At 48.9% G+C, this 140,411-nt stretch overlaps 5 protein-coding genes and 1 pseudogene across 10 annotated transcripts; 3 read left to right on the top strand and 3 right to left on the bottom strand.

The window, feature by feature from the left end:
- Positions 1 to 22,365: 22,365 nt before the first annotated feature.
- On the bottom strand, positions 22,366 to 45,242 carry GMFG (glia maturation factor gamma). 4 transcript variants are annotated; one of them, XM_053397642.1, is made up of 8 exons: positions 45,059 to 45,236; positions 43,576 to 43,666; positions 39,247 to 39,343; positions 37,049 to 37,098; positions 30,306 to 30,355; positions 27,945 to 28,027; positions 25,447 to 25,520; positions 22,366 to 22,674 (listed from the first exon to the last, which is right to left on the bottom strand). In XM_053397642.1, the coding sequence occupies exons 2-8, from the start codon at positions 43,633 to 43,635 to the stop codon at positions 22,603 to 22,605; spliced, it is 486 nt and encodes a 161-aa protein (XP_053253617.1). In that variant the 5' UTR covers positions 43,636 to 43,666; positions 45,059 to 45,236; the 3' UTR covers positions 22,366 to 22,602. The 4 variants fall into 4 exon arrangements, with proteins under 4 accessions (XP_053253617.1, XP_053253619.1, XP_053253620.1 ...); XM_053397644.1 differs by lacking the exon at positions 45,059 to 45,236 and adding an exon at positions 40,559 to 40,736 and having other exon boundaries at positions 43,576 to 44,618; XM_053397645.1 differs by lacking the exon at positions 39,247 to 39,343 and having other exon boundaries at positions 45,059 to 45,242.
- Positions 45,243 to 45,601: 359 nt separating this feature from the next.
- Positions 45,602 to 79,572, top strand: SAMD4B (sterile alpha motif domain containing 4B). 2 transcript variants are annotated; one of them, XM_053397631.1, is made up of 13 exons: positions 45,602 to 45,784; positions 56,422 to 56,880; positions 60,253 to 60,735; positions 62,990 to 63,232; positions 65,175 to 65,296; positions 66,481 to 66,567; positions 67,955 to 68,264; positions 68,892 to 68,977; positions 69,072 to 69,190; positions 72,787 to 72,985; positions 74,858 to 74,981; positions 75,800 to 75,883; positions 76,675 to 79,572. In XM_053397631.1, the coding sequence occupies exons 2-13, from the start codon at positions 56,685 to 56,687 to the stop codon at positions 76,701 to 76,703; spliced, it is 2,082 nt and encodes a 693-aa protein (XP_053253606.1). In that variant the 5' UTR covers positions 45,602 to 45,784; positions 56,422 to 56,684; the 3' UTR covers positions 76,704 to 79,572. The 2 variants fall into 2 exon arrangements, with proteins under 2 accessions (XP_053253606.1, XP_053253607.1); XM_053397632.1 differs by having other exon boundaries at positions 45,605 to 45,784; positions 65,175 to 65,284.
- Positions 79,573 to 84,726: 5,154 nt separating this feature from the next.
- Positions 84,727 to 90,687, bottom strand: LOC128418191 (suppressor of cytokine signaling 5-like). Of its 2 annotated transcripts, none has more exons than XM_053397635.1 (2): positions 90,604 to 90,687; positions 84,727 to 87,382 (listed from the first exon to the last, which is right to left on the bottom strand). In XM_053397635.1, the coding sequence occupies exon 2, from the start codon at positions 87,329 to 87,331 to the stop codon at positions 86,051 to 86,053; it is 1,281 nt and encodes a 426-aa protein (XP_053253610.1). In that variant the 5' UTR covers positions 87,332 to 87,382; positions 90,604 to 90,687; the 3' UTR covers positions 84,727 to 86,050. The 2 variants fall into 2 exon arrangements, with proteins under 2 accessions (XP_053253610.1, XP_053253609.1); XM_053397634.1 differs by lacking the exon at positions 90,604 to 90,687 and adding an exon at positions 89,706 to 89,840.
- A 3,182-nt stretch (positions 90,688 to 93,869) lies between these two features.
- On the bottom strand, positions 93,870 to 114,205 carry PAF1 (PAF1 homolog, Paf1/RNA polymerase II complex component). The gene is made up of 14 exons (XM_053397633.1): positions 113,836 to 114,205; positions 111,964 to 111,993; positions 111,784 to 111,876; positions 110,175 to 110,296; positions 109,069 to 109,135; positions 106,011 to 106,112; positions 105,671 to 105,776; positions 104,901 to 104,969; positions 102,827 to 102,930; positions 101,942 to 102,058; positions 99,886 to 100,014; positions 98,384 to 98,489; positions 95,908 to 95,995; positions 93,870 to 94,571 (listed from the first exon to the last, which is right to left on the bottom strand). Exons 1-14 carry the CDS (start codon positions 113,883 to 113,885, stop codon positions 94,126 to 94,128), a joined length of 1,629 nt encoding a protein of 542 aa, XP_053253608.1. The 5' UTR covers positions 113,886 to 114,205; the 3' UTR covers positions 93,870 to 94,125.
- LOC128418194 (securin-like) lies at positions 100,357 to 101,300 on the top strand (annotated as a pseudogene).
- Positions 114,206 to 114,304: 99 nt separating the features above from the next.
- MED29 (mediator complex subunit 29) lies at positions 114,305 to 124,493 on the top strand. The gene is made up of 4 exons (XM_053397638.1): positions 114,305 to 114,577; positions 120,602 to 120,660; positions 120,763 to 120,847; positions 122,690 to 124,493. The coding sequence occupies exons 1-4, from the start codon at positions 114,323 to 114,325 to the stop codon at positions 122,915 to 122,917; spliced, it is 627 nt and encodes a 208-aa protein (XP_053253613.1). The 5' UTR covers positions 114,305 to 114,322; the 3' UTR covers positions 122,918 to 124,493.
- The last annotated feature ends 15,918 nt before the right edge of the window (positions 124,494 to 140,411 follow it).

Genomic DNA, 140,411 nt, shown 5'->3' with positions numbered 1-140,411 from the left:
CTGAGCACACGCAATGTTTTTTCTGCCTCACCACAGCCTCCTCACAATACATCTGGATTAAAAGCTCTAATAAACAGTAGATTTAATACATATTTTTAAATGCCGCTATATCTGAATTGCCTCCGTTATACCCAATTGCAATTCAATGTATTCCTGTTGTGTTTTATGATTTTCCTGATATTGTAAGTGAGCCGGAACTGGTCTGTGACCGTAATAATAAAATTCATTCATTCATTCATAGAGGAGGCGGCTATGCTTCAGAGTTGCTGGAAACCGAAGAGGAGAGTGTGGGATACGCAACACAAGAGCAGTCAAGTACAACCTTCCTAGAAGGAACATGTTTGCACATGGAGAGGAATGTTTGTCCAGCCAGCAGGTAAACTTCCTGTTTCCTTCTGGGCTGGGACAGACTTCCTCTGCATGGGACTAGGGTTGGGCGTGGCCTCACCTGTGCAGGTAATGACAAAAGCACAGGGCAGGGCAGCCATCTCTATCTTTTTGTCTACATGCATCGAAGAAGCAACATCTGCTTAGCCAAAGATGCTCTCTTAGCAAGAGAGGACAGAGGGATTGTCTCCGTCTCTTCTCACGAGGTGGCCAAAGTCTTGGAGCCTCAGCTTCAGGATCTGTCCTTCCAGTGAGCACTCAGGGCTGATTTCCTTCAGAATGGAGAGGTTGGATCTTCTTGCAGTCCATGGGACTCTCAAGAGTCTCCTCCAGCACCATAATTCACTCTTCTTAAAGGTATAGGGACCCCTGACCATTAGGTCCAGTCATGGCCGACTCTGGGGTTGCGGCGCTCATCTCACTTTATTGGCCGAGGGAGCCGGCGTACAGCTTCCGGGTCATGTGGCCAGCATGACTAAGCTGCTTCTGGCGAACCAGAGCAGCGTACGGAAATGCCATTTACCTTCCCGCTGGAGTGGTACCTATTTATCTACTTGCACTTTGATGTGCTTTTGAACTGCTAGGTGGGCAGGAGCAGGGACCAAGCAACGGGAGCTCACCCGTCACGGGGATTCGAACCGCCGACCTTCTGATTGGCAAGTGGTTTAATCCACAGCGCCACCCGTGTCCCTCTTCTTAGGTGGTCTTATTTTTGAGCAAAGGAGCATGGCCCCCTGGCAGAATCTCTGTCACTTTGCATGCATAGAATCAGAGAACCGTGGTGCTGGAGGGGGACCCCTGTGGTCATCTATTCCAACCCCCTGCAAGGCAGGAATCTCAACTCAAGAATCCCTGACGGATGCAAAAGGTAGAAGGCAGCTTTCGCGGTTAATTCCAGGGGGTCTACTCTGAGCAGGACTAGCGCTGGATAGAATCCCAAGTCCTTTCCCTCCACCTCGCCCCCTGCTTGCCAGACTCTCCTCCCTTCCTCTCAACAGTCGTGTGGGTCTCTCTCTCTCCCCTTCTCATCCCCCCCCATCAAATGCCCCTTCTCTGCCGTTCCGCTAATGTCAGCTTGTGCCTCGCGGACCCCTTACATCGCTGCAGCTGTCGGCACTGACCTTTTCCGCCATGCAAAGCACTGAGGGCTCTTGCTGACTTTTGCACCAGCCTTGTCACAGCCACACCCTCTGGGTGAGGGGAGAAGTGGGGCTGTGGGGGGGGTGATGGAGGGGAGGGATGAGTCAGCGACAGGCTTCCCCAGCCTCTCTTTGGGGCAGCGGGAGAAGGAGAGCATTTGTCTATGTCGAGGCAGCGGCTTACACAGTGCGCAGCGGCCGTGGAAAAGGCAAATTCCATGCTAGGGATCATTAGGGAAGGCATTGAAAATAAAACAGCCTGTGTTGTTGTTTAGTCGTTTAGTTGTGTCTGCCTCTTCGTGACCCCCTGGACCAGAGCACGCCAGGCACTCCTGTCTTCCACTGCCTCCAGCAGTTGGGTCAAACTCATTCTGGTAGCTTCGAGAACAAGGTCCCACCATCTCGTCCTCTGTCGTCCCCTTCTCCTTGTGCCCTCCATCTTTCCCAACATCAGGGTCTTTTCCAGGGAGTCTTCTCGTCTCATGAGGTGGCCAAAGTCTTGGAGCCTCAGCGTCAGGATCTGTCCTTCCAGTGAGCACTCAGGGCTGATTTCCTTCAGAATGGAGAGGTTGGATCTTCTTGCAGTCCATGGGACTCTCAAGAGTCTCCTCCAGCACCAGAATTCAAAAGCATCAATTCTTCGGCGATCAGCCTTCTTTATCACTGCCTTGCCGTGGCGAAGGGGCTTGAATAACTCAGAGAAGCTATGAGCTCTGCCGTGCAGGGCCACCCAAGATGAACAGGTCGTAGTGGAGCGTTTTGACCAAACGTGATCCACCTGGAGCAGGAACCGGCAAGCCACTCCAGTATCCCTGCCAAGAAAACTCCATGGGCAAAGACAAAACAGCCTGTATCCTTATACAAATCGACAGCGCGGCTGCGTTTGGAGTACCGTTCTGGTTCCCCCACCTCCAGAAGGATGTTGCAGAGTCAAAGAATGAATAATCTAAAACAGGGGTGGTCAGCAAGCTTTTCCAGCCATGGGCCGGTCCACCGTCCCTCAGACCATGTGGGGGGCCAGACTATATTTTGGGGGGGGGAAATGAACAAATTCCTATGCCCCACAAATAACCCAGAGATGCATTTTAAATAAAAGGGCACATTCTACTCATGTAAAAACACGCTGATTCCCGGACCGTCCGCTGGCCAGATTGAGAAGGCGATTGGGCCACATCCGGCCCCAGGCCTTAGCTTGCCTACCCCTGATCTAAAATAATCAGAGGATGGAGCAACTCACCTGCAACTCCTGCCCTGTGGAACGCCCTCCAAGCAGATGTCGAAGAGAAAAACAACTACCAGACTTTTAGAAGAAGGCCGCCCTGTTTAGGGAAGCTTTTAATGTTTAATAGACTATTGTATTTTAATATTCTGTTGGAAGCTGCCCAGAGTGGCTGGGGAAACCCAGCCAGATGGGCAGGGTACAAATAACAAACTATTATTATTATTATTATTATTATTATTATTATTATTATTATTATTATCCAGCAGGCTCTGTCCTTATGTTCTTATGTGATATGATCTCAGTTGGTACAGCACATGGATTTGAGCTCCATGCTGGGCAAAAGGGGGTTGGACTAGATGACCCTCGAGATCCCTTCCAACTCTGTTGGATTCTATTCTAAGACAAGGCAGTTGGGCAGAGGAGCTGCAATGCAGGCCTTTGGTCTTTGCTCCACCACAGCTGCAATTAGATGGATTTCCCCCCTAAACTGATTTTTGAATTCTGAATTTATGGTTATTCACGTTTTATACTGTATTTTATGCTGTTTTTTGTTGCATCAATTAAGTGCTTTAAATTTGCTGTTAGCCACCCTGAGCCCGGTTCTCTGAACTGGAAAGGGTGGGGTACAAATAACAATTTATTATTATTATTATTATTATTTATTAATTGGTGCCCATATGACAACCCATGTGCAGTGGTCCAGGTCCAACAATTTAGGCATGAGCCACTAAAGTAGACTAAAGTGCAACAAATCCAAATTTGGCCTTTGTGACTCCTGGCCCTCGCAGACAGAAGACACAGATCTGCCCCCTGCCCCCTTTTCCTTGGGCTCAGAGGATGAGTTCCCTGAATGAACCTCCATCTACCAACCTCACAGAAGCCAAGGTCTGCAAAATCACGCAAGAGCCCTTTTCGCGACTTGGCAAAATCCTCCCGGGGGGCCGCTGAGCTGCAGGGTTCGTCAGCCTGCATCAGCCTTCAGATGCCTTCTGCTCCCCGCTGGGACAACATCCTCTTCCACCTGCTTTGGCAGGAGAGAGCAACAACAGGGCAAGACTCGCTCGGAGCTCTCCAAGGTCCTGTTTCACCAGGCCTCTGCAAGGGAGCTTAGGAAAATAAGAACGGGAGAAGAGCCTTGTGCTGGTTCCAGGGGGGTTACTGTGTGCCGTGGTCTGTGTCCGGCCCAAGGCTGAAGCGGGGTCCAAGGCAAGGAGTCGGGTGAGGTCAGGAACTCTGGCAGAAGAGCAGGACAGGGTGCAGGCAGGAACAGGCTACCAACAACATTGCTCCCGCAACCTGGGACTGGGGCTGGCCGGCTTTTATCTGCCCCGAGGCACAGGGTGGCCCCGGTCCTCAGGTGACTCGCCTCTCCTGGCCTGGAGGCGAGCACTCCTCCTGCGGGAACTTAGTTCCCTCCACCTCTCTGCCCTGAGCCTCTGCAGCTCAGGAGAGGCTGGAGGGTTACCGGACCCAGAGGCAACCTCAGCTTCCCCTGACGGGGCTGAGAGTGGAGCACCTGCAGGCAATGGGTCCTCCATCACCTCAGGAGCCAGAGCAGACTCAGCTGGTGCCTGCACCTGAGGATCCAGCACAGGTGAGGACCCTTCAGGTTCAAGCCCCAGCCCCGGATCAGCTGGTTCTGGTGGCAGGGACTCCTGTGCAGGCTGGGATTCCTCAGGTTCAGCCTCTGAATCCGATTCCCAGGCCATCACAAGCCTGCAGGATCAGGCCAGTGGCCCAGCCAGTCCAGCCAGATGGGCCAATGGGAAGCCCACTTGCAGGACTCGAACACAGGACCACTCCCGCCTCATTTGCCCGTAATGGAAAGCTTTTACTATTTGCTGTTTCGTTATGCTTTCCTACCTACGGTTGGAAGCCGCCCAAAGAGCGGCTGGCCAACCCAGTCAGATGGGTGGGGGTACAAAACATAAAGCATCAGAATCACAGAATTTTAGAGCTGGGAGACACCACGAGGGTCATCTAGTCCAACCCCCTGCAAAGCAGGAATCTTTTTGTCCGGTGTGGGGCTCAAACCCACAACGCTGAGATTAAGAGCCGCGTGCTCTACCGACTGAGCTATTAGTAATAACAATAACCCTCATCTAAAGCCATCCAAGTTGCTGACCATCACTACCTACTGTGGCAGTGAGTTCCACAGTCCAACTATGTGCCCAAAACTCTTTCCTCGGAGGGGAGTTGCTCCATTTCCTCCTGCTTACCCACAAGGGGGCTTGAAGCTGAACTGCAGGCCCTATGGCTTGAGCTCACGTCTCTGCCCCAGATGTTCCTTTGCCTCCACCAGCTGCTACCCCTCGCTTCCCCCGCGACCTTCAACTACCCCTGATTTAAGAGCCGTGAGACCTCGGGGGCAGATATTTCTAGCTCCCGATCTTTATCCGCGGAGGAGAGTGACAGATGCGTCCTTGCGAAGCTGTGAACGACGTAGAATACCTGGCCTAGTTCTGGCACTCTGCGCGTGGCTCCAAGCCACTATCAGGGAGCAGTGAACAGGCTGAAACCGATCCCCACCAGGCTCAGTCTCACACTTGGAGTGGGTTTTTCTTGCAGGGGGGCCGGCATTGTCTGACAACAGAAATCTCTGAGGCCTGTCTGTCACAAAGGCTGGAATCAGGTCTAGAACAAGCTTTGTGTGAGTCACGCCGACTCTTGCCTTGCAAAGTCAGCTGAAGGTCTCTCTGATTTACACTAAATTGGTACTCCACCTCCTAGCTCTTGTGGAGACCCTGACCCAGAAAAAAAATGGGTGTTTTTCCTCTGCTTTTGGTGTGAAAACAGCCCTTTCCACCACCCCCTCTCCTTCCTGGGGAACAGGCTCTTACTCTGAGCCAGGACTCAGCAGGCATTGCTTTCCTGGGCCACTGGGCCTCTGAGCATGTGCAGAGTGTTTTCCCTCTAGACCTATGTAATTCGCAACCGGTCTCAAGCCACTCACCTGCGTGACTGGTGATGGTCTACCTGTCAGGGCAGCTAGCCAGCAATTCAGGTAGGATTCTGGGATGCCTGTTTACAGTTTGTCCCATAAACATCTAGCCCAGCATCCTATTCTTGCAGCGGCCAATAGAATTGAGGAGTTGGGATAGACTGTCTCTGAACCTGGAGGTTCCATAAGAACACAAAAAGTAAGTAAGTAAATTTTTATTTATACCCTGCCTTCCCCGGCCACGACCAGGCTCTGGGCGGCTAACATCAAATATCAAATACATTAGAACACAATCAAACAATTGATTAAAATACAGCTTAAAAATTAGAATCAGGATAAAATTAAATGACTGCCCACGAATTACAACCATAGGGGTCGGGAACCTCAAGTATTCATCAGGGCGAGCTATCCATGTTGGTCCCATAAAGGTAAAGGTAAAGGGACCCCTGACCATTAGGTCCAGTCATGGCCGACTCTGGGGTTGCGGCGCGCATCTTGCTCTATTGGCCGAGGGAGCCGGCGTACAGCTTCCAGGTCATGTGGCCAGCATGACTAAGCCGCTTCTGGCGAACCAGAGCAGTGCACAGAAACGCCGTTTACCTTCCCGCCAGAGTGGTACCTATTTATCTACTTGCACTTTGATGTGCTTTCGAACTGCTTTCAAGGAGCAAGGACCGAGGAATGGGAGCTCACTCCGTCGCGGGGATTCGAACTGCCAACCAAGTCCTAGGCTCTGTGGTTTAACCCCCAGTGCCACCCACGTCCCTTTACACATGTTGGTCCCATATGAGCCGATAAAATGGCCAAAGAGATAACTTACAGAGTCCCATAGAGGCGGTCAAACTGGGCCAGGACCGAAAGCCAGGCAGAACAGCTCCATCTTGCAGGCCCTATGGAAGGATGTCAAGTCCCGCAGGGCCCTGGTCTCCTGCGATAAGAGCATTCCACCAGGCTGGGGCCAAAGCCAAAAAGGCCCTGCCCCTGGTTGATGCCAGTTTAACCTCCTTGGGGCCCGGGACCTCCAAGATATTATTATTTACGGACCGTAAGGTCCTCCGCAGGGCATACCAGGAGGGGCGGTCCCATAGATCCGAGGGTCCTAGGCCATATAGGGCTTTAAAGGTCAAAACCAACACCTTAAACCTGACCCTGAAGAAGAGTCCATCTCCTCGGCAAAACCGCATACAGAAATTTGGGCGCTGGGAGAAATTTGCATCGATCTGCAGGCGGTGTTTTCGCGAGGACTTTAGAAGATCCACAAAGAGATGCTTTTGAATTCTGGTGCTGGAGGGAGACTCTTGAGAGTCCCATGGACTGCAAGAAGATCCAACCTCTCCATTCTGAAGGAAATCAGCCCTGAGTGCTCACGGGAAGGACAGGTCCTGAAGCTGAGGCTCTAATACTCTGGCCACCTCATGAGAAGAGAAGACTCCCTGGAAAAGACCCTGATGTTGGGAAAGATGGAGGGCACAAGGAGAAGGGGACGACAGAGGACGAGATGGTGGGACAGTGTTCTCGAAGCTACCAGCATGAGTTTGACCAAACTGCGGGAGGCAGTGGAAGACAGGAGGGCCTGGCGTGCTCTGGTCCAGGGGGTCATGAAGAGGCGGACACGACTAAACGACTACACAACAACAACAGATGTGGAGGGATGCAGGTTTCTGCATCCCCATTATATATCAGCAGTGTGGGAAGTGCTACAGATTTGTAGAAGTGGAAGACAGGAGGGCCTGGCATGCTCTGGTCCAGGGGGTCACGAAGAGTCGGACACGACTAAATGACTAAACAGCAACAACACCAGTTCTGACCCAGCTTTGGGGGCAAGCAGAACTTGGCTGCTCTCGGTTGAGAAAGAGATGCCTTCTGCTATAACATGGAGCTCATGGAAATGCAATCAATAACCCACGATGCTCCCCTCTTCTTCTTTATTTATCTTATTTCCTTCTTATCATATCTCTGCGCACGATAAGAAAGCAAGGAAACGGAGATTAACATTTTGGCTCGATCCGCTGCGCATTAATTACCATTTTCGTTTCCGAAGCATTTATTTGTGAAAGCGCAACGCTAATTCGTGCGCCGTTTGTGTTCCGGGTCTGCGCTGATGCTGCCCAGAGCTCTTGTCCTCATCTCTTTTTCCTTCTGCAATTTCCTCCCTCTTGTAATTTTCAAACTTTGATAAAAAATCATATGTGCAGGAGGGCCAGAATTAGCTGTCCGTCCCCCCCCCCCGTGACTTTGAAGAAGGGGCTATGGGATGGAATGGCGAGCGACAGCCGCTTAACAGAGATGGGGATGAAGGCTAGCCCAAGTGGTAAATGGCTACCGGAAGGAATTGTCCGCTCTGACCTCTCTGCTGTGATAGGAATATTGATGTCTTAGTTATATGTTAAATGTTCATAAGTGTACCAACCAAGCACGTACATAGATCAGCACAGGAAGACCGACCTGGAACCATTTTTGACTCGGAAACTGACCAAATGTTTTCTCTGCAAGGTCAAAGGAAAATGGAAAAGACTCCCCATTGTCTTTTCCTTCATAAAATCCTGTCTTAAGGGTATGTCTGTGTTTGAATAGGGTGTGAGCCTGGGACCTGGCTCAGGACTAAGTATTTATCATTACAGGCTCCCCAGGGTATCCAATCAAGTGAGCATTAACAGGTAACCTGCCAGGCAGGAGATAAACGATGACAGGAGATAAACAATGCAGTCAGATTTCTGTTGCAGACCGCCTCTTCTGTGATGTAAGTATGATGTATCTGGGGGGTAGTCTTAGGTTACACCCCTTCTGTGATGTATGTATGATGTATGGAGGTGGCTGTCTTGAGCTCCAGGGCAGGGAATTTAAAATGTATATATAAGGGTGGGCACACCTTGGTTCTGGGTTCCTCCTCCTTTCCTGCGTGTGAGGGGGGCATCCTGTTGCAACAGATAATAAAGATCAGGTTCACTAGCTGCTTTGCTTCTCAATATTCTTTGGTTGGCCTCTGTTATTTTCTCCTACCAATAGGGAACCTATGTAAGGGCTCTATATGGGCTCTTGGATACCCCATAAGGGGAAAAGGGCAGATTTGTGTTTACAACACTGTTGCTTGGCCTGAATCGTCCCCAGGACACAGATTTGGGGACCTGTAGGGAAAGAGATGGCCTCTTTGCTCTGCCCCATAGGTGCCCCCGCCCAGGGCCTAGTGCCATCTCAGTCCCTGCACCCCAGGGTGCCCCCCAAAGGAGTCAGCATCAGGTGGGCAGCGGGACGGACAGGAACCCCACGCCGGCGAACCAGCTGGACAGATTGCGGTTTTTAAACTAAGCCGGACTGTCAACCGGTTGCCACGGAAACCGGTGGCGGCGGCATTGTTCTTCTTAAAATGGAGACAAGTGTTAGGAAGCGGCGGGGGGGGATGCTTCTGGGTTAGGGCTGGTGGGGGGGGGTGTTTTGGAAGGAAGGAGGGTAAATTGAGACCCTCCTCGTCGGACCACCTCCCGAAAGGGCCAGATTCAACCCACAGAGAGGCAATTCTGCAGAAATCCCATTTGCTCATCACAAGATCAGCAGATCAGAACCTTCGTCGCTGGGATCACCCAGAAATGTAAAACATCATTGGGGGGCAGCAGTGCCCCCCACAATCCCCTTCTGCGACGAATGATGGTGACTTCATGCCTGTTCCAGCTTTGTTTGCCGAGAGTTCAATGGCGAAACCTTCACAGCACCCTGGAAAGTAACCACCAACGGCTCTGAAGTAAAGGCACCGTGCCTCTGAGCATGTACAGAGGACTTTCCCCTGAACTGGACCGAGCGAGTGGAAAGGCACAGGTCAGTTTGGTCACCGGCCACTTTGTGGCCAGGCAACCCAGAGGCATGCGCAGAATTCAAAGACACATCCTACGCAAAAACATTAAAGGAAGGGACAAATGAGGGGCAGCGAGGGGTGTGTGGACTGAGGAGAACCTCCTGAGGGCCAGACAGAGAAGGCTGGGGGCCACTTTCAGAGCTCAGGCCCAACCTTGCCCATTTCCCTTCTCTAAACACTGAGTATCATTATGACTACTGTATTTATCATTTTATTTGTGGCTTAGGGCCCTCGTATTTATGGGACCGCCTCTCCTGGTCTGCCCCGCAGAGGACCTTAAGGTCCATGAATAATCATAGTTTAGAGGTCCCAGGCCCTAAGGAAGTCAGATTATCCTCCACCAGGGCCAGGGCCTTTTCAGTGGTGGCTCCGACCTGGTGGAATGCTCTGTCCCAGGAGACTAGGGCCCTTCAGGATTTAACCTCCTTCTGCCAGTTTCTGAAGTTTCCCCAGTGAGCCAGTACATAGGTACATTTATCAGTGAATTCTTACATTTGGTATCATGCAGCAAAGGCCCTTTGAATAGATAGGAAGAAACTGTGATGAAGTGTTTTGTGGGGACAAGTCACAAAAGTGATTGTGCTGATTTTGTTAGTGGGCTGCATGTGGATGATATCTGCTGGAGGGGCAACCCCCCCCCCAACCTATGCATAAATTCCTGCAACAAACCCAAGGCCCAGGGTCATCTAGTCCAACCCCCTGCAATGCAGGAATCTCGGCTAAAGAGATGTCCTTTCTTTGACCTGGCCCCAAATCTTCCAACACAGAAGCTTCATGGCATGTCCAGGACTTGTAGCGTTTTCTTTCCCCTGCCCTGAATTTTCTGAATCTGAGCTGGGTGACGACGGCTTGATCCAAACCAAGCACCCCCCATCTTTTGGATACAGGATATTGTGGGCTGTGGAAGAGGGTGTCCGAGTGGCCAGCAGGGGAAACAGGTTGTCTGGGCGGAGCTGGAGAAAATCTATTTGCCTTCGGAAATTAAGTACTTCCTTGCCCCGCACGCCCAGCCCTCCTCCCCGCGTTGCATGCAGATACACACAGATCTGTAGCAGATGGACTGGGGATAAGGTGGAGAGATGGAGAGCGAGAGAGATGGGAGGGAAGGGGCTAACTCAGAAAGAACAGGAGACATTTATGATGGCTTGAGCCACCATCAGGAGCAAGCTTGTTTCCATGGAGATGCACCATCCATAGCCACTGTGGTTGAAAAAAAAATGGGAGGGGGAGAGAAAGAGGAGAGAGAGAAGAAGGAAGAAAAACACATGTAGGTTTCAGAGACAAGGAGATTTGGGGAAGGAGGAGGGAGTTTCCTGGGACAGGGAGGCGGGGAATGGATTTCACACACACACACAAACACACTGCTTTTTCATGGGGACACATACCCCTAAACATTTTGTGAATCTAAGTTTGGCCTCATTGAGGGGCAGTATTGATGCTTGGAAAGATGGAGGGCGCAAGGAGAAGGGGACGACAGAGGACGAGATGGTGGGACAGTGTTCTCGAAGCTACCAGCATGAGTCTGACCAAACTGCGGGAGGCAGTGGAAGACAGGAGTGCCTGGCGTGCTCTGGTCCAGGGGGTCACGAAGAGGCGGACACGACTAAACGACTAAACAACAACAACAACAGGAAAATAAGAGTACTGTATCACTAAACATTTTTTTAGAAAAAAGCACTGTGTGTGTGTGTGCGCGCAATGCTTTTGGGAAATAAAGGTAAAAAGGTAAAGGACCCCTGGACGGTTAAGTCCCGTCAAAGGCGACTCTGGGGTTGCAGCGCTCATCTCGCTTTCAGGCCGAGGGAACGACGTTTGTCCGCAGACAGCTTTCCAGGTCATGTGGCCAGCAGGACTAAGCTGCTACTGGTGCAACAGGACACCATGACGGAAACCAGAGCGCACGGAAACACTGTTTACCTTCCCGCCGGAGCGGTACCTATTTATCTACTTGCACTGGTGTGCTTTTGAACTGCTAGGTTGGCAGGAGTTGGGACAGAGCAACGGGAGCTCACTCCGTCGCGGGGATTCGAACTGCTGACCTTCCGATCAGCAAGCATAAGAGGCTCAGTGGTTTAGACCACAGCACCACCCGCATCCCTGGGGGGCGGGGAATACTGCTACGGGGAGCAGGAGAAAGCTGATTTATACAGATTTCATCTGGCAGGAGTCTCTTGCCGTAGCTCTGCTTGGAATGGAAATCAAGGCTGCAGTTTGTTCAGGGTGTTGGGGAACTGTAGCCCTGCGAGGGGTAAACTACATGTCCCAGGATTCCCCAGAGTAGAACCAAGTGCTTTAAATGTATGGGAAAATGCATTCAGAAGTGTGGGGCAGAGGTGCAGTAGTTTAATACCCCCCCCCCAGGGTCCCTGTCTACCCAACCAGCATGAAAAGAGGAGTGATTTAGCCCCTGGCAAGAGGTCTTCTCCCCTTTGGAGACAGACAGAATGCAAGCAGGTGACTCAGCCGGGCTCCTAAATGGGCTCCTAAGGTCACTCTGGAGAAGGGGTGCAGGAAGAACACAAGGGAGGCCTTGTACTGCAAACTCCAAAGCTAAGCAGTCAGGAATGCTTGGAAACACAAGGCATGCTTCAATTTCAAGAGAATGGTCATAAATTCACGGAAGGGGCCCCAAGGGTCATCCAGACCAACCCCCTGCAATGCAGGAATTACAGTTAAGGAACTCAGTGTGCAAGTTCTGTTCCGTGTGTGATGGCCTGGGACTCGGAACCAGAGGAGACTCAGTTTGCACTGGATCCTTTGCCTCAGGCATCTTCTGAACCAAGTCTGGGCCCTGATCCTGAAGAGTCCCAGTCTGCACAGGTCCCCCTACGACAAGTACCACCTGGGCCGAGTCAGGGGCCTGAGCCTGCCCTGGCTCCAGATGCGAGGATGACCTCCTTGCCTCCAGCTGGGCCATCACTTACAGCTGCTACACTACAGGTTGGGTCAGTTTCGGTAGCACATGGTTCAATTACAGCGCTTACTCCCACAAGGGCCCCCATCCCAAATGGCTTTAAAAATCATCATCTGCCTGATCCAGCAACTCTTCGTCTGTTCTTATAGGACAGGGGTCAGCAAACCTTTTCAGCAGGGAGCCGGTCCACTGTCCCTCAGACCTTGTGGGGAGCCAGACTATATTTTGAAAAAGAAAATGAACGAATTCCTATGCCCCCAAAATAACCCAGAGATGCATTTTAAATAAGAGCACACATTCTACTCATGTCAAAACACCAGGCAGGCCCCACAAATAATCCAGAGATGCATTTTAAATAAAAGGACACATTCTACTCATGTAAAAACACGCTGATTCCCAGACCGTCCGGGGGCTGGATCGAGAAGGGGATTGGGCTGGATCCAGCCCCCAGGCCTTAGTTTGCCTACCTATGGCTTAACCCAGTGCCCAAGCCGAAGCCACTTACATCTGCAATCAATAAAGTTGTGGCCTAATCTGAACCCAAACAATCGTGGTCATAAGTGACCATTTAACGCTGGTGGGTGTGTCACGGCGCCCGGACATGCAATTTCACCCCCGTGCAAGTGAATCAGGACGAATGCGCAATAAAGAGGCTGCCTGGAGGAGACACTGGACGTTAGCCAATTCTTCTCTTCGATTCATAGAGCTGTAAGGTTCCCCCTACGGTCATGTAGTCCAACCCCCTGCAATGCAGGAACAGCAGCAAATTCCTTTTATCTGCGGCCTGGTGTGGTCGTCTCCTCCAGCTGTAATCGTTGTGCAGATGACTGTCTTGTTTGTAACGATGACGCTTGTGTTCCTATCAGCACCCGCCGCCACCCCCCATAAAAAACGTCCAGTTGTATGCCAGCTACCTTCACAGATGGAGAGGTGGGACCAGCTATCTTAATTGAATCACTCTCTCAGCCAGGCTTTGTTTTCGCTGGGGATAAGGAACGAAGGGTTAAGCCCAACCGATTCACGGGAGAAGTGGATTCTGAACAAGGCAGGATACGGCTTGCTTGCCTTATTTGCATCTGTACATTCAGATCTCTTAATCTTCTGATTTGCAAGAGCAAGATTGCTTGCCTTCCCTCTCTCTCACACACACGCACTCACTCGCAGACAAATATATATATATCTAGCATTAATTCCACACCTCCACATCTTCAAGTGCGTGTGCATTCCCAGGCTTTGCAAAATCTCATTTTTCATGAATGCGTGTAAAATGCACAGACTGGCACTCTTCTCGAAGTGTGGGGTGCGTTGCAGGTGCTTAGGCATCCACCTGCACACACCTGAGTCCCTAAATTGGAAAAAACAAAAGTTGCAGTGCAGGTGCAACAGAAAACAAGCTTGCTCCATTTTCCTTGGGACAGCCCTTTAGATATCTGACAAGGGCTATCCTGTCCGTCATGATGGGGCTGTGATATTAAAATGCAGAACTGCACATGCAGAACAGAGTCTTCTTCCTTCCTTCCTTCCTTCCTTCCTTCCTTCCTTCCTTCCTTTCTTTCCAGCTGCAGTGCTAAGAACATAAGAAGAGCCTATCGGATCAGGCCCATGGCCCATCTAGTCCAGTTGCAGCGCTTTGATTGCAGCGCTCTGGGGTTGCGGCGCTCATCTCGATTAACTGGCCAAGGGAGCCGGCGTACAGCTTCCGGGTCATGTGGCCAGCATGACTAAGCCGCTTCTGGCGAACCAGAGCAGCGCACGGAAACGCCGTTTACCTTCCCGCTGGAGCGGTACCTATTTATCTACTTGCACTTTGATGTGCTTTCAAACTGCTAGGTTGGCAGGAGCAGGGACCGAGCAACAGGAGCTCACCCCGTCGCGGGGATTCGAACCGCCGACCTTCTGATCGGCAAGTCCTAGGCTCAGTGGTTTAGACCACAGCGCCACCCACATCCCAATAGAAGTGTAAACATAATATAAATTGATAATAATAATAATAATAATAATAATAATAATAATAATAATAATAATAGCATTCCTTGTTCCGTATCCTTCCAGTACTGAGCAAAGCTGACAGCTTTTCTTTTTAGAAAGGGATCTCTGGCACCCCTCCTCCTCCTCCTCTAGGCATTAGCTCCTGCAGCTAGCAAAATAAATAAATAAATCACCCTTAATTCCCTTTTTTCCTCCCTCCACGTTGACAAACAGTAATCCTAATCAACAGAAAACCAAGCCCCTCCTTCCCTGCAAAGCCATGGGCTGGGTAACCATGCCCCCTGCTGCCCGCAGGCCAGAACTGCAAGTCCCCCGTTCCCTTCTGCGGAGAGAGGGGGCTCTGTTTTCTGCCTGCCTTTGCTGTGAGAGAAGGTGAGGCCTGCCCTTTTAGATCTCTCCAATGAGTCTTTGGCTCGGCTGGCTCCACACCGGCCAGCCTGAACTCTGCATTTGAAAGCTGCAGCATATAACTGCTGGGCTCGAAGATCTGCGCCGCCTGCCGGTTTGCTACATAACCAAGTTCAAGGTGTTACCATTAGTATATGAAACCCATAACAACTTGGGGCCAGCTGACCTGCGAAATTCCGTGACCCCCAAAATCTTCTTCTTCTTCTTTGGTGATCCCTCATAGCCAAGTAAGATTGTCTTCCATAAACATGCTTTTAACAGTGGGTCTGTAAGTGACTGTGGAGGCCAATTCTGGATTCCACAGTGGGGACATTGGTTTCCAGGCAGGAGTTGATCCCGAGGTGGATTTGCCAAGTGCGCCTTCCTCTTAGCACGCTTCTCCCTTGCGTCCTGAGTTCGAGTGTCTTCAAAGCCCAGGACACCTTTGGTCAAGGCTGTTCTCCAACTGGAGCGCTCGCAGGCCGGTGATTCCCAATTGTTGGTGTTTATACTACATTTCTTTTAGATTTGCCTTGAGAGAGTCTTTAAACCTCTTTTGTTGACCACCAGCATTACATTTTCCATTCTTAAGTTCGGAATAGAGTAGTTGCTTTGAAAGATGATCATCAGGCATCCGCACAACATGACTAGTCCAACGAAGTTGATGCTGAATAATCATTGCTTCGACACAGGTGATCTTTGCTGCTTCCAGTACACTGGCATTAGTTCGCCTGTGTTCCCAAGTGATGTGTAACATTTTTCGAAGACACCGTTCATGGAATCTTTCGAAGAGCTGGAGATGGCGTTTATAAGTGGTCCATGTTTCACAAGCATACAGTAAGGTTGATAGTACTTCCATCAGCGGAACTGGGACTGCCACACATGCCACATCACTTGTAAGAACTTGATATTTTATAGTGTTGCAGCAACTACACTTTGGAACTCCCTGCCAATTGATATCGGGCAGCTGCCTTCACCCTACTCTTTTGGGGGCCTGCAAAAAACATTTTTATTTAGCCCTACCCAGATGTTTAGAAAGTTGATGCAAACTTTTAATCTCTTGTTATTTTACCTTTTTGGAAGCCTTACATTATTGCAGTTGATTTCTTTCTTACTGATACTTAATTGATTTATCTTTTCCAAGGTGGCTGTCGTTTTCCTTACAATCAAGGGGTGTTTACATTTTACGAAGAAAATTAATCCTTTTCAACAAGAGAACTCCATCTCTCTTGGGTCGGGGAGGCAAATCTGTAGCACTTCCCACACTGCTGATATATAATGGGGATGCAGAAACCTGCATCCCTCCACATTTGTTGTTGTTGTTTAGTCATTTAGTCGTGTCCGCCTCTTCGTGACCCCCTGGACCAGAGCACGCCAGGCCCTCCTGTCTTCCACTGCCTCCTGCAGTTTGGTCAGACTCATGTTTGTAGCTTCGAGAACACTGTCCCACCATCTCGTCCTCTGTCGTCCCCTTCTCCTTGGGCCCTCCATCTTTCCCAACATCAGGGTCTTTTCCAGGGAGTCTTCTCTTCTCATGAGGTGGCCAAAGTATTAGAGCCTCAGCTTCAGGATCTGTCCTTCCAGTAAGCACTCAGGGCTGATTTCCTTAAGAATGGAGAGGTCTGATCTTCTTGCAGTCCATGGGACTCTCAAGAGTCTCCTTCAGCACCACAGTTCAAAAGCATCCATTCTTCGGCGTTCAGCCTTCTTTATGGTCCAGCTCTCACTTCCATACATCACTACTGGGAAAACCATGGCTTTAACTATACAGACCTTCGTTGGCAAGGTGATGTCTCTGCTTTAATATAAAAGTATGTTTAATTATTGTTGAAAATGATATGTTAAAAAAACGAATAAAAATTTATGTATATAAAAAAAGAGAACAGGATGCTGGACCAGGTGGGCCTGATCCAGCAAGATATTCTGATGTTCCTAAGCAGGACCTGAGTGCAATAACACTCTCCCGACTTGTGATTCCCAGGAACTGGCGTTTCAGAAGCTTAAATGCTTCTGACCATGGTCACCTTTGGTCATTCCCTCAGGCACTTGCAGGTTATGGGTTGCTGAGACTGATGTATGCAGTCAGCCCAGACTGCTGTCCCTATCTGCTCTCCCCATCATAGGTGCCAACTCCCTGGGGCCCTGGGTGCCCGAGCACACACAAAATTCCCCATGAAGGGGCCGGGCACCCATAAATTTTGGTGCCAGCGCCATGCACACTGCATGGCACCCACAGCCCTGGGCACCCACGGTCGCAGTGCCAAGCTGGCACTCCTTCTCCCCGTTACTGCCTACTCAAAGAGTTTTAAAGGAAATTTTTACTGTATCCCACCCTGAAGGACAAATAACAATTAGAAAATATATATATTCTGAAGAGGTTAAAAATGTTCAGAAGCGTCATGTTGCCTGATGGTTGCACCGCAAATCAAACATGCCCCCTCCTTTTGGCCCCACAGAGCAACCATCCAATAACCCGACTGTCATCTTTGCGAGGGTATGAGGCTCATCAGATCTGCCGCTCTCCATGGTTCACATGGTTTGACATAAAGACTTCACACGATATGACAGTGACTTGATCCAAGCTGACATTGCCAGGGATAAATTAATGGAAGAGTTCCTCGCAGGGTGGAGAGAAAAAATGAGAAAGAAGGATTTTGGTGGACTTCCAAGGAAGCTGGATGTTGGAAGATGCAGGGCAGATAAAAGGAAGGACGTCCGCAAAGTTAAACTCGCTCCCCCAGGAGGCAGTGATGGCCCCACAACTAAGATGAATTTAAAAGAGGGTTATTGGACAAATTTGTGGAGGAGAGGGCTATCGATGGCTACTTGCCGCGATAGCTGTGCTCTGGCAGCAATGCTTCAGAATACCTGTTGCTGGAGACCACAGGAGGGGATTGTTGCCCTTGCGATCGGATCCTGTTTGCAGGTTTTCCTTTTTTTTAAAAAAGATATTTATTAAAGTTTTCAATTTTTATACAAACAAAAAGAAAAAAGCAAAAAAAAATATTAAAAACACATAAATTTCACAACTTATTTTTCAATGACATATTTCCCTGACCTCCTCATGCCTCCCCTTCTTGTATCTCCAGTTCGAATTATTTGTTCAGCAAATCCTTATCTCAAAGCATTACAGCTAAAAATAACACCTTATTTTTTATCCAACATTTTAGGTTATTATAACCTTAAATTTTTACTTGTAAAACCCTTTTTTTCCATATTCCTTTATACCATTTCAGCTAGAAACCACTTAATTTCAATCCAACATCATTCAACATTCTTTAATTTTACAATATTTCTGTAAATAGTCTTTAAATTTTTTCCAATCTTCTTCTGCCGACTCTTCTCCCTGGTCGCGGATTCTGCCAGTCATTTCTGCCAATCCCATACAGTCAATCAACTTCATCTGCCATTCTTCCAAAGTGGGTAAATCTTGCGTCTTCCAATACTTTGCAATAAGTATTCTTGCTGCTGTTGTAGCATACATAAAGAAAGTTCTATCCTTTTTTAACACCAACTGGCCGACCATGCCCAAGAGAAAAGCCTCTGGTTTCTTCAAGAAGGTATATTTAAATACCTTTTTCAATTCGTTATAAATCATTTCCCAGAAAGCCTTAATCTTAGGGCACGTCCACCAAAGGTGAAAGAATGTACCTTCATTTTCTTTGCATTTCCAACATTTATTGTCGGGCAAATGGTAAATTTGCAGGTTTTCCACAGGCATCTGGTTGGCCCCTGTGAGAACAGGATTCTGGACTAGACAGGCTAGTGCCCTGATCCAGCAAGCTATTCGTACAGCCGCCTTTTCATTTTCTTTCTCACTAAATCGGCAGCTGAGGTGCCAAGATTAAGGTCGAAATTGTCCAGGGGCCCTGCAGCTCATATACAGAATTGTGCGCAACATCACCGACACTTCTTTTGATCAAACTTATCCTCGTTGATATTTAACCCTTGAGCGGTAACATCACCAACACTCCATTTGAACCAACTTACCAACTTTTAGCCTGGCTAAAGGAACATTTAAAGACCGTATCATCCTTTTGGACACCATTTGAATGAGTTTTCTGTTTGTGGCTTCTGTAGTAGATCTTGTACATAGCTCTCTCAATTTTTGGATTATTAATATAAGATTTAGAACGTAGAATGGTTTTTTTAGTGTTTTGTGTGCCGCTTATGTGCTGCTTACTTTATACTGGTCCATAGCTGTCAACCTTCCCTTTTTTTGCGGGAAATTCCCTTATTCCAGTGCCATTTCCTGCTGCTTCCCACAGCTATCCCGGATCGTTAGATATCCCGTAGACTGTCCCCAGGACAGGTGAGGCTGCTGATCCCTTATTTTCAAGGCTGCTGATCCCTTATTTTCAAATCTGAAAGTTGACAGCTATGTACTGGTCGAATACAGAATCCGGCATTGTCGTGGGCAGTTGCACAGGTCCTTCTGGCACTCCCAGCTTTCTGCAAGCCAAATGGCTTTCGGAAGCTGTGCTCCACGCCTCCCAGGTCCAGAAACTTGCTTCTTTCCTTCTGGCGAAGGCGATGCGGCTTGTGAACAGCGTGCAAATATCCAGACCCAGTTTCCTGGAGCAAGTCGTCGTCGGCTCAGGTCCTCACCCAACAGCTGATCAGCCAGACCGCAGATCAATGTTAAGTAATGTTACTTACACACAATCATACCCCCTCCCTTTTCTCCTCTTCCATCCTTTTGTCCTTCGAAGAGCAAACCGCTCAGCAGAAAGCACTACCCATGGCAGGCTGCTTAATCGCCTTCCAGATTAATTTGGCGGGTAGATGGAGGGAAGCTCGTTCCATCTATATAAACGAAGCAATAATTACCCCTGATCTCTGGAGGATATGAATCCCTCGGGGGGGGCATCGCTCTCCCTCATGGAGGTCTCCAGGGGGTGATATATCTCTGAAATGCAGTGTTTTCCTGCCGGGGACAATCCGTCTCCCATCTTTTGGAGGTAGTAATAGCACTACAGTGGTTTAATATCTCTCACCAGTCTAATATTTCTCCTTAAAACCTTTCTCCTTCGACTCGTCTTCTTTGCTCTTTTCCCTTCTCCCCCCGCCCAGCTCCTCTCGATCATTTCCAGGAGAAACTGGCCTGGTCCAGCGCGCATCCTCGGTGCAGTGGTCAATGAGATGTCCCTCAGAAGCTTTTGAGCAGCGCACGCTTCCTTATTGAAGGGGAATGTGTGTCTAAACTTAGCCATCAAGGTTAATAGCCATTGGGAGACCTCGGCACCTCTATGAATAGGCCTAATCTAGGCTTGTTGCTACAGCCGCATCTTGCAGCAATGAATTCCCTGAATTAATGGCGCATGAAATAAAAGAAGTGTTTTCCTTTTTATTTGCCGTATCAGCTATCAGCTTCACGGCACGGCTGGAAGGTGTCGCCAAGATGCTGAGCCGGCGAAGGTGCAGGGAGCAGGATGAGACCCGGGACTGAGGGCAATGGGGAAGTCCTGCAAGGCTAAGAAAGAGGGAAGAAGGCAAGCAGAGAGAGCCAGAAGGAGCAGGCTCAGGCAGAATGGATGGCTGCTCAGCCAAGTCTGACCAAGAAGAAGTTATTGGAAACAGCACCTTTAGGGGCCCAGAGCAGCTGGGGAGGCGACTTTGGAATGGGGAGGATCATGCAGGGCAGAAAGGCTTTCACACACCCCTCCACACAGCCCTGATCCAGATCAGATGGTCCAAGCAGCCACTTTTTCCGGTGGTGGGGAGGAATTGAACAGCTCCAAGCATGCTTTTTTAAAAGGTATTTTTAAAATGTAGTTGTTCTTTCCATTGCCTTTTTCTGGACCTACTTTGGGTTATCAGATCTTGCAGTTTGGGTGAATTAGATTGGAATGATTGCTTACAGTTTCTGGAGTTCAAAGGCTTTATTCATGCAGGAACTATTTACCAGAATGAGTGGAGATGATAAAAAGAAAATAGCAGACATCTTCTCCGGAGAGAACAGCAAACATAATGGCTCCTGTTTTAGGGTTGGAACTAGCTTAGATAGAGAGGTTACAAGCAAGAGCTGGCTAGATTACTAGACAAAATCATGCCCTCTGGTGGTTTAAATTAACACATGAATTAACTACAAAGTCAAGAGAAGGAAATGTATTTGCTTTTTTCTAGCACTTTGGCCATGCAGTCACCTAATTTAGCCGCTGTGAGGACAATCACACAACACAAACTGATATGTGTAGGATCATTTCATTACACAGCTTCTAAAAAGCACCTTCTATCTTACCTCTGCACTGGGCAGAAAATAAGTCAAGTAAGACAGAGATTTGGGTGGGTGGCGATAAGGTGGTGCTTTAGTGCTGTAGGAACTGCTTTGATGCTTCTGTGACGATGTGGCAAGCCTGTGGTGAAATCCTCTCAGCAGGTGTGCAGTTTCTGCCGCCACAGCCCTTCTGCAATTTGAAAAGCTGCACTTGTGAAAGCCATCCATCTCCCCAGCTATTTGAAATGTGAGACCTCATATTGAAAGCCTGGCGACCCCTGATATAATAGAACTTGACAGGAAACATCTGACTGTCCCACCCGGCACCCATCTGATGGACAGAAGGCGCCACCAGGTGGCGAAAGGTTGCACTGTGATGGGGGAGAAATGCAAGCTGTGCATTTAAAGTGCATTTGAAGCACATGGCTCCACCCCAAAGGATCCTGGGAAGTGTAGTTTATTAAGAGTGCTGTCAACTGCAGCTCTAAGGGGTCAGCTGGGATTCTTTAGGGGATGCCATGACTGTTATAAATGTGCTTTAATGTGTGGTGTGCACATGACCAAAATGAGATAAACCTGTCAGTATTAAGGGACTTGGGTGGCGCTGTGGGTTAAACCACAGAGCCTAGGACTTGCCAATCAGAAGGTCGGGGGTTCGAATCTCCGCGATGGGGTGAGCTCCCGTTGCTTGGTCCCAGCTCCTGCCAACCTAGCAGTTCAAAAGCACATCAAAATGCAAGTAGATAAATAGGTACCACTCTGGTGGGAAGGTATACGGCGTTTCTGTGCACTGTTCCGGTTCGCCAGAAGCGGCTTGGTCATGCTGGCCACATGACCCGGAAGCTGTACGCCGGCTCCCTTGGCCAATAAAGTGAGATGAACGCTGGAACCCCAGAGTCGGTCACGACTGGACCTAATGGTCAGGGGTCCCTTTACCTTTACCTTTATTTTGTGGGAGGCATTCAGTTGCATACCAAAAATTTAGGTATGTGCAATGGATTAAAGTGCTCTGTTGCTTGAGCCAGTGTTTTTTTTTAATGCACTAAAAGTGTAAGCTGAATGACTGGTTAACAGGAAAACATATAACCTCCACACAAGCAAGTAAGGATGCAACCAAGACAAATGCTCATTGTTGTATAACCTCCCTGCGAGCAAATCAGAACAAATGCTCAACTGAAAATCAGGCATTGGGTAAGCTTTGTGCAAGCAAATCAGAATAAATGCTCAATGATCCTGGAGGAGGCCCAAGGGTAGCTAGCGGCCAGATGTCCCTCCCTAGAAGATCACAATTCAAGCATAAAGAACACAGGCTCAGCGCAATGCAAAATGAAAAGAAGAATTAGGTCCAATCACTTTATTTCATTTTAATTCCTCTGCGGGGGAAAGCCAGTGACGCTGGTCATGGAGACAGTAGTTCAGCTACATTTCCCTATATTCCACATACACCCACTATACAGTGGTATCTCTAGGGTGAAATGGGGGGGGGGGAGTGAGATTACAGGGCCTGCTATGAGTGGGGAGTTTACTGAAGGTCCAGCCCTCCAGGATTACCCTACCAATCAGCGGAAAAAGGCCAGGCGCTCTTTCAGCCATTGCTCCGTCAGGTCGTCTGTGGACCGAATCTCAAAGACCTGGGGGAAAACAGAGCAGCAGTCAGGTGGAGAAGGTGGCCAAGCATCCTTCCCTGCCTTTCCCAGGTAGCTAAGGAGCTGGCTGGGGCAGAGTAGGGACATAATTCTACCTTACACCCAGTCCGACCTTTGGTCTAACTCAGTAATGTCAATGCTGAGTAACAGCCGCTTTTCCGGGCTTCAGGCAGAGGTCTCCTCCCAGTCCTACTCAGAGAAGCTGGGAGCTGAACCTGGGGCTGTGATTTCTGCATTACGGGGGGGGGGGGGGCTGGACTAGATGACCCTTGGGAATCCCTCCTAGCTCTACAATTCTATGTTTCTATGCCTTCTGCATGCAGAGCAGGTGCCCTACTACTGGGCTAAGGTGAGGATTTTATTATTTAATATATTGCACATTCTGAAAGACGTGGCAGTCTCTCTTTCCTCAGCTCCAGGGGTTGGCCTAGATCAGGGGTCAGCAACCTTTTTCAGCCGTGGGCCAGTCCACCGTCCCTCAGACCATGTGGGGGGGGGGGCGGACTATATTTTGGAAAAAAAAATGTGAACGAATTCCTATGCCCCACAAATAACCCAGAGATTCATTGGGAGTGGCCACCGGGACCACATAACACCGGTCCTGAAAGACCTGCATTGGCTCCCAGTACGTTTCTGAGCACAATTCAAAGTGTTGGTGCTGACACTTTGGTGCTTTAAATGGCCTCAAAGGCCCAGTATACCGGAAGGAGTGTCTCCACCCCCATCGTTCTGCCCGGACACTGAGGTCCAGCTCTGAGGGTCTTCTGGTGGTTCCCTCATTGCGAGAAGTGAGGTTACAGGGAACCAGGCAGAGGGCCTTCTCGGTAGCGGCACCCACCCTGTGGAACGCCCTCCCATCAGAGGTCAAGGAAATAAGCAGCTATCTTATTTTTAAAAGACATCTGAAGGCAGCCCTCTTTAGGGAAGTTTTTAAGACTCGATTGGGAGCCGCCCAGAGTAGCTGGGGAAACTCAGCCAGATGGGCGGGGTATAAATAATAATAATATATTATTATTATTATTATTATTATTATTATTATTATTATGCATTTTAAATAAAGTTACACGTTCTATTCATGTCAAAACACCAGGCAGGCCCCACAAATAACCCAGAGATGCATTTTAAATAAAAGTACATTCTAATCATGTAAAAACATGCTGATTCCCGGACCGTCCGTGGGCCGGATTGAGAAGGTGATTGGGCCGCATGTGGCCCCGGGGCCTGAGGTTGCCTGCCCCTGGTCTAGGAATCAAATTTGTTGCTTATAACAACAAATGGTCCAAGGCCATGGAGATTATCACGGCACGCTACTCCCTCCCAGATCTTGACACGCTGTCATCTTGGGACCATCATAATATCCGGGCCTGGATTCTTACAAGAGACGAGGCCATGGACCGGGCACAGTCCGCCACAGCTCGCCTCTCCAAGTGGCTCCCTAAAGTGAAAGTGGTAAGATCACTTGCCAACTACTTGATAGACCTGACGGAGCCCAATTTGAGAAGAGCGTTTACCATGGCCCGTTTCCATTCTATACCCACGGCCTTCTTGCAGCGGATTTACTTTAAGACCCCCATTACTCAGCGTCTATGTCCATGCACAATGAATGAAGTAGAGGACTTCATACACTTCTTTTTCTACTGCCCTATTTATGAGCTAATAAGAACTAAGCTCCTCCTCTTGATCCCGCCCACCATCACATCTAAGGAAGACTGTTTGAAATCGCTTCTTGTGGATGCAAATCCCCAAATTTCACGTGGGGTGGCAATCTTTATAGTGCAGGCTTTGAAACTTAGGGCTACACTGACTGGGTAGTGTGTCCCAGACCTGGACCTGTTTTAATTCTTTGTATTACCTTTTTAACCTAATGTGCTGAGCCTATTTTTGTGGCCATTATATGTTTTATATACATCTGCATTTTAGATTCCCGGCGCTGGCAACTAAATTTTTACATTATTGTTTTAGGGTTATTTAAATGTCACAATGCCACTAATATCGTTTGAATTTTGTTAGGTTGCTTCTCTCTAGCATTTTTGTCTTATCCTGCTATGGCTGTACGCTAATGCAATAAAGGTTTGATGATGATGAGTCACCAGTTGGCATGGAATCAAATCCCAGTTCTGGCACCCAAAACAAGAATCCCCCGCTGCCCAAGACCAAAAGCCACATATAGGCATGGGGAAAGGGGGAGAGGAAGATGCAAGCGAGAAAGCACAGTTGCCTCATCCTCTTTCACTTCTCCTGGGGGTTTAAGGTTACATGCACGTTCTCCGGGTTGCGCCAGGCAACCAGGCTGCTCTCTAGAATCCCAAGAGGCTGGGGAGGGGGTTGTTTCTGGCAGGAAGAGAGGCCAAAAACAATGCCAAGGCGATCAGGGACAAAACCATAGCTGTCAACTTACAGGTTTGAAAATAAGGGACCAGCAGCCTCGAAAATAAGGGATCAGCAGCCAAAATAAGGGATCAACAACTACTTTGATGAAATACGTATTTTGTTGCGTGCAAATGGCTTTAGAGACCTGTTAGGTCCATAAATTACCATATAACATATATTCAGCACAAAAAAACAGCAACCATTTGTTGCTGACAAAGGTCAGCTGGACATAGAAAGGGCCACATTACCTTCAGTAGCTTATTTAAGGGACATCATCAATAAGGGACAGCAGCGGGACATGGCGCTGGGATAAGGGACTGTCCCGCCAAATAAGGGACGCTTGACAGCTATGGACAAAACCAGTGGTAAGAAGTGTGCCTGGAATACCTTGGTGAGCTCAGCTGCCTGCACCAGTCTGTTTTTGCTCCCGGCGTACATCATCTGCTGCTCCGGCTTGCACCCTGCGAGGGGAAAGGAGAAGGCAGCTCCTTTAGTTGCAATGACTGTTCATTATCTCGCTCACAATGGGCGCTGTGATCCACAGCGGGTCAGGGAGTTAAGGACTGGCTGAGGTGGAGAGAGGCGGACTTCCCCAAGGCCACAAAACAAGCTCCTGCTACGGCGACATTGGGACTTGAACCCAAGGCACGCAGGTGCTAAAGGGCACTGCCTTATCTCTCTGCGACAGAAGTGGGATTTGTTGGGTTTTTCCACCGGTAGGGTGGGTGGGGGGAAAACCTAACAAATGACTGGCGTTCAATCATTCAAATGACTCGTTTTTATAGCACTTTGGAATGTTCAAAGACATTTGCCGCGATCACACCATACATTTGAGGCACCATTATACAACTTTAAACAGAGATGACGTCCCCCAGAGAATTTCTGAGAGCTGTAGGGTTTTTTTGTTTGTTTTTTGAGGGTGCTAAGAGTAGCCCCCTGTTGCCCTCCCAGGACTGCAATTCTGTTCCCTGCGAAGAGGGGTTAAGTATTAAACCGCTCTGGGAAGGGAATCGGGGTCTCCTAACAACTCTCTGTGCCGACGGTTTTGCAATATGGCATGATTTTATTTCAAAATGAAGAAGCCCATGGCCGTATGGTCCATCCTGTTTGTTCCAAGGTGTAGACTTTGCAAAAGTATGTTTAGATAGGTGGGTGCTCTTTATCTTCGTATTTCTCTTGGACTACAACAAACTAGGAAGCAAGGGAATCTATGATCATAGAACCAGAGTTGGAAAGGACCTTGAGCGTGATGTAGTCCAACCCCCCGCAATGCAGGAATCTTTTGCCCAATACGGGACTCGAACCCATGACTGAGCTGTCCCTTCGTTCTCTCATTCCTTTAATTTTTCATTTGGCGAACCTGTACGCGAATTCCTAAGTTCCCACTCACATGGGAAATATGGCCGTTGCTTCATCTCCTCCTGCTGAACCTCGTGTTACAGAGCTGTTCCGCCTGGCCTTTGGTTTGGACTCAGTCTGACCCTTATGTTTCCCTCCCCTTATGGTTTTGATCTATGGGCTACTTTTAAAATGAGGCTGCATTTTAAATTGCATTTTAACCTGTATTTTAAATTGGTTCCCCCCCCCCCTATTATGTTTTTACTCAGATGGTTTCCCCAGTAGTGATGTATGGAAGTGAGAACTGGACCATAAAGAAGGCTGATCGCCGAAGAATGGATGCTTTTGAATTCTGGTGCTGGAGGACACTCTGGAGAGTCCCATGGACTGCAAGAAGATCAAAACTCTCCATTCTGAAGGAAATCAGCCCTGAGTGCTCACTGGAAGGACAGATCCTGAAGCTGAGGCTCCAAGACTTTGGCCACCTCAGGAGAAGAGAAGACTCCCTGGAAAAGACCCTGATGTTGGGAAAGATGGAGGGCACAAGGAGAAGGGGACGACAGAGGACGAGATGGTGGGACAGGGTTCTCGAAGCTACCAGCATGAGTTTGACCAAACTGCGGGAGGCAGTGGAAGACAGGAGTGCCTGGCGTGCTCTGGTCCAGGGGGTCACAAAGAGTCGGACACGACTAAACAACAACAACATGTTTTTACTGTAATTTTACTGGTGTTAGCCACCCTGAGTCCGCCTCTGGCCAGGGAGGGTGGGGTATAAATAAAATTATCATTATTATTATTATTATTATTATTATTATTATTATTATTATGCTTTCCCCCCCCCCAAGGTTTCCTATTCTTTCTGTGCAAATTTCCCCTTTTTGTCCTTACAGTGGTACCTCGCAAGACGAATGCCTCGCAAGACAAAAAACTCGCTAGACGAAAGGGTTTTTTGTTTTTTGAGCTGCTTCGCAAGACGATTTTCCCTATGGGCTTGCAAGTTTGTTTCCTTTTGCTTAACACCGTTAATACAGTTGCGACTTGACTTCGAGGAGCAACTCATAGCACGCGGTGTGGTAGCCTTTTTTGATGTTTTTGAAGACTTTGGTCATTTTTGAAGCTTTTCCAAAACTTTTCCGACACCGTGCTTCGCAAGACGAAAAACATCGCAAGACGACAAAACTTGCGGAACGAATTAATTTCGTCTTGCGAGGCACCACTGTACAAATTTTAATAACAACTTTTATTAAAAATGCATGGTGTGATCACGGCCGTTATCACAGTAATGCCAGTTATAATCGCTTCCCCCAACCTGGCACCCTCCAGAACCTTTTGGGTCACAACGCCCATCACTTGGCTGTTGTTATGGGGAGGCCCAGGGCCTGAAAACCTGGCCCTTTGGTGCTGCACCAACTCAGAATCGAACCCTACAGGCCTCCCCGCCACCGCCCTCAAAGCTTCGCATTTGTTCTCGACATACACCAAGCTCAACTCTTTGGACAGGAAGCTGAGAATCCCACCCCTCAGCTGAGGAAGTCACCGGTTCTCACCGACTGGGCTGGAGAAGATGAAGCAGAGAGGGTATGAGACCCGGCCATCATCGTGGACGTATTTATAGCTGTAAACTACAAATGTAAACAGACACAGGCACAGTCAAGGAAGCAACTGGGCATCTCATGGCAAGGTAGACATTGGGGGGTGGGAAGGAACTGGACCAGCTTGTCTCCAACTGGCAAAGGGGTGGAAGAAAGCTTCCGATGTGAGGACACCTTAGGCTCTGGAGCTCCCTGGATGCGGAAACCCACAAATCTCATTCCCCAATGTCCCCCCCCCTTTTCTTTTCTTTCTCTCTCTCTCTTTCTCTCTCTCTCTCTGTTTTCATCCAGTGCGTATCAACTGCACTGGCTCCCGGTGGAGTACAGGGTCAGGTTTAAGGTGCTGGTTTTGACCTTTAAAGCCCTATGTGGCCTAGGACCCACATACCTACGGGACCGCCTCTCCTGGTATGCCCCACGGAGGACCTTAAGGTCCAGAAATGACAACACTTTGGAGGTCCCAGGTCGCAAGGTGCTTAGATTGGTCTCAACTAGAGCCAGGGCCTTTTCAGCACTGGCCCCGACTTGGTGGAATGCTCTGTCACAAGAGACCAGGGTGCTGCGGGACTTGACATCTTTCCGTAGGGCCTGCAAGATGGAGCTGTTCCGCCTGGCCTTTGGTTTGGACTCAGTCTGACCCTTATGTTTCCCTCCCCTTACGGTTTTGATCTATGGGCTACTTTTAAAATGAGGCTGAATTTTAAATTACATTTTAACCTGTATTTTAAATTGTCCGTCGTCCCCATCATGTTTTTTACTGTGATTTTACTGGTGTTAGCTGCCCTGAGCCCGGCTCTGGCCGGGGAGGGCGGGATATAAATAAAAATTATTATTATTATTATTATTATTATTATTATTATTATTATTTTCCCAGTAGGCATTGGGCTACTTCCTGTCCTAAGAGTGCAGCATAAGGACATAAGAAGAGCCTGCAGGATCAGTCCAATGACCCATCTAACCCAGCACCTTGTTCTCAACCTGGTCACCCGTGGGAATCCAGGAAGCAGAACGTGAGCACAAGAGCAACTCTCCCTTCCTGTGGACCCCAGCATTGCTGCCTGCGACTCTGGTGGCAGAGCAGAGCAATCACAGCTAGTAGCTGTTGACAGCCCAATTGTAAAAGGTTTGTGTCCATACCATGTGTGAAAAAGGGCCCAAGTCACCCAGGACTGGCCTTATTAGTCCAAAAGCATCTTTGGTTCCTGCTCCAGTTGCGTGTGAATTATATCACGCAACCGCATTGGGAATACTGTGTTCTGGTCGTTTCCGAGCACAATTCAAAGTGTTGGTGCTGACCTTTAAAGCCCTAAACGGCCTCGGTCCAGTATACCTGAAGGAGCGTCTCCACCCCCATCATTCTGCCCGGACGCTGAGGTCCAGCGCTGAGGGCCTTCTGGCGGTTCCCTCACTGCGAGAAGCAAAGCTACAGGGAACCAGGCAGAGGGCCTTCTCGGTAGTGGCGCCCGCCCTGTGGAACGCCCTTCCAGCAGATGTCAAAGCGATAAACAACTACCTGACATTCAGAAGACATCTTAAGGCAGCCCTGTTCAGGGAAGTTTTTAACGTGTGATATTTTACTGTATTTTTGGTTTTTATGGAAGCCACCCAGAGTGGCTGGGGAGGCCCAGCCAGATGGGCGGGGTATAAATAATAAATTATTATTATTATTATTATTATTATTATTATTATTATTATTACTCGCCTCAAAAAGGGTACTTTGCCTTTGAATGTGAAAGGAATTGCAGTTGTCCCCCATCCCATCCAGGGGATGCGGGTGGCGCTGTGGGTTAAACCACAGAGCCTAGGACTTGCCGATCAGAAGATCGGCGGTTCGAATCCCCGCGACGGGGTGAGCTCCCGTTGCTCAGTCCCAGCTCCTACCCACCTAGCAGTTCGAAAGCACGTCAAAGTGCAAGTAGATAAATAGGTACCACTCCAGTGGGAAGGTAAACAGCGTTTCCGTGCGCTGCTGTGGTTCGCCACAAGCGGCTTAGTCATGCTGGCCACATGACTCAGAAGCTGTACGCCGGCTCCCTCGGCCGATAAAGCGAGATGAGTGCCCCAACCCCAGAGTCGGTCACGACTGGACCTAATGGTCAGGGGTCCCTTTACCTTTTACCCATCCCATCCATCACAGAATCTTCTGGCAGAAAATTCTATAAACGAACTAGGCTTCCGCTTGCCTGTCCCGAAATCATTGCAAACCCTTTCTCTGGCCACCTCCTCAAAACTATAGCTGAATATGGAAGCGTGTATGGGCCGAATCAGGTTGTCCCCTCCCCTCTCACAAACACACTCAAACAACACTTAGGATATCGAGGCTGGCGTTCTGGCAGTTCGCTTCTCAGCTCCTCTGGAGAGATGTCCTAAAGAAGATCACAGAAACAGGCATCAGTTTTGTAGACAAGGGTCTTCCCGAGGGGAGTAGCTGCGTAGGAAGGGATGAGATCCCACCCTCACCCCCCGCACAACAAATCCATTTTTCAAAAACTGTGGCTGTTTGCAGTTTGGAAAGTGATGGGCAAATTGAATAGTGTAGGACAAGCGAGTGATTAACAGGAAGGGAAATAAACTCCCCACAAGCCTATCAGGTTGAATGTCAATCAGCCCAAGGCCTGGTTGAAGCAAGACATTTCAGCCTGGCGCCTAAAGATATGTAATGATGGTGCCAGGTGAGCCTCCACGGGGAGAACACTCTACAAGCAGGGAGCCACTGCAGAAAAGGCCCCTTCTCATTTTACCACCCTCCAGGCCTGTTGTGGAGGCACATGAAGAAGGGCCTCAGATGATGATTGCAGTGTCTAAGGTTGGTTCACATAAGGAAAGGCAGTTCTTGAAGTATTGCAGTCCTGAGTCGTTTAAGGCCTTATAGCAGGGGTTGGTAAGGTCTGCCTTGCCTGGGCCGGTTCACTCCAGCAGAGACCCCTCTGTGGGCCGGATTGTGTGTGTGTGTGTGTGTGTGTGTGTATGAGCGTGCACGCCTGTGATTTCCAGTGTCTGCACAGACACGATTTCTGGTGTCTGTGTCTGCGCAGACGCAATTTCTGGTGCTGCGGAAGCAAGTCCCTGGGCCGTGCTGCTCCGGTTTAGTGCAGCGCACGGGGACTCACTGAGCGGGCGGGTCAATTTGGGGGCGGCTTGTGGGCCAGTTAAACGACCCCCGGGGGCTGCTTGTGACCCAAGGGCCTTAGGTTGCCTACCCCTGCCTTCAAAACCAACACTTTGAATTGGGCCCAGAAACTAATCAGCAGCCAGTGCAGTGTGATATGCTCAGTTCATCTTGCCCCAGTGAGCAACCAGGCTGCCAAATTCTGCACTAGCTGAAGTTTCCGAACTCTTCAAAAGCAGCCCCACATATAATGCATTGCAGTAATCTAACCTAGAGCATAGACAACAGAAGTCGAGCATAGACAACAGATAAGGGTGCAGATGGGCCACCAGCTGAAGCTGATGGAAGGCACTCCACACCACTGAGGCCACCTGAGCCTCAAGTAACAGCAAGGGATCCAGAAGGACCCGCAAGCTATAGACCCACTCCTTCAGAGGAGATCACTTTATCCTATATGTGCCCACTTGAGCTCACTGATCCATTCAGGAGTGCCAGCTTGGCCCTGGGACTGTGGGTGCCTGGGGCCGTGGGTGCCATGTAGCGTGCATGGCCCTGGCACCAAAATTTGTGGATGCCCGGCCCCTTCATGGGGAATTTGGCACCTATGGATCCAAGGAACTGGCACTGTTGCAAGTGTCACATAATACTTATTCTGCACTTCTAATACATTGATATTTTAGTGTGGCACCCACACTTGGAACTTCCTGCCTGTCGTCCCCAGGCAGGTGCCTTCACTGCACTCATTTGGGCACCTGCCAAAACAGGTGCCAAACAATTAAACATTTTTGTCTAAGCAAGCCTATCCAGATACAGAACGCTGCCGTTTGTTTTAATCCGGCTTTTAGCTTATCGTTGATTTCAATTCTGTTTGGAATGGTTCAAATCGTTGTTTTTAACTATTTATTACTGGTAATTTTATTGTTTTATTCTTTCTGTCAGTGCCTCTTTGAGGTTTCATTACAATCAAGTGGTATATAAACCCTTTGGAAGCAATAAGACACTTAAGGATGAATGCTGAATAAATAGGTCATGTGGAAAAACCCAGGCGGGTAGTGTTCAATGCACTTTGCAGAAGAGTAGGGATTTGAACCCAAGTCTTTGCAGTACAACATCTACTCTGCCATTGCTCTCTGGCTATTCCCTGTCAAGGGTGGAGCTCAGATGCTATGCCTGTGCGTAGGTTGAAAGGTGTGTGCAGGTGACAGGTGACATTCCAATGTCTGGCATCGAATGCCAAGGGGGCACTCTGCTCAGCCCTTGCTCCCACCCATTCATTCCAGGAAGCTGCACCCGGCTTGCCACACTCCCCCCACCCTGGCGATGCTGAATTTTGCTTGTCACTTTTGACATTGCACAAAGGTATATGGCTTTGTGGCTCAGCAGTAGCTGAGAGGTTTCTGTCCTCTATCTGGGTGTATGGGAGAGGAAAAGTCCTGCAAGGTGTCCTCAGTGGGTTTGAAACTGGGCTTAGGGATTGATGTATTATTTTGATGTATTTTTAATCTTTGTTGGAAGCCGCCCAGAGTGGCTGGGGAAACCCAGCCAGATGGGCAGGGTACAAATAATAAATTATTATTATTATTATTATTATTATTATTATTATTATTATTATAGGAAAAGGAAGGAGCATGCACCACCTCCCTCACCGAAGACTGTTGCTTCCCACTGCCTTTTCATCTCTGCTGCTAAAGGGAGGAAGGGCTCACAAGTTCTTTCCTTCTCAATTAGCCCATTATCCAATCCTCTTTGCTGCAGCCAAGCAGGCACCACAAGCCCTGTAATGAACTGGCAAAGGAGCAGAATTAAGCAGAGTTTGCTGCCACATATGTACAAACAAGATGGCTGGAAGGATCGACAGCCTTCCTGTTCAAGACCACTGTGTCCTTTGATGCAGCCGAGTCCTGGGCGCCTTGTACCAAGGGGAAGAAATTGAAGCAGGTGGCACAAGGGGGCGACTGGAAGTCCACTTGTTAAAGGTGCAGAAGCTGGCCCTCCTTCACCAGCCTATGCATAAAAGGTAAAGGTACCCCTGCCCGTACGGGCCAGTCTTGACAGACTCTGGGGTTGTGCGCCCATCTCACTCTATAGGCCAGGATCCAGCGCTGTCCGGAGACACTTCCGGGTCACGTGGCCAGCGTGACATCACTGCTCTGGCGAGCCAGAGCCGCACACGGAAACGCCGTTTACCTTCCCGCCAGTAAGCGGCCCCTATTTATCTACTTGCACCCGGGGGTGCTTTCAAACTGCTAGGTTGGCAGGCGCTGGGACCGAGCAACGGGAGCGCGCCCCACCGCGGGGATTCAAACCGCCGACCTTTCGATCGGCAAGCCCTAGGCACTGAGGCTTTTACCCACAGCGCCACCCACGTACACACTCAGAAATCCCATTGAATTCAATTTATTTCCAGATAAATGCATATAGCAGGGATGGGGAAATCTGTGGCCCTCCAGATGTTGCGGGACTTCATCTCCCACCATTCTTCACCCCAAGCCATGCTAACTGGGGCTGGTAGGCATTTAAGTCCAACACCTTCTAGAGAGCAACAGGTTCCACACTCCTGGTATGTGAGATTGCAGACTCAAGAGCAGCTAGAGGGGGGGCAAGGCTGGAAGGTGGATGTAAACGAGGCCTCCTCAGAGCCTGAAAAGCTAAGGGTAAAGTCACTTGTTGGCGGCCTGTTGATTGAGCCTCATTCATCCTTATTTGTTCGCACAAAGGGTGCAGGAAGGTTAAGGGAAGTTGGCTATTTATTGAGTGTTTGTTCTTATTTGTTTGTGGGGCGAGTAAAGTGGTACCTCTGGTTGCGAACGGGATCCGTTCCGGAGCCCCGTTCACAACCTGAAAGGAATGCAACCCATGTCTGCGCATGCGTGGGTCGCGTTTCGCAGCTTCTGCGCATGTGCGTGAAGTTATTTTGCGTGTCTGCGCATGCGCAAGCAGTGAAACCCAGAAGTAACCCTTTCTGGCACTTCTGGGTCGCCATGGGATGCAACCTGAAAACGCGCAATCTGAAGCAAACGTAACATGAGGTATGACCATATAGCTGCACCAAGCAATTGTTATCCCAGGCAATTCTCTTTAACTTTCCTTATTGCAAAAGGTCTGGTTTGGGGGCCGAGGGGGAGGGAGGGAGTTTGCTGTGCAAAGGTGCCAAGTCAACTGTAATTGAGCACCCTGGTTTTGTCATGATGTCCAGGGGCATCTTACCCATAGAGGCTAGTGGCGTGGAGCGCCAAGTTCTGGAGGGCTCCAGGAAAGAGGTGGAGGCTGGAAGCGGCGCTTCCAAGCATCAGCTCGTCTCGCCCGCCTCCACCATGCCACGCCGAAGCAGCGCCGCACCCGGAGCCTCCGTCTGCCGTAGCCGCCATGGCACGAAGTGGCCAGCTGAGCCAGGAGGCACTGCGTCCAGCCTCTGCCTCTTCTCCACCAGAGGAGCCGCCCTCCAGCCTCTGTCCATCTCCTCCAGCCCTGCCAGCAGTGCCGTCCTCCCTAAAAAACTCTGGGAAACTGGGGGGGGGGGGCAGAGGGAGCTTTGCACCACGGCACCAGATATGCTTAAGATGGCCCTGATGACGTCACTGGATCCTACCCCAAAACACCGACCATCTGGAAGCGGCTGCCAGATGACGCCAGCAGGCACAAGAACTACGTGACGTAAACTGAGAAGGGAACACTAATGGACATTTGGACAAACTCACCCTCCAGTCCATTGTTTTCAGCAAGCTGTGGCTCTAGGATCCCCTAACAAGCTGAATCTGTTTAGAAGCTTCCATTCCCAGGCTAGGACCCTCCTGGATTATTTCAGTGGAATGTTATTATGCATCAGTTCCTGTCTGGAAAATGTGTTCAGCTGGGCTTCTATTTTGACAAGCAAAACTTGCCCGTCGTTTCATATTTTAAGAAATGGGAAGAGATTTTCCCTTGAAACCCCCGCCGCCAGTTTTCCTGCTTCCCTAAAACACAGTGGAGTGGATATTCCGCGCTGCCATTTGATTAACATTTCGCTAACGCGTGTGAGGGTTCTTGCATAACGTGTTGAATTAAATATGAAAGCAAATGACGCCATCAGCACATCGCTCCCCTGAGATATTAAACTTGATCTGAAATTCAATTTGCTTTTAACCCAGCCTCGTAATTTGTAATGTACCGACAAAATTCATGTCAAGAATGCAGGAAGGTGGAATGGAGGAGCTGATGCAATTTCTTTGGGGGAAAGGAGATGTCTCTCCATGTCAGATTCCAGGCAGTTGCTGGAAGAGTTGGGAATTCAGTTGCTGTCGCAGGCTGAAGTGGAGTGAAGTGAAAAGTAAGTGTGTGCACACACGTGTGTGTGAGAGAACCGGTTGATTACAGTTCCACTCCCCTGCAATATAAAAAAGCAGGTTTCTGCTTCTGCACTGTCTTTCTGCACATCCCTGCTTTCCCTGCACTGTCTGCTTCTGCACTGTCTTTCTGCACATCCCTGCTTTCCACCTCTTCCCAACAACAAGACTATGATTGGGCAGAGTAGCTTGTTCAAGCCTTACATTTGTCTGTAGTGGAGACAATTACGCTTTTCTCCAGAAAAAAAACCCCACTCTGTAATGCCTTCACTTTATAGTCACAACAAACTCTGCAGTTCAATCACTTGCTGGCTTTGTAGGGGGAAAAAATCTGCTGTTTTTATACAGCGTACGAACACTGCAGGTAAACGATTAGATAAGTGTTGCGATGAAATCTGAAGCCTCCTCCCCACAGTCAGAATCTAACTGATCGCCACACCTGGTAGCTAGGGAGAACTTTCCTCAGTTCATGTAAGCCTGCGTGTGATCTCAGAGGGTTGCTTACCTTTCCCTACACTGTGTGGTTGGGTGTCACATATATGAGTCACCTGGAGCCATATGCTCTGGTCTGTACAGCAGAACACCTGCCATGGGGGTGTAGCACACCAGCCTTCCTCAACCCGGTGCCTTCCAGATGTTTTGGACCACAACTCCCATCTGCCTCAGTCAGCACACTGAAGTCCAATATGTTTGGAATCTGGAAGGCACCAGGTTGGGGAATTTGCACTAGGCTGCAATTTGTGTGTGTGTGTGTGCACAGCATATATACCGTATTGGCCTGACTATAAGCCGCACTTTCCCCCCAAATTCTGAGCATGAAAAGTTAAAGTGCAGCTTATATTCGCCACAAAGGGACGAGGGTGGCGCTGTGGGTTAAACCACAGAGTCTAGGACTTGCCGATCAGAAGGTCGGCGGTTCAAATCCCCGCGACGGGGTGAGCTCCCTGCTCCTGCCAACCTAGCAGTTTGAAAGCACGTCAAAGTGCAAGTAAATCAATAGGTACCGCTCCGGCGGGAAGGTAAACGGAGTTTCCGTGCGCTGCTCTGGTTCACCAGAAGCGGCTTAGTTATGCTGGCCACATGACCCGGAAGCTGTGTGCTAGCTCCCTCGGCCAATAAAGCGAGATGAGCACGCAACCCCAGAGTCAGTCACAACTAGACCTAATGGTCAGGGGTCCCTTTACCTTTACCTATATTCGCCACATTACAGTATGTAGCCAGGAGCACGGGGCAAACAGCACCAGGAGCGTGGGGAAGCAGCGCCATCTTCTCCCCCAAGGCCAGGAAGAGAGAGAGCGAGGAAGGGGAAAGGCCATTGGCAAAGCAGTGTGGCTCTCCATGTAGCCAGGAGCAGTGAGGAAGGGAGTGGCTTATATTTGGGTTTGTTTTTTTCTTCCCTCGCCCCCTTCAATTTTAAAGATGCGGCTTATATTCAGGCAAATACGGTATAAAAACACCTTTGTGTTGCTTCAGCCTGAAGCCTATCAGCCTTCTTTTGCAGCCTCTGAATTCGAATGAGGGGTACTTTTTAAAACTTGACCTGAATCAGGGTGCTTAAAAAGAAAAGAAAAGCAGGAGGAATGATTCTCATTTTAAATAGAAAAAAGAAGTGGAAAGGTTTTACATACCTGGAATTCTTCCTCCAGCACCACCAGTTGCCTGTCTTTGTCCACCTTCACTGAGGAGAGAGGAGACAAAAACTTAATAATGGGATTTCACCTCCATTCTTAGAAAGATCTGCTTTGCATGTGGAAGTTCCCTGGAGAACCACTGCCAGTCACTGTAGAAAGATGTGTTCTGAGCTAGATGTGTTATGTACTGAAGTTTTCACCCTTGGCCAGCAGGGGGATACTGTAGATAGTTTTCACTCAGGTCCACATATGCAAATAAGGGATTGAAAGTGATGTTCAGTGATTGGATAGTTACAGAAAGTTGTTACAGTTGCATGGTACTGGAGCTCTATATAAGCAGTCTGGCTGAACCCTTCAGTTCAGTTCTGTTCTGGCCTGTGAGTAAACAAGAGCTGCTTGAAGAATCGCTGTGTCGTCTGATATGTTCACCTACAACTTAACAAGATGGACATAAGAGAAGCAGGCTGGATCAGGCCAAGGACCCATCTAGTCACACTGGCCAAGCCAGATTCACATTATGGAAAACCCGCAAGCAGGATTTGAGCACAAGAGCCAGCCACCTTGGATAATAGCCATATACAGCATTCTCCTCCATGAATTTGTCCAATCCTCTTTTAAAGCCATCTAGATTGGTGGCCAGGGTGGCGCTGTGGGTTAAACCACAGAGCCTAGGACTTGCCGATCAGAAGGTCGGCAGTTCGAATCCCCGCAACGAGGTGAGCTCCCGTTGCTCAGTCCCTGCTCCTGCCAACCTAGCAGTTCAAAAGCATGTCAAAGTGCAAGTAGATAAATAGGTACCACTCCGGTGGGAAGGTAAACGCCGTTTCCGTGCACTGCTCTGGTTTTGCCAGAAGCGGCTTAGTTATGCTGGCCACATGACCTGGAAAAACTGTCTGCAGACAAACGCTGGCTCCCTCGGCCAGTAAAGCGAGATGAGCTCCACAACCCCAGAGTCGTCTGCGACTGGACTTACCTGTCAGGAGTCCTTTACCTTTACCTTTTTAGATTGGTGGCCATCAGCGCCTCCTGTGGGAGTTGCATCATTTAACTATATGCTGCATGAAGGAAGAAGGACTTTCTCTCATCTGTCCAATGGCCTGACTCCGTATAAGGCAGCGTCCGATATCCCTATGTTCCTGTGATACTGATGGGTTTTTGCTGCTGCTGCTTAGTGAAAAGTCGTTTGTTTTTCTCCAGCTTCCAGAGGCCATAGGTTAGACTGTTTTGTGCCTTGAGTCTGTTCTGCATTATAGCACTGATCTTTTGTGGTTTCGTTATTGATATTTTAATTGTGTCCCGTGAATTTTTAATGATTTTGTTTTATTTGTTGGTATGGAAACTGCTTTGAGGTCACTTGGGTGATTTAAAGCATGATACAAGAGCACTAAATAAATAAATACATCAAAGCCAAGCCCAAGCTCCCTCGCCTTCACAAATTACCTTGCGGGGCAGGTGGGGGGAGTTGTGAGCCAGAGAACTGCTGGTGAGACCGAAATGGCCCTTAAGTCAGTGGCCTAATGGTATGCAGAAGGACTACAGCCAACAGCTCATTTCACACCCCCTTCAAGTTTATCAGTGACACCTGATTAACCACAGTTAAGAATTGCCTATGCAGCTGCCAACAGAAGTTCCATCAGCATCAAAGCCACTTTAATACAAGGTGCGCAGATCCCCAGCACATTTCAAGCTGGTATGCCTCAGGCTTCTCAGGTTAGAAAAGACAAACACCGCATTGTCAGAGAACTGCGTTCGTTTCTATTTTCTTTTTTAAAGCACTCCCTGACGAAGCATAAAGGTATTTAGGTACCACCTTGTACTAAGCTATTTACGAGACTGCCGTAGTCACATGTGAGATGTGGGGCATCCCATCTGTTTTGCACTGAATGGGGAAGAGCTGTAGCTCAGTAGTCGGGTATCTGCTGTGTATGCAGAAGATCCCAATTCTTATTCATTTATTTATTTTGGAGTATTTATACTCTGCCAATTGCATTTCCAAGTAGAGCTGGGAGAGAACACTGCCAGAAAGCCAGAAGAGCCGTTGTCACTCAGTTTAGACAGCTGTCAATTAGTTGACCATGCTAGGTGGTCTGATTCCAGCTTCCTGTGTTCCTATGGCAGGGGTGCCAAGCCACAATACCATAGCCCCCAATCTTAGGAAAAAAATAGGGAGGTGGCATGCGGTATAGTAAACTCACTCATTATGGCTGCATTGTTAGTCTCCTTCCGGAACCGGAATTTCTTCAGTTTCTCCTTCAGCTCTGGGTCGACGTCACACACAACCAGAGAATCTGACTGCAATGGAAAAAGCAATGCGGGTTTTCTCCTCCAATCAAGCAGGCTATTCTCCTTGTTATTTCATTGCCCTGATGACCAAGCTTAGAGCACATGTCTGAAGCTATCTTTCTGTATTTTCTACCCAAGAGTATTCTGCCTGTGTCTTTCCTGCTGCTGCTTAGATAAATGCATGAACCTGATCTTTGTAACGTTTTGTTAGTAAAGCGTTTTAAACTTACTTAACAGTGTGGTCGGTTCATTGCAAGAGAGGCAGAAAGAGGGAAGCAGTTTGCAAACGGACTAAATGACTTATGCAAAAAGTTTAACAGCCTACAGTCTTAACACTTTGCAGTGCTGCTTAACTGTGTGAGTTTAAGCTTTGCTACTGAGGGCTCTCTCTGCTGGAGAGAGGCACCCAGCTGATTCATTTGTTATTTACCCCCCCACATTTGTGTCATAGGGATCCATATTTTCTTCCCATACTTATTCTGTGTTGGTTTGTTTGGATTACTCAGCTTTCCCAGCTCCCCCCTGCAAAATACTTGCTTAACAGCACTTGCAAAACACAGTTTGGTGCCACAGTGGATAATCCTCTTGGTCTCTATTAGGACGCTCTCCAAGCCAAAGCTCTCTGCAAGACCCTGCAACCTGTCCACCCATATCTCAGCTCACTTCTTCACAAATAGGGTCTCTTATAATAGAAAACTATCCCAAGCAGAAACTTGTCCCAACTCTTCTCAAACTCTTTGAGAGAAGGCCTCGCCCTTCGGCAGCTCTACCCATTGCTGAAGGGGTCTTACAAGGCTCAGCACCTTTTCTCATAATCCACAATCTATATTTTTTGCTGTTGTTTTAAGTGTGTTCATTCTTATATCAAACGCCACACCAGAAGGTCGCTTCATTTTGAAAGGTTGATCTGCCACTCAGGCTTGCACACACCACACAGGAAGCTCATGTCTGCCAACTGTCAAGATGTGGCTTCCAACTTGGGCCAAGCCACAACAAAAGCTTCAAGGACGGAGGCAACATTTTGGATCAAGACAAGGCTAGAAACACTAGATTTTGGACATCTTATTTGCATAATAACAAGGAGGAAGGGTTGAGTGGCAAGGAAAGAGGTCAGATTTTCGACAAGCAAACTTTCAAAGCAGCTCAACACAAGTATGGCGCAGAATCTAACCACCACCCACTACCCACTGTTTCCGACCCACGTTAAGAATTGTTTCAGCTAACCATTCTGCCTTAGGTCTCTCCAGCCTTATCTCCGTGTCAGCTGAAATTCTGCAGCTCTGGGTTCAGCCGTTCGCCCCTCTGACAGGATGTGCAGATCTCTGTGCTCTTGCTTTAGTTAGGACACACTCTGCTCAACATCAGCACTTGCGAAACACCGCCAGGCACACACTCTTGACAGCTGCAGAGGAAAGACCGCTGGGGCGGAAGTCATTGCTGGTGGTAGGGAGGAGTCCAGAGAGAAGTTAAAGGTTTCCATTCGCAGTTACGAAAGGGGAAGCCACAGGCAGAGGACAAGAAAGATCCTAGAGGGTTCAGGATCAGACTTAAAAGCAGGCTGGGCCTTTCAATAGAAGGACAGACACAAGCAGAAAGTAGGTGTGAACAGGGGGGATTCAGTTACCAGCCTAATAACATCCAAAGGAGACTGAGTGATCTAGCTTTGGTAAGGTAAATGGACCCCTGACCATTAGATCCAGTCGTGGCCGACTCTGGGGCTGCAGCACTCAACTCGCTTTACTGGCCGAGGGAGCCGGCGTACAGCTTCCGGGTCATGTGGCCAGCAGGACTAAGCCGCTTCTGGCGAACCAGAGCAGCACACGGAAACACCGTTTACCTTCCCACCAGAGCGGTACCTATTTATCTACTTGCACTTTGACATGCTTTCGAACTGGTAGGTTGGCAAGAGCAGGGACCGAGCAACGGGAGCTCACCCTGTCATGGGGATTCGAACCGCGACCTTCTGATTGGCAAGTTCTAGGCTCTGTGGTTTAACCCACAGCGCCACCTGCGTCCCTTTTGGTACCAACACCCAATTGTACATAGGTGATGACTTCTCTCCAGGTAACTGGCACTGAGATTACTGAAAAGTGATGGTAGCTAATAACACATTTCACCTTCACCTACAGTTCTCGAACTGTGGTAGAGTGACCACTTCTTGAATAAGAGAGACAGACCAATCTTAATGAATCTACCAGCGCATGGCACCAGAAACAGAATTGGAAGGGGCACAAAGAGTCATCTAGTCTAACCGCCTGCAATGCAGGGAGCTCAGCTAAAGCATCCATGATAGATGACCATCCAACCTCTGCTTAGAAACCTCCAAGGAAGGAGAGTCTACAATCTTCCATGGGAAACTGTTCCACTGTTAATTTGAAGCGATTGGTTCGGTTCCTACCCTCCAGAGCAGGAGAAAACAAGCTTGTTCCCTCTTCCATTTGACAGCTCTTTGACATATATTTGAAGATGGCTATCATATCTGCTCTGAGTCTTCTCTTTCCCAGGCTAAACATACCCAGCTCCTTCAACCGTTCCTCATAAGGCTTGTTTTCCAGACCCTTAATCATCTTTGTTGCTCTCCTCTGCACACGTTCCTGTTGTCAACATCCTTCTTAAATTGTGGCGCACAGAACTGGACACAGTAATCCAGATGTGTTCTGACCAAGGCAGAACAGAGTGATACAGTACTATGACTTCCCTTGATCCGAACACTAGATTCCTGTTTATCTAGAATTGCATTAGTATTTTTGCTGCTGCATCACACTGTTGACTCTTGTTAAGCTTGTGGTCTACTAAGACCACTTTGTTGTTGTTTAGTCGTTTAGTCGTGTCCGACTCTTCGTGACCCCATGGACCAGAGAACGCCAGGCACCTTTGTCCTCCACTGCCTCCCGCAGTTTGGTCAAACTCATGCTGGTAACCTCGAAAACACTATCCAACCATCTCGTCCTCTGTCGCCCCCTTCTCCTTGTGCCCTCCATCTTTCCCAACATCAGGGTCTTCTCCAGGGAGTCTTCTCTTCTCATGAGGTGGCCAAAGTACTGGAGCCTCAGCTTCACAATCTGTCCTTCAAGTGAGCACTCAGGGCTGATTTCCTTCAGAATGGAGAGGTTTGATCTTCTTGCAGTCCATGGGACTCTCAAGAGTCTCCTCCAGCACCATAATTCAAAAGCATCCATTCTTCGGCGATCAGCCTTCTTTATGGTCCAGCTCTCACTTCCATACATCACTACTGGGAAACCATAGCTTTAACTATACGAACCTTTGTTGGCAAGGTGATGTCTCTACTTCTCAAGATGCTGTCTAGGCCTGTCATTGCCCTTCTCCCAAGAAGCAGGCGTCTTTTAATTTCGTGACCACTAGAGTCCCTCAATTCCTTCATCCAAGTCATTTATAAAGATGTTGAAAATCAAGAGGCCCAGGACAGTACCCTGCAACACTTGTCACTTCTTTCCAGGAAGTCAAGAAATCATCGGTGAGCACTCTTTGGGTTCACTCAGTCAACCAGCTACTATTCCACCTAACAATAAAATCACCTAGACCATATTTTACTAGCTTCTCTGAAAGAATATAATGGGAGACATTGCTGAAAACCTTGCTGAAATCAAGATACATTACACCCACTGCATTCCCCTGATCCACTAAGCTTGTAACTCTATCAAAAAAAGGAAAAGAAATAAGATTACTGTGGTACGACTTGTTTTTGCGAAACCCATGGTAGCTCTTAGTCAACATAGCATCTTTTTCTAAGTGCTCACAGACTGATTGTTTGATTTTTCTGTGCTAGGACCCCCTCCTTCTGTAATCCTCATTGAACTCTAGCCCAGTGGTTGCCATTAATTTGATTCTGAATTGATTTTAGAATGAATTGATTTTAGAATGTATTTCAATTAACTGATTGTGATTTTATGTCAACTGTGCTATTTTTACTGTTGTTAGCCGCTCTGAGCCCGGCTTTGGCTGGGGAGGGCGGGATATAAATAAAAAATTATTATTATTATTCCTGGTATTGATGTTAAGCTGACATGTCTGTAGTTGCCTGGGTCTCCCCCACACACACTTTTTGAAGGTGGAAACAACATTTGCCCACCTTCAATCCAAATTCTCCAAGAATTCTCAAAGATTATAGACAGAAGATGAGATGAGATGACATTTGCAAGCTCCTTTGGTACCCTTGGAAGCAGTTCACCTGGCCCTGGAGATATGAATTCTATCAAAAAAGCTTGGTGTTCCCTTAATACCTCTTGGACTGTTGAGCACTTCCTCCTCTCTGTCACCCAACAGAAAATTTCCATCTTCATGCAGAGGACATACTACTTGCATGGTCTTCGTCTTGCTTCAGACACAGCCAGGGGGGAAAAAACAACAATTTTCTTACTATTTTTAACCTCTTTTGCAAGCCTGGGCTCGTTCTGGGCTTTAGTCCACCTGTTATATTCTCAGGTTGAGCCATGGCTGCTAAATTACCGACTTCCATTAAAGGACACGGACTTTGGAAACACCCTTGAATTGGGTCCTTTCCCACTTCTTAGGTCACAGAATCATAAAATGGCAGAGTTGGAAGGGACCCCGAGGGTCATCCAGTCCAACCCCCTGAAATGCAGGAATCAACATGGCCGATGGCCGCCCAGAGTGGCTTGGGAAACCCAGCCAGATGGGTGGGCTATACAAAATACAATTATTATTATTATTAATATTATTATTACTGTCCAACCTTTGCTTAAAAAGCTCCAAGGATGGAGAGTTCATGCCATTGTCAAACAGGGATTTTTTTGAGATCCTTGGCAAAGAGAATTGTGGGGGTTTCTTTACAAATCCCTCTTGGCTCACTGTGGACGTAGAATCATAGAATTCTATTTTTATTTCCTTTTATTTCAGATTGTGTTTTTATTGCTTTCCAAAATATGAACAAACACAGGAAAGGGAAAAGGACAAGCATCTCCGACATATAAAAGCTGAAGCAAATGAAAGTTATTAGGATCTAAGAGCTCATCCGAAAAATAAATACTGTATATAAAATCTATTTTCAATATTAGGAGCTTAGCCGTGTACTAATAGCAGGCAAGCCGTAATAGACTTTTCCATTAAGGTTGACGTGTTTTGCCTTATTGTATTGTTTAATTTCTGTTACAGGATATGGACTGTGGGAAATAAAATGAAATAAAACCCTATCCGGTCTATACTCGACAAACTGTGCTGTAAACTGGGGGTTAATTCACTTTCATGTGCTTCATTCTTTGTATATACAATAAAACCATACCATATATCATAGAAATTATCACGTTTCTTTGGCCCTTGGGACATTTTTTAATTTGTGTGATTTTTCCAGTTAAGGCCGTTTGCCAAACTACAATGAAGTTTGTGGGGGAAAGTTACGATTCGTCAAGGGAACAAACTCTTTATCTGACAGAATGCCTAGTTTTTACTCATTATTTTAACGGCGAAATGCATTTTATTCTGTTTTATGCGTTTTACGCAATACATATAAACTTGTATTCATTTACAAACTATGCTGTCAGCACACTTGTGGAAAATTTTCCCATTTCTGGTTACGACTGGATATATGAACAGGTTTTATTTCCTTTGAGGGCAACAGCCAGTTTAAGTTTCTTCTTTATTTTGAAGAGAAAAAGGACGAATAAATTTATGTCAGGTAACACCTGGGTCTCTCAGAACCCAAAACTATTATTTCATTTATTTTTTCAATATATAAATTGAACACACGCAAGGGCACGTAGTGCTTGATACACTATTGTTCGGAATATGGGTCAAAATATATTGTTTATCGGACTGAGTATATGCATATTTGTGAGGGGCGGTTTAAATTCCTCAGAAAATCAAAAGCGAGGGAATGTCGTTGCCTGAGGAGACGCTTTGGGCGGGAAAAGCGAGCGAGGGGGCGGAGCGTTACCTCGGAGGCCACGCCTCCGTCCCCACCCCACCGCCCCTTCCCGCCAGCTCAATGGCGACTCGGGAGCTCAAAGCCCGCCTTCCCCCGCCGCTTACTGGCGGCGGAAGAAGTGCGGGGTGGGGCTGATCTCTCTCCCTCCCTCGGATTACGGGGTTGGAAAGCTCCGCTCTCCTATTGGAGGAGGTGGGAGTTCACGCTCCCCGCCCGACAACTCTGTGAGGAAGCCGCTGACTGGCTGGGGCAGCTGTCCGTCGGCGCTTGACGCGCGGCAGCCCGAGCCAATGGAGAGGCGAGGGAGGTAGGGAGGAGGTGACGTAGCGGGGCGACGGCGCCGCGGACTGGAGCGGGGAAGAGGGACGGGGACGGAGGGCGGGTCCCGGCGCGGGCGCGCTGACGTCGCCGTGCGTTGTGACGTCGCGCGCCGCCCTCCGGAGTGTGTGGTATCTGGCGCTGTGCGTGTGTTTGCGTGTTTGCGCCGGCCCTGCCTGCCCGCCTCCCTCTGCCTCTCCCCGGAGGGGCCGCAGTGGGCCGCAGAGACGGTGAGTGAGGCGCCGGGGAGCGGTGGGGACGACGACGGCGGAGGGGGAGCGGGCCCTGAGGGGGAGCCGCGGGCCTCGCCCCCTCCCCCACCCCCTCCGCGCCCTGAGGGCCCCTCCCCCTCCCCAGTGGTCCTCAGGAGGTGAGGAGGCCCCGCCCCTAGGGGAGGGGCTGGGCAGCGGACACGCCCCTTCCCGAGCCCCCCCACCAGTATAAAGATGTGGAAATAGACACACTTTAGGGGGGCTGGGAGGGCCCTCCTCCTCCTCACACCCCAGTCCCTGCTCCCCATCACCCCCACCCGCCCCTTTCCCAATTTAAGGTATAAATCCTTTGACCCCACCTATGTGCAAATTTGGTGGGGGGTGAGGGTACTGAGCCCCAGTTTTCCCTTCTCTCCACTTGCCCATCCCATCACATTCCAGCTCCCCACCCACCCCTTTCCCAGTTTAAGGTATAAATCCTCCTCCCCTTTGCCCCCACATATGTGTAGATTTGGTGGGGGGTGGGGGTACTGAGCCCCTGTTTTCCCTCCTCCCCACTTGCCCACCCCATCACATTCCAGCTCCCCATCACCCCCACCTGCCCCTTTCCCAGTTTTATAAATCCTCCTCCCTTTGCCCCCACATATGTGTAGATTTGGTGGGGGGTGAGGGTACTGAGCCCCTGTTTTCCCTCCTCCCCACTTGCCCACCCCATCATATTCCAGCTCCCCATCACCCCCACCTGCCCCTTTCCCAGTTTTATAAATCCTCCTCCCTTTGCCCCCACATATGTGTAGATTTGGTGGGGGGTGAGGGTACTGAGCCCCTGTTTTCCCTCCTCCCCACTTGCCCACCCCATCATATTCCAGCTCCCCATCACCCCCACCTGCCCCTTTCCCAGTTTTATAAATCCTCCTCCCTTTGCCCCCACATATGTGTAGATTTGGTGGGGGGTGGGGGTACTGAGCCCCTGTGTTCTCTCCTCCCCACTTGCCCACCCCATCATATTCCAGCTCCCATCACCCCACCCATCCCTTTCCCAGTTTAAGGTGTTAAATCCCCTTCTCTTTTCCCCAACAAATAGAAGTATCCATTTGCAAATTTGGTGGGGGTACTGAGCCCCAGTTTTCCCTCCTCCCCACTTGCCCACCTCATCACATTCCAGCCCCATCAGCCCCACCCCCTCCTTTCCCAGTTTAAGGTGTTAAATCCCCTTCTCTTTCCCCCCACATACGGAGGTATTCATGTGCAAATTTGGTGGTGGGGCGAGTACTGATCCCGTTTTCCCTCCTCCCCACTTGCCCACCTCATCACATTCCAGCCCCAGCTCCCCATCACCCCCACCCACCCCTTTCCCAAATTAAGGTGTTGAAGCCTCTTCTCTTTGCCACCCCCAGTATAGAGATATGCATGTCTTTGGTGATATATATGCACTTTGGGGGGCCTGAACCCCTGTTCTCCCTCCTTGCCTCTCACCCACCCCTCACATTCCAGCTCCTGTTGTACACCCTTTTCATCAAATTCCTGCATACCCTTTTCCCAAATTTTAATAGATTTAATACTCTTCTCCCCCCACCCCAATTTTAAAGCTGGGTTTAAGAGAGGGTTGGACATATCTGGGTGGCGGTGGGGATCATAGAATTGTTGAGTTGGAAGGGACCAAAAGGGTCATCTTGTCCAACCCCCACAATGCAGGAATCTGTTGCTCAAACCCATGGCCTTGAAATCAAGAGTCCCATGTTCTACCAGCTGAGGTATTTCAACGTCCAAGGACCTGTGATGGGTAAGGGGAACCTCCTGTGCTCAGGGTTCAGTGCGCTTCAACAGACCAGATCCTGGAGATTGGCAGTGTTGGGCTGATGATGGTGATGTTGCTTTCAGGTCCTGTTTCTTGAGGGATGCTGGGCTAGGTGTGCCTTTGCTCTGATCTAGCCGTGTTCTTGTGCTTTCTCCTCCATTGTTTGTATTCCATCTCTTAGGATTCCTCCACCTTCAATCCCTAAGGTGAGTTCTGGAGTCATAGAAATTAGAGGGAGGACTTTGACAGGCTCTGGCCCTGCTCCTCACTCGGTGCTTAAAATCTAGCATCTCCCAACAGCTGGCTGTCATTTCCATCTCTCTTGATCTCAATTTGTGGTATCCATTCTTAGCTTTGCCCCAGCCCCAATACTGGGTGTTTTGTTTTAGGTGAGACTGAATACCCTCCTTCCTTCCTAACCTAAATCTTCCATCTTTTTCTCCCCACCCCATTCCATCATCAGTTCCACCTTTTGACCAGAAGTCAACATTCCCCACTTTAAATCTAGGCATTTTCCTCACACACATTTTCCTCCCCAAAGCCCAGGAGTTGTGCTGATAATCATTAGTAGCCCCTTGCACTTAAAATCCCTTCTTTCTACAGTAAGTAACATTTAAGGCTCCCTCGCTTGGTTTGGGCATTAACTATTAATCCAGTTATCCAGCCAATGATACGCTTATCTAGTGCTTTACCTCTCTCCTGGCCCAGGAACTTTCCACATTCAGCAAGCCTCCTCCCCACCTCCAGAAGCAGCTTCCCTTGTCTTCTCTCATCTGGAACACAACTTGGAAGGATCTTGAAGTGCCTTTCATCATTTTCTCCTCTCCTCACCACTCCTTAGACCAGATGGGCACATCATAATGAAGCAGCTGCGCCCATTGTTCACCTAAGGGTCTTATTGGGAAATTTCTTCCCAGGTCAGTTTGTTCCCTGAGCCGGAACATTCTTATCCCTAGGCACAAGTTTAAACTGTTGCAGCAAAATGTATGTTCAGACTGCTTCCTGGTGATCCCAGTCCAGAAGCTTGTGTTCTCCCTCCCCTTCAATAGATGAAAACTCATTGGTTGCTTTTATGACACCTGTAAGGTGGTTGGGAAGACGTGTACCGTATAGAAATCCCAGTTTTCCTCTGGGCATTTAGATAAATGGATGCTCTGATTTAGGCTGAATGGTGACCCTTCAACTCCTCAGAGGGGACAACGTGTGCTATTGGTGCAGAACTTGAGCATCTCTCTGCAAGAATTGAACACATTGGGGGTGGGATTTGGCAGGCTTATTGGTACCTTGTGGTGGTTGCACATTTAGCTCTTCCTGGTCACATGACCCTGGTGGGCTTGGTGTAATTTTCTGGTACACTTTCAGTTTGAGTCTTGTGCTTTCTGAATTTCAAGGCTCAACGTACTGGGGCTTCCTCCCATCTTTCTTTTCAGCCATTTGTTCTGAATGGTTTCTAAGAGAGCTTTCTGTTTGTGTTGCTAAATCAATAAACTACAATGCTGGTCTCTCTGTATAGAAGTGGAAAGCTGTTTTGCCCTGCCTGAAGGAGATAAACTGATGGCAATACCTGAGGTGTGAAATATTAACTCCTGAAATAATCGCTTAACTTCTCTCCAACACATCTTGCTGTTTTCTTTGTATACCTTGGGATCACTGGTGGAAAGGGTTTGTGTATGGAAGAAAGTCTCTCTCTCTCTTTTTGTACTGTACTGTAATTGTGCTTTTTAGAACATTTATTTTCGGGTCTTCAAGTTAATGTTGCAAAGAGGGAACTTTAATGACTGCTATGACCAGGCCAAAGTTTCCCAAACTTTTGGTGATGGGTGCACTTTTTTTCCTTGATTGAAAATTGTAGGCATGCTTCTTTCTTTCACACATGTTACAAGTAAACCTTTTGAGGAGCCTTGTCTGCAATTGTGGGAGTCACTGGTGACAGTACAAACTATTAACACTAAGCATGATATATACTGGCAACCCTATTGTCAAAAGTTTCTTGCCTTATTGGTTGGTTGAACCTTGTGGTTCCATCCTTTGTGTTTTCCCCTCAGGCTTCCTATCTTGCATTTAACACTCTGTAACCAGATTTGTCAGGACAAGAGATAAGAAGGCTGAGATTCTGCCATTCTTCTGCCTGCCTAGAAACTGCAGCCAGAGAGCAAAAGCAGATTAAGAAACTTGGAAGGAGAGGTCACCTGTTACTGTAATGCTCTGTATCACTAGTAACGTGGTCTGTGTCCATGACAGCTGTGGATATGTAAGGGCCTGTCAAAAGACTTTATTTGGGGGAAAGCTTATCTGACTTGAAATATATTTTGTGATGTGCTGCTCTTGAGTATCCTTAGATTATAAAATGACCCATAAGTCTCATTCTGAACTGTCTATTGGAAACTTGTTCTGGACCCTGTTTTAAGGTGGGTGTGTCTCTTACCTGGCTTGCAAGAAGACCCAACTAGTGCAAAGGGAGTAAACTTTGCACTTCATAATTACCATATTTTTCGCTCTATAGGACACACTTTTTCCCCTCCAAAAATTAAGGGGAAATGTGTATGCATCCTATGGAGCGAATGCAGGCTCCTTGGCTTCAGCGATAGCAACGCAAAGCCTCTACAGTGCAGAGGGAGCACTCCCTCCGCGCTCCGGAGACTTCGCGTTGCGTTCGCTGAAGCCTTCGGAGCGCAGCGCGAGTTCCCGCTGTGCTCTGGAGGCTTCGGGTTCCTTTTGCTGAAGCCGGGAGAGCAAGACTCTCCTGGCTTCAGCAGAGAGGGAGAGCTGCGCAGCGCCCCTTCAGCCCAGCGGGAGGAGAAATGGAAGGGGCTCCGTTTCTCCTGCCGCTTTGCTGAAGGGGCGCTGAGCAGAGAGGGGGAGAATTTTTTTCTTGTTCTCCCCCTCTAAAACAAGGTGCGTCCTATGGTCGGGTGCATCCTATAGAGCGAAAAATACAGTAGTTGGGTTTTTAACTTCTGGGAGTTTTGCAAGGGTGTTGGAAATTGGGGTGAGTGCATGAGACGACGTAGGCGCTGAGGGCCATCATCCAGTTTCTCGTTCCATGAGCTGCTTTGCAGGCTTCATTACATGACAGGCTGGGATTGGCAAGTTTGTTTATCTTCTGGGCTTTCCATTCACTTGTCCTTCCTCTGCACGCTTCAGCTGTGAAGTCGTTTGCTTGCATGCGCTACCATAGAGAGTAATTGGTTTGTGTGTGTATATCAGTATTGGGCTAGGCTCTAGCAAAGCTTTTTGGTTACCAGGGCACTGGTAGCTTTGTGGGGAGGATACCCCAGAGTTATTTATGAATTTGCACAATGGCTAATTGTTTAAATTTATTATATGTTTTATGTATTATTGCTGTATACCGCTTTGATATTTTTCTTTACATGATAAAGTGGTATATAAATACTTTATTAAAAAAAACCAAACTTTGATTCCTAAAGCACAGGTAGGTAGGTAATAATTTAATAGTAATAATTTTATTATTTGCATGTTGCCCACCTGACTGGCTTTCCCCATCCCCTCTGGAAATCACCTGGAAAGGGTCACATGAACAAATAAAGGCTTGTCCACACTTTTGCTTGAACCATATTTTGATCATATTGTGTACCGATTAAGTCCTCCGGGTCCAAGAGCTTTTCTCATTGTTCCACGGCTGTGCCTTACGAAAGCTCAGTCTTACCTGCTGAATTGAAGCTTGGCTAAGCAGAATTGCTTTTTTTGGACTTTCCACGGGTCTGACAAGTAAGAGTGTGGATGAGCCCTAATTCAGGGAAAACCTTATTGCTCTGTTTTTGTGTGGGCTCCTTTCTGGCTGAGCAATATGTGAAAACTAAAGCTAGCCAAACTACGGATAGTAAAGCAGGGAGTCACCAAGGCTTCGGAGATTCTCCCTTCCCAGGCCAGTGTTCTTTCTTCCTAATGAGCCGTTCACCTTCACTGCTTTATTCTTTAGCACAGTTTTGGTCAGCTAGAAGTGCCAATACAGACCTGACTCTTCCTCTCAAGTCCCACCTGTTGCTGTGATCAAGAGCTGTAGTGTCACTGGCCTCTCGTGCACGAAATGGTGCCACACATCCTCCTGAGCCCTGAAACCTCATTTTGAATTGGTTCTTTTGCATTCTGGTTTAAAAGTCCTTTTTGTAGCTCTTGGCAGCCCTGTTCCCGCATTTTGATTGCTCAACTGTGAGAACCAGGGACGTGCTGGCCTTTTAAGATACCTGGATGTTTCAGGATCAGGGGCAGGTAGCCACCGGCCGCATAGGCTGCATCCTACGGCCTCTGTTCAATGGGTTGCCAGTTTGTTGGGGTAGCAGACTTCAGTTTCAGCATTACCCCTTTGGGGTTCAGAGAGAAAAGCTGCCACCAGCGCCGACTTGGATTCTTTGTGAAGAACATTTGTGCTGGGTTACTAGGATGGGGCTTATAATGTTCAGAGTTCTAACCCCAGATTCCTTATGCAGCTGAAACCCACTTTGGATCAAATCTATGCTTCCAGGTGCCATAAGAAAGCTACAGAGATAGCGCAGGATAGCGCGCACCCAGGAAATGATCTCTTTCAGCTTCTGCCTTCTGGAAGAAGGTACAGGGTTATAAAGACTAGGACTAGCCGCCTGAGAAACAGTTTCTACCCAAATGCGATTTTGGTTTTAAATGCAGTGTAAGGCGTCTCTATGGGAGTATATTGTATTTAAAAATGGGGTATCAGAGTTTTTAGGGGGCTAACCAGGTTGGGATAGCAGATTTGTTGGGTTTTGAATGTTTTATGTAGATTTTTCAATTTCGTTGTTCTGTATGGGACAATGACAATAAAGATTATTGTATCGTATCTTATACAGTGGTACCTCAGGTTACATACGCTTCAGGTTACAGACTCCGCTAACCCAGAAATAGTGCTTCAGGTTAAGAACTTTGCTTCAGGTTGAGAACAGAAATCGTGCTCCCGCGGCGCGGCAGCAGCAGGAGGCCCCATTAGCTAAAGTGGTGCTTCAGGTTAAGAACAGTTTCAGGTTAAGAACGGACCTCCGGAAGGAATTAAGTACTTAACCCGAGGTACCATTGTAAACCAAAAGCAAAACTCCTAGTACAGGCAGCGACCATTTCGTGTGGGATGAGGGTGTCTGTCCCTGGCCCCCGTTCTGCCCTCTTCCACGTCCCAAAGTACCCGTGCTTTGGCAATCATGCGACAGTTGGACGCTAAAATAGTCGCCACCTGTAGCTAGTACTGAAAGTTTTAGGCACAATTATCTACAGGAGTGGCTCCCAGTTGATGGTCCTCAGACTCCAGGAGATCTGTGCCACCATCCACATAGCAAAACCTACCATAGAGATGCCAACATTTTCCTTTTTTTAAAATATTTTTTATTAAGGATTTTCTTGTTTTACAGAAGTGTAGTGCCTCATATTTTTTCTTCTTCTTCCATGTAACATTTTTACAAATCCGTTTCATTTGTTGAGGCATTAGGGGGAGAAGAAAAAAGAAAGAAAAAAGAAAGGGGGGGTGGAGAGAGGGAAGATGGATGGGGGTGGGGTCGGGTGGCGGTGTTTCTATTATGTTTAATGTATGTAGAGTTTGGTGTCAGCGTTGCTTGTGTTGTTCACTTGTGTTCCTTTGGTGGTGAGAGAGGTTGGGGTTGGCCTAGGGTGTGATTGTTTGCTTGTGGTTGGCTGTGGTGATCTTTGTTTTCGTGTGTGAGTGGGGTGGGTGGGTGTTTTGGATCAGGTTAGCCATATTGATTTGTATGCTGTTGGTGGATTATTGTCATTGTCCTGTTGGGCTGTGTATGTGATAAAGGGGAGCCATACCGGGGTGAAGGCGTCTTCTTCTGTTTGTCCCCGTGTCAGTTTCAGTTTATTAGTTAATTTTTCTAGTAGGGCTGTTTCCCATACTATTTGGTACCATTGGTCCATGCTTACTCCTGACAGGTCTCTCCAGTGTCTGGTTATGGTGTTTCTGGCTGCTGAGAGCAGGTGGGTTATGAGTTCTTTGTGGTGAGATGCCAACATTTTCAAAAGTAGAGGGCCCATGGCTTGGCTTTTGAACAACAGGCGGTCCACTTAGCTAATCTGGAACCACTGCTCTACAGGGTTCGGGGAGAAATTGGATGCTAAAGCTTGCCTCATGGCTACTAGTCATGATGGCTAATACAAATGACCTCCAGGACCAGGGGGAGAACATGCCTCTGAATGCCATTTGCTGGGAGTTGCAGATGAGAGTGCTGTTGCACCCAGGTCCTCCTTTTGGGCTTCCCTTTGGAGTTCCTGGGTGGCAACTGCCAGAACAGGATGTTGGACTAGAACTAGATAGACCTTTCAATCTGATCCACCAAGACCCCTCTTATGTTCTTTAAGCTTGGGGCTGTTGCCATCATGAGTTCAGAAACTTTGGGGGTTTCCGAATCCTGTCTGGCTTGCAGAGCCGGTCAGAGCCCTGGTTGAGTGTTGATAATGTTTTCCCTCTTGGTGGACAGTGCCTGCAACAACAACAATTATTTTATTATTCATACCCTGCCCATCTGTCTGGGTTTCCCCAGCCACTCTGGGAGACTTACAGCACATTAAAAAATGTAGAACATATAGACATTAAAAATTTCCTGATACGGGATTGCCTTCGTATCAGGAAATTTATCAGGAGATAAACAACTATCTGACTTTTAGAAGACATCTGAAGGCAACCCCGTATCTGGAAATTTTTAATGTCTATTGACATTATATAATGTCTATTGATGGGAGGGTGTTCCACAAGGAGGGCGCCACTGCCGAGAAGGCCCTCTGCCTGGTTCCCTGTAACTTTGCTTCTCACAGTGGGGGAACTGCTAGAAGGCCCTTAGAGCTGGATCTCAGTGTCCAGGCTGAACAATGGCGGTGGAGACGCTCCTTCGGGTATACTGGGTTGAGGCCGTTGAGGCCCGCAAAGCAGTATTAGGCTCCAAGGTGTCAGAGCACAGAGAATAGTTCAGCCTGTCTTGCTCCCTGACCAGCGTCCGGATGGCTTTGCCAGCTTTTGGCACAGCCCCTTGCCCAGCTTTGGGTCTCTACCTGCAGACCCGAGCGGCTCCCTCCTCCACATTACGTAGCTGTGGGTGGCATTTGATGTGCCTCCTTCCTCCTCTGAAGGTATAATTGGGGCCAGCTGCCTTGCTGCTCCTCCAGACTTCTCCTGGTGGCTTTTCTTGGGGACGGCATTCGCTTTGGTTGGCTCTAATTATAGTGTCCAGAGGATAGAGGGATCCAGACAGCCATTTCCTCAGTCTCTCTCTCTCTCTTTTAGAGACAGATGCTCTCTCTTTATATAAGGGCTTTAATAGAAACAGGCTTCTCAACTGTTTCAACCCGAGGCAGTGCCCAGACGATGGGGAAAGCTGTGCTGTGCTCATGGATACAGCATTTTGTGCTCATGCCAGTTAGTTTTTAGGAAATTCGTTGGATTTTCCTTCTTGTGCTTTTTATCATTCGAAAGGCAGATAGTGAAATTATCCATAATTGGTTCTTTCCTCTGCACTGATATGCAGGAGGAGTCTGCTAACGGAGCTTTTATCCAGCAACACTGGCATTCTTTTGAATCCCCAGGCATTCAGTTATGTAATAGGTATGGGGGGGGTTGTGGGGGGGGAGTTACATGTGTCTTTGAGGTAACCCACTTTTCATCTTGCTTCTGACTCCTTTCAAGGCCTTTGGGCCAAGTCACTTTCAGGTGCTGCTGTTTCTTGCCTCGGGTCTTCAAGTTGAATGTCTCCTGCAGTATCATCAAAGTATATGCAGTCATACCTTGGGTTACAGACGCTTCAGGTTGCGTTTTTTCGAAAGTACCGGAATGTTTCGCCAGTTGCGCATGCGCAGAAGCGCTAGATTGTGCTTTGTCCATGCGCAGAAGCGCCGAATCGCAACCCGCACATGCGCAGATGCGCCACTGTGGGTTGCGAATGTGCATCCTGCACGGATCATGTTCACAACCTGAGCATCCACTGTATATAGTACTTCACGTGAGCAAGAATGATGGGGGAGGGGGTCTCTGCTCTGAGGACCTTCGAGTTTAAACTTCCATGGTACAGGGGGAATGAAATGGAAGAGGCCTCATTTCTGTAGGATTAGTGTGCACAAGTGGTTGGGTGTGAGGGGCTACTATTGTTTGGCTTTCCCTTGGTTGCCTTCAGAGCCAGCTGCGTATCCTTGGTCAGTGCCAGCCTTGACTTAACTGGTGTCCCAGTCCTGCTCAGAGGTCTCCAAAAGATCTTCTCTGGGCAAGAGCAGTACAGGGGTGGAAAAACGCCCCAGGCAAACCGAAGCAAATGCTTTGTGATCGTGGCCTAGGTTGGCATTCCTGGATTAGAAGGGTGCAAGAAGCGATTCCAAACCCGTAATTCCTGCATCGCAGTGGGTTGGGCTAGATGACCCTTGGGGTACCTTCCAACTGCACTTCTGTGATTCTGTGAAAGGGGCTCCACACTCTTTGAGTTCGCCGTCGTCATCACTCTGCATTTTGTAGTTCAAAACGTTGAGCCTTGTGTGAACTGTCCAAAGCAGTTGCCCCTGGACTCTACCTCCCAGAGACACTTCTGAATTTGAACTCTGGTACACCAGACCCAGGCCTAACATTTCCTTGAGTCAGTATTTTTTTTGGAACCAACTACTATGCCACTCTTCAATATGAATATTCTCAGGGAGCCTTTCACTATAATTAAAAAGTACCATTTTAAAAACAAATGCAAATGGGCCTGGGTGTTCCATTGTCACCACATTGTGTTGATAGACGGGAGTTTTTGAAAGCAGCGGATTGCATGGGGTTCTGTTTGCCCGGCATAATTTTGTAGGGTATAGACAAATATGGAGGTATGCAAAGATCCTCATCTTTGACTCTCGTTCTTTCTTACAGGGGGGTTCTGAGACATCCTGCTGAAGTGGAATAATCCCCAAAGAACCCAAAGAGCTTCGGAACAGCAAAGCCTCCCTTTCCATGCCATTCTGCTTCTCTGCTAACGGGAAAGTCGGTGTTCTGGTTTGTGGCCTTCCGCCGAGCCTCCAGACTTGAGCTTGAAACCATGTGAGGGGTCCTTCCCCCCTACCCCACCCCAAACCCTGGTGCTTCCTTGACCCCATTGTGGGTGAGTTGCTGCCGAACCCGAGGTGCCAGCCACCATGATGTTCCGGGACCAGGTGGGCATCCTTGCTGGCTGGTTCAAAGGTTGGAATGAATGTGAGCAGACGGTGGCCCTGCTGTCTCTCCTCAAGCGCATCTCTCGCACTCAAGCCCGCTTTCTGCAGCTGTGCCTGGAGCACTCGTTGGCAGATTGCACAGAGATCCACGTTCTGGAGTCAGAGGCCAACAGTGCAGGTAAGACAGCTCTTTTTTCCCTTTGGAGTTTACGCCTAACATCCTCACAGTCCGAATTGATTCAGACCATCAGCTTATGTGGCAATATTCCCACTAGTCCTTAATTGGGTTGGGCACACTCTGGTCACTCAACTCCAGAAGGGTTTTGTAGAGATGGGAAAGGTTCAGAGAAGGGTAACCAAAATGATTGAGGGGCAGAACGATGAAGAAGGGTGTTGCCAGCCCGATGGTGATGTTATGCGCTAAACCAGGTGTTCAGGCATCTCTGCTTCCTCGCGAAAGGTGAGTTACCTATCACAAAACGCGCCTGACTAATTTCGAACACTGATCACCTGGTATTCGTGTGAGCACAGCTCCAGTTAGCTGTGGTGTCTCAGAGCTGCTGTTTAGCAGATTCACAAAGAAGAGGTCCAATTCTTCAGGAAACTCCCCATGGCTAATGGCCGTTTCGAAGCAGCAAATTCCATAGATTAATTGTGTGTTGTGTTGTGTTAAAAGTACTTCTGACAGGTCTCAACCTATTGCCAGTCGTTTTTTATTAGGTGACTCGGCATTCTGATATTAAAGGAGGAGATAAAATTATGTACCCATTCCTTATTCATGAAGCTCTGTGATTCATCCCCTCGCCCCACTTCGTACACTGTGATAGATAGAAGACCTGCGTCTGCCCAGAGCATATGGTTTAGCTGCAGCTAAATCCGGCTCTGTGAGTGGGCCTCTCCGGTACACATGTTTGCAAATGCACGTTCTCTCTGATTCACACTCTGCATTTAAGTGCTCGCCTAAAAATTGCAAATGGGTCAAGGAGTCCCCCCCCCCAGTTTACTCGTGACTGAACACTGAGGAAAAGTAGACCTCCTATAACTAATCTTGGATAATTTGCAGATTAGGAGTGCATAATGCATGCACTTTGGGGGTGATCAGCCCGTGGCATCTGCCTCCTATTGCCGAACGCCTGATAAGGACCAAGTGTCCTCACAAGTTCTGCTGGATCTTGCTAAGCTGTGAGAACTCCATGCCACTCAGTTAAGCTCCATTCCCCAAGCACACGCACCCCCTTCACCACCCCCACCCTTGCAGCTGACACACACAAGCGCCTCCCTTGCAAAATGCAACTCCTACAGCTCTCTAATAATAGTGTAGCCCAAGATTAAGGCAAAAGGGAGAAACGAGGTTGAATTCACCGAATCTCTTTCGGAGGCTTCTGACGTAAAGCCAGGAGACAATTTGGAGCACCCTCAATCAACCTCCCCCCCACAAAAAATAAAGCCCTCCAGATGCTTTGGACTACAAGTCCCAGCAGCCCCAGCCAGGTGGCTGCTGGGAGCTGTAGTCGGAAACATTTGGAGGGCTTCAACTTGGGGAAGGTGGTCCTAAGAAGAGCCTGCTTTTGTCTGCAGAAGAGCTTTCTCCTGCAAGTTCTGAAAATCTCAGAAGCCTGCTCCGAAGTAACCAAGAGCAGGGCTTTTACTGTAGCTGCTCCTGTTCTGTGGAACAGTATCTCTGTCTATACCAGGCACCCCCAAACTCAGCCCTCTAGATGTTTCAGGACTACAACTCCCATCATCCCTAGCTAACAGGACCAATGGTCAGGGATGATGGGAATTATAGTCTCAAAACATCTGGAGGGCCGTGTTTGGTGAGGCCTGGTCTACACACTCCAGAAACAATTGAAGGTGCTTTCGTTCAAATATAAGGATGTAAGGTGAGCCTGCAGGATCAGGCCAATGGCCTAACTAGTTCAGCATCCTGTTCTCACAGTGGCCAACCAGATGGCCCATTGGAGAACGCGTTGGCAGGATCCGAGCACTCTTTCCTCACCTGTGGCTTCCAGCATCACTGTCTGGAAAACACCACAATGGTACTATGTAAATTGATTCATTTGTTCGTTTTATTTTATGCTGCCTTTCCGCACACACAAAATCGTGCTCAAAGCAGCTTACAACAAAGAAAAATAGGAATGCATTTCAAACAAACACTACGAAAACTTATTACAGGCAGCCACTTGTTTACACACATTCAGTATGATTGTGCGTGCATGTATTGTGCCGAACCCAGACGTGACCTGAAAATGTCATAAAGACATCGCTGAAAGGGAGGGTGCGGAACGGGGTCTTTGCAGGCTTTTTCAGTGGGTTTCAGTTATACACAATTATACCGATGTGCTCCGTGCCTCGGAACATAACCCCTGCGTAAACAAGGGGCTGCCTGTAGTATTATGGTTTTCTTTATTAAATTTGTATGCTACCCTTCTCAGGGCAGTTCACAACAGAAAATTACAATAATAACCCATTTTACAATAGCACAGCGAAACAAAAATATAATAACTTAAAAAAAACCCCACATTTCAGTACAGTGGTACCTCATGATAGGCACACCTCCTAAAAAAACAACAACCAGAAGCTTTTCTTTTGGGAATTAAAGGGACAGAACTACCTAAAATGTATAGAAACTATAGAAACTTGCAGAAACATATTCATGTATGCAACTACAGCAGCAAGAACTGTTACTGGTCCCAAAATGGAAAGAAGCATAAGTCCCAGTAAAGGAAGAATGGATACGATGGAAATAGGCAGAAATAGCGAAAGTTACCGGAAAATCAAGATAACAATTTTTTAATAAAAGAATGGAAATGGTTTATTGAATATTTACAGATAAATTAGAAACAGATAAAAACATTGACAGTCATTGTAACAACCTGCAATTTTATAAGAGTATATATTTAAAGAAGATGAATAAATGAGTAAATTAAGTTAATTTGGATATGCAGAAGATAATAAAAACAAGTTTAAGGAACCGCAGAAAGAGGGGGATGGAAGTCAAGTTTTGAAATGTCAAAATTAGTGACATGTATAAAACTAGTGAAATGTATAAACTTGAAATGTATGTATGTATGTATGTATGTATGTATGTACAGTGGTACCTCGGGTTAAGTACTTAATTGGTTCCGGAGGTCCGTTCTTAACCTGAAACTGTTCTTAACCTGAAGCACCACTTTAGCTAATGGGGCCTCCCGCTGCGCCGCCGGAGCACGATTTCTGTTCTCATCCTGAAGCAAAGTTCTTAACCTGAAGCACTGTTTATGGGCTAACGGAGTCTGTAACCTGAAGCGTATGTAACCTGAGGTACCACTGTATGTATGTATGTATGTATGTATGTATGTATGTATGTTTGTATGTATGTATGTATGTATGTATAAATAAATAAATAAATAAAATGGAAGAAAGCACATAATCAAAATGAAAACAGCAATAAGCCCCCCAGCACATTTGAAGAGGGCATAGGATGTCAATCAAATCAACTGAAATCAATCAATCGTCCCCAGCAGCCCCAGATATTCTCTTGTCTTGCCTCTCTCTCTCACCCCAACAGCTGTCATCAGTCAGTGGCACCAAGAGCCCAAGGACAAAGTAGTCTCCCTGCTCCTCTCCCACCTGCCTCTCCTCCAGCCTGGCAACACGGACGCCAAGTCCGAGTACATGAAGCTCTTGCAGAAGGTGCTGGCGTACTCCATCGAGAGCAACCTCTTCATCGAGGAGAGCCGGCAGCTCCTCTCCTACGCCCTCATCCACCCGGCCACCACGCTGGACGACCGCAACTCCCTGGCCCTGTGGCTCAACCACCTGGAGGAACGCCTCTCCAGCGGCTACTCAGGCCAGAGCAGGGGGCGGCCCGACACGGCCTACCACTCGCGCCAGGGCTCGGACGAGTGGCAGGGCCCCGTGGACACGGGCCTCGGAGACCTGGGGCACGGCTGGCAGGAGAAGCCGCCGCGGGAAAATGGGCACATGTCCTTCCATTCCTCTGGATCCGTGCCGTCGGCCATCAACAGTATTGGGAGCAACGCAAACACAGGTGCGGAAGGGAGGGTGAGGAGGGTCTGTGAAACAGGCGCCATCTTGCTTGGGAGGGTGACGGGGGTGTTTTCTTGCAAAAAAATCTAAAATTTGTGTCTTGGGACATAGAAGACCTTCCCGATACACTAAGGTAGGTTCTTGCCCCACCGTAGCAGTTCCCTCAGGAGCAGCCTTTCTGGAAGAATATCTCTGCTGCTCTAAAAGCTTGCCCCTGGAAGGAGCTAACCAATTCTGATTAGCTTGGAAATTAACCATGTATTTCCCAATTTTTGGTGAAACGTCTTGGAAATAAACTGAGCTGTCTGTCTCGAGCCAGAGGGAGCTCCCTCATCTCTGGGAGGAATCTGTCTGTTGATATCAAAAGCTGTGTGTCTTGATTTCCTATGCCAGAGCTAAGAAAACATTTCAGATTTGTAGGCACTGCAAAGGACTGTGTGAAACTTCTTTGTTCGGGTGATCCTTGAGGTCTAGTCAGCCAGTTGGGTCGTTCCAGTTCGTTGCCTGAACATCATCATTATTATTATTTATTACAGTGGTGCCCCGCAAGACGAATGCCTCGCAAGACGAAAAACTCGCTAGACGAAAGGGTTTTCCGTTTTTTGAGTCGTTCCGCAAGACGAATTTCCCCATGGGCTTGCTTCGCAAGACAAAACGTCTTGCGAGTTCTTGCGAGTTTGTTTCCTTTTTCTTAAAGCCGCTAAGCCGTTAATAGCCGCTAATAGCCGCTAAGCCGTTAATAGCCACTAAGCCGCTAATAGCCGTGCTTCGCAAGACGAAAAAACCGCAAGACGAAGAGACTCGTGGAATGGATTAATTTCGTCTTGCGAGGCACCACTGTAAATGTATGCTTGTTTTGCCATGTCTACTCAAAGCAACTTACCAGAAAAGAAAATACATTAAAGCATTCCACCTACTCTAAAAGACCATAGACAGCTAAAAACCAAAGGTCTGGTTAAAAAGTAATGAATTTGCCTGGTGCCTGAATACATAATCATCATCATTATTATTATTATAATACCCCACCTATCTGGGTGGCTTCCAACAGATATGAAAACATAATAAAACATCAGACATTAAAAGCTTCCCTATACAGGTCTGCCTTCAGAGGTCTCCTGGAAGACGTATAGTTGTTTATCTCTGACATCTGGCAGGAGGGCATTCCACAGGGTGGCACCAGTGCCGAGAAGGCCCTCTGCCTGGTTCCCCGTAACCTCAGTGTCTAGGCTGGATGGTATGGGGTGGAGACGCTCCTTCAGATATACAGGGCTGAAGCCGTTTAGGGCTTTAAAGGTCAGCTCCAACACTTTGAATTGTTCTTGGTATACATTGATGGTGCCAGGTGAGCTTCCCTGGGGAAAGCATTCCACAAATGGGGAGCCACCACTGAAAAGCTGCTGCCACCCTCCGAACCTTCCATATAGGGGGCACACGACGAAGGACCTCAGAAGACGAATTGGTGGTTCTCGGTGTATTCCTCCTCAAACTTCCTTCTGGTCAGGTTCACCCAGAACCTACATTCTGGGTAATACAGCCACTCGACAGGTACAGAATTTGTAAAAACAAAAAAATTATTTCCTTCCAGTAGCACCTTAAAGACCAACTAAGTTAGTTCTTGGTATGAGCTTTCGTGTGCATGCACACTTCTTCAGATACACTGAAACAGAAGTTGCCAGATCCTTCTATATAGTGAGAAGGTGGGGAGGGGTATTACTCAGAAGGGTGGAAAAAGCAAGGGGTGAGAAGGTGAAAAATGGCTTTGTCATGTATAATGAGATAAGAATCCAATGTCTTTGTTCAGACCAGGTCTCTCCATGGTTTTAAGTTTGGTAATGAGTTGCAACTAACTTTTTCCTGTAAGACCTATTGCAGTCGTTAAGAGTCGTCAACAGGCTCATCACAGCTATCTGCCAATCACCCATTCCCACCACCCTTCTGAGTAATACCCCTCCCCACCTTCTCACTATATAGAGGGATCTGGCAACTTCTGTTTCAGTGTATCTGAAGAAGTGTGCATGCACACGAAAGCTCATACCAAGAACTAACTTAGTTGGTGTTTAAGGTGCTACTGGAAGGAAAAAAAATTTTTTGTTTTGACTATGGCAGACCAACACGGCTACCTTTCTGTAACTAGAATTTGTAAACTTTTCTTCGTCCTGAAATCTCTCCTAAGCTGCTGAAGGCTTCCTGATGATTTTGCGGCCGAGTGTGGGGCCATTGTCGGCAGGTCCTAACCATCTCTTCCCTCCTTCCAGCTCTCCCCTGCCAAATCCACCCCAGCCCGCTGAAGCGCTCCATGTCCCTCATTCCCACCAGCCAGCAGGTCCCCAGCGAGTGGATGAGCGTGGACGAGATGGGCGCCCGGCCAGCCTTCATCCCCGGCGGGGAGCACGCTCCCCTCTCGCCCCAGAGCAGCGTGGCCTCATCGGGCAGCGAGCAGACGGAGGAGCAGTCTGGCAGCCGAAACACCTTCCAGGAGGAGGGAAGCGGCATGAAAGGTACTTCGGGAGGGGGAGGGTGCGGCTGGACTCGACAGCCACTTTGGCGGACTGCGGTTCTGTCCTCCTGGGTCAGAGACTGGTCTCAAAGATGAATGCCGGTCCCCAAACCGCAGGAAACCCCGTTCTACCAAATCGGCTTGATTCGATTTAATATTTGTACAGTGGTACCTCTGGATGCGAACGGGATCCGTTCCGGAGCACCGTTCGCATCCAGAAGCGAACGCAACCCGCATCTGCGCATGAGCGGGTTGCAGTTCGGCGCTCCCGTGCATGCATGTGATGTCATTTTGAGCGTCTGCGCATGCGCAAGTGGCAAAACCCGGAAGTAACTGTTACGAATTCAACAGTAACACACTCAGTTACTTCCGGGTCACCGCAGAGCGCAGCCCGAAAACATTCATCCCAAAGCTACTTCAACCCTTGGTATGACTGTATTCCGCTTTTCCAACAGCAAATGTTGAGCTCAGAGCGGCTCACAACAATCGCCGTAGCATTAAAAACATTGCAGCTGCTGTAATATCAAACACAGAAATAATAATAATAATTTATTATTTATACCCCGCCCATCTGGCTGAGTTTCCCCAGCCACTCCGGGCGGCTCCCAATCAAGTGTTAAAAACAGTACAGCGTTAAATATTTAAAACTTCCCTGAACAGGGCTGCCTTCAGATGTCTTTTAAAGAGAAGATAGCTGCTTATTTCCTTCACATCTGAAGGGAGGGTGTTCCACAGGGCGGGCGCCACTACCGAGAAGGCCCTGTGCCTGGTTCCCTGTAACCTCACTTCTCGCAATGAGGGAATTGCCAGAAGGCCCTCGGAGCTGGACCTCAGTGACTGGGCTGAACGATGGGAGTGGAGACGCTCCTTCAGGTATACAGGAAACATAGAAATAGAGTCAAACCGGTAGAGCATGAGACTCAGGCTTGTGGGTTCGAGCCCCACGTTGGGCAAAGGACTCCTGCATTGCAGGGGGTTGGACTGAATGACCTTTGTGGTCCCTTCCAGCTCCACGATTCAACAATTCTTACAAAAGCATCAAAACAATGCAGTTACAGTAATTCAAAATGTTGGAAAGAGCTGCTGAGCACCAGCCCTGATAACGGGATTTGAGGATTCTGCAAAAGGAGTCCTCAGACGTGTATGTGTAGCTGCATCTTTGAGCAGTCCATTCCGTCCCCCTCAAACTTTGTAAAATGGCACAAATGCCCATTCTCTTCAGTCCCTCTTGGCTTGCCATGTTCTTGTGCCCAGGAAGCTCAGGAGGAATCACTTGCCTGGCCTGTATGTGTAAGTTAAATACAGACACACCTCTTGCCGGTTCAGCCCCAGGTCGAGGCAGCTGAGTCTCCAGCAGTCAGAGACTTGATTGTCCCAATGGGAGTCGCAAACATATGCTTAGCCTTGGCCCCTCCTGTAGACCCTGTTACCTGGGAAACGTCCTTTTGTTTAAAAGGCTCTGCTATGCCGATAGACATAGTCCTGACCAAGGGCGGTAAGAACACTCCCCATTCTGAGGTGTCTCATTGCTGGGACAGTTCCCTGGCACTCAGTTTTTTACTGCTCTTTGGCTGTGCTGGACAGCCTTCCCCAACTCGTTGCCCTTCAGGTGCCTGGTCATCCCTGACCATTGGCCGTGCAGGATGAGGCCAGCGGGAGTTCATTCTACTCCTCCTTTCAAAAGGGAGACCAAGATGGCTTTCAGCACAAGAAAACACCCCCCGAAAGACCTTAAAATATTTTTAAAACATTTCAGTTTTCAATCAACATAAAACGACATGGTTTATAAGTTTTATTAATACACATGGTTCAGGCAGCTTCGCTTCTGTTACGCCGCGAGGGCCTGACCAAATACAGTTTGCCTAGATTCCACACTCCGTGATATTGGCTCACTCACAAGGCTGTCCCCCAAAGGTGTCTTACCTCTCGACCGCTCTCCGCAGATGTCCCCTCGTGGCTGAAGAGTCTTCGCCTCCACAAATATGCAGCCCTCTTCTCCCAGATGACCTACGAAGAGATGATGACCCTCACAGAGCAACATCTGGAGTCGCAGGTACTGCACAAGGTGCTTAAACCAGAGTCCTGGGGGCAGCTGGGGGCGACTGCTTTGCAAGTGGGGGAGGCTGGGGAAAGAAAGCATTTCTAGAGTTAATCCTGTGCCACCAGGCTGTTGGAAGACCAGGGGCCCTTTGGGTTTCTGAGAAGCTATTACTATTATTATTATTATTATTATTATTATTATTATTATTATTACTACTACTACTACTACTACTAAAGGTAAAGGTAAAGGTACCCCTGCCCGTACGGGCCAGTCTTGCCAGACTCTAGGGTTGTGCGCTCATCTCACTCTAGAGGCCAGGAGCCAGCGCTGTCTGGAGACACTTCCGGGTCACGTGGCCAGCGTGACAAGCTGCATCTGGCGAGCCAGCGCAGCACACGGAACGCCGTTTACCTTCCCGCCAGTAAGCGGTCCCTATTTATCTACTTGCACCCGGGGGTGCTTTCGAACTGCTAGGTGGGCAGGCGCTGGGACCGAACGACGGGAGCGCACCCCGCTGCGGGGATTCGAACCGCCGACCATGCGATTGGCAAGTCCTAGGCGCTGAGGTTTTACCCACAGCGCCACCCGCGTCCCTATTATTACTACTACTATTTATTAAATTTGTATAACTCCCTATACCCACAGGTCTCAGGGCGGTTCACAACACTATCCGCATGCCTTTAAGCCTTTCCTTACAACTTTGAGGACTGCCACCCGCAAAGGAAAGCTTAGAGGCTTAGGAGTTTTTCATGCAGCATGACATTGCTATGCTCACGCATGCTTAGGGCTTCTGTGGCTGTTTTGTAAAGGCGGATATTGCTTGAGACCATCCATTCCCCCCCCCTTTTTCATTTTTTTTAATTAATTTTCCAAATTTATAACTAACAAGAAAACATTACAATATAAAAACAAACAAACAAACATTTATCCTCACTCATAAAATCCCAATTTTGTTATCATTGTTAAATGACTTCCTTGAATCCCCCTAGCTTGAGTTTCCGTATAGGTCATTGTAGCAGTTTTCCAATACTCCTTTCAAATAAAATTAACTTAGTCGATTAACATCTGTCTTTCTTTTCAAATTGTCTTGAGACCATCCATTCTTGGGGGGCTGCTGCGCATTTTCAAACACACTTCTTCCTCCGAGGGCTGGGCGGCAGCTGCCTCTGCTGGTGGGTATTTCAGCTGTCCCTCTTTTCCCTGACCAGAACGTCACCAAAGGAGCGAGGCACAAAATCGCCTTGAGCATCCAGAAGCTGCGGGAGAGGCAGAGCGTCCTGAAGTCTCTGGAGAAGGTAAGAGAGCCAGCTGAAGGTGGAGACTTTGCTACTGAGAGGCCGGGCTGGGCTTCCGAGGGTCTCGTAAGCTTAACGGTACCAGTAACTCACAGCTGATGCACATTTTAACCCGTGTGATTTCAACTTGATGTGGTTGAAATCGTGCAGATTTAAATACATGGAAGGCAGAAAACTCAAAAGCTCTTTTTGCACAGGGTTTTCCCCTAATAGCTCTCTGTCTTGCTTGCGGTTATGGGGTGCTTCCAAGGGGGTGGTCCGATGTGTAGGTGCCATCCCCAGAACGTAACCCCCTCTTGGGTGTGAGTTTCCTGTATGAAATGGAACAGAATTGTCATTTGAGTATCCTGAAGCTGTGGGAAAGACAGAGTGTCTAAAATAGGAGCTAAGTGCGTCCAAAATCTGATTTAGAATAACAGTGTAACTAAATCATCATCATCACCATCAACAGTGTTATTTACGGGGTGCACAGGGGTACACATACCCCTCAACATTTTGTGAATCTAAGTTTGGCCTCATTGAGGGGGCAGTATTTCAAAAGGAGTAGGAAAATGAGAGCACTCCTAAACATTTGTTTCAGAAAAAAAGCACTAATAATAATTTGTATATACTGGTAGGTCTCAGGGTGGTTCACAACATAAAGTTACAATATATGAAGCACAAAATACATAATAAAAATTATTCAAAGCACAAACTACATAATAAAAATAATGAAAACATATTAAAAATAATAAAAAACAATTAAAAATACGAATGTATACACACTAATAAACAATATGGATGTCAGGGAAGAGTTAGAGTTAGAAGATTCCAGTTTCCCAGAGGGAGAAAGCATTCCCCAAGGGGGGGAGGAAAGCAGTGAACCTAATAGAAGGGAGCAAGAGGAACAACAGGGAGGGACTGGCTGTTCCCAGGAAAGGCAAGGGTTGAGTTCTAGCTCAGATTTGGAGGAGGGGAGATACAAGCCAGCTCTAGCCAGGAGGGTAGGAAAAAGAGCGTGCAAACGAAGGGAAAGGCGCCTTCGCCATTTTGAGGGTGGCTGGTCATGGAGAAGCAGAGCTCAGAAGGTATCTGAAAGAAGTGACTCTGAGGAATAATATTTAAGAACCGTTTATAAGATTGTTTTGTTAATACGCCATAAAAAGTTATAAAAGAACAAGAAGCGTTTGTGTGGTGATCTGAAGAGGACAACGACCAGTCCTGACAATGCCTCCCAACGAAAGTCCCTAAACGATACTCTAGTCCACAAGTACGGAAATCCAAATTAACTTCGACAAAAGCTCATTTCCCTTAATGCTTCCAGCCGCTCCTCCTCCATCTCCCCCGCCAAAAAATTCCCCTCTTCAAGTTCTCCTTTTTCTCTCCTCCTCCCCCTCCCCCCCCGCAGGACATCTTGGAAGGTGGGAACCTGTGGAACGCCCTCCAGGAACTGCAGCAGATCATCATCACCCCCATCAAAGCCTTCCACGCCCTGCAGGCCATGGCAGCCTCCAAGGAGAGCCAGCAGCAGCTGCCAGCAGAGCAGCACGGAGCCACCAAGCTGTGTCTGGACAAGAGCGGCAACCCTTCCGAGGACAAGGACCCGGCCACCGACACCTTCCTGCCCCCGACAGGCTCCCCTTGCGACGGGGAGTCAGGGGCAGCACCCATTGCTGAGGGGGACATTGCAGGGCAGTTCACCCGGGTGATGGGCAAAGGTGAGGGCTCCGGGTTGCCACCAGGTCTAAAGCGGTAGGATGCGCGCCGCCCAGTCAACCCTCTTAACACCTCATGGTCCCTCTTAGGTTTAGCGTTGGTCTTTTGAAATGGCCGGGTCTCCGTGCTAACACTGCTTTAGTCCGTCGGCCTGCAGGGCCTCTTGCCCCAGGGCCCCCAAAGTTAAAATGGACATGCAGACCCCTCCAGTTTCCAAAGACCAAGGGGGCGGCCACCTGTGCGATGGGTGAGTAATCTGAAACTTAGCAGCAGGGCTCCTTGCCTCTCTCGCCCTGATCTGGCCACTGTGATCCACGCAACAGTCACCTCCAGACTGGATTATTGTAACTCACTCTACGTGGGGCTGCCCTTGAGACTGACCCAGAAACTCCAGCGGGTGCAGAACGCCACGGCGAGACTCCTTACGGGGTCCTTGCTGCGGGATCACATTCACCCGGTGCTATACCAGCTGCACTCAGAACCTTTTTCTGACTGCAATATCCTTTTTGAGGCGAGGCGACCGCAGCCGCACAGTTTTCCAGTTGTGGTTGCCCCGTAGATTTGTGTTAACAGCGTTACAACAGCGGCAGTTTTATTTTTCAGTTCCTTTCTTCCACTTTCCCCTGCAGTGTGTACGCAGTTGCTGGTCTCCCGACCGGACGAGGAGAACATCACCAGCTACCTTCAGCTGATAGAGAAATGCCTGGTGCACGAGGTAGGCGTTGGCCTTCCCAGAGGGGGTTAGGGCCCCATGTCTGCCCGCTCTGCCCATCCCAGCTCACGCCTGCCCTCCTGTGCCCTCCCTCCAGGCTTTCACAGAGACGCAGAAGAAGAGGCTCTTGTCCTGGAAGCAGCAGGTGCTAAAGCTGCTCCGGACGTTTCCCAGGAAGGCCGTGCTGGACATGCAAGGCTACCGTCCGCAGAAAGGGTGAGTTCAAGGGACAGGATTAGACCAGGAGGGTCCTGGGTTAGGCAGGGCAGCTTCCTGCCACAGAGGGTTCTAAGGCCGAAAGCTAGGGTTTACGCGGCTGTTGTTATTATCTTGTTGTTGTTTAGTCATTTAGTTGTGTCCGACTCTTTGTGACCCTACAGACCAGAGCAAATAATAATAATAATAATAATAATAATAATAATAATAATAAATAATATTTTATTTCTACCCCGCCCTCCCCAGCCAAGTCCGGGCTCAGGGTGGCTAACAACCAATAATGAAAACAACACTCCTGTCTTCCCCTTCCTCCTGCAGTTTGGTCAAACTCATGCTGGTAGCTTCGAGAACAGTGTCCCACCCTCTCGTCCTCTGTCGTCCCCTTCTCCTTGTGCCCTCCATCTTACCCAACATCAGGGTCTTTTCCAGGGAGTCTTCTCTTCTCATGAGGTGGCCAAAGTCTTGGAGCCTCAGCTTCAGGATCTATCCTTCCAGTGAGCACTCGGGGCTGATTTCCTTCAGAATGGAGAGGTCTGATCTTCTTGCAGTCCATGGGACTCTCAAGAGTCTCCTCCAGCACCAGAATCCAAAAGCATCTATTATTAATTCAAATCACCATAATTATCACCATAATTCAAAAGCATTGTTATCATCTTACTATTTATTAAATTTATTGGTGGCTCTTTCTTGCCAAAGGCAACTCAAAGCAGCTTGCAAGCAAACACTTCTGCTCAGAAGAGCAACACTTTCCTTTAGTGCCTTGCGAGCAGCTGAGGTACTAACTGCTATTACGACAAAACACACCTTTCTTTTGCTTGCTGATGAAAATAGAGCCACAACACTGTCAGAGCTGTCTTGGAAGCAGCTGCCTAAGTTCGGGAACGCTTAAAAGGGTTGGGGCATTGTTGCTTAATGAATTCTCTGAAACAATACAAACGACTTTCCACCTTGCCTGAAAAGGAGGGGCAACATCTCGTCAAATTATTCCTTTCATGCTTAAGGGAAACTGTCGTCGCTTAAGTTGGCATCTTATGAAAGCAATCCCCTATTGTGGAGTTGGTAATATGTAAATCTGAACTGCCTGGCTCTTGAACAGTTTTGATCAAAGCCATTGATCGGTTGACAACCCTATTCAAAACACAGGAGAGTGGTTTGCGTGGGCTTGCTTTCTGCTGCCTCCTGGGGCCTGTTCGTCTTTTGGGAATGCGATTTTCCTTTTAAGCAGGTTGTGTGTGTCTGGTCTGTGTGAGGAGTGGGGGAAATAATAATAATAGTAATAAAATTTATTTATACCCTGCCCTCCCCGGCTCAGGGCGGCTAACACCAGTAAAATTACAATAAAAACATAATAGAAAAAAAGAAAGAAAAAACCAATTTAAAATGCAGGTTAAAATGCAATTTAAAATGCTGTCTCATTTTAAAAGTAGCCCGTAAATCAAAACCGTAAGGGGAGGGAAACATAAGGGTCAGACTGAGTCTTTGTGCCAGGGACAAGACCTCGGGCACATCAGGCTCCCCCTTTTGAGAAGGTTTCTGTGATTATCGCCCCTTCCCCATCAGGTGGTGCGGGCCCCTGAAATACGTTCAGCTCCATTCAGGTGAGACGTAGGGACTATCATGCAGCTCCTGTGGGAGGGGGGCAGCCAGAGGGACATCCAAGACGGCTTCTTCAGGCCACACAGGTGCTTCTTCACACCCAACTATGAGAGCCTGTTGAAGCAGAGGAGCAAAGAAAGCAGTCTTGTACTGAGTCAGGACAGATCCTGAAGCTGAGGCTCCAAGAGTTTGGCCACCTCATGAGAAGAGAAGACTCCCTGGAAAAGACCCTGGAAAGATGGAGGGCACAAGGAGAAGGGGACGACGGAGGATGAGATGGTGGGACAGTGTTCTCGAAGCGACCAGCATGAGTCTGACCAAACTGCGGGAGGTAGTGGAAGACAGGAGTGCCTGGCATGCTCTGGTCCAGGAGGTCACGAACTAAACAACAACAACTGAGTCAGACCATTGGTCCATTGAGCTCAGTATTGTCCTCACTGATCAGCAGTGGTTCTCCAGGGTTTCAGGCAAGAGAGTCTCTCCCAGACTGCCTTGCCAGAGTGGTGCATGCTCTGGTTATCTCTCGCTTGGACTACTGCCATGTGCTCTACTTGGGGCTACCTTTGAAGGTGACTCGGAAACTGCAATTAATCCAGAATGCGGCAGCTAGACTGGTGACTGGGAGTGGCTGCCAGGACCACATAACACCGGTCCTGAAAGACCTACATTGGCTCCCAGGACGTTTCCGAGCACAATTCAAAGTGTTGGTGCTGATCTTGAAAGCCCTAAGCGGCCTCGGTCCAGTATACCTGAAGGAGCGTCTCCACCCCCATCATTCTACCCGGACACTGAGGTCCAGCTCCGAGGGCCTTCTGGCAGTTCCCTCCCTGCAAGAAGCGAGGTTACAGGGAACCAGGCAGAGGGCCTTTTCAGTAGTGGCACCCGCCCTGTGGAACACCCTCCCACCAGATGTCAAGGAAATAAACAACTATCTGACTTTTAGAAGACATCTGAAGGCAGCCCTGTTTAGGAAAGTTTTTAATGTTTGGTGTTTTATCGTGTTTTTAATATTCTGTTGGGAACAGCCTAGATTGGCTGAGAAGACCCAGCCAGATGGGCTGGGTATAAATAATAAATAATGAATAATTTTATTTTATTATTATCCTAAGCCTACCAGAAGAGGTTGCCAGGGATTGAACCCAGGTCCTTCTGCATGCAAGGCAGATGCTCCTACCTCTGAGCTATGTCCCTTCCCCAGGGTGCCCTGGGCTGCTTTATACTACAGCAGTGGTTCTCAAAGTGGGTGGTACATCCATACATAATTTTGTTTGTATGCCGCCTTTCCTTAGACAAAACCACGTTCAAGGCAGCTTACAGCATGAACAAGATTTACATAATTGCAGACCTATCAAAAGCGCTCCTAAACAATAAATGAAACATCAAAAAGTATACAACCAAATGAAACAATTTCCACATAATTCGTAGTAACGTTTGAAATAGAGATACAAAAAAATTAATATCAAAAACAGCAGCAACTGGCTCCCCAACGAAAAACCAAACCCAAAAGAGTCTGTTCAGCAGCCTCAGCTTTTGTAGCTGGAGTCAGTCCGGGCCCTGTCGCCTTAGGCCTGCAAGGCAGGGAGGCACTGGAGGTGCACATGACTATCAGATTTGAAGTTTTTATCACTGGATCAGGTTCATCAGTTTTGTTGAATTAATTAAACTAAATGGTTCGAATCAGGTATTGAATAAATGGGCAATTAATGGTTTGCTTTTTGAATTTCATTGTGTTGTTATCAGTGGGTCATGTGAACCGTTATTTTGAATGATGGGGTAGGGGACACTCAGGGTCATTTTGTAGAACCAAGGGGGCTAGTGGCCAGAAAACGTTTGGGGACCGCTAGAGCTAAGGTAAGGGTGGCCAGCCTGTGGCCTGGGTTTGGGTCACAGCATCCTTATTGTGGAATGCTACCTGTATTCCCAAGTGATGGTACTTACAGACGGACTGACTTCTCTCTCTCTCTCTCTCTCTTCCCCCCCCCCCTTTGGTACTCTTCTAGATGGGCCTTTGGTTCCAATTCTCTCCCCATAGCTGGATCTGTGGGGGTGGGGGTGGCCCGCAGAGGACAGCGGCAATTCCAGATGCCCCCCCGCGCCATTCCTCCCAGCCGCCTGGGGATCCTGAGCCCCGTGGGGATCGGCGGAGTCTCCCCGCGGCATGCCCTCACCAGCCCGAACCTTGGGAGCCAAGGGCGGCAGGTAAGAAAGGGATGGGAGGGAGGGGGGGTTCCCTTTATAACTCTGCACTAAGGTAACAGGAAGGGAAACAGGTGGCGCCGTGAGTTAAACCACAGAGCCTAGGACTTGCCGATCAGAAGGTCGGCTGTTCAAATCCCCGCGACGGGGTGAGATCCCGTTGCTCGGTCCCTGCTCCTGCCCACCTAGCAGTTCGAAAGCACGTCAAAGTGCAAGTAGATAAATAGGTACCACTCCGGTGGGAAGGTAAACGGCGTTTCCGTGCTCTGCTCTGGTTTGCCAGAAGCGGCTTAGTCATGCTGGCCACATGACCTGTAAGCTGTACGCCAGCTCCCTCAACCAGTAAAGCGAGATGAGCGCCGCAACCCCAGAGTCGGCCATGACTGGACCAAATGGTATGGGGTCCCTTTATCTTTAAGGTAACAGGATGCCTCTGAAAGACAGCCTGGCCACCTCTCCATTAACCCAGGAGGGCTCCTTCAGAAGGGGGCATTCTAAGCCGCCTCACTTGTGCTGCTTGGTGTGTTTTGAAAACGGGATTTCTTACCAGGGACATGCAACGTGCTCTGTTGTGGAAATAATCTTACAGGGACATAAGCAGTGAGCAAAATGCGTGGAGTTGCACTTGGCGAAAAAGATGTTTGTGGAAGGAAGGTATCGACTGTGTTGTACTCCGGTGCAACCCCAGGGGCTTGGCTGACAGCCTATCGCAGGGGTAGCCAGCCAAGTGCCCTCCAGATATTTTGGACTACAATTTGCCTCCCTGTCTGGGGCCCCGTGGGCGGCAGCTGTAGCCCCAGACACCTAGAGGGCACCAGGTTGCCAAAGGCTGCATTGTAGAGACGAGGGAGATGGAACAGCCCCCATATTAGCATCGCTACATATTCCGTACAGACGGCAGCTTCAAATAATAATAATAATAATAATAATAATAATAATAATAATAATAATTTTTATTTATACCCTGCCAGAGCCGGGCTCAAGGTGGCTAACACCAGTAAAATTACAATAAAAACAATGTGGGGGAGAGAAAAAAACCAATTTAAAATACAGGTTAAAAATACAATTTAAAATGCAGCCTCATTTTAATAATAGCCCATAGATCAAGACCGTAAGGGGAGAGAAACATAAGGGTCTGACTGAGTCCCAACCAAAGGCCAGGCGGAACAGCTCTGTCTTGCAGGCCCTGCGGAAAGATGTCAAGTCCCGCAGGGCCCTGGTCTCTTGTGACAAAGCGTTCCACCAAGTCGGGGCCAGTGCTGAAAAGGCCCTGGCCCTGGCTGAGACCAATCTAACCACCTTGCGACCTGGGACCTCCAAAATGTTGTCATTTGTGAACCTTAAGGTCCTCCGTGGGGCAGACCAGGAGAGGCGGCCCCGTAGGTACGAGGGTCCTAGGCCGTATAGGGTTTTAAAGGTCAAAACCAGCACATTAAATCTGATCCTGTACTCCACCGGGAGCCAGCGCAGTTGGTAAAGCAGTGGCTGAATGTGATCCTGTGGCAAGGACCCCGTAAGGAACCTCACCGCTGCATTCTGCACCCACTGGAGTTTCTGGGTCAGCTTCTAGGGCAGCCCCGCATAGAGCAAGTTGCAATAATCAAGCCTGATGGTGACCATCGCATGGATCACTGTAGCCACATCAGAAGAGGTGCCCAGCTGTGTCAGCACCCTGGTCTCGCACTTGTCACCCAGGTGCCCCAAACATAAACCTGCAGGCGAGACTTATTTGGGACATGTCAGGCTTCACCCCTCTCCCTCGGCTCCGTGGCAGTAACTCACCTACTGGGAGGGGTGGTTTTTGGTGTTTGTGTGTGTGTTTTGTTTCTCCAGTTTGCCCCCCTGTTTAAATCAAATTCTCTTTTCCCCTCCAAGAACCTGTGGTTTGCCAACCCCGGGGGCAGCAACAGCATGCCGGGCCAGAGTCGCAGTTCTGTCCAGCGGACCCATTCGCTCCCCGTCCACACATCCCCCCAGGCCATCCTCATGTTCCCACAGGGTGAGTCAGCCAGATTCTTGCCTTCAGTGTCAGGAAAGGGGCGTTTGCTTGGCCATTTGGTTCTTCTCAGAAAAATTTAGCCACAGACAAAACAGGCACAGGGCTGGAACGCAGGCAATGAGTGCCACTGGGCACGTGCAGACTGCTTTTTCCTTGCTTCTGGGTAACTCCCGGCGGCTCATAGAGCAGCTGCTGCGAGATCTCACTGCAGGACTTAAACCATGGATAGGCAAACTGAGGCCCAGGGGCCGGATTCAGCCCAGTCACCTTCTAAATCCATCCTGCAGACGATCCTGGAATCAGCGTGTTTTTACATGAGCAGAATGTGTTCTTTTATTTAAAATGCATCTCTGGGTTATTTGTGGGGCCTGCCTGGTGTTTTTACATCAGTAGAATGTGTGCTTTTATTTATTATGCATCTGGATTATTTGTGGGGCATAGGAATTCGTTCATTTTTTTCCTCCAAAATATAGTCTGGCCCCCCACAAGGTCTGAGGGACAGTGGACCAGCCCATGGCCGAAAAAGGTTGCTGACCCCTGGCTTAAACCTTTGTGGAGGCAAGAGGGAGCACTGTCCTTGCCCCCTGACTTTCCCATTGACCAAGCAAACAAGACTGGATAGCTGAGTCGGGCTCGAGCGTGAGACTCTTAATCACAGGGTTGTGGGTTCAAGCCCCGCGTTGGGCAAAAGATCCCTGCATGGCCGGGGGTTGGGCTAGATGACCCTCGTGGTCCCTCCCAGCTCTACGACTCTTTGATTCTGTCAGCCTGGGTCAGAATGGGCAGTGACCGCCTGCGATGGCGTTTTCCCCCTCCAGATTGCCAGCTCCCTGGAACAGACCTGGAGATCAACCCTACGCTGGAGTCCCTGTGCCTCAGCATGACTGAGCACGCATTGGGCGGTGAGCGGCTTCTTTTACTTTCATTCATTTATTCAATGCATTTCTATCCCACCTTTTTCTCCAGCGAGCTCAAGGCGGCTTACGCCTCATTCAATCCCCACAGCAACCCTGTGGGGCAGGCTAGGCTGAGAGGCAGCGACTGGCCCCTAAGGTCACCCAGTGAGGGCTTCGTGGCCGTGGGGGGCGGGATTCGAACGCTGGTCTCCCAGGCTCTGAACCTGTACTCTAACTGCTGCACCACACCAGCTCCTGCTTTTATTACATCCAGATTCTCACCTTTCCTTTTACATAGTTTGAGACAGTTAATATTAAAATATTTTAGAAATACTAAAAGCACAATAAAATCTAATAATAAAGCTTGTTGCATTGCAAAAAAAAAAAGCACAACAGAACCTCAAACATTAAAAATCTTCCCTAAACAGGGCTGCATTCAGATGTCTTCTAAAAGTCAGATCGTTGTTTATTTCCTTGACATCTGATGGGAGGGCGTTGCACAGGGCGGGCGCCACCACCGAGAAGGCCCTCTGCCTGGTTCCCTGTAATTTCACTTCTTGCAGCAAGGGAAGCACCAGAAGGCCCTCGGAGCTGGACCTCAGTGTCCGGGCTGGACGATGGGGGTGGAGACGCTCCTTCAGGTATACTGGGCTGAGGCTGTTTATGGCTTTAAAAGGTCAGCAGCAACACTTCGAATTATGCTCGGAAACTGGGAACCAACGTCCTTTCCCATCTATTCCTCCACCTGCTATAATTCTGCGCTCTCTTTCTCTCTCTCTCTCTCTCTCTCTCTGCAGATGGCACCGACAAGACTTCCACCATTTGAAAGAAGCTGCATCTGCTGATGTTCCTGAGAAGCTTTAGGGTGGCTGTTTATTTTTTTCCCCTTCCCCACCCCTTGTTTTTGTTTTTTGTTATAAGCCCCTCATCTCCCAGGGGTGTGTTTGCTGTGGGGGGGGGGTGAACCCCTTCCCCCACGAAACCACCTCCAGCAGTTCCCAGCCACCGGAAGGGAGACGGAGGGGGAGAAAAAGCTGTCACTACAATCTCACCGTCTTACTGTGTTCTAATATTTTTCCCCCCTACTTTTTATTATTATTATAACTTCAGCTATTGGTTTTTAATACGTCGACGTGCACAAGGGAGCAGGTGGGCAGGAGGCTCCTAGAAGTTTAACTGGCAGGAGGGCGGAGGAGGCTGAATTTGGGTCATGTCGCCCCCTTCCCCTTGGGGGTTTTTCTCGTTTTCTCTTTCCCTCATCTCCCCCGCCCCCCTCCGACCGCCTCACCTTCTTCTTCCTCCTCCTCCTCCTCCCTCTCCTCCTCTTGAAACAGACCAGCCAAGGTGATGAGACTGGTCCTCTCCTGCTACCTGGATTTGGGATGTTTTTGATGCCTGCCCCATCAGCGGCCAGGACACGGGAGGGGCATCGTGGGGTTACCTGGGCGAGCTGGTTTCCGTCTGAGCTAACCCAGCTGACAGCTTTCCATACCTGGCACTGGAGGAGGAGGAGGAGGAGTCTTAGTGGGGAGGGAAGGAAGGCATTGGTGCTGCAGGTGACTGACACAGTTTTTTTAAGTGCCTCTAATACTCTCCCCACCCCTTTCCCAAGAGTAGGTGGAGAAGGGCAGGATGCAGCGGGGGGCGGCGCAGCCCCACACCGGAGTGCTCAGCTTTGCAGGCTTGCCCCCGGTTCTTTTTATACATACATACATATAAATATATATATAGATATATAATTGAAACGATGTCCATATGCTACCTCTTAGGGCGGCCTTCCCCGGACCCAAGTGCCCTCTCTCGACCCGATGCGAGTTGTCGTCCGAAACGGGTCGAGGGGGCGCCCTTGGTTGGAGAAGTCGGTCTTTGGGGAACTGGACAGGAGAGTAGCAGGTGGCAGTTGAGGAGAGACGTATGGGCCACCCCACCGCCACCCCTAGATTGAGAGTGCTGTGGCCCTTTGGGCGCTGGGGTTTTGGACCCCTTCGGCCGCGGCCGCCTCTCGGGTGTGCAGAGCGTTGGTTGGGGAGCCGGACCTAGTTTCGTTGAAGCAGTTCAAATGGGTTTGGGGGGTCAGCCGGCAGTTTCGTGGTTTAGGATCAAAGTTCTTTTCTGGGTTCAGCTGCTATGGGTTCCTTGTGTCCGGCGCAAGGTGAATTTTCTCTTCTCCCTCCCATAATTGCAAGGCGGGGGGGAACGTCCGAAGGCTGGTGGAAGAGGAGGAGCAGTTCTGTTGGCGGGTCTCGAAAGCTCGGCCGTTCATTTTCCTAACATTTGGGGGTGCACAGTGGTCTTGTCTGTCTTCTCTGAGACGGGTTTATGTGGGGGGTGTGGTGGGAAGATTGAGTGGGTCACAGCAAAAGCCATGGTGGGTCCCTGACCACAGGGGGGGAACCACCGCCCCAAGTTCTGCGGTTTTCTGGTGCTTACGAGTGACTGGCGGCACTCCTGGGTGCAGGCGGTTGGGTTCACGGTGCTGATGAATTTGCAGGAGCCAAGCCGAGATCCTCGCCCCCCCCCCCATGACCTGGGAGGCAATTGGCGGCTGAGGGATCTGAGAGATCCCCACCGCCACCCCCTCCAACAGGGTTGGGGAGCAGAAAGACCTCCTGGGCAGGAATCCCAACAGGACCAGAAGGCTTCTCCATTTTAACTCCAGGCGGGTGGACGGTTTCTATGCGCTGCCATTTACACAAAACACTACAGGACGGCAAACGGCTGCGTCGGGACCCTCTGGACTTCCAAACCTCCCGCCACCAGCCCTTTGGGGTCAGCGTTCTGCAACGAAACGGCTGCAAAACGGGTGGGTGGGTGATTTTCGCCGCCTTCAGGGGGGCTGAGACGCTGGCTGTTCTTTTTTTAAAATAAGAAAACGACTAATAGGAGGCCTTTCTGTGCAGGCGGAGGGTGAAACAGACGTCCTAAGCGTTTTCAAGACCCCCATCCACACTTGGCGCTGAGAGGGGGGTGTTCTTCCAAGGTGCGGGGTGCCCATGGCAGCTTGTCAGGTGGGGGGGGGTCTGCGGGAGGGTCGCCTTGCTAGTTTCCCTTGCGCCCCGACTTTGTTTGTGCGTGTGCATGCGAGTTGGGTGTGTGAGTGTGCCTTTCTCCCCCAAAGCCACTGTTTTTCGCATGATGGGCAAAAAAACCCCCAACCCCTTTCCCCGTTCTCCAAAAGCTGACCTTGGCAGGCTCTTAGGTACAGAGGACCTTTCCATCGTTCTCCTCTTCCTCTCCCCTCTCTCGCCCTCCAAGACCTGTTTTAAATATTGGGAAAAAAGGCCTTTCCCTCCCTACCCCCCCCCCCCGAAAAAATGTATACCGAACAGTAGCATACAGAAAAACCCAGAAGAGCAGACCTGAGAGAACTATTTCTTTAAAAAAAACAACAAAAAAATTAGAGAAACAAGGTTCCTGTTTCAGATAGAAATGTTATTTTAGATACATTTTATTATGAATAACTTTTGTTATGACTATGGCTGGTAACCATGAATACGTTATTTAAAAAAAAAACCCACAAAATGTTTTACAAAAAAAAAAAATATCCAAATTCTGACTTTAAATTGCTTTGTTGGACTCCTTTACCGCTTTTTTCCCTTCTTCCAGTTTTTTGCTTTGTAAAAGGCATACAGAATTTAAGTATTAGCCCTTTTTTTATTAACCTCTATGATAAAGCTGTGCTTATTTTGTATTAATTTCTTTTAAAACGTTTGGGTTTTTTATTTTTATTTTGGTTTGGGGTTTTTTTTGTGGGGAGGGCGGCGGGTTGACAGGTCGACATGGGAAGGGGGCGTGGGCACCTGAAATTCTTCTTATGGGTAGCAGGACTATCAAAGCCTTTTTCACCGGCTGGAGGCGAAGGGTTGAAACCTTTGCAGTTGAGTTCATGTCAAAGGGGGGACGGGACCCAAGCACCATTTTGCACCCATGGAAGAGGCCAGGGTGGGGTGTGTGCTGGGCTACGCAGGCAAACACACCTTCCTCCTTAAAGACCCCTTAGGAGATCTTATGACCAGAGGCAACTCTCTTGAAGGCTTGCAGCCCTGATCCGCACAACTCCTATTCGTTCATAGTCAACGGACCTCGTGGGAATCGTAGGATTGGATGGGACTTCGAACCCCCCTGAAAATTGGGAGGTCTTCCTGCTGGGTTGCCCACCCTCTAGACCAGGGGTCAGCAAACTTTTTCAGCAGGGGGCCAGTCCACTGTCTCTCAGACCTTGTGAGGGGCCGGACTATATTTTGAAAAAAATAATAATGAATGAAGGGACGCGGGTGGCGCTGTGGGTAAAACCTCAGTGCCTAGGACTTGCCGATCGCATGGTCGGCGGTTCGAATCCCCGCAGCGGGGTGCGCTCCCGTCGTTCGGTCCCAGCGCCTGCCAACCTAGCAGTTCGAAAGCACCCCGGGTGCAAGTAGATAAATAGGGACCGCTTACCAGCGGGAAGGTAAACGGCGTTCCGTGTGCTGCGCTGGCTTGCCAGATGCAGCTTGTCACGCTGGCCACGTGACCCGGAAGTGTCTTCGGACAGCGCTGGCCCCCGGCCTATAGAGTGAGATGAGCGCACAACCCTAGAGTCTGGCAAGACTGGCAGGGGTACCTTTACCTTTACCTTTTAATAATGAATGAATGAATTCCTGTGCCCCACAAATAACCCAGAGATGCATTTTCGATAAAAGCACACATTCTACTCATGTAAAAACACCAGGCAGGCCCCTCAAATAACCCAGAGATGCATTTTAAATAAAAGGACACATTCTACTCACGTAAAAACACACTGATTCCCGGACCGTCCGTGGGCCGGATTTAGAAGGTAATTGGGCTGGATCCGGGCCTTGGGTTGCCTAGCCATGCTCTAGACAGCGGTTCTCAACCGGTGGGTCCCCAGATGTGGTCGAACTACAACTCTCCATCACCCCTAGCTAGCAAGGCCAGAGCTCAGGGATGATGGGAGTTGTAGTCCAACCACGTCTGGGGACCCACAGGTTGAGAACCGCTGTTCTAGGAGGAAGACGGACTTGAGTGAACTGGCTGGATTTCCTCCCTTGGTTCTTGGCAGCCGTGTCTCCTCACAAGGGGACAAAACCCAGTCAAAGGGACTCTCGGCATTGCCGTCCGCACTCCAGAATTCCTCTTGGTTTGAGCAGCAGATGCTGTTGCGATGAACCTTCTATTCGGTTCTTGGGGGTGGAGGGGCGAAGCGTCCTCAAACCCAGCAGGTATCTTGGTGGGATCAGGAACAAAACACCAGTCACAGAATTGCAGAGATCGAAGGGGCCCCTAGAGTCATCCAGTGCACCCGCTGCAATGCAGGAATCAAATAATTCAGTCTCTGCTTTGAAAACCTCCACCGCAGGAGAGTTCACCTTGCGAGAAGTGCGCTCCACTGTTAATATATATCCTGCCCTCCCCAGCCGAATCCGGGCTGAGAGCAGCTAACAACAGTAAAAGTAACAGTTTACGTAAAATCACAATCAGTTAATTGAAATACCGTATTTTTTCCTCTATGACTCACTTTTTCCTTCCTAAAAAGTAAGGTGAAATGTGTGTGTGTGTGTGTGTGTGTGTGTGTGTGTGTGTGTGTGTGTGTTATGGAGCAAATGCAGGCTGCGCAGCTATTCCAGAAGCCAGAACAGCAAGAGGGATCGCTGCTTTCTCTTTCATAGAATCCTAGAGTTGGAAGAGACCACAAGGGCCATGGAGTCCAACCCCCTGCCAAGCAGGAAACACCATCAGAGCACTCCTGACATATGGTTGTCAAGCCTCTGCTTAAAGACCTCCAAAGAAGGAGACTCCACCACACTCCTTGGCAGCAAATTCCACTGTCAAACAGCTCTTACTGTCAGGAAGTTCTTCCTAATGTTTAGGTGGAATCTTCTTTCTTGTAGTTTGGATCCATTGCCCCGTGTCCGCTTCTCTGGAGCAGCAGAAAACAACCTTTCTCCCTCCTCTATGTGACATCCTTTTCTATATTTGAACATGGCTATCATATCGCCCCTTAACCTCCTCTTCTCCAGGCTAAACATGCCCAGCTCCCTTAGCCGTTCCTCATAAGGCATCGTTTCCAGGCCTTTGACCATTTGGGTTGCCCTCCTCTGGACAGGTTCCAGTTTGTCAGTGTCCTTCTTGAACTGTGGTGCCCAGAACTGGACACAGTACTCCAGGTGAGGTCTGACCAGAGCAGAATACAGTGGCACTATTACTTCCCTTGATCTAGATGCTATACTCCTATTGATGCAGCCCAGAATTGCATTGGCTTTTTTAGCTGCCGCGTCACACTTTGTAGCGATCCCTCTTACTGTTCTGGCTTCTGGGATTCAGAATAATTTTTTTCTTGTTTTCCTCCTCCAAAAACTTGGTGCGTCTTATGGCCTGGTGCGTCTTATAGAGTGAAAAATACCGTACATTCTAAAATCAATTCATTCTAAAAATCAATTCAGAATCAAATTACAGTGGTACCTCAGGTTATATACACTTCAGGTTACAGACTTCACTAACCCAGAAATAATACCTCGGGTTAAGAACTTTGTTTCAGGATGAGAGCAGAAATCGCGTGGCCCCATTAGCTAAAGTGGTGCTTCAGGTTAAGAACAGTTTCAGGTTAAGAACAGACCTCCGGAACGAATTAAGTACTTAACCCAAGGTACCCGTGTAATGACAACCATTGGTCTAGTCGGAATCTGCTTCCTTGCCACTTGAATCCGCTGGTTCGGGTCCTCCCCTCCGGAGCAGAAGAGAAAACAACAGCTCTGTCAGAGCGTGAGAATCGTAATCTCTGGGTTGTGGGTTCAAGCCCCAGATTCCTGCATTGCAGGGGCTGGGATGGATGACCCTTGTGGTCCCCTCCAACCCTGATTCTATCCTAAGCTTGCTCCATGCGACAAACCTTCAGATGTTTGGAGGCGGCTCTCGCATCCGCGCTCAGCCTGCTCCAGGCTCGCCATCCTCGCCCGCAACACTCAGGGGCAAAGGGTTCTTGGGTTCGCCTTTGATTCACCTTTGGCAGCCATGAGCCTGGCAGCTTCTGGGCTTCCTCCAGACCGGGTGCTGCTTCAGAGCCGCACGGTAACCCAACTCTTCTCATCCTCCCCCCTGCAACTTCACGGTGCCCTCAAACGCTTGCTTGCCCGGCGAGGTCTTTTCATAGCCTGCCACAGACGCATGGAGCAGGAGAGCCAGAGCTCAGCATCGGACCAGATTGCAGAAGGATTCAGTCCACGACAGCGCCTCCAGTTAAGAGTCGACAAGAGACTCCCGGCTTGAAATCCTACTGCCACTCAGCACTGAGCTGGCCGGGCCAAGGCTCTGACTCGCTGTAAAGCACCAGAGCCCATGCGCCAAACTGTGCACCAAGCCTGCCCTCTCCACCTCCCACCATTGCTCCAAAGGCAGCCACTGTGCCCTCTGGCATGCTCCCCTGTTTTCCAGCCCAGTACCCCTTTGTAAGCCCCTCAACCAATTCCCTTATGTGTCCCTTTGCCGGCCGCTGCCCCACAACCAGCTGGTCTCCTTGGGTCTAAAACAGCTGCAGAGCAGGGCGTGTGTTGGTTCTAGCATCCATTTCAAGTGCCTTTTCCCTGCAAGGTGCTGTGTCCCAGCTTTGGCACAGTCTATGGAACTCCCTCCCACAGTGATGGGGACCAACTGGAACGACTTTAAATGGGAATTGGGCAAATTGAGTACCAGTCGCTGGAAACCACAGGAGGGGAGAATCACCCTCGTGCTCGGATCCTGCTCACAGGTTTCCCAGCAGCACTATCTGGTCGCCCACCATGGGAACAGGATGCCAGACTGAATAATAATAATAATAATAATTTTATTATTTGTACCCCGCCCATCTGGCTGGGTCTCCCCAGCCACTCTGGGCGGCTTCCAACGAAGATTAAAAATACATTAAAAGGTCACACATTAAAAACTTCCCTAAACAGGGCTTCAGGTTTCTTCTAAATGTCAGGTAGTAGGCGGGCGCCACCACCAAGAAGGCCCTCTGCCTGGTTCCCTGTAACTTGGCTTCTCGTGGTGAGGGAACCGCCAGAAGGCCCTCGGCGCTGGACCTCAGCGTCCGGGTAGAACGATGGGGGTGGAGATGCTCCTTCAGGTCTACTGGGCCTTTGAGGCTGTTTAGGGCTTTCAAGGTCAGCACCAACACTTTGAATTGTGCTCGGAAACGTACTGGGAGCCAATGTAGATCTTTCAAGACAGGTGTTATATGGTCTCGGCGGCCGCCCCCAGTCACCAGTCTAGCTGCCACATTCTGGATTAGTTGCAGTTTCCGGGTCACCTTCAAAGGTAGCCCCACGTAGAGCGCATTGCAGTAGTCCAAGCAGGAGATAACTAGAGCATGCACCACTCTGGCGAGACAGTCTGCGGGCAGGGAGGGTCTCATCCTGCGTTCGAGATGGAGGTGATGGACAGCTGCCCTGGACACAGAATGGACCTGCGCCTCCATGGACAGCTGTGAGTCCACAACGACTCCCAGGCTGCGCACCTGGTCCTTCAGGGACACAGTTGCCCCATTCAGGACCAGGGAGTCCTCCACACCTGCCCGCCCCGTCCCCCAAGAACAGTCCTTCTGTCTTGTCAGGATTCAACCTCAATCCATTAGCTGCCATCCACCCTCCAACCGCCTCCAGACACTCACACAGGACCTTCACTGCCTTCACTGGTTCTGATTTGAAAGAGAGGTTGGATGGGCCTTTGAGCTGATCCGGCAGCTTCTTACATTGTGCATTAGCAAGCACCGGGTCTGTGTTTTCTGAATGTGCATACGCCTCCTTGAGATCCAGCCCACCCGCATTTCCCTCTCTCCCAGGATGTGATGCTAGGGAAGAGTCAATTGCAAGCAGGTGTAGACAAAAAAAGAAAGCTGTTTAATAAGACACACACACACACAGTCAGATAGACAGACAGTAGCAGCAGTCCATTTCCGGCAGTAGAGGGGAGTGCAAGACCTAGATTTCACTCAACCTGCCCCTCCACCCAAAAAACGTCACCTGGGCAGTCCATTCTTCTAAAAGCATCGCCACTCGGCTGATCCACATTGGCAGGAGGAAACATCTGGTGGCAAATTGGCTGGATTGGCCAAAAGCTGCTGCCTTGGCCCTGCAAAGACGAGCTGAGAGCAGCACTTCCAAATTCCTCAGCCCCTCTTGCATTGGGGGCAAAGGCAGCAGCCAAGGATTCAGGCTTGTGGGGATGGATTAAAGACAAGTCAAGAGGAGGACTCGGGCCAAATAAAAGAGTTTTGGTCCACTCCCCTCCTGTGTGGAATTTGTTCGAAATCCCGTCTTGGAAGAAGCAACTCGTGTTTAAAGTTTTGTGCTTTTTTTATTTATCCCCTGCCACCCACAACGGTCGGTCGCTGACTCAAAACCCACCCGGTTCCCATTCGGCAGTGGTGTGAGCTCGGGAAGAAGAGTGTGCGTAAGACAACTGGGTCACAGAAGTGCAGATCTGGAAGGGACACCTGGGGGTCATCTAGCCCAACCCACAGCGATGCAGGAACCGCAGCTTTCCGGGGAAAGAGGAGGTGAGAGCACTCTGCGTGTGGCTGGAAGTTTCTCGAAAGGCAAAGGTCGCACCCAGAACCCGGTTAATGCACTTGACAGACACACAAACATTTGGTGGAATAGGAAACGGCAAAGGGACTGACCTCTGGCCAGCGCCAAAGCAGCACCCGAACTGGGGGCAGGGTGGGTGGGTGCTTGGGCCAGAACAGGCCGGGGAGGGGGGGAGGCAGAGGTCCTCCAGCTGGCAGAACACCTGCTTTGCCTGCAGAAGGTTCAATCCCAAGCGGCACCTTTATGTCCAGCTCAGAGCGTCCTCTGCCCAAAACCCTGGCCAGCCACTACTGCCAATCAGTGTAGACTCTATAAGGCTGCTTCCAAGGTCCCTTCCTAGCTGCTGGCAGCGGCGCCACCCAATTCCTGCTTCTCCACTCTTCTGCAGATACAAGAGATGTCCACCCCGTAGGTTCCCAGATCTCTCAAGAGCGAGGCACGCAATTTGGCCACGGGAACAAAACCCGGTTTGCGGAGGCAAGCGCCCACGCTCGCAACCCTGGAGCAGGATGGATTAAAACGTCTGCTGGGGGACAGAAGTATCCGAGTCAAACGGACAGTGGTGGGAGAGAGAGCGCCAACCAGCTGGAAATGGGAGCCATGGGCTCCCCGGTCAGCTCCACCAGGCGTCCAGCCTCCGGACACGCACCCTTTGTTTGTAGTGGTACTCCTTGAGATACGCCTTGAGGGTGCTGGGGATGGGCAGGCGGCCGATGCCGTCGTAGGTGGTACAGCAGGTGACGACGGCGCGGCAGAGGTGTTGCAGCCCAAAGGGGAAGGTCCGGTTGACCGGGACGGAGAGCAGCGGCTCGAAGAACATGCACACGCTGGGGTCCTTGTAGTGCTCCAGGAGCCCGGTCACGGTGGGCGCATGGAAGACGCTGGGGTCGTGCACGTCGAAGCTGAAGTTGTGGTTCCACTGCTCGATGCGGGCGTGCAGGGAGCGGCCGTAGCGGCGGAAGCTCACCGAGAACAGGTAGTCCTCCTGCGCCGAGTCGCGCAGCAGGAACGTCCCCTCGGGCTTCCCATCCAGCAGAGCCTCCGCTTCGTAGCGGTCCATCACGCCCCAGTAGCAGGGCAGCTGCGTCAGCTGGAGCAAGTCGGGAACCAGGCAGTGGATGTAGTCGATCTGGGTGTGGATGCGCACGTCGGGCGGCAGCCCCGCGGCGCAGGAAGAGGAGCCTGCAGCCGCCTCCTCTTCCTCCTCCTCTTCGTCCTCCTCGTCCGCCGCCGCCAGCGCCGCCCACCCAGCGCCGGCCAGTTCGCTCATACCATGCGCCAGCTTGGGCCCCAGTTTGTAGAGGGGGTTGTTGACCTGCGCTGTCACCTCAAAGGTGTGGATCAGGGCGTCCGGGGGCGGCTCAACGCCTTGCTCGATGCTGATGCGCCGCCGCTCCCGCAGGCGGTCGTCCTCGTCGTCGGAGCGCAGCGCCGGTGCCGCCAGGGCCTCTTGCTCGGAGACGGGCGCCGTGTGCTGCTTGATGAGGTTCCAGGTGCGCGCAAGCTCCGAGCCGGGAGGGAAGGGGCAGGTGTCGAGCATCAGCTCCCGCAGGTGGATCTTGCGCTGCGCCGAGAGGTCCGGTGAGCGGGAGGCGCTCTTGAGAGGGAAGCACTGCCCCACGGCCGCCTGCAGCTTCTGGCGCAAAGAGCGGCCCACCCCTTTGCCGACAGGCTCTGGCGACCCAGAGGCTCCGTCTGCTTCCACTTCTGACGGCGAAAGGCTCTGCCTCTCCAGGGATCGGCTCGCTCGGGCTCTCCAGCGGCTGGCGGGACGGGCGCCAGGAGCCGCATCTTGCTTGGCTTTCGGCCGGGCGCCACCCTCCTGTGACATGGCCCCACGGGGAGAGGAGCTAGAGGGAAGGAGCATTTTGCAGGCGCACAGAGAGGTGGACATGGATGCGCCGAGGGAAGCACATGGTGGCGGCGGCGGCGTGGGAAGCGGGACCTGGGCAAGGGAAGAAAGAGCCTGTGTTAGATACTCGGGTAATATAAGCTAGGCAACAAATTATTATTATTATTATTATTATTATTATTATTATTATTATTATTATTATTAATACCCTGCCCATCTGGCCGGGCTTCCCCAGCCACTCTGGGCGGCTTCCAACAGAATATTAAAATACAGTAATGCATCAAACGTTAAAAGCTTCCCTAAAGAGGGCTGCCTTCAGATGTCTTCTAAAAGTCTGGTAGTTGTTTATCTCTTTGCTATCTGGTGGAGGGGGTTCCACAGGGAGGGCGCCACCACCGAGAAGGCCCTCTGCCTAGTTCCCTGTAACCTTAAACCTAGGTTACGCTTGCCACAACACCACAAATGTCTATTCGCCAGCGGGTTGGACTAGATGACTCCCAAGATTCTCCGACCCTCCGACACTACGATTCTGTGATGTTGTGCTCTCAACTACACTGCTTGACTGGTGCTCACTCTTACAACAGTTCACGTCTCCCAAGAAGCAAGAAGGAGAAACACACACAGTGGAGCTGGAAATGGCATTAACTCTGGACTAAGGCAGAGGTTTGGTAATTGTGGAGAAACCTCCACGTAGTTGTAACTACTGAACCTGAGCCAGTAGTGATACGCGCCTGGGGAATTTCCGACGCTGGACAGGTCGTAAGGTCATCGGTGCCACACTAAATCAGCTAGGACCCCTATTGATTGATAGATTTGATTGACTGACCTCCACCATAAGGTCTTGGGGTACATTAAAAACTGCTGCGTTATGAATGATTTAAGACATGGGTAGGCAAACGAAGGCCAAACTAAGGCAATCTAATCTCTCAGTATGCATTTCTTACTTTCCCTATTACATTTCAAGCTCATAACCAATATCTCTGTCTTTATCTACTTTGTAACACTTCATATATTCCTCCTTGCAAAACTTCTTGCAGTCCTACTAGCGTAATTTGTTGGTTGCAATTGCTCTTCAGATAGTTCATATACTTCTTCCAATCTTCTGTAAATCTCTTGGTCCACAGGGTTTAATCCTGCACTGCCACTGTGAAAACAGGATGCTGGACTAAATGGGGCCACTGGCTGGATCCTGCAGGGCTCTTGTTACAACGTTGGGAGTCCAGGACCCATCAGGACCTAAAGCTAGCATGCCAAGCAACTGAAAGGAGGCTGGTGTTGCTGCCTTAGCCCACAGCTGGAGTCCAGCTTCCCTTCACACATGCAAACTACAAGCTCACCTCTCTCTCTTCTGCCCCACATTTCGTTTCCCCTCCGCCAACTTCTCAGGCTCAAGCTTATTTCAACACTGCCCCCTCCCTGCTCCAAAGAGTCAGTATTGCATAGTGGGTGTGGATATACAAATGATGTTGGACTACAATGCCCATCATCCCTGACCGCTGGTCCTGCCAGATGGGAGTTGTAGTCCAAGACCAGCTGGGGATCCACGTTTGAGAAACATGAGGCTAGAGCAGGCATAGGCAAAACTCTGGCCCTCCAGATGTTTTGGAACTACAATTCCCATCATCCCTAGCTAACAGGACAGGGATGATGGGAATTGTAGTCTCACAACATCTGGAGGGCCGGAGTTTGCCTACGCCTGGGCTAGAGTATCTGAAGAAGTGTGTGTGCACACGAAAGCTTATACCCAGAACAAACTGAGTTGGTCTCTAAGGTGCTACTGGACAATTTATTTATTTTGATGGAACTAGAGTATCGGGCTAGGGACGCAGGTGGTGCTGTGGGTTAAACCACAGAGCCTAGGGTTTGCCGATCAGAAGGTCGGCAGTTCGAATCCCCGCGACGGGGTGAGCTCCCGTTGCTCGGTCCCAGCTCCTGCCACCTAGCAGTTGGAAAACACATCAGAGTGCAAGTAGATAAATAGGTACCACTCTGGCGGGAAGGTAAACGGCGTTTCCGTGCGCTGCTCTGGCTCGCCAGAAGTGGCTTAGTCCTGCTGGCCACATGACCGGAAGCTGTACGCCGGCTCCCTCAGCCAATAAAGCGAGATGAGCACCGCAACCCCAGAGTCAGCCACGACTGGACCTAACGGTCAGGGGTCCCTTTACCTTTAGAGTATCGGACTAGGGCCTGGGAGAGCCATGAAACTCACTGGGTGTGACTCTGGGGGCCAGCCGCTGCTTCTCAACCTCACCTACCTCACAGGGTCACCGTCGTGGGATTAAAGGAAGGAAGGGGAGAACCACGGACGATACGTTGGAGGAAAGGCAAGGTATAAATGCAATAGAGACGAAATCCCTCTGCTGCCCATCGCAGCCCCTACTCCCCATCAGACCATCCCAACTTGGGGTGAGCTTACGGTTGCAAATGGGGTTCCTTGCCCTGCTCGGCTCATCCATTAACCAGGTGTTGGAAGCAGGTAAAGGCGTCTCTCTCCTTCCTCGCACACACCTGAGCAGGACAGAAAGAAGACCGCAGATTGGGAACAAAGAGACAGCAACAGGTGGAAGTGTTTTTCCCCCACTGAATACCCCATTTATAGACCACCTTTCTGCCATGATTCTTAGATTTTCGCCCCCTTTTCCCTTCACAAGAGGCTGCTTTCTAGATCTGCTAGGAGAGGCAAATCACACAGGAGAGGATAAACGAACTCAGGTGCTGCCTTAGATATCATCAGAAGAGGAGAAAGACAATTCTGTGACACCTTTTCTTCCAAGGACCGCAAGGCAGCAAACGCGGTTCTCCCACTCATTTTATCCCCACAACGACCCTGTGAGGTTGCGAGGCAGCGACTGGCACTCAAAATCTTCCAGGGAGCTTCAGGGCCAAGTGGGAGATTTGAACCCTGGTTCCTCCGACGTCCTAACCCGAACCTTTAACCTCCATGCCGCAGAACTCTTCTTTAGGGTACCTGAGTGTGGCTGAGGGAATCAGCTCACCTGTGGGCCTCTGGGCGCGTGCAGAGCGCCGGACCCTCTCCGCCTTTCCGCAGCTGGGATCGGCGTTTCAAATGCAGCAGCGAGGCTTGGCGCAGGGCGCCCCAGAGGCGCACCCCGAAACCCGGCGCACCTTCCTGCTCACACCCCGCATTCCTCATCTCCGCCTCACCGTGGCTCCATCCACCCAAGGGCCTCGCCCGTGGGAGGCACTCTGCACATGCTCAGAGCACCCAAAAGGGAACCCCCGCGCCTCCATCCACCTCCCGGGCCTCTCCAAGGCGCCCGAGCGCACCGTGCGCTCTGCTGCGCGCCCCTTACCGGCCGGCGACCCCGGAGGTCTCCTTCCTCTCCGAGGTTCTGGAGGCGCACGGCGAGCCCCGAAACCTCTCCGCCTCCCCAGGCCGCTGGATCTCCGGCTCCCCGGAAGCCCCGCGCGTCCAGGCGCGCTCGCCCTGCCCCGATCGAGACCGCTTCCTGGGTGGCGTCCGGGAAGCGACGAGAGACGCGAAGGCAGCGAGAGCGCGCCGCCTGCCTGCCTGCCTGCCTGGCGCAGTGCCGCCACCTGCCGCCGGAGGAGACGCAGGAGAAACCTCGGGCGGGCACGCGCCTCGGAGAGCGCCCTCGCCCCGCCCAGGCAGCCCAGAAGGACCCAGGAGTCCGGGCTGGCGGGGGACCCTTTGGGAACGCAGAGAGGCTGGACCAATTCTTGCGCCATCATATTGGAAAGGCAGGCTTTCTGTAGCCCAAGATGATGGCGCAAGAATTGGTCCAGCCGCTCTGCGTTCCAAAAGGGTCCCTCGCCAGCCCGGACTCCTGGGTCCTTCTGGGCTGCCTGGGCGGGGCGAGGGCGCTCTCTAAGGCGCGTGCCCGTCCGAGGGGGGCGGGAGACCGATCCCCAGTTTGCTCCCCACCCACCACCCTTTTAAATTCCTTCCTTCCTAACGCGCGCCACCTTTTCTTCCCATCAAGCGCAAAAGGCCGGCGCGCCATGGCCTTGGGGTTCTTTGCGATGGCAGAGCGGAGCAGAGGGTGGGAGAGGGTGAAACTGGAAATGAGACCACGCCCATGCGGGATTTATTTTTTACTTTTATTTCATAGAATTCAAAAGCCCTCAAAGCGGTTTACAAAGAAGACGGACAAAATCGTCAGTGGGGAAAATTGAGAGAGATGCCTTGAACTCCAGCGTCACCCCACATGCAGACGGAAGGTGTAAATAGGTGAATCAACCAAATTTCTTAAAAGCTAGGACTGCCTCCGCCGTCGAAGGAACTTTCATATTTACTTGAACCTGGATAGAGCCAGAACACCATCTGGTTCTCCTAGCCCCTTTTCGAAAGCCTTCCCCAAAATGCCAGGTTCTGAATATTCTTCAGCTGTTCCCAAAACATCTCCAGCTACAGTATTTGCAAAATATGCAATACAGAGCGGAGAAATTAGTTGCATTGCACTGCTTCCTCCTGTTCAGAATGTGCTCTCCTAAAAAAAAATCCCCTAAATCAGTGGTCCTCAAACTTTTCCCCCCTCTGGGCCAAACTTTCAGAATTAAAACTTGCACAATATTTTTTTTTTTTATGGAAAAGAAATACATTGGAAAACTCATCTAGGGTTGTCCTCAGTATCACATCCTCCTCTTGTTTCCATTTTGAAAAGGTACCTATCCATATTCTGCAAAGGGAAACATTTTTTTTTGTACTATATAACATGGAAATGTTTAAATGTTTCCTTGATGATCCTTGAATCTTCCTGCCCCATTGCCATCCGCTCCTGCCCCACCCTTTGAGAACCCCTGCCCTAGATAATTTCCACAAGTGCTGCTACCAAGACACTTGCTAGCCTGACGCTTCCGGCGCAAATGCAGAACTTCACACCGATTTCTGCTGAAGATACGAGTTTTGTTCTGGGTTCTCCAATCCTGCCCGAAGCATCTCGAATGCTGTTGCCGAGTCTTACCAGCTCTCCCTCTCTGATCGGTGCCATTGGGCAAGCTTGACAATCACCCCCTCCCCTCCTGCATCCAAGTTTATAAAGCCCTGAACAACCTGGCTCCAGGGTGCCTCAGGGATCGCCTGAACCCTTATAGATCCCAATCACTGAGATCATCCACAGGAGTGTTGTTCACATTCCCCAAGTTCACGAGAGTCACTTGACAACAAGAAATGCTTTGGTGCTGTTGGCCCAGTCCTGTGGAACTCTCTGCCACTGGATATTCAGCAGGTGCCTTCTGTGCCAACTGTTAAAACACGTGCTAAATTCCTTTCTATTCCACCAGGCCTATGCAGGCAATTAAGGACAATAACCTTCCATGATGGTTTTCTGATGGTCTGCATTTACCGTATTTTTCGCTCTATAACACGCACCCGACCATAACACGCACGTAGTTTTTAGAGGAGGAAAACAAGAAAAAAAATATTCTAAACGAAACAGTGGATATATGATTTTTGTGGTTCATGCTGTGGCCACAGACATGTGATCTGACAGTCAGTTTGGAGTAGCCCAATGCAAAAATCCTGAGGATCCATGTGGATCCGTGCTTTGTAACCACGTTTTAAGTGGGGAAGGAAGGAAAAGCACTCAAGGGACAAGGAACGCGCGTGGGGTGTGTGGAGAAGGATGCTGCTAATAATGAAGAAGAGGGGTATAAGGGGAGAAGGCTCCTCTCCCCTCCTGCTTTGCTCCTTTAAAGAAGCAGGCTCTCTGTCCCTCTCTCCTCCCCACTCCGTGGCTCTTCTCCCGCTTTGCTGTTTCAAAGTGAGCCACGGAGGAGGGAAGGAAGGGGAACCATGGATCCTCTGCTCACGACTGCAGCAGATCCCCCCCAAGCCACCCGTAGGCATTCGCTCCATAACACGCACAGACATTTCCCCTTACTTTCTAGGAGGAAAAAAGTGAGTGTTATGGTGCAAAAAATACGGTAACTTTTTATGACTTTAAAGCAGGCATCCCCAGCCTTCAGCCCGCCAGATGTTTTGGGACTACAACTCCCATCATCCCTGACCACTGGTCCTGTTAGCTAGGGATCATGGGAGTTGTAGTCGCAACACGTCTGGAGAGCCAAAGGTTGGGGATGCCTGCTTTAGAGGATGGCTTTATCGCTGTATCCCGATTTGATGAATTTTTACGAAAGAGCGGTAGGCAATTATTTTTCCGAAATACAGTGGTACCTCTGGTTGCGAACGGGATCCATTCCGGAGGTCCGTTCACAACCTGAACAGAATGCAGCCCGCATCTGCGCGTGCATGGGTCATGATTCGCTGCTTCTGCGCATGCGCGTGACGTCATTTTGCGCATCTGCGTATGCGCGAGCGGCGAAACCCGGAAATAACCCTTTCCGGTACTTCCGGGTCGCCGTGGGACGCAACCTGAAAATGCTCAACCTGAAGCAAACGTAACATGAGGTATGGCTGTAAATAAGTACACTTGCCCCAGTGATGTTGCAAGTGGCCCCGATTAACGAGAGTGGAGATTCAAGAAGCAAAAAACTTTATTTCGGGGTGGGTGAGAGAGAGAACTGCCATGTGGCGCATTATGTACAGCGGGGGGCGGAGAACACAAGAAGGGGAGCCAAAGAACCAAAGGCGTGTGTCCCACCCCAAACGCCAGTCGTTTCTGCAGAAGGTTCGCAGCAAAGAGTTCGCTGGCGGAGGCGGAAGATCGGCAGAAACGGGTGGCGGGGAGGCAGCCCTCCGCTCTGCCTCGTTCGCCGGGAGGAAAGAAAATTCCCAGAATCCTCTGGGCCTAACTGGGACAAAGCTGCCAGCCAGCCAGCCAAGGTAAGTACCGTCCGTTCCCAGGTGTGGTCCCCGCAGGAGAGGGGTGTAGCCAACTTCCGAAAGGGCCTGCTCAGTCGCTGTCGCTGCCCTCCTCGCTGGACTCGGACGGGGCCTCGCTGGCACTGGCCTCCCCTTCCTCCTCCTCCTCCTCCTCGTGGTTGGAGCGGTCCTCGCTGCCGCTGTGGAGGGGGCTCTGGCTGCTGGCACGGCGCTGCTGGCGCCGCCCGCCCGCTTCCTCGTCCTCCTCGTCGTCGTCCTCCTCGCTGCCGCTCTCGCCTTCATCGCGCTGGCCCCCCTCCTGCTCCGAGTCCTCGTCCTCGTCGTCGTCGCTGCCGAAGATCTCCTCCTTGTCTCGGGCCGCCCGCTCGTCCTCCTCGCTCTCCTCAGCCGGAGCCCCCTCGCCTTCGCTGGCCTCCCGCTCGCTCTCGCTGGCCGAGCGCCCTTCCTCCTCCTCCTCGCCCTCCTCCGCCTCGCTGGCCTCCTTCTCGCTCTCGCTGCCTTTCTCCGGCTCCTCGTCTAGGGGAAAGAGAGAGAGAGGTGAGGGCAGGGGGAAAACGGGGGAAAGCTTGGCTTTTCAGGGGGACCGATTGCGTTTCTTCCGAAGGAGATCAAGGTGGCAGTACGTGACTCTTCCCCCTCATTTAATCCCACAACAACAACCCTTTGAGGTAGGGTATGGGCTGAGAGAAGCAGTGGCTATTCCCCCCCCCCTGTGGGGGCCACAGTTAGGTAAGCTTCATGGCCAACTGGGAGGATTTGAACCCTGCTCTCTCCTCGCCCAATGCTCTAGCTCAGCCTTTCTCAACCTGTGGGTCCCCAGATGTTGTTGAACTACAACTCCCATCATCCCTAGCTAGCAAGGCCAGAGCTCAGGGATGATGGGAGTTGTAGTCCAACAACATCTGGGGACCCTAAAGCGGGAGGATGGGCCAGGGCCATCCGTTTATTATTTTTTAAATAGTTTTTTATTAAGTTGTACAGTTTTATATTCAACGCAATCCTTTTTATCACAAAAAGTATATATATATCCCTATCCCCTCAACCCATGACTTCCCTCAACTTCCTCTTCTGGTTCTTTAGATATTTACTTCTCCTGCCTGTTTTATTCTACCTTAATTTTATAATGTTTTAAATTGATAATGTTACAATCTCATCGCTTTTGTACCATACTTTTCCGTATTACATCTTGCCCTTTATTATTTCCCCATTATTACATCTTGTCTTTCATGCTTGTTTTCTTGATTGTTAAGTCTTTACTCAAACCCTGCTAGTGAGTCCACTTCTTCACAATATTTCTGTAAACACAACATACAGCAGATGCTCGGGTTGCGAACATGATCCGTGCAGGATGCACGTTTGCAACCTGCAGCGGCGCACCTGCGCACGTTGCGATTCGGTGCTTCTGCACATGTGCAAAGTGCAATTCAGTGCTTCTGCACATGCGCAAAGTGAGATTTAGCGCTTCTGCACACGTGCGACCGCCGAAACCCAGAAGTAACCTGTTTCGGTACTTCCGGGTTTTGGCAGTCCGTAACCCCCCCAAAAAACCTGCAACCTGATGTTCTGTAACTCAAGGTATAACTGTATACGGTTCCCATACCTTTAAATGAAGAGGGTATCAATGGAAGGCAGGGCCTCCCCCTTTAAGAAACAGGGATGCTCCTGAGCCAGCCAATGAGGCAACAGCGATGGAGCTGCTTTGGATTGTTCCACCAGGTGCCAAAAAGCAGGGGGCGTTCTTTAAAGCAGAGGCTGCAAATTTCGCAATGTGGCCACCTGGCCACACACATGTGCATCTTCAGCAGCGAGCAGGGAGGGAACCAGGGAGAGATTTTGCCAAGCCGGCACCTACCTGAGCCTTGGGCCTCTTTGCCCAGGTCCATCTCCTCCTCCTCCTCCTCTTCCGGCTCGTGGTTCTCCAGCTGGGCTTTGCGGGCTTCCTGCAGGGGACAGAGCTGCGAGTTAGGGGGCATTTGGGGAAGGAGAAATCGCCCCCGCTGACTCCCAGCAACTCCACTGGCCTTCCTGCGCCCCCCCCCCCCCGGTATAGATTGCTTCAGAACACGGAGGCTCCACAGAACTGCCATGGCCAAAATTGTTTTTGGAACTTAGGAACCCCAAAGGTACCAGTGAGCAGAGGCAGCTTACTTCCCAGGGGGCAGACTTTTGTCATCCGTCTCCCACCCCAAGTCCTCCTTTCCAGAGAATTTCGACCGGAAGAGAAGGCCTGGCCTTCAGAGATTGTGATGCATCAGGCTCCAGGTGCCAAGGACCAAACTGGATTTCTGTATCCCTAGTGGTGGCCGATATAGTTAAAGCTATGGTTAAAGCTATGTATAGTTCAAGCTATGGTTTTCCCAGTAGTGATGTATGGAACTGAGAGCTGGACGATAAAGAAGGCTGGTCGCCGAAGAATGGATGCTTTTGAATTCTGGTGCTGGAGGAGACTCTTGAGAGTCCCATGGACTGCAAGAAGATCCAACCTCTCCATTCTGAAGGAAACCAGCCCTGAGTGCTCACTGGAAGGACAGATCCTGAAGCTGAGGCTCCAAGACTTTGGCCACCTCATGAGAAGAGAAGACTCCCTGGAAAAGACCCTGATGCTGGGAAAGATGGAGGGCACAAGGAGAAGGGACAACAGAGGACGAGATGGTGGGACAGTGTTCTCGAAGCTACAAACATGAGTCTGACCAAACTGCGGGAGGCAGGGGAAGACAGGAGTGCCAGGCGTGCTCTGGTCCAGGGGGTCACGAAGAGGGGGACACGACTAAACGACTAAACAACAACAAGAAGCGGTGGCTGATAGGCAGTGGTTTGCCTCTCCTCTCTCTAAGAATAGGTTCTAATTCCGTCAATGATCCTCGCTTCCAGTCAGCATCCGGCCAGCTCCAATGGCCAGAGCGGGGCAGTGAGACAGGGTGGAAACTCAAAGGAACATTCTTCTCATATGTGGTGGGAATGTAAGAAAGTAAAAAAAAAAACTTATGGGAAATGATATATAACAAGCTGAAAAAGATGTCGGAATATACATTTCTAAAAAAACCAGAAGCATTTTTACTTGGCATTCTAGGTGAGGATATTAATAGGCAGGATGTAAAATTTGTTTTTATATGCAACAACAGTGGCAAGAGTATTGTTAGCCCAGAAATGGAAGAAGAAATTCCAACAAAAGAAGAATTGGCAGACAAAATTAATGGGCTACGCAGAATTGGATAAAATGACAGGAAGGATTCGAAACCTGCGGGACCAGAGATTTGCAGAAGATTGGAAGAAATATACGAATTATTTGAAGAGCAACTGTAATCAACAAATTACACTAGTAGGACTACAAGACGTTTTGTAAGGAGGAATGTATGAAATATTGCAAAGAGAAAGAAGAGAGATATTAGATATGAGACTTAAATGTAATAGTGAAAATAAGGAATGTAAATTAAATGAGTAGACTGGAAAATTTTCAGACGTGATTGATGGAAGTAAAAAATGTATAAGATGTAAAAGTATGTGTAATTATTGTTGAAAATGATATGTTGAAAAACTAATAAAAAATTTATTAAAAATAAGAAAAAAGATGGGGTGGAAGCTCAGAGCCAGGATTCCTGGGTCCCGGATTAAGGCTTTCTGGGAAATGATATATAATGAATTGAAAAAGGTATTTAAATATACCTTCTTGAAGAAACCAGAGGCCTTTCTCTCGGGCATGGTCGGCCAAGTGGTGCCAAAGAAGGACAGAACGTTTTTTATGTATGCCACAACAGCAGCAAGAATACTTATTGCAAAGTATTGGAAGACGCAAGATTTACCCACTCTGGAAGAATGGCAGATGAAGCTGATTGACTGTATGGGATTGGCAGAAATGACTGGCAGAATCCGTGACCAGGGAGAAGAGTCGGCAGAAGAAGATTGGAAAAAATTTAAGGACTATTTACAGAAATATTGTAAAATTAAGGAATGTTGAATGATGCTGGATTGAAATTAAGTGGTTTCTAGCTGTAATGGTATAAAGGAATATGAAAAAAATGGTTTTTTATAAGTAAAAATTTAAGGTTATAATAACCTAAGATGTTGGATAGAAAATAAGGTGTTTTTATAAGCTGTAATGCTTTGAGATAAGGATTTGCTGAACAAATAATTTGAACTGGACTACAAGAAGGGGAGGTATGAGGAGGTCAGAGAAATATGTTATTGAAAATTAAGTATAAGTGAACTATATGTGTTTTTAATTTTTTTGTTTGTTTTTTGTTTGTATAAAAATTTGAAAATTTCAATAAATATCTTTTAAAAAAAAAAAGGATTCCTGGCTCCCCTGGGTTCCTTCACGCCAGCCTTACCTGGGCCTCCAGCTCCTTCTCGTTCATATCTCGGTGCTTCACCACCAGAACGGCGTTGGTTCCCGACTGCACCCCGGCCTTGGCTCGCCGCTTGCTCAGCCGCACTCTGCGACGGGGAGGGAGAGGTTAAGGAGGGAGCAGGGGCCTGACTCTGTGCATACACACGTGCCCTGGCGGCAGGATACAGCCCTCGGGCGCCGGTGGCATGTTGCACAAAATTGGCGGTGGCGAGGGGCTGGTTGCATGCCAACACCGCCTGGTGGGGTCACAGTGGCGGCCAGCAGAGGGAACACAATGGGATATCTTTGGGGAGGCCCTTGTTTCATAAATTCAAAGTATTGGAAGGGACCCCCAAAGGTCATCCAGCCCACCCCCTGCCACGCAGGACTTGCAGCTCAGATGCAACATGTGCCGGGGGGAAAGGACTAAGAAGAAGAGGCTGCTGGATCAGGCCCAGCTAGTCTCACGGTGGCCAAATGCCCGAAATAACCTAGGAGTCTAGATAGACTGCCTCTGGACCTGGAGGTTCCATGAGATCCTAACGTGCCCATTATGGGAAGCCCGCAAGGAGGATTTGAGTACAGGAGCAACTCTCCCATCCTGCTGTTTCCAGAAACTGGCGTTCAGAAGCATTTATGTGACCAGGGAGGCAGAGGCCCTATACGGCCTAGGACCCTCGTACCTACAGGACCGCCTCTCCTGGTATGTCCCACGGAGGACCTTACGGTCTTCAAACAAAAACATCCTGAAGGTCCCGGGCCACAGGGAGGTTAGGCTGGCCTCAACCAGAGCCAGGGCCTTTTCAGTACTGGCCCCGACTTGGTGGAACGCTCTGTCACAAGAGACTGGGGCCCTGCGGGACTTGACGTCTTTCTGCAGGGCCTGCAAGATGGAGCTGTTCCGCCTGGCCTTTGGCCAAGGCACAGTCCTTTGGTGATCCTCGTAGAACTCTGGCCCAATGGTTGCCATTAATTTGATTTTGAATTGATTTTAAAACAAATTGATTTTAGAATGCTGTGTTACTTTTATTGTTGTTAGCCGCTCTGAGTCCGGCTTCGGCTGAGGAGGGCAGGATATAAATAAAAATTTACTATTATTATTATTATAGCTATCATGGCAAGTAGCCACTGATATCTTTCTCTTCCTTCATAATTTGTTTTCATTATCTATTTTGTGCTTCTGTTTTGCATCTTCAGATGAAAGGCAGTATACAAAGGGAGCAAACAAGAAACAAGAACTACATAAATAAAAGTGCCTAATCCTGTTTGAAAGCCATCTACGTTGGTGGCCATCCCTGTCTCCTGTGGCAGGGAGTTCCAAAGGTTAACCATGCGCTCAGTGGAAAAAGGAAAAAGGCTGGGCGGCTGCAGCTGGCCATGGCACAACCACCAACACTGTGCCCCCCCCCCAATAGCCCCAGACCCTTTTACCTGGAGGCCCCCCTGGCCACCAGCACACTCCCACCCGCCAAAAAAAGGCTTCACTTTCTCCCTCCGCCTCACCTGGTCTCCAGTTCGTTGTAATAGACCCCGTCACCCTCCCGGAAGATGAAGAAGTAGTTTTCTTCGTAGCCCTTGCTGGCTTTGTTCTTGACGTTCCAGTTGTATTCCCGGGCGATCTTGTACTCGTACCTGGAGGAAAGGGATAGAAAGAAAAGGGTGAGGGCTTTGCAGCACCCCAATATTCATTCCGAGGTGTTCTCCCGCCCCCTTCCAATAATCCCATCGGCTGAGAGGGCAAACGGTTCTACCCAGGCTCCTTCAAAATATAAGCACAGAACTGTCATCTAGTCCAATGCAGGAATCACAACTGAATCCCCGACAGATGGCCAGCCAACCTCTGTTTAAAAACTGCCAAGGAAGGAGAATCGGAGGCCGTTTTTCTGTTGAACAGCCCTTGCTGTCAGAAGGTCCTCCCCAAGGTTGGTGGTGCTATCGCTTTTAGTGTTCTTTGATTCCTTTAGGCAGCAATCCTTGGATGTCAAAGTGATGGCAACACAAATTTACCGTATTTTTTGCTCTGTAAGACTCACTTTTTCCCTCCTAAAAAGTAAGGGGAAATGTGTGTGCGTCTTATGGAGCGAATGCAGGCTGCGCAGCTATCCCCGAAGCCAGAACAGCAAGGGGGATCGCTGCTTTCACTGCGCAGCGATCCCTCTTGTTGTTCTGGCTTCTGAGATTCAGAATTTTTTTTTTCTTGTTTTCCTCCTCCAAAAACTAGGTGCGTCTTATGGTCTGGTGCGTCTTATAGAGCGGAAAATACGGTACATAGAAAAAGAGAATGATGAAATTGGCGCGGTTGCTTCTTCTAAGGTTCGGGTGCAATTGGTATCTGCACCATCAAAGAGTTTTGCTGAAAGGTCTTGCCCCAAGACTCCACTTGTCGGAAGGACAGCTGACATAACTCCAGCAGCATCGAGTCTGTCAGGAAGGTTTTAGGAAATCCGAATAGGCCTTTAACAACAACAAAGAGCAACTTTCCAAAAGAAAGAAAGTCTTCTACGAAAAAGGCTACTGAAACTGCAAACAGAGTTGAAAGCAGCAACATGGTTACTGAAGGCTATCCAGAAAAGGAGAACCTCTTTTCCTATGATCCTTTAGACTTTGAGAGTTTTCAAGTTCCCGAAGATCACAGGCTGAGCCACACGCCCCTGACTGGAGTTCCTCTGATGGTATTTGAAAATGCCTCTGACAGATTTGCAAGCACAATCTCTGTACCTGCAAAAGAGCCTTCCATTTCATGGGGCTATGATACCCTGCATTCCACTCTAGACTTCCTGGCCACTTTGGATGAAATAATAATTGATCTTCCCCCTTCCTTATAATATGTAAACAGACTTGAATCTCTTTTTAAGCTGAATTTTGAGCAAGCTGTATTAATTTTCATAATAAAGGACTTGGATTAAAATCGCAAAAAAGGGGGAAAAAGTCCCCCCCAAATGTTTATTCGGGATTTCTTTTCTTGTAAACTTGAAGCCACAGGGACGCGGGTGGCGCTGTGGGTTAAACCACAGAGCCTAGGACTTGCTGATCAGAAGGTCGGCAGTTCGAATCCCCGCGACGGGGTGAGCTCCCATTGCTCGGTCCCTGCTCCTGCCAACCTAGCAGTTCGAAAGCACGTCAAAGTGCAAGTAGATAAATAGGTACCACTCCAGCGGGAAGGTAAACGGCGTTTCTGTGTGCTGCTCTGGTTCGCCAGAAGCGACTTAGTCCTGCTGGCCACGTGACCCGGAAGCTGTACGCCGGCTCCCTCGGCCAATAAAGCGAGATGAGCGCCACAACCCCAGAGTTGGTCTCGACTGGACCTAACAGTCAGGAGTCCCTTTACCTTTACTTAAACTTGAAGCCACTGGGTTCGAGCCCTGCCCTTTGGAGCAGGAGAAAACAAGTCCCCACGTGCAGAAAGGTAGTATGTCAGGGAGAAGGCTTGGGCAGGAAATACGCCTGACATGCTGGTTTTCCAAATGCGGGGATTTTTTTTGTTAAAAAAGTGGTCTCCCTGTAAAGTTCTGCTTTCTTAACCAGACAACCCGCGCGCCCTCCCGGTTGGCATACGTACACATCCTCGGGAGCGTAGTCCATCTCTTCGTCTTGGTCCCGTTTGCGTTTGCGCATCGTGTCATCCACAGGGAGGAAGTAGGCCACAAACTGGTTCCCTTCCTCGTCCATCATGCCCCTGGAATGGGGGAGAGAGAGAGAGAGAGAGAGAGAGAGAGGAAGGAAGGAAGGAAGGAAGGTTATCTCTTGCATGGAATCCAGTAGCAAACCAGTTTGTCATGGAGAGACTGGAGTTTGGTGCATAGCTGTCAACTTACAGATTTGAAAATAAGGGACCAGCGGTCTCAAAAATAAGGGATCAGCAGCCAAAATAAGGGATTTTCCAAGGGCCACAGCTATGTTCGGCTTCTGAGTCCCTCCCAGCCAAAGGCAGAAAGCCCAGCCAGCAGCCAAACGAAGCCTCAAGCGGTGGTTCCCACAGCGCAGCGACCCGGCAAAGGGGATGCAGCAAGGAAAACCACCGTCACCTCTCCGCTGGGAAGCGCTGAGCAAAGGCGAGTCCCCAGGCAACGCGGCCGATTTGATGGGCACAGGGCATGCAAGCTCCACCCCCCAGTCGTTCTGAGACTCCTCATTGGGTGAGCAACACAGTCAAGCAACCCAGTTGGAGCCTCCCTCCTCCCTGGCCGGCAGGGAGGGAGGGAGAGGAGCTGCTTCCTTTGAAACCCAGGAAATTTAAGGGACATCATCAATAAGGGACAGCAGCGGGACACGGCACTGGGATAAGGGAGTTTCCCGCCAAATAAGGGATGGTTGACAGCTATGGTTTGGTGGCAGGACACCTGCCTGGCATGCAGAAGGCCTCAGGTTCAACCCCCAGCACAGCTTCTCCAAGCGAGGCTTGGAAGAATTCCCGTCTCCCACGAAGAGAGCTGCATTTCCGTACCTGATCATGGCCTGGGACATCATCTCGAGGGCAGCTGACCCACTGGTGTCCTTGGGCGCTGGGTCGGAGTCGAAGATGACCTGGGCGCAGGGGTTGATCCACATCTGGCGGAGGGCGGAAGAAGAACAGCTTACGGCACGGCAAGAACCCTCCAGAAGTGGCACACAGCTGGCAGGGCCTGCTTAGAAGTGCCTCATCCCCACCCCTCCAAGACATAGCTGTCAACGTTTCCCAATTTTTAAGGGACATTCCCTTATTCTGAATAGGATTCCTCGCAAGAAAAGGGAAAAGTTGAGAGCTATGCTCCAGGATTTGCCCCAAACGGGCTTGACTGTGCAGTCCGAGGAGAGGAAATGAGGGGCTTCTGCGTGCAAAAACAGGGAGTGGGTGCGAGAACCAGGGCGAAGGGGCTCTGCGACTACTATTCCACCCCCTGAGTCTTACTCTCCTCTTAGGCAGAGAGGCCCAGATTAAGACCTTTAGAGGCTCTAAGCACTTAAAAATATTTTGGTGCCCCCATATATATCTGATCCAAAATATACACAATTATAAACCACGAGATAAATTTTTATTTTTCGAAACGAGACGAAACCTACAGTAACATGGAAAATAATGTTTCGTTTTTGTATACAGTTGTACCTTGGTTGCCGGACGCCTTGGAACTCATACATTTCAGCTTCCGAATGATCGAAAACCATTCCGGTTTTCGAATGATTTTCGGAAGCCGAACGTCCAGCGCGGCTTCTGATTGGCTGCAGGATGCAAGAAGCCACATCTTGGTTTTCGAACAGTTCCAGAAGTCGAACAAGACTCCTGGAACGCATTCTATCCGAGAACCAATGTACATCTGTACTTCCGCTTTATTTGTATTCGAAAAGTTTTCTCCTACTTTTTCCAACTGCAAAGTCTTTGATCAGATCCTCAAAACCAATCCTACATAACGCATCCGCTTCTATATTTAATGGAGATAAAGAATCCCTCCTGCCTTGTTGCATCGTTGTTCTGTTGGGATTTTTAATATACTTCGGCTGAGAAAAGGAACGCCCAGCTGAGCAATTTGTGACCACTAAATGTTAAAAATCCAGCCATGGGAAATTTCTGCAGCTTCCCCTCTTCCTTTGATGCCCTAAATAAGTGTTTGTTTCGCTCAGTGGTTCATCCATCTTTGCCAAGAGCCCACCATCTCTCTAATCTCGCTCACCCTGCCTACAGACCCTTCGCAAATGAACAGGAAAGGAAGTTTCGTAGCCGAAAAACCATAGGAACCGAGCAGGTAGAGAGAGGCCTAGTGGCGAGAGCAGGGCTGCTGTATACAAAACCCCAAATATCTTAGATCCAACTGCCCCCATACATAGCTAAAGGATTGAGTCCTAAGTGCTGGCACTGCGGTCAAGAGTTAGGGGTATATGCACATATGTGGTGGGAATGTATTTGTGTAAAGGAATATTGGCAAAAGATTGTAAAGGTTATTTCTGATGTATTTCAGGTTAAGACAGAAGTCAATAGAGAAATGCTTATCTCAGGAATACTGGGGAACAGTAAAATCGAAAGAAAAGAGCAAGACTGGTATAAAATTATGATCTTAACTGGTATGCTTGTTATTGCATCAGGATGGAAAGAAAAGGATAAATGGACAATGGAAAAATGGAATGACTGTTTTTGAATATATACAATCTGATATATTTGAACAGGCAATGATGGAAGATGCATGGGAAAACAATTGTCAAAAGATTTTGAATAAATGGACAAGTTATAGGAATTGGATAGCATGTGGAGGGAGCCAACCCAAGCATCCAAATTAGAATGAATACTCTGTGCACATGGCTAAAGATTTGAAGAGAGAACAATTTGGGGGGGAGGGGTAAAGGGGAGGGAGGGGGAAAAATTAGGATAAATGAGAAGGGACAAAAGAATATACTGTTATGCATAACTAATAGGAAGATGATTTTGATGTATGTTATAGTTAGAATTTTGACCGAATGGTTTTTTTGTAAGTTATTCGAGGAGGAAAGTGTGATTATAAAAAATAATATTTTTTTAAAAAATAAAATAAAATAATCCAACTGCCTCTCACCTTGAAGTCAGGGAAGACTGGCATGACCTCCACAGGCGTGACCCGAGGTTTGCTGTAGTGCTGAGCGATCTGGAGGCAGAATTTGGAAGTGAAAAATGTGGGTAAGGCCAGTGGAGGCAAGGACACCAATAAGCTTCTCGGAACTGCACCTCCAAATCCCCGAAAAGCATTGTCCTCCCAAAGGGACACAGCAAATATATTTATGCTGCCGCTCACCTCTGCATTTCCTGGCCAGGTGGACAGCTTCAAGCTCTGAGTATAGTGTTTTAATTAAAGGGACGCGGGTGGCGCTGTGGGTTAAACCACAGAGCCTAGGACTTGCTGATCAGAAGGTCGGTGGTTCGAATCCCCGCAACGGGGTGAGCTCCCGTTGCTCAGTCCCTGCTCCTGCCAACCTAGCAGTTTGAAAGCACGTCAAAGTGCAAGTAGATAAATAGGTACCGCTCCGGCGGGAAGGTGAGCGGCGTTTCCGTGCGCTGCTCTGGCTCGCCAGAAGCGGCTCAGTCATGCCGGCCACATGACCCGGAAGCTGTATGCCAGCTCCCTTGGCCAATAAAGCGAGATGAGTGCCGCAGCCCCAGAGTCGGCCACGACTGGACCTAATGGTCAGGCGTCCCTTTACCTTTACCTACTGTGTTTTAATGCTTAACCTGCCCTGTAACCTCAGGGTGAATCCATCAATCATCATCACCATCCCGTTTACAAAAGTCCAACAGTGAGAGGACAGCGGTTTCATTTCCCCAAAAAAGGTACCACCCCGGACAGCTCACCGACTTCTGAGCATCCTCAAAGGTCTTCTCGATGGCCGCAATCTGGCTATCTCTGTCCTTATAGATCTCTTCCTCTGTGAACTGTTGCTTGACAGACACACCAATCCTGATTGAGAACCAGGAAAGAAGTATGTATCAGAAAGGAGTTGTTTACCCAGGTAAAGGAAGACCACAGCGGTCCTCTGGAGGAACTTTGGGAAACTGGCTGAAACAGATCTTTCTGGAGGCTTTGAAGGCGTGGTCCAGAAACTCAAAGATTCACCACGTTCATCACTGCATTGTTGGGTTCTTTTTATGCTGAAACAGCAGCTTTTAAAAAACACGTTTAATTTCTACTCACTTAACCTCCGGCTTCTCATTGGAGACACCGTAGCGGTTGAACTCTGTGGAGATGTATTCAGTCTTCCTCATCCATGGCACCACTTTGGCATGCTGCTGGGATCTGCAAAGAAAGAGAGAGAGATTTTTTTTTTTTAGGAAGAATCCACATGGGTCTCTTGTCTCCAGAGGCATTTCTGAGTACTGCAAGCCTCCTATTTCCTACAACCATGTTCCTAGCCCTCAAGATGGTCTGCAACACCTGTGAGAAAGACCTAGGAAGGAAAAGCTGCTGGGTTATCCTTGGCCACTCCTACTGGCAACAGAAACGTACAAGTTGCTTCATTTCAATCACTGAGCTACTTCATAGGACTTCTTCAGTACTGACCCCGACTTGGTGGAATGCTCTGTCCCAAGAGACTAGGGCCCTGCGGGACTTGACATATTGCAAGATGGAGCTGTTCCACCTGGCCTTTGGTTTGGACTCAGTCTGGCCCTTATGTTTCCCTCCCCTTATGGTTTTGATCTATGGGCTGTTATTAAAGTGAGACTGCATTTTAAATTGACATGAGCCAACAGTGTGACGCGGCAGCTAAAAAAGCCAATGCAATTCTGGGCTGCATCAATAGGAGTATAGCATCTAGATCAAGGGAAGTAATAGTGCCACTGTATTCTGCTCTGGTCAGACCTCACCTGGAGTACTGTGTCCAGTTGGGTTGGACTCGATGGCCCTTGTGGTCTATTCCAACTCTATGATTCTATGATTCTTCTATGAAATTGTATTTTTAACCTGTATTATTTTTTTTTAAAAAACCCCATTATGTTATCATTGTGATTTTACTGGTGTTAGCCGCCCTGAGCCTGGCTCTGGCCGGGGAGGGCGGGGTATAAATAAAATTTATTAATTATTATTATTATTATAATTATTATTGGCAGTGAAGAGCCCTCCTGCTGCGCAACGGGTCAGTGCAACTGGCTGTTAACCAGAAGGTCGGTGGTTTAAGACCACCCAGGGATGCCTGTGGCCAGAATTCCTGCATTGCAGGGGGTTGAGCCAGATGACCCCAAGGGGTCCCTTCCAACTCTAGAATTCTATGATTCTAAGAGTATTTTCCCCACCTAACATATACCGTATTTTTCGCTCCCTAAGACACACTTTTTTCTTCCTAAAAAGTGAGGGGAAATGTCTGTGCGTCTTATGGGGTGAATGTGTGGTCCCTGGAGAAGAATTGCCCAGGGAAAGAGAGAAGTGGGTGTTGAAACAAAGCCACTGATCCACTGATGGGCAAGCGATCAGAAGCGAGATAAGGGACGCTAGAGATAAAGGAGGCTGCCTGGGAGTGGGAGGTAAAGACAGCAAACTTGCAAGGAGAGGAGACAGGAAGACTAAATCAACGAGGAGAGAAATTAGAAGAAAAGGAGGAGCAAAAAACTGCTCCAGCTAAGGAAAAAACACCAAGGCAAACAAGAGGGAAGGGAGTGTTGAAAGGAAGCAGAAAAAAATCACACACCTACTGTTGTATGGGGCTGCAATGGTGCAAAAACGTGGTTACAAAGCACGGATCCACATGGATCGTCAGGATTTTTGCATTGGGCTACCCCAAACTCACCGTCACATCACGTCTGTGGCCACAGCATGAACCACAAAAATCATACACCCACTGTTTCATTCAGAACTTTTTTTCCTTGTTTTTCTCCCCTAAAAACTAGGTGCGTCTTATGGAGCAAAAACTATGGTAGGTTCCAAATATTGACTCCTGCTTCAAAACAAGCATTATTTAAAATGTACTTAGCGCCAATGTGCTTTTCAGGACACGAGGCCCCCTGCACTGATCTGCATTTACATGGGAGAAGCTCTGGAACTGGGGAGGAGAGGGGCCAACCCATAACTGATGAACAGCACAAGATGGGAGAGGGCAGAAGAGTTGTGCAGCCCCCAGAAGGTGAAAGGGAAGCTGAGGAGAAGGGAGTTTCGGGAAGGTAGCTCCAAACCAGGAAAGCAGCTTACATGGGAGAGATGCTCCTGAAACAGTGAACGGGTTGGCCGGTGTGGTAGCAAGAGCATCGGCACAAGACTTGGGGGAGACCAGGGCTCAAATGGCCACTTGGCCTGACGGTGGAAGAAGATTGGAAGAAATTTAAACTTTACCTTAAGAATTGTTGTAAAATTAATGAGTGCTAAAATGTCATGGGTAAGGTAAAACAGATTTGCAGCGGTAAATGATTGGGTAAGAGAAAAAGGATTAAAGAAAGTGAATCACAAGTAATTGAGATTAGGGGTTGCTGAAAAAGTTTAAAACAGGGATGCAGAAAAGGGAGGCATGGGGAAGTCGTTGAAATTGGGTTTAAGAAAAAGAGGTTATGAAATTATACGTGTTTATATGTTTGTTTGTCTATGTATTGTAAGTTGTAATGTGTCTTAATTTATGTTGGAAAATCAATAAAAAATTTATAAAAAAAAAAAATCAAATGGCCACTTGGCCAAGCTCACCAGGGGACCCTGGGGGTCAAAGGTAAAAGGTAAAGGAACCCCTGACCATTAGGTCCCAGTCGCGGACGACTCTGGGGTTGCGGCGCTCATCTCGCTTTATTGGCCAAGGGAGCCGGCGTACAGCTTCCGGGTCATGTGGCCAGCATAACTAAGCTGCTTCTGGTGAACCAGAGCAGCGCACGGAAATGCCGTTTACCTTCCCGCCAGAGCAGTACCTATTTATCTACTTGCACTTTGACGTGCTTTCGAACTGATAGGTTGGCAGGAGCAGGGACCGAGCAACGGGAGCTCACTCCGTCGTGGGGATTCGAACCGCCGACCTTCTGATCAGCAAGTCCTAGGCTCTGTGGTTTAACCCACGGCGCCACCCGCGTCCCTTGGAGAACAAGGTGGGATATAAAGGCAAAGAAGGAGGAAGGAGGAGAGCAGTAACCCAAGGTAGTTTACGATGGCCTGAAGATTCAAGAGGGCGAGGGAAATTTGGGGTCTCGGGACACAATGGAGAGCAGAAAAGGATTTTTTTTCACAGGTGTCTGCAGTCGGAGGAGTGCTTTGGGGTTTAGAACCCCGGCCCAGGTGAAATCATTACCTCTTGGAACTGGTTGGCGCTTGGATCTCTTCCTCCAGCAACTTCTCATCAGCGGGATCTAGAAGAACTGCAAGAAGGCAAAGAAGGTGCAGCAGTGGTTAGAGACCGAAGGCTGTTACCCCTTATTTACACACCTAGCCTGGCCTAGCTATTTCAGCCAAATCCCCGGCAACCGTCTCTGGCCAGACTTCCTGGAGTTCTGATTGTCTTCAGCACATCCATGACAGCCTGATACACAGTCACATTAAGATGTACCAATCGTACGCAATTAAGGTGGGGTTTTTTTGCCATAAACATCAACCCAGGCCTTGTGGGGAATTCCTTGTAGACAACCACAGTGACTGGAGACAGTCAGCTCATGTAATGACCACAGGAGAAATGACCGCTGGGAGAAGCAAAAAGAAACTCCCTGGTGCATCTGCAGCAGCACAACTGGACGCTTTTGTCAGCCCCAGTTGCAACAAAACATGTCTCTCCCAAAGTAGGTGCTGTAGATAGCTCCTGAACGGTTTGACTTCACTCCTCTATTGCCTCCCGAAACAGACGGGTGCCAACCATGTTTAAAAATTGGCATCCTAACACACAACGTATTTGCGTGTGACATCAAGCAGGTTGTGCAATGGGAATCCAAAATGTATCAGTCAGATCTCCACAATCGGAACCCACAACTGCTGTGCACGGTTATTAAAAAGGTAAAGGACACCTGGATGGTTAAGTCCAGTCAAAGGCAACTATGGGGTTGCGATGCTCGTCTCACTTTCAGAGGGAGCCGGCGTTTGTCCACAGACAGCTTTCCAGGTCATGTGGCCAGCAGGACTAAACCGCTTCTGGTGCAACAGGACACTGACGGAAACCAGAGCAGTGCACAAAAATGCCGTTTACCTACCCGCTGGAACTATACCTATTTATCTACTTGCACTTTGACGTGCTTTCGAACTGCTAGGTTGGCAGGAGCTGGGACCGAGCAACGGGAGCTCACCCCGTCGCGGGGATTCGAACCGCCGACCTTCTGATTGGCAAGCCCAAGAGGCTGTGTGGTTTAGACCACAGCGCCACCTGCGTCCCGCACAGTTATTAACTTTTCCCGGTCCCGCGACTCCTCTCACCGTTGGGGTCGATGCGATATGTATCGGGGTTGATTAGATCTATGGTGACCCCCAGGTCGGGCTCAGTCAGAAGGTCATGTTTGTGCTGCTTCTCGAGAGAGGTGGCTTTGTACTGTACAAACCTGGAAGGCGGCAGAAGCAAGAGGCAGGTCAAGCAGCAGAAAATGCATAAGCAGAATTTCAAAGGACGATAATTATTTCAAAATATACAAGCATTTTCCAATTTTGCATGGGTATGTCATAAAAAAATGCCTGCACTGTTCTCCAGCTAAAGGGCAGTTCTAATTATGAGTTTTAATCTGCAAAAAATGTACCTCTGAACACTAATTTACAATACGATAATCTTTATTGTCGTAGTCCCATACAGAACAACGAAATTGAAAAAATCTACATCAGACATTCAGAAACCAACAAGCCTGCTATCCCAACTATCCCAGCCTGGTTGACCCCCTAAAAACTCTGATACCCTATAATTAAATACAATATACTCCCATAGAGACTACCTTACACTGCATTTAAAACCAAAATCGCATTTGGGGTTTTTTTTGTTTTTACAATAATATTTATTAGTTTTCAATAATCATAACAAGCAAAAAAGAATATACAACAACACAACAACATAACAACAACAACAGTATAGAAATAAAAAAAGAAAAAAGAATAACAGACCTACCTAAACAGAAAGAAAGAAAAAATCAATTAATTAAATAAAATCCATTTTCATAAACATTTTAGTTGACTTCCTCTAATCTCCTCCATCTGAATTTCCTCTTAAATTGAATGTAGCAGTTTCCAATATCATTATTTCATAAAACAATATTACAGTTATATTCCACTTTCTTTACCTTTCTTATAGTGCATTTTCTTAATTATACATATAAATCTAATTTTGTCCTAGGCCTAATTGGTTCTTTCAAGTGGTTACATATCTTTAATGTTAGAATATTTATTCAAATAGTCTTTAAATTTCTTCCAAGCTTTTTGGTGATCCTCTTCTTTCACATTTGGGTAGAAACTGTTTCTCAGGCGGTTAGTCCTAGTCTTTATAACCCTGTACCTTCTTCCAGAAGGCAGAAGCTGAAAGAGATTAGTGGGGGCATTCTCCTTTCTCTCTGGCACAGGAGAGAATATGAACCGGCAATATGTGGTTTCCACAAAAATAATCAGTCTTTAAATCTGCAACTGGAGACACCTTTCAAAAATGCTGAATGGGTCTTGCCTTTCCATAAATGATGCCTAAAGCAGCTATCAGTAAACTAAGAGAAAGAAGAGTAAAATATGACAATATAAAAATGTGAGCAGATAAAACAGCGCCAACTTAAAAGAGATTTTGTAAAATAAAAAAACTATTTTAGCGACTGCTCATTCACTGTGTAACTTTCCACATAAGCATTGCACACCTTCTATGATCTATTTTTATATGCAAATTTAAGAGATCATAACCATTCGACGCTTTGCAGCCTGATAACCTGCAGATATAACTCCAGAATTAACTCGCCATGTGCTGCAGAAAAGCCAGTCTGGTCTGTTTAAGACCCTGGAGGATCCACTGTGGACGGGCTAATGTGCAGAAAATGGCAGCCCCACACGTGAGCCTCTCCCTGCTCACCTGTTCTGGTCAAATGGGTATGTGATGAACTTGGGGTCAAAGGGGATATCGGGGAGACTGTTGCAATACTTGACGCGACACACCACCCCCGACCTGCAGAGGGAAAGGAGAGAAAGGGAGGTGAGACCACTTGCCATGCTCCAAGCAAGATGTGAGGGATGGCGAGGAGGTGATCCTTACCTCTCAGGAAGCGTCCGGTGGGAGTTGGGCCTGAGGAAAAAGAGACAGAGAGATGGGGTTACTGATCAATGGTTCCTCTTCATCCTGGAGAAGAGTGACTAGTGGGATGCCACAGGGTTCTGTCTTGGGCCGGTCTTATTCAACATCTTTATCAACGACTTGGATGATGGGCATCCTGATCAAATTTGCAGATGACACCAAACTGGGAGGGGTGGCTAACACCCCAGAGGACAGGATCACACTTCAAAACAACCTTGACAGATTAGAGAACTGGGCCAAAACAAAGAAGATGAATTTTAACAGGGAAAAATGTAAAGTATTGCACTTGGGCAAAAAAAATGAGAGGCACAAATACAAGATGGGTGACACCTGGCTTGAGAGCAGTACATGTGAAAAGGATCTAGGAGTCTTGGTTGACCACAAACTTGACATGAGCCAACAGTGTGACGCGGCAGCTAAAAAAGCCAATGCAATTCTGGGCTGCATCAATAGGAGTATAGCATCTAGATCAAGGGAAGTAATAGTGCCACTGTATTCTGCTCTGGTCAGACCTCACCTGGAGTACTGTGTCCAGTTCTGGGCACCACAGTTCAAGAAGGACACTGACAAACTGGAACGTGTCCAGAGGAGGGCAACCAAAATGGTCAAAGGCCTGGAAACGATGCCTTATGAGGAACGGCTAAGGGAGCTGGGCATGTTTAGCCTGGAGAAGAGGAGGTTAAGGGGTGATATGATAGCCATGTTCAAATATATCAAAGGATGTCACATAGAGGAGGGAGAAAGGTTGTTTTCTGCTGCTCCAGAGAAGCGGACACGGAGCAATGAATCCAAACTACAAGAAAGAAGATTCCACCTAAACATTAGGAAGAACTTCCTGACAGTAAGAGCTGTTTGACAGTGGAATTTGCTGCCAAGGAGTGTGGTGGAGTCTCCTTCTTTGGAGGTCTTTAAGCAGAGGCTTGACAACCATATGTCAGGAGTGCTCTGATGGTGTTTCCTGCTTGGCAGGGGGTTGGACTCGATGGCCCTTGTGGTCTCTTCCAACTCTACGATTCTATGATACTTTAGCACAGAGATGCCGGAGCCTAAGAAATGAGACTTGGTGAATCCATTGCTTCAGGCCCTACCCCCCCCCCCAGAGGAGAAAACAAGTTTGCACCACCTTCCAGGTGTCGGCCCTGAAGATACAGGTGAAATTCGGAAAATTAGAATATTGTGGAAAAGTTCATTTATTTCAGTAATTCAACTCAAAAGGTGAAACTAATATATGAGATAGACTCGTGACATGCAAAGCGAGGTATGTCAAGCCTTTATTTGTTATAATTGTGATGATTATGGCATTGATGAAATCAATGAACTTTTCCACAATATTCTAATTTTTTCGAGGATTTGAAGATGGCCCTAATATCTCCTCTTTTCTAAGCTAAACCTACCCAGCTCCTTCGACCGCTCCTCATCAGGCTTGGTTTCCTTGATCGCCTTGGTCGCCCCTCTCTGCCCACCTTCCAGCTTCTCCATATTATGAGTGGCATTGCTCCTTACCTGTCTCTCACTCCTAGGTCCCAAGGCAGTTTTCAGCATCAAAACACAGCATTAAAAGCAGTTCTTAAGACGAGTTAAAACAATAAGTACTATTACTTTCTGTTTACTGCTTTATTCCTCAGTTTTTAACGGAAACGACTCAAAGGGACTTAAGAAAAAGGCGCCTGGCAGAGGGACCCAGGTGTCCGGGCTCAGCCCCTCCCCCTCCTAGGACCCTTTGGGGAGAACTGCTTGGGGGGGGGAGGGAGCAGGAGACCCCTCCCCACTTCCCTCTCCCCTCTTCCACAGGGGACCCAGGCGTCCGGGAGAGGGCAGTGACGTCACCCCTACCTGTGCCCGGGCTCTTCCCGCTGCGCCTGAGTCTGGATAGTTGGCGCCATCGCGAACCCCCCTCAGGAGCAACAGGCTACGCCAGTCAACGGGGGGCGGGGCTTAATAACCCCTTTTCCGCCGCGGAGCCCGCTGGGAAATGTAGTTCGGGCTGCTACGTCAAGCCACTTCCGGTCAAAAGGGAAAAGGTCGCAGGCTGCTTATGCGCGCGGGAAATCCATTGTTTGGCACCTACAGGTTTGAGGGGAACTGCCCTAGCGCGAAATAGCCGCCCTTCCCTCACAGAGAAAGAAGCCGTCCCGAATGGCATGTCGGGAAATGGAGTCCTGGCCGCATTGCATTGTGGGGCACATAGCGCCCGCCGCCGCCAATCAGGAGAGTTCTGGGGCGCAATGCATGCCGGGATCCTCCCCGCCCGCGCCTGCGCCCCGCGCTGCATGCCGGGAGAGGTAGTCGAGAGGAACTACGGAGCTGAGGGGGAGGCAAGATGGCGGCGCCTCAGCAGCCGCCTCAAGCGCAGCCGGCGCAGCTGACGCTCCTGCAGGCGCAGGTGGGGCCTCCCTCGGGCGGCGGCGCGGCGGCGGGAGGCGGGCACCCCGGCTCGGCGCAGGCCGCGGCCGGAGCGGCTTCTCTAACGGTCGGCCAGGCGCCCGGCGGGCTCCAGCCTCCCGCGCAGGCGCAGGACTTCGACCCCGTGCAGCGCTTTCGCCTCCTGCTGCCGCAGCTCAAGGAAAGCCTGCAGGTGAGGGGCGGGGCCAGAAGAAAGGGGCGGGGCTACCGGACCGTTTCCGTGGAAACGGAGTTCGGGGGAGGGCGGAGCAAAGCGGGTGGGCGGGGCTTAAGCTCTGTGCGTTTACTTAGGTGGGTTTCTAGTCCCTAAGAACGGGAACATATTTTTTTTACTGTGTTTCTTTTATTTTGTCGGTGTTTATGCTACATTTTTTAAGATTTGCCTTCAGAGCGTCTTTGTTTTTTTTTATAATAATATTTTATTAAGTTTAACAATAAAAAGGTACAACCAAACATAGAATAATAAAAACACAGGGAAAATATAAAACACAACAATACAAACTTTCACAATACATAAAATACAAACATTTAACCTAACAAGGGGGGGGAAAACAATCAACACAAAAAAAATAGAATAGGAAAAACACATATCACTCTCTTCTAATTATTCATCTTCGATTTAACTTATTTTCCTGACTTCCTCACGCCTCCCTTTTTTATATCCCCTTTTAACAGTTAGTTCAGCAAATTCGTATCGTACTACTTTGTCCTTATATATTTTACCTCCCAAATTTATAATTTATAATTTTTATCTCTTGTTACTAGAACCCCTTCATTTTATTTCAATGTCATCAGCATTCATACATTTTACAGTACTTCTGTAAATAAATTTTAAATTTCCTCCAATCTTCTTCCACCAACTCTTCTCCCTGATCTCGGATTCTGCCAGTCATCTCAGCCGTTTCCATATAGTCAATTACTTGCATCTGCCATTCTTCCAAGGTGGGTAATTCTTGTGTCTTCCAATGCTTTGCGATGAGTATTCTTGCTGCTGCTGTAGCATACATAAAAAAAGTTCTATTTTTTGGAGAACAAAACCCCAAGGTGGTTATCACCAATGGAAGCGAAAGCTATGAAAAATCTTAATATGGAGGGAAAATGGCCAAAGTATTGTGAAATTTTGGAACAGGAAGGTGACAAGCTGAAATTGCAGAGTTATGAGAAGCTCAAAGGGAAGGTGTGAGACTGGTTACATTGTTTTCAAATAAGAGAGGTTTATAATCAAGATAAAAGAATTGGTTTTCAGGTGGAAAAATCAAAGTTGGAAACAGAATTGTTAGAACCCAATGCTAAGATATTATCAAGAATGTATAATTTGCTGTTGAAATGGAGTACTGAGGAAGAAATGGTAAAATCTGCTATGATTAAATGGGCACAAGATATAGGACATAATATCATGTTTGCTGACTGGGAGCAGTTGTGGACCACTGGGATTAAATTTACGGCATGTAATGCCCTAAGAGAGAATATTATGAAAATGATGTATAGGTGATACATGACCCCAGTCAAGCTTGCAAAAATATACCATTTGCCCGATAATAAATGTTGGAAATGTAAAGAAATTGAAGGTACATTCTTTCACCTTTGGTGGACGTGCCCAAGGATTAAGGCTTTCTGGGAGACGATTTATAATGAAATAAAAAAGGTACTTAAATACACTTTTGTGAAGAAACCAGAGGCCTTTCTCCTGGGCATAGTTGGCCAATTGGTGCCAGAGCGTCTTTGAACCTCTTTTGTTGACCACCAGCATCATGCTTTCCATTTTTAAGTTGGGAATAGAGTAGTTGCTTTGGAAGACGATCGTCAGGCATCCGCACAACATGACCAGTCCAACGAATTTGATGTTGGAGAATCATTGCTCCGACACTCGTGATCTTTGCTTCTTCCAGTACAGTGGTACCTTAGGTTAAGGACTTAATTCATTACGGAGGTCCGTTCTTAACCTGAAACTGTTCTTAACCTGAAGCACCACTTTAGCTAATGGGGCCTCCTGCTGCCGCCTTGCAATTTCTGTTCTCATCCTGAAGGAAAGTTCTTAACCAGAGGTACTATTTCTGGGTTAGCGGAGTCTGTAACCTGAAGCGTATGTAACCCGAGGTACCACTGTAGTGGCACCCGCCCTGTGGAACTCCCTCCCACCAGATGTCAAAGAGAAAAACAACTACCAGACTTTTAGAAGACATCTGAAGGCAGCCCTGTTTAGGGAAGCTTTTAATGTTTAACAGACTATTGTACAGTGGTACCTTAGGTTAAGTACTTAATTTGTTCCGGAGGTCTGTACTTAACCTGAAACTGTTCTTAACCTGAAGCACCACTTTAGCTAATGGGGCCTGCCACGCTGCTGGAGCAAGATTTCCTTTCTCATCCTGAAGCAAAGTTCTTAACCTGAAGCACTATTTCTGGGTTAGCGGAGTCTGTAACCTGAAGCGTATGTAACCTGAAGCGAATGTAACCCGAGGTACCACTGTACACTGGTATTAGTTTGCCTGCCTTCCCAAGCGATGTGTCAAATTTTTCGGAGATACCATTGGTGGAATCTTAGGCTAGCCTGAGAGGGGCAGTGACTGGCCCAAGGTCATGCCCGGTCATCTTCATTGCTTAGTGTGGATTTGAGCCCTCTCCTGAGTCCATCACACCACACTATTGTATTGATCTTTATTACGGCCATTGGCCCATCACACGACAGTTTCCCATACCAACATAATATACTTAAACCTCCAAATTTAAAACCGCCAAGACTTACAAAAAACAGACAAGAACCAAAGCAAAACGAAAACGAAAGACCAACATCATACATTACAATAAATTTGTAACATAAACATCGCCCTCAGTGGTGAAATCACCTAATTACATCCTAAAACATAGATCATAGTTTAAAGAGATTATCCGAGCCGCACAGGAGTCCGTTTCTCTTCTTTAGGGATAGGACGCTGATCAAGAATCTGGCAACCATGAGTGATCTTAGGGGGTCATCATCATTTAATAGATATCTCAGTTTGGCTTCATTCGTATCATCGGCAATTCCCTTTAGATATTGAGCAAGAAACTTGCTCCTGATCACACCACACTGGTTCTTCAAATGTGGGGCAAGTAGGGCAGCGTGAAATGCAGTGGCCCTTTGGGAATCTGTTGTGAGCTGATAGCCCAGCAAGGCCCTTCAATTCTCCCTCCCCAAAGCCAACTTCCTACATGTGATCTGCCAAACCTAAGCTGCAGAGCAGCTAGCTGCCCCCCTTTGAGAAACCGCAGCTCTAACCCCTAGGCATTGCTCCCTTCTTGGGAACTGAGGCAAGCTATTCCTGCCTCCCCTGCTCTGCTCTCTCTTGCACAACCCTCCCTTCCCTTTCTGTTTCGCAAACGTGTGGTTTCGTTTTTGGCTTTGTTTTTCCCGGAAAGCCCTTTGCCGAGTCAGACTTTTTTATTTTTATCCCCGCGTTTTGAAACGACTCTTGACTCTTTCCGAAAGAATGAAGCGTCAGTCCTTGGCCCAAATATATGAACTGCTGAAGCGGTAACTTTTTTCCCTCCCCTCCTTTGGTCTGTGTGGCGCGGGGGCGAAAAGAGCCGGAGGAGCCAAAAAACCAGGAGTCCCTTGGTGGGGAATGGATGCTTCACCGCCCCCAGGGCTCGTGTCCAAGGCTTCTGGTAAATGAATCAGCGTGGCAGGATGAGCCCCCGGGGGTGGGGTGAGGGCACCGTTATCCCTGTGTCAATATCCCTAGAACGAGAAACGGAACAGGCTTCGGCTTGGACCCGGAGGCGACACGTCGGCAGGCAGGTTTCCAGGATTGGGTGGTTTTGTGTGTGTTTTGTTTTGATACCTTTGAGCTTGCCCTTGCGTTTCCTGACCATGCGAGGTCCTGGAAACGAAACCGCAGCTCTCGGAATCGCTGCTTGCTCCCAGCCAGCTATTTCTGACTCGCTGTGGCCTTGGGGTAGAATTTAATGTGCCCTGGGCCTCGGTTTGTGTGGAACATAATAGGAAGCTGCGTAATAATAAAAATATTTCCTTTTTAAAAAAACATTTTTATTTGTTTTTACAAATATAAATTTATAACCATACCAAATACACATCCGTATAAAGAGATTACAGTGGCACCTCGGGTTAAGAACTTAATTCATTCCGGAGGTCTGTTCTTAACCTGAAACTGTTCTGAAGCACCACTTTAGCTAATGGGGCCACACGATTTCTGTTCTCATCCTGAAGCAAAGTTCTTAACCTGAGGCACTATTTCTGGGTTAGCAGAGTCTGTAAACTGAAGCGTCTGTAACCTGAAGATTCAGAGTACAATCTCGAGACTTTCCCCATCCCCTCAATGGGTCCTCGTGTCAACATTTTCAACTGCATATTATTTCGTAATCTATATTTTATATCTATCCATATTTTCCATAGTATTTGTTACATTACGAGCGAGATTAAAACCCTGCTCGCGTTTTCATCTGCTTACAGTCGTCTCCTAAATAAATTAGAAACTTTTCTCATTCTTTCTTGGAAGTTTTTGTCTCCTTGGTCCCTGAGCTTTCCGGTCAGTTTTGCCATTTCAGCATAGTCTTAACAGCTTGGTTTGCCATTCCTCTCTGGGCTAGTAGCATTCATGCTGCTGTTGTTGCATACATATAATAAAAATATATCCAAAAGGAATAAGCAGATTCCCAAATGAAAGGATTGGGGACAACTGGCTTGGCAGCAGGGCTTGCCAAAGGATTGGGGGGTGGTCTTCGTAGATTGCACGCTTAGCATGACCCAACATGGTGATGCAGCAGCAATAAAAAGCAAATGCAATTCTAGGCTGCATCAGCAGAAGCCTGTTGTTCTTTAGTTGTTTAGTCGTGTCCGACTCTTCATGACCCAATGGACCAGAGCACGCCAGGCACTCCTGTCTTCCATCGCTTGGTCAAACTCACGCTGGTAGCTTCGAGAACACTGTCCCACCATCTCGTCCTCTGTCGTCCCCTTCTCCTTGTGCCCTCCATCTTTCCCAACATTAGGGTCTTTTCCAGGGAGTCTTCTCTTCTCATGGGGTGGCCAAAGTCTTGGAGCCTCAGTTTCACGATCTGTCCTTCCAGGGAGCACTCAGGGCTGATTTCCTTCAGAATGGATAGGTTGGATCTTCTTGCAGTCCATGGGACTCTCAAGAGTCTCCTCCAGCACCAGAATTCAAAAGCATCCATTCTTTGGCGATCAGCCTTCTTTATGGTCCAGCTCTCACTTCCATACATCAATACTGGGAAAACCATAGCTTTATCTATACGGACCTTTGTTGGCAAGATGATCTCTCTGCTTTTTAAGATGCTGTCTAGGTTTGTCATTGCTTTTCTCCCAAGAAGCAGGCGTCTTTTAATCTCGTGGCTGCTGTCCCCATCTGCAGTGATCATGGAGCCCAAGAAAGTAAAATCTCTCGCTGCCTCCATTTCTTCCCCTTCTATTGGCCAGTTGGTGTTGGGCCCAGTGGCCAGGATCTTCGTTTTTTTGGTGTTGAGCTTCAGACCATATTTTGCACTCTCCTCTTTCACCCTCAGTAAAAGGTTCAGATTCATGGGTGTCCTATTGTATTTTAATGTTGTGAACTGCCCTGAGATCTATGGATGAAGGGCAGTATACAGATTTAATAATAATAATAATAATAATAATAATAATAATAATAATAATAATCAAATCAACACACTCTGTTCTGCTCTTGTCAGACCCTACCCGGGAGTCCAGTGGTGCTGCTGAGAACCTGTGGCCCTCCAGATGTTGCTCCCATGCCATTGGCCACGCTGGGTGTTGGGGGTCCAGCCAAAATAGCCACTCTTTGTTCCAATAAACACCCTCTCAGGCTGCTGTCACAGAGCCACTGAGCAGGTGGCTAGGCCCACAGCCTTAATTCATTCCCAATTAACGGTTTGGTTATCTAACCGTCTTGATTCCCAGCGTCACAGAGCTGCTGAGAAGTTGCCGGGCAAACTGCCCTTTCGAGCCCAGATCAGGCGTTTTGTCTCAAAAACGTGCTTGTTTGCTTCATTCTGAGACCAAAACTTTGCACCTTTTTAAGAAACCACCAGCATATGGTACAATGATATTTGCACACCTGGCCAGGCTCCAGAGGGGTGTGCATGTGGGTCTTTGGTAGATGTGCCCTCTTCCTGCCACAGCTGTCTATCGCCCCCGATTTGTAATCTGATATACTGTACTCTCTGCCTCTTCCGTTTGCAGAGTTTGATGAAAGTGGCTGCCCAGAATTTCATCCAGAACACCAACATCGACAGTGGACAGTGAGTTTTTGCCCCTACCCCCTTGCCCTGCTTCTTCCTCCCCTCCCCTCCTCACCCTCTCACCTAAATGCAAATCAAAGATCGGCTTTCCTCTCCTTCCAGGAAAAGCAACGACGGCCCCGTGCAGAGAGTGGACAAGAGCCTCGAGGAATTCTACGCCTTGTGTGACCAGCTGGAGTTGTGCCTGGTGAGTGTCCCAAGAATGTCCCGTATTGGCAGCAGGATCAGGCCTTATGAAACGCTCTCTCCTTTTTCTTTTGCACGGCACATCATTAATTGGCGAGATTCACCGCCATAAGTTCATTCGCTCGGGAGCACTGGAAGACAAACAAACAGGCACCTAAACATTCGGAAGAACTTCCTGACAGTAAAAGCTGTTCGACAGTGGAATTTGCTGCCAAGGAGTGTGGTGGAGTCTCCTTCTTTGGAGGTCTTTAAGCAGAGGCTTGACAACCATATGTCAGGAGTGCTCTGATGGTGTTTCCTACTTGGCAGGGGGTTGGACTCGATGGCCCTTGTGGTCTCTTCCAACTCTATGATTCTATGATTCTAGGCACGTACAAAGCAAAGGCCAGGCAGTAAGAAATTAAATCCCAAATTCACAGCTGGGCAGCGTCGTCATTAGGAGCAACCCCAGTGCCGGAAAATAGTGAGCAGGCTTTCCAAGTCCTCCAGATCTCTTTCGTCAGGCAAAGAAGCAGGGTTGGGAGTGGGGCGCAAAAATCCGGCTTTGGTGTTGCAGCGCGGAAGTCTGGATTTGGCTCTGAGATGGGAGACGGAATCCATCTCTGCTTGGTGCTGCAGTTTGTGACTTGGGTTTATTTATTTTGTGCAGTTCTGTACTGATGTAAATTCAGGAGCGCAAATAAACCCCACAATTGAGGTTACAGAACAGAGGAGCCGTACAGAGGTTGTGTTTTTCAAATAAACAGCAGATAAAACGAGCAAAAATAAGAGGAGCAAGAAACGTCATGAAGGCTCAGGAGAGTTTTGCATATCTGCATTGGGCACATAGGAAATAAGATCCCATAAGTGACATAAGAGTGTTCTGGGATCTCCATACCCTTAGAAACGCACGATGGGCAAGTTGTTTTCTCTGCAGCAGCCAGAGTCTACATATTCTTTTACCGCAACGCAAGGTTTTAAGTCCTGTAGTGCTTTCCATTTCTGGGCCAAAGAGATACTCGTTGCAGCTACGTTAAGAAGTTTATTAGGTTGGAAAGCTGCTGTTTGATTGCCCCGCAAATTTAATTGCATTCCAGGGGGTTGGACTAGATGGCATTTGGGGGTACTCCTAACGCTAAAACTCTCTGATTCAAAAGGGAAAGTTGTGGGGAGGCTTGAATGGGGAATGTGTTTACAGTGGACACTCGGGTCGCGAACGTGATCCGTGCGGGAGGCACGTTCGCAACCCGCAGTGCCGTGTCTGCGCACGAGTGGGTTGCGATTCAGTGCTTCTGCGCAAAGTGCAACTGCCAAAACTCGGAAGTAGCCCAGTCCGATACTTCCAGGTTTCGGCGTGTCCGTAACCCAAAAAAACGCAACCTGAAGTGTCTGTAACCCGAGGTATGACTGTATATATTTCTTCCAAAATGTTGGGGGGGGGGGCGGCATTCCCACCATAAGCAGGAAAATGTCTCCCTGCTCCTGCAGCCACACCAATATTCCTGTGGGGTATTTGACGCCATCTGAGATAGCTGCCCAGGAGTGCGATGCTCTTACCCATTTTTTGAAAACTTAAAAGCCCAGCTTTCCCCCCGACCTTCTTCTCACAGTCTAAATGAAGCCCCCGGGTCCCTGGTTAGACAGAGAGACTGATTGGCTGCTATTATCCTTGAGTACTAAATGGGTCCTCCATATACAGAGGCAGTCTACCCCTGGGTAGCAAGTGCCAGGGACTAGCATAAAGGGGAAAGCTTTATTGCTTGGGTCACAGTTTCGGGGAGAAAGGATGCTGGAATACCCAGCCCAACCCGGTGAGGCCAAGTTCCTAACTCTCTCTGCTTCCAATCCGCCTCCCCTTCCTCAGCGCCTGGCCTACGAGTGCCTCTCCCAGAGCTTTGACAGCGCCAAGCACTCCCCGACCCTCGTGCCGACAGCCACCAAGCCGGACGCAGTCCAGGCGGAGAGCCTGCCCTACACCCAGTACCTCAGCATGATCAAGTCCCAGATCTCCTGCGCCAAAGACATCCACAACGCCCTCCTGGAGTGCTCCAACAAGATCACGGGAAAGGCCCCCTCCCAGGGCGTCCTATAGGGCCGCCTGCAAACTCTTCCTGCCGGACGTTTTGGTTTGGACTGCTGGGGCAGAGTCAGTTCCCCGCATGACCAGAAGGAGGCAGTCCTGTCAACAGAGACAGACAAGGAGCAGGGAGCCTCCTTGTCCTACCTCTTCTGCTCCACTCCTTCCTTTGCAAAGTCCTCCCGGTCTGCCCAGGTCTTCACGTGAGTCCTCTGTGCTGTTCCGGTTCCCGACAGGACTTGTCTCCATCTGGGTCCGCGATGGTGTCACATCTTCCACAACTTCTAACCAAAACGCCAGGAGCTCAAGTCAGATGCACAAAAACCTTTTCGCTTACAAACAGTTCTCTTGTCAGAGAAGGATGCTGTGGAAGTATGACAAATTAAAATTCTCCTGATCTGCGGGGCCTCGCAATCTGCGATTTTTTTGGAGCTGGCCAGTCAATATTTTTGCTCTTTTTTCTTCCTTTCGGGAGAGAGATACTTGAGGACCACCCATAAGAAGCAAATCTGCAAGCCTAAACCCCCCGCAGTTCTGCAGGTTCCTTAGCCAAACCTGTCCGTCTGCCATTGCGGTGTCCTCTCCACGCAGAAAACTCCCTCCCGGAAAGGATCTGTGGTTCCCTTTTGACTCCCTCCTTTAAATCTCACACCTTGACTTTTTTTTCTGGAAGACGGGCCTGTGCGAATGTGTGTGTAAGTTTGTAGATTGATCAGATACACAATTCTGCAAAAGAGACTTCCTGGAACCCTGTGCAGAACTCCCGCCTGTGGATTTTCCTTTCCTAACGAATACAAAAAGAGAAATCTGACCCAGTAGTCTTAGTTCAACCTGTCTCTATTCTGCTGTCCATAAATTGGGTGCCACTGGCAGGATTAAGTTATTTCTCGCAGGAGAAGAGACCCTGCAAGCATGTCTCTTCACACACCTCACACCATGAATCCGGGAGGGACTGCAATCTTGTCTGGTTTTCATCGCTGCGTTCTCTCTGCTCGCCATTTTATTTTTTTCTGCCCTGGGGGAGCGTGTCCTTTTCCATTTCTTGTTGGTTTTGCTCCCTGTTTTCGTGCAAGAAGGAGAATTTGCCACTGCAGTGAAGACCTGGCCTGTCCCCTGTTGTGGAAGACTTTCTCAGTTTCTGTCTTTAGTTTTCTAGTGTGTGTCCTTTTATGATTTATCAGTATATATTAAAAAAAAAGGCATTGGAGTTGGGTCCAGACTTCAGGCTGCAGTCCTCCGCAGGTTTACCTGGGCGTAAGTCCTGCTGGTTTCAGTGGGACTTCCTTCTGACTTCACTCTTCTGCGCTAGCTGTCCTGCTTTGAAGACCCACTGGCAGAAAAGGAGTAAGCTTGCCGGAACCAACTTACATTCCATTGATTTTGGTGGGCCTACTCTAAGTAAGACTAGGTCCGGATCCTACCCATTAACCTTTTCAAAGAGCTCCGTTCTCTTCCACGCTGCCGGTCTTGGTGACCAAGGCAAGGCAGTTCTGTTACTTTGTACAGCAGCAAAGGATTCCTTTGTGATTTATTTCCCCAATCCATTTTGCTCCTAATAATAATAATAAAGTGTTCATTTTGCTTCTCTTAATTCCCAGCTCGGTTGCTTTCGTTTAGATCAGAGCAGGGGAACCCGTGGAACTCCGGGCATTGCTCAACAAGGCTGAGAGCCAGTTTCTCGATGAGAACCAGCATGGCATAGTGGTTAGAGCGTTGGGCTGGGACCTGGGAGACCGGGGTTCAAATCTCCACTCGGCCATGAAGCTGTGGCTGTGACCCTGGGACAATCGCTGCCTCTCAGCCTCAGTGATGCTAACACACCCATTTGACTTCACCCCCGGAGGCAGGTGCCCTCATGGGATGAAACCAAACTGCATTTATCTCTGTGTGTTAACGTTTCCGGCAGCGAATGGCTGGCATACACCCACCCACCACTGAAGTTCACAAGCAGCAAATGCTGGTGATGGCTTCCACCTGGTAGACTGCTGCCGTCCATGGAGGTTCCATTAGCTGGTCTGGCCAATGTTCTGAAGCAGTAAAAAGAGAGGGAGAGTTGGGAAGGGGAGTTCGAAGTCCCACATCCCTGTCACATTTCTGTTCCCAAACCTCAACTAACTCAGTCTATCAATAAAATTTTTTATTCGTGTCTGAAGAAGTGTGCATGCACACAAAAGCTTATACCCAGAACAAACTTCTTTGGTCTCTAAGGTGCTATTGGACATTTTTTAAATATATTTCGACTGCACCAGACGAACACGGCTACCTACCTGAGTCAAGTCTATCAATGGCTGCGAGCCACAATAGCTGTGCTCTTGTCTACGCAGCCCGAGGCAGCAATGGATCTGAATGCCAGGTGCTGGAAGCTGCAGGATGGGGAGGGGGCTCTTGTGTTCGAATCCTGCTTGCGGGTTTCCCAGGCCAGCCAGTTGGCCATGGTCACTGGCCTTAAATGGGTCACTGACCTAATCTGGCAGCAAGACTCCTCTTATGGAACTTCCAGGTCCTGAGGCAGTCTGTCTACATCCGGAGGTTCTTAGGGGCGCTTGGCCACTGTGAGAATGCAGGGTGCAGGACTTGGTGGGCCACTGGCCTGAACCAGAAGGCTCTTATGTCCTTATGGAACCTCCAGGTCCAGAGGCAGTCTATCTGAACTTGTAGGTTCTTTGACAGGCATAGGCAAACTCGGCCCTCCAGATGTTTTTTGAGACTACAATTCCCATCATCCCTGACCACTGGTCCTGTTAGCCAGGGATGATGGGAGTTGTAGTCCCAAAACATCTGGAGGGCCGAGTTTGCCTATGTTCTTTGAGGTATTTGACCAGGGGGAGAGGTGGGAAGGGGAATTCCAAGCTCCACATCCCTTATTACACATCAAGGTCCACATTTCTGTTCCCAAACCTCAGCTTCTTTAGGTTCTCATGGAACCTCCAGGTCCAGAGGCAGTCTATCCGAACTTGTAAGTTCTTAGTAGTATTTGGCCATGGGGAGAATAATAATAATAAATTTTATGTATACCCCGCCCTCCCCATCCAAGACCGGGCTCAGGGTGGCTAACACCCTATATAAAAACAAATTGATTGAAATGCAACTTAAAAACAAGATTAAAATACAACATTAAAACATTAAAATACAGCCTCATTTCAGTAGAAACTCAAAAACCTTTTTTAGGGATGAAAACGTCAGGTCTTCACCAAGGCTAACTTTCCAGACTGGTCCTACGTGGGCCAGAAAAAAGCCAGGGAAGTCCCCAAACAGGAGTTCCATCAGAGGAGAGAAAGGAAAGAGGGGGAGGGAATCAAATTGATTCCAAGCCAAAGGCCAGGCGGAACAACTCTGTCTTACAGGCCCTGCGGAAAGAAATCAGATCCTGCAGGGCCCTGGTCTCATGAGACAGAGCGTTCCACCAGGCCGGGGCCAGTGTTGAAAAGTCCCTGCCTCTGGTTGAGGCTAATCTGACTTCCTTAGGGCCCAGGACCTCTAGAGCGTTGCTATTTATGGACCTTAAGGTCCTCTGCGGGGCATACCTGGAGAGGCAGTCCTGTAGGTACGAGGGTCCTAGGCGGTGAAGGGCTTTAAGGGTCCAAACCAGCACCTTAAACCTGACCCTGTACTCCACCGGGAGCCAGTGCAGCTGGAAAAGCACCGGGTGAACATGCTCCCATGGCAGAGACCCTATGAGGAGCCTCTCTGCAGCATTCTGCACCCGCTGGTGTTTCTGGGACAGCTTCAAGGGCAGCCCCACGTAGAGCAAATTACAGTAGTCAAGCTTGGAGGTGACCGTCGCATGGATCACTGTGGCCAGGTCGGGGTGGGAAAGGTAAGGGACCAACTGCTTGATGGAAAAACAAGGATGCTGAACTTCCAGCAGTCTTTTCTGCTGTTCTCTGCTCTCACTGCCCCACCCAGTCCATCTTCGAGTTCCCCAGGAGGAAGGTTTTGCAATAGTTTTTTTCCAGGCAGGCAGGCAGAGCAAGAAGGGGACGTTCAGTCCCAGGAGCTGTGGCCGGAAAAGCAGCTGTTGCATCACAACTGGATGGTCCTTTATATTTCAAGAAGGAAAGCCTCTTGCTGCTAAGAGACAAAATTGTCCAGCCTGCCAGCCGTCTCCTGGGTCCTTCCCCCTGGCTGCAGTGATGTCTCTTTCCTCCACCCGCCCACCTCACACCCTTCTGCACCACCAACACCCGTCTCTGGCTGCGGGTTGCAGAGGAAACCGCAAGGGAACAGCCTGTCCCCAAACGGCTTGGGCTGCACCTCTTCAGGCTGCTTCCTGGCCTCCCCTTTTCGAGCGCGTTGGGCTTGCAAGCCAAAAGCGCCTGTGAGCTATTGGAAAAAGGCACCTCCTGCCAAGCCACAGGGCCAGAGCTGTGTCAGCAAGCTGGGAAAAGAGCCTGGTTTGGGCTTTCCGACGGCTCGTTCCCGAAACGGTGCCAAACGCGGCTTCCGAGATCGCCGGCCAAGTTGGCACGGGGGCAAAGGGGCCTGCCTAGATTAAAGCCTGCTGTCAGTCCACTCGGGGGATGTTTGGGATCCACCATTGTCGTTAAAAAGGCGGCTGTTCAGGAGGGCTTTTAAAGCCCTATACGGCCTAGGACCCTTATACCTACAGGACCTTTCTGGTATACTCCACGGAGGACCTTAATAATCTGCTAATAATAGGTGAAGGTAAAGGGACCCCTGACCATTAGGTCCAGTTGTGGCCGACTCTGGGGTTGCGGCGCTCATCTCGCTTTATTGGCCGAGGGAGCCGGCCTACAGCTTCCGGGTCATGGGGCCAGCATGACTAAGCCGCTTCTGGCGAACCAGAGCAGCGCACGGAAATGCCGTTTACCTTCCCGCCGGAGCGGTACCTATTTATCTACTTGCACTTTGACGTGCTTTTGAACTGCTAGGTTGGCAGGAGCAGGGACCGAGCAACGGGAGCTCACCCCATTGTGGGGATTCGAACCGCCAATCTTCTGATCGGCAAGTCCTAGGCTCTATGGTTTAACCCGCAGCGCCACCTGTGTCCGCCACTCTGGGTAGCTTTCAGCATACAGTGGTACCTTGGGATACATACAGTGAGCACTCAGGGCTGATTTCCTTCAGAATGGAGAGGTTTGATCTTCTTGCAGTCCATGGGACTCTCCAGAGTCTCCTCCAGCACCAATAGGGTGCTCCTACTGATATATGGAACAACTGATTGGTTCAAAATTGGGAAAGGAGTACGACAAGGCTGTATTTTATCTCCCTGCTTATTTAACTTATATGCAGAATTCATCATGCGAAAGGCTGGGCTGGATGAATCCCAAGCTGGAATTAAGATTGCCGGAAGAAATATCAACAACCTCAGATATGCAGATGACACAACCTTGATAGCAGAAAGTGAGGAGGAATTAAAGAACCTTTTAATGGGGGTGAAAGAGGACAGCGCAAAATATGGTCTGAAGCTCAACATCAAAAAAACGAAGATCATGGCCACTGGGCCCATCACCTCCTGGCAAATAGAAGGGGAAGAAATGGAGGCAGTGAGAGATTTTACTTTCTTGGGCTCCATGATCACTGCAGATGGTGACAGCAGCCACGAAATTAAAAGACGCCTGCTTCTTGGGAGAAGGGCAATGACAGGCCTAGATAGCATCTTGAGAAGTAGAGACGTCACCTTGACAACAAAGGTCCGTATAGTTAAAGCCATGGTTTTCCCAGTAGTGATGTATGGAAGTGAGAGCTGGACCATAAAGAAGGCTGATCGCTGAAGAATTGATGCTTTTGAATTCTGGTGCTGGAGGAGACTCTGGAGAGTCCCACGGACTGCAAGAAGATCCAACCTCTCCATTCTGAAGGAGATCAGCCCTGAGTGCTCACTGGAAGGACAGATCCTGAAGCTGAGGCTCCAATACTTTGGCCACCTCATGAGAAGAGAAGACCCCCTGGAAAAGACCCTGATGTTGGGAAAGATGGAGGGCACAAGGAGAAGGGGATGACAGAGGACGAGATGGTGGGACAGTGTTCTCTAAGCTACCAGCATGAGTTTGACCAAACTGCGGGAGGCAGTGGAAGACAGAGGTGCCTGGAGTGCTCTGGTCCAGGGGGTCACGAAGAGTCGGACACGACTAAACGACTAAACAACAACAACTGATAGGGAACCCATTACTGATAGGGAACCCACTTAATGACTTTATAGGGGCTCTTGGATACCCCATAAGGGAAAAGGAGATTTTGTTTACATCAGTACCCCTAAACATTTTTTATTTTTTTAAAAAAGCACTGGTTCTCTGAGACATGAAGGGGAGGACAAAGGAAAAGCAGGATATTCCGGAATCAAATCAGAAACCAGGATGGCTTTTGTAGTACAGTGGTACCTCGGGTTACATACGCTTCAGGTTACATACGCTTCCGGTTACAGACTCCGCTAACCCAGAAATAGTACCTCCGGTTAAGAACTTTGCTTCAGGATGAGAACAGAAATCGTGCGGTGGCAGCAGGAGGCCCCATTAGCTAAAGTAGTGCTTCAGGTTAAGAACAGTTTCAGGTTAAGAACGGACCTCTGGAACGAATTAAGTACTTAACCCGAGGTACCACTGTATATAAAACAGATAATCAAACATTAAACTATATTTTTTTAAAAAAAAAAACCTTCCCTCTACAGGGTTGCCTTCAGATGTCTTCTAAAGGTTGTATAGTTACTCATTTCCTTGGCTCGCTGAGTCGTATAACTCCATACCCTCCAACATTTCTCTGATGACAATAGGGATGCCCTAAGGAAAAGCAGGTTCCAGGATCAAATCAGAAACCAGGGCAGTTTTTCTGTGAATCCAGGACTGTCCCTGGAAAATAGGGACACTTGGAGGGTCTGCGTCTTACGTGCAGTGATACGTTTTGTAAGTGAGCCCCGTGCACATACAGCAACGCCCTTGTGCAATGCACACTTGTGTTGTGCTGCACGTACAAGTTTAACCTTCAAAGCGTACGGTTCATTCAGCAAAGGCTTATCTTCTTGATATCCATCACCGGGACCTTAATAGTCCCAACATGTACGAATATTGTCTGGTTTATGATTAACAGGAGAAGGAGGCCACGCATTCCTTTTATATCCCGTGCAAAGTTCAGTCCTAGTCCCTGACTGAGCAAGTCCTGAAGGATTCTGGGAAATAAAAGAGGCTTGATCGCCCCGAAGGATTCTGGGAAGTGAACCTGGCACACCGTCCAGGTTGACCCAGAAACAGGCTGCTGTACCCTCTTGACCTGAAGGGGGCAGTGCTGAGCTGGCTGTGTTTCTCCTGTGTGTGTGTGACTTTGTGTGTCTTTGTGTTCTTCTCAATGATCTTCCTTTGCATCTTGCGAGAGGTTCGGAGGAGATTCTCCTTTTCCTCACACATAAGTCTCCTTTACACTCCTCCCATCGCCAGCAGAGAACTTGCAGCTGGAAGCACTTGGAAGAATACAATTTCTTCGGTTTATTTTGAGCGTCAATAACACACACTCCTTTTCGGGTATGCAATTCCCAGAAAAGCGGCTCATGAATCAGTTTTCTGCAAGGCTGAGCTCCCATTCTGTAGCGCGGGCTATGTGTTTACTTCTTCCAGTTATTTAGTCTGGGGACAAGCTCTCACAGTGCGAAGCCTGGAGAGAAATCTCTTTTAAGTCTGCATGGAGATATTTTTCTCTGTCGCTCATAATCCAGTGAGATCAAGGTTAGCGGCCATCAATAGCGCTTTCATCCTCCATTAATTTGTCTAATCCTATTTAACAGCCCTTGCCAACAAAGGTCCGTATAGTTCAAGCCATGGTTTTCCCAGTAGTGATGTATGGAAGTGAGAGCTGGACCATCAAGAAGGCTGATCGCCGGAGAATGGATGCTTTTGAATTCTGGTGCTGGAGGAGACTCTTGAGAGTCCCACGGACTGCAAGAAGATCCAATCTCTCCATTCTGAAGGAAATCAGCCCTGAGTGCTCCCTGGAAGGACAGATCCTGAAGCTGAGGCACCAAGACTTTGGCCACCTCATGAGAAGAGAAGACTCCCTGGAAAAGACCCTGATGTTGGGAAAGATGGAGGGTGCAAGGAGAAGGGGGTGACAGAGGATGAGATGGTGGGACAGTGTTCTGGAAGCGACCAGCATGAGTTTGACCAAACTGCAGGAGGCAGTGGAAGACAGGAGGGCCTGGCGTGCTCTGGTCCAGGGGGTCACGAAGAGAGGACACGACTAAACAGCTAAACAACAACAATTTAAAAGCCATCCCAGTTGGTGGCCATTTCTTTATTTACTTATTAAATTTATATACCGCTTTTCATCACCAGATCTCGGGGGGAGGATTAAAATACAAAATAAAACAACAACTGTGTTCCGATGCTCATTGGATGTTTATTAAACTTTTGCAACAGGGTCCTCACCCGCGCCCCACGCAGGAGGGAGGAGGAACCCAGAACGATGGTGCACAAGCCCTTATATAGACTCTTGAAATTGCCCACCCTGTAGCCCAAGACCACCCCCCAAAACATCATACATACATCACAGAAGGAGGCGGTCTACAGCAGAAATCCTGTCTGGCAGGATACCTGATAATGGTCACTGATTGCTTTACCTGGGCAGCCTGGCCATTCTTTTGTGATGGTAAATACTTTTAGTTCCTGAGTCCAGGTCACAGGCTCACCCTATTCATACACAAAGATGCCCTAAAAACAGGTAAGCAAAAGACAATGGAGAGGTTTTCCCATGTCCTTCCTCCTTGCAGAGAAACATTTGAGGTCAATTTGGGAGAGTCAAAATGGTTTCAGGATTGTTCTTCCATACTATTTCAGACACGTGGTTACATACTTCTGTATGTGTTTGCCTTCTACACTTATGAATATTTAATTTATATATTTGTGATCTTAAATTCTTATAACACATTTTTCATGTTTATTATGTTTTTATATCTGTTGGAAGCCATCCAGAGTGACTGGGGCGACCCAGTCAGATGGGTGGGGTATTATTATTATTATTAATAATAATAATAATAAAAAGGACACCCCCATTTTCATCAGAGAAATATTGGAGGGTATATAAATGGGGCCTTTGCCTTCCAGGTCAGCCTGTCTCAGGCTGCAGATTTGCTCTGAACCAACAGAGTTTATCTTAGATTCATAGATATTAGACCAGGGGTAGACAGCCTAAGGCCCGGGGGCCGGATGCGGCCCAGTCGCCTTCTAAATCCAGCCCTCCAACTGTCCAGGAATGGGACGCAGGTGGCTCTGTGGGTTATACCACAGAGCCTAGAACTTGCCGATCAGAAGGTTGGCGGTTCGAATCCCCGCGACGGGGTGAGCTCCCCTAATTTAAACCATTCTGTCTCTCTTACATTTTTGTAGGGATTTTTAAATTTTCGTGATGTGCATAAAAAAGGAGAGTTACAGCAACAGATTAAAATTAAGAGACAAAAACCGAAACAATAAAACAGGCAGGCAGAATAAGCACATTTGCACGTTAAAACAACAAAGTCCCACTAAAGAATATCAGCGTTATTTGATTATCAAGTCCGGTTCCAGATTTGCCAGACTCACGGCGCAAAGGTGGCTTGTCTTGAAAACGATGGCCCCAGTTTTGTATGTGTAATAAAGGAATTCTAAATCATACGTAGGAAGTGTCTGGGGTTTCAGGTCCCTGTCAAAATCACAAATGGGGTGCAATCGTCACTGTTACAGCTTTGCCCCGGGGTGAGGGGTGCCAAGCACACAGTGTGAGATTTCGGGCTGTTTCCCGTTGTGCTGCATTTGCAATGGCATCGCTCTGTCTTCTGAGCTGTGAGAAGCATCCAGGATTCCTCCTGACCCCTTTTCCGCTTATGTCAAACCACAGAGGCCTTTCCGAAAACAGCAACCAAACGCGAAGCCCCGACTCTCACGCCCGACGCTGGGTTATCACTTCCCTTTCCTGACTACAGATTCAGGCGTGAGTTCCCAGCATGCCACTGAATCGCCAGGCTTCCTTTAGCCATCAGATGCCGTAAAGGCACACGGCAAGAGTGCCTCTGAGCATGTCCACAGCCAGCACTCGGTCTTTCCAGGACGAGGGGAGCCGGCAAAACGTCAGGCGGGAGGCCCACACATTTGGAAACGATTTGTGTTTTGTTACTTAAAGGATGTCTAAATTAACCACCGCGGGAAACTCGCACCCAGGCAAAAGCTGCCTCTCCGGATCTGGAAAACAGCCCTCTCTAGATTATGTTATTAACCATGTGGATTATTATTGCTAATGGCATGTTATTAAACTGCTAATTGCCGCCGTCTTTGTCTGCGGCGCTTACATAACGGGGGCACCGGGTTCACCTTGAGAACGTGATTTCGGCCCAGGCTCTCCCACGCTGACGCATCGTGCAATCAGATCATATTAGTCGGTGTGGTTTTCTTAATCAGGAAATACAAAAGAGAAAGAACCTAGTGCCCTTTCCATGCCACGGGCAGCACTCTCTGCACTTACTGGAACCCATGCCAAAGGCTCCATCTGGCTAACATGCAGATTACCCATGGAGGAGAAGCTTGCCCCATATGCAGAGTTACTAGTGAGTAGACACAGCTGCCTCTAGCTGCACCTTCCTTTTTAGATACGAGTGCTGCAAAACTGTGGGAAGAGGGAGGAGTAATCAGGACCAGCACAGCCTATTCCTCACTGAGGGATGGAGGTCCATTTCCAGAGTTAAAAGTGGTTTGAGTTCTTCTGCATGCAGGAACGTTGCTTCCCTCTCCTCCTCCACCATACCAGGGGACCTGCGCTGTAAATGGCTGCAAATACATGCAGTAACTCAACAGGTGAAGCACGCTTGCTGTGGCAAGAGTCGAATACAGGGGTCAGCAACCTTTTTCAGCGGTGGGCTGGTCCACCATCCCTCAGACCATGTGGGGGGCCAGACTATATTTGGGGGGGGGGAATGAACAAATCCCTATGCCCTACAAATACCGTATTTTTTGCTCTATAAGACTCACTTTTTCCCTCCTAAAAAGTAAGGGGAAATGCGTGTGCGTCTTATGGAGCGAATGCAGGCTGCGCAGCTATCCCAGAAGCCAGAACAGCAAGAGGGATTGCTGCTTTCGCTGCGCAGCGATCCCTCTTGCTGTTCTGGCTTCTGAGATTCAGAATATTTGTTTTCTTGTTTTCCTTCTCCAAAAACTAGGTGCGTCTTGTGGTCTGGTGCGTGTTATAGAGCGAAAAATACGGGTAACCCAGAGATGCATTTTTAAATAAAAGCACACATTCTATTCATGTAAAAACACGCTGATTCCCAGACTGTGCGCAGGCTGAATTGAGAAGGCAATTGGGCCTGATCCAGACCCCGGGCCTTAGTTTGCCTATCCATGCTCTAGAACCTACCAAGCTATAATAACAAGCCACATCTCTAAGCAAGTGCCTTGAGCACCTAATTTTGGGAATTAGGTGCTGCTTCTGAGATGATTTGTGGAGGATGGGGGTTAGAACCAAAGTGCTTTCTGCACAAACTCTGTGCTTTCTGCACACTCTCGCAGAGGCACACCCCTGCTTCCCAGGCCTGACGTCTCCGCGCTTATGAGTCACCCGCAAGCACACCCTCATCCTGTTCTCAGCACATTCCAGGTTCAGTTTTTGCTTTGTTTGGTTCTTCGGAGCAGCTGGGATGAGTCAACCCCTCCTTTCCACCCCTCCACAAGCACAAAGACAGCGGTTGCAAATACACACACACACCGGCGAGTCACGGTCTCAGCAGGAACGTGAGTTGCTGGTGTCGAATACGCTCAGTGCACAGGGTTTGACGCACCTTGGGCTGCAGAAACCCAGGTCGCGCCACAGCACCCCCACTGGGGTGGGGCGTGGATCAGGCGACCCGGAGGGCACCAGGTTGGCGAAGGCTGCCGTAGAAGTGTCCTCTGAGAGCAAAGCCCAGTGCTCTGCCCCCACGGAGCTTGCAATCTCACGGCAGACTGTTATTGCTGCTTTAATAAAATAATAATAATAAATTTAATAATAATAATAATAATTTATTTGTACCCATCTGACTGAGTTTCCCCAGCCACTCTGGGTGGCTTCCAACAAAGATTAAAAATACATTAAAATGCCACACATTAAAAAATTCCCTGAACAGGGCTGCCTTCAGATGTCTTCTAAATGTCAGGTAGTTGTTTATTTCCTTGATATCTGGTGGGAGGGCATTCCACAGGGTGGGTGCCACCACTGAGAAGGCCCTCTGCCTGGTTCCCTGTAACTTCTTGCAGGGAGGGAACCGCCAGAAGGCCCTCGGAGCTGGACCTCAGCGTCCAGGCAGAATTGTGTGTGCATTAAGATATCCTGCTTTCTGCTGCTCCAGAGGGCAGGACCCGAATCAGTGGCTTCAAACAACAAGAAGGGAGATTCCCAACTAAACCTGGAAGTCATTTTGGACTCACAGCTGTCCATGGAGGCGCAGGTCCATTCTGTGTCCAGGGCAGCTGTCTACCAGCTCCATCTGCTATGCAGGATGAGACCCTCCCTGCCCGCAGACTGTCTCGCCAGAGTGGTGCATGCTCTGGTTATCTCCTGCTTGGACTACTGCAATGCGCTCTATGTGGGGCTCCCTTTGAAGGTGACCCGGAAACTACAACTAATCCAGAATGCGGCAGCCAGACTGGTGACTGGGAGCGGCCACCGGGACCACATAACACCGGCCCTGAAAGACCTGCACTGGCTCCCAGTACGTTTCCGAGCACAATTCAAAGTGTTGGTGCTGACCTTTAAACTCCTGTCAATCACCCCTATTTCCTGACACCTTTGAAGTTCCAGTTTGCATTTCTTAGTGCAGAAAGTTTTGATCCTATGTGTAGAGGTCTTTCCTATTCTGATTAATTCAAGAGGGTTCTGGAAGCTACTGGAAGCTTCTCTCTGTGAGAGAAACAAGTAGAAGGTTCATGATTGTTTGGGTCAGCAAACTTTTTCAGCAGGGGGCTGGTCCACTGTCCCTCAGACCTTGTGGGGGGCCGGACTATATTTTGAAGGGGAAAAAAAAGAATGAATTCCTATGCCCCACAAATAACCCAGAGATGAATTTTAAATAAAAGGACACATTCTACTCATGTAAAAACATGCTGATCCATGGGCCGGATTTAGAAGGCGATTGGGCCGGATCCAGCCCCTTGGTCTTAGTTTGCCTACCCATGGGTTGTACCTTCTGGAAAGCCAAGTTGGTTTAAACTAGTTCTGTTATCTCTTCTGCAAGTCATGCTGACTATAATAATAGGGCCAAAAGGAGCCTCAGTCTCCCTCTCTTTCGCTTTCTATATCTCTTTTGTTCTGGTGTTCTGTATATATAGAATAGAATCATAGAATCGTAGAGTTGGAAGAGACCACAAGGGCCATCGAGTCCAACCCCCTGCCAAGCAGGAAACACCATCAGAGCACTCCTGACATATGGTTGTCAAGTCTCTGCTTAAAGACCTCCAAAGAAGGAGACTCCACCACACTCCTTGGCAGCAAATTCCACTGTCAAACAGCTCTTACTGCCAGGAAGTTCTTCCTAATGTTTAGGTGGAATCTTCTTTCTTGTAGTTTGGATCCATTGCTCCGTGTCCGCTTCTCTGGAGCAGCAGAAAACAACCTTTCTCCCTCCTCTATGTGACATCCTTTTATATATTTGAACATGGCTATCATATCACCCCTTAACCTCCTCTTTTCCAGGCTAAACATGCCCAGCTCCCTTAGCCGTTCCTCATGAGGCATCGTTTCCAGGCCTTTGACCATTTTGGTTGCCCTCCTCTGGACACGATCCAGTTTGTCAGTGTCCTTCTTGAACTGTGGTGCCCAGAACTGGACACAGTACTCCAGGTGAGGTCTGACCAGAGCAGAATACAGTGCCACTATTACTTCCCTTGATCTAGATGCTATACTCCTATTGATATAGTGTTAAGGTTCTAGACTTATTATAAGTTATTGTAAGTTTAATTTAAGTCTGCTGCAACGGGATTTCTTATGGACAGGGCCAATCCTGATAGCACTGGATTTGTGACCATTATGCTCATTTGCCTTCAGTAAAGCTCTGCTGGATGAAATATTGCCTCTGCTCTATTTTTGGGAATCCTGCAACGTGTTTAAGTTTTCACTCTGCTAACTATACATTGGAATCTACTCTGGATCAATATTTAGTAGACTTTAAATGATACTAAGTACCCTCTTCCGAAAGAACAATAAAACAATTTACAGTGGTACCTGCTTACCCAGAAATAATACCTCGGGTTAAGAACTTTGCTTCAGGATGAGAACAGAAATTGTGTGGTGGCAGTGGGAGGCCCCATTAGCTAAAGTGGTGCTTCAGGTTAAGAACAGTTTCAGGTTAAGAACGGACCTCCGGAATGAATTAAGTACTTAACCCGAGGTACCACTGTACACTTCTCTCTGTCCTCTGGATTTTCCTGAGTTTGGGCTTTCTGTCTGGTTCGTTGTTGCTCTCTAACACCTCCTGTTCCTTACTCCGCTTCCTCCTGGGAAGGAGTGAGTTGTACGTGACATGACCATAAAAGGTAAAGGTACAGGTAAAGGACCCCTTAAGTCCAGTCAAAGGCGACTATGGGGTTGTGGCGCTCATCTCGCTCTCAGGCCGAGGGAGCTGGCGTTTGTCCACGGACAGCTTTCCGGGTCATGCAGCCAGCAGGACTAAACCACTTCTGGTGCAACGGGACACCATGATGGAAACCAGAGCACACGGAAACGCTGTTTACCTTCCCGTCACAGTGGTACCTATTTATCTACTCACACTGGTGTGCTTTCGAACTGCTAGGTTGGCAGGAGCTGGGACCGAGCAACGGGAGCTCACCCCATCGCGGGGATTCAAACTGCCGACCTTTTGATCGGCAAGCCCAAGAGGTTCAGTGGTTTACACCACAGCGCCACCCGCGTCCCTGACATGACCATACACCTGTAGGATTATGGATGAAGGCTATGCCTAAGGTCTGCCTTCCAATTCGGAGTAAGATGCCATTGGAATGGAGCGAATTACTTAAGGCATTGGTTTTATGAGAATTTCTGGAGATTCTGTACTTTCCCCCCTTCAGCCAAGTTCAAAAGATGCATTGTAACACTTCTGGGCAATTGAAATCAGAATGGATACATTTTATGAATCCAATTCCATTGTCTGCCCAGCAGGGCGGCGCTCAATCGACCATTCAAAAGGCTGGGCTGCCTTTCCAGCATTGCAGTGATTCCCTGCCGATTGCGTGTCCCAGACACTAGAGGTAGCTGTTTGCAACATCTGATTGGCTGTCTGTCAAAATCTAACCATCCTGATTGGTCAGTCGGTACCCATTCACAGAAAATGTGGAGTTTTTTCATTAAAAATAATGGTATTTCATTTAAGCATGCATTTAATAGTTGGTTTCACTTGTGCTGTAGGATTAGGACAAAAGAGGGAGGTTTGGGGTTTTAAGGTCATCAACAGTGTCTCCGAAAAATTTGACTCATCACTTGGGAAGTCAGGTGAACTAATACCAGTGTATTGGAAGAAGCAAAGATCACCAGTGTTGACGCAATGATTCTTCAACATCTACTTTGTTGGACTGGTCGTGTTGTGCGGATGCCTGATGATCGTCTTTCAAAGCAACTACTCTATTCCGAACTTAAAAATGGAAAGTGTAATGCTGGTGGTCAACAAAAGAGGTTTAAAACTCTCTCAAGGCAAAGCTTTAAAAATGTAGTATGAACAACAACAATTGGGAAACACTGGCCTGCGAGCGCTCCTGTTGGAGAACAGCCTTGACCAAAGGTGTCATGGGATTTGAAGACACTCGAACTCAGGACGCAAGGGAGAAACGTGCTAAGAGGAAGCCACGCTTGGCAAATCCACACCAGGATCAACTCCCACCCGGAAACCAATGTCCCCACTGTGGAAGGATGTGGGGATCCAGAATTGGCTCAGCTACAAGTGATCGCCGAAGAAGAATTGCGTATGGTATCAGGGAACGGTCAGGCTCATCGTCCTGACTTTAGCTCGTAGCCATGGTGGGGACTTGGTACTACTCCCGGATTGTCACATTCCTGTCCCCTCTGGCTTTAACAACTCTGATGTGTGTTTTTTCTTGCCAAGGCTCCTTCGGAGGGGTGGTGTTGTTGTTTAGTCGTTTAGTGGTGTCCGCCTCTTCGTGACCCCCTGGACCAGAGCACACCAGGCACTCCTGTCTTCCACTGCCTCCCGCAGTTGGGTCAAACTCATGCTGGTAGCTTCGAGAACACTGTCCCACCATCTCGTCCTCTGTCGTCCCCTTCTCCTTGCGCCCTCCATCTTTCCCAACAACAGGGTCTTTTCCAGGGAGTCTTCTCTTCTCATGAGGTGGCCAAAGTCTTGGAGCCTCAGCTTCAGGATCTGTCCTTCCAGTGAGCACTCAGGGCTGATTTCCTTCAGAATGGAGAGGTTGGATCTTCTTGCAGTCCATGGGACTCTCAAGAGTCTCCTCCAGCACCAGAATTCAAAAGCATCCATTCTTTGGCGATCAGCCTTCTTTATGGTCCAGCTCTCACTTCCATACATCACTTCTGGGAAAACCATAGCTTTAACTATACGGAGCTTTGTTGGCAAGGTGATGTCTCTGCTTTTTAAGATGCTGTCTAGGTCTGTCATTGTTCTGCAAATATAAGAGTCTGCATTTAAATATAAGGCCTTGCCTTAAATGCATACAGTGGCACCTTCATTCTCAAACGCAGGCATAGGCAAACTCCGGCCCTCCAGATGTTTTGGGACTACAACTCCCATCATCCCTGACCAATGGTCCTGTTAGCTAGGGAGGATGGGAATTGTAGTTCCAAAACATCTGGGGGGGCGGAGTTTGCCTGTACCTGCTCAAACGCCTTAGTACTCAAACAACTTGGAACCCAACACCAGGGTCTTTTCCAGGGAGTCTTCTCTTCTCTCGAGGTGGCCAAAGTCTTGGAGCCTCAGCTTCAGGATCTAGAAAAGCCAAAACTTGGCTCCCTCTGCCTCCCGCCACCCGGTTTTGTTCTCATCCAAGCGCATCTGCCGAACAGTCCCCAAACAATTCCCCAGGCTGCCCTGGCCCTGTGTCACCCCAGCCAAGCAGGATGGGATGAGTCAGATGTGTATGTCTCACGGAGGGCCAGACACTGGCATCTGCACGGCAGGGGTGTTTTCCCAGCGCGGAGAGACCTGTGGGTGTGAGAAGAGCACTTCCAGATAATGTCTTAGAGAAGGAGGAGTTCAGCTAGACAAAGGAGCGCCCAAGCAGCATCACATAGATTTCAGGAGAGCCAAATCAGTCTGTCCCTCTGCAGTCTTGCCCTAACTTCTTCTCCTTTGCCTGAACTTGGGGCTGTCTCTCTCTCTCTCTCCACCCCCCCCTCAGTTCTTATACCAGAGTGGTGCATGCTCTGGTTATCTCCTGCTTGGACTACTACAATGCACTCTACGTGGGGCTACCTTTGAAGGTGACCCAGAAATTACAACTAATCCAGAATGCAGCAGCTAGACTGGGGACTGGGGGCGGCTGCCGAGACCACATAACACCAGTCCTGGAAGATCTTCATTGGTTCCCAGGACATTTCGGAGCAC

The sequence above is a fragment of the Podarcis raffonei genome, chromosome 8 (genome assembly GCF_027172205.1).
Source record: "Podarcis raffonei isolate rPodRaf1 chromosome 8, rPodRaf1.pri, whole genome shotgun sequence".
Classification (NCBI taxonomy): Eukaryota; Metazoa; Chordata; class Lepidosauria; order Squamata; family Lacertidae; genus Podarcis; species Podarcis raffonei.
This window is presented reverse-complemented; position numbering and strand designations above follow the sequence as displayed.

Bases quoted from the DNA above. Each gene is read 5' to 3' on its own strand.
- MED29 (XM_053397638.1), top strand. From the start codon at position 114,323: ATGGCGGCGCCTCAGCAGCCGCCTCAAGCGCAGCCGGCGCAGCTGACG. The intron at 114,578-120,601 runs GTGAGGGGCGGG...TTCCGTTTGCAG, and splicing joins AGCTCAAGGAAAGCCTGCAG to AGTTTGATGAAAGTGGCTGC. The intron at 120,848-122,689 runs GTGAGTGTCCCA...CCCCTTCCTCAG, and splicing joins ACCAGCTGGAGTTGTGCCTG to CGCCTGGCCTACGAGTGCCT.
- SAMD4B (XM_053397631.1), top strand. From the start codon at position 56,685: ATGATGTTCCGGGACCAGGTGGGCATCCTTGCTGGCTGGTTCAAAGGT. The intron at 68,978-69,071 runs GTAGGCGTTGGC...CCCTCCCTCCAG, and splicing joins AGAAATGCCTGGTGCACGAG to GCTTTCACAGAGACGCAGAA. The intron at 75,884-76,674 runs GTGAGCGGCTTC...CTCTCTCTGCAG, and splicing joins GACTGAGCACGCATTGGGCG to ATGGCACCGACAAGACTTCC.
- PAF1 (XM_053397633.1), bottom strand. From the start codon at position 113,885: ATGGCGCCAACTATCCAGACTCAGGCGCAGCGGGAAGAGCCCGGGCAC. The intron at 110,297-111,783 runs GTGAGCAGGGAG...GCCGCCTTCCAG, and splicing joins TACCCATTTGACCAGAACAG to GTTTGTACAGTACAAAGCCA. The intron at 102,931-104,900 runs GTGAGAGGCAGT...GCCCTCCGCCAG, and splicing joins CAGTCTTCCCTGACTTCAAG to ATGTGGATCAACCCCTGCGC.
- GMFG (XM_053397642.1), bottom strand. From the start codon at position 43,635: ATGAAGATGGAAATTTTCTGTTGGGTGACAGAGAGGAGGAAGTGCTCA. The intron at 39,344-43,575 runs GTATTAAGGGAA...TTTCCATTGCAG, and splicing joins AGTGCTCAACAGTCCAAGAG to TCAGATTCTCTGGTTGTGTG. The intron at 30,356-37,048 runs GTATGTAAAACC...GATCTTCTTTAG, and splicing joins TGCTGGAGGAAGAATTCCAG to GACATCTCTCCAGAGGAGCT.
- LOC128418191 (XM_053397634.1), bottom strand. From the start codon at position 89,741: ATGAGCCGAGCAGGGCAAGGAACCCCATTTGCAACC. The intron at 87,383-89,705 runs GTAAGCTCACCC...TCCCTTGCCCAG, and splicing joins AAGGAACCCCATTTGCAACC to GTCCCGCTTCCCACGCCGCC.